Source organism: Nelumbo lutea, chromosome 2 (genome assembly GCF_056320005.1).
Source record: "Nelumbo lutea isolate HS-2025 chromosome 2, American lotus-T2T, whole genome shotgun sequence".
NCBI lineage: Eukaryota > Viridiplantae > Streptophyta > Magnoliopsida > Proteales > Nelumbonaceae > Nelumbo > Nelumbo lutea.
The window spans coordinates 64,651,323-64,763,649 of NC_142685.1; the positions used below are offsets into that span (position 1 = coordinate 64,651,323).

General features: G+C 36.2%; 1 protein-coding gene, 10 non-coding genes and 2 pseudogenes across 11 annotated transcripts; 5 read left to right on the forward strand and 8 right to left on the reverse strand.

The window, feature by feature from the left end:
- The first annotated feature begins 1,485 nt into the window (after positions 1-1,485).
- On the forward strand, positions 1,486-5,188 carry LOC148871218 (alpha carbonic anhydrase 1, chloroplastic-like). The gene is made up of 6 exons (XM_088967582.1): positions 1,486-1,690; positions 1,961-2,175; positions 3,607-3,713; positions 4,256-4,358; positions 4,461-4,643; positions 4,868-5,188. Exons 1-6 carry the CDS (start codon positions 1,624-1,626, stop codon positions 4,994-4,996), a joined length of 804 nt encoding a protein of 267 aa, XP_088823708.1. The 5' UTR covers positions 1,486-1,623; the 3' UTR covers positions 4,997-5,188.
- Positions 5,189-12,964: 7,776 nt separating this feature from the next.
- Positions 12,965-13,186, reverse strand: LOC148871219 (small nucleolar RNA U3). Its single transcript, XR_016108542.1, has one exon. It is a non-coding gene; the product is annotated as a small nucleolar RNA U3 (small nucleolar RNA).
- Positions 13,187-17,845: 4,659 nt separating this feature from the next.
- On the reverse strand, positions 17,846-18,062 carry LOC148871220 (small nucleolar RNA U3). Its single transcript, XR_016108541.1, has one exon. It is a non-coding gene; the product is annotated as a small nucleolar RNA U3 (small nucleolar RNA).
- Positions 18,063-36,443: 18,381 nt separating this feature from the next.
- On the reverse strand, positions 36,444-36,653 carry LOC148871221 (small nucleolar RNA U3). The gene has a single exon (XR_016108540.1). It is a non-coding gene; the product is annotated as a small nucleolar RNA U3 (small nucleolar RNA).
- Positions 36,654-39,408: 2,755 nt separating this feature from the next.
- On the reverse strand, positions 39,409-39,634 carry LOC148871222 (small nucleolar RNA U3; annotated as a pseudogene).
- A 264-nt stretch (positions 39,635-39,898) lies between these two features.
- Positions 39,899-39,970, reverse strand: TRNAC-GCA (transfer RNA cysteine (anticodon GCA)). The gene has a single exon. It is a non-coding gene; the product is annotated as a tRNA-Cys (tRNA).
- Positions 39,971-48,029: 8,059 nt separating this feature from the next.
- Positions 48,030-48,101, reverse strand: TRNAC-GCA (transfer RNA cysteine (anticodon GCA)). The gene has a single exon. It is a non-coding gene; the product is annotated as a tRNA-Cys (tRNA).
- Positions 48,102-59,261: 11,160 nt separating this feature from the next.
- TRNAE-UUC (transfer RNA glutamic acid (anticodon UUC)) lies at positions 59,262-59,333 on the forward strand. The gene has a single exon. It is a non-coding gene; the product is annotated as a tRNA-Glu (tRNA).
- Positions 59,334-74,312: 14,979 nt separating this feature from the next.
- LOC148871226 (wound-induced protein 1 pseudogene) lies at positions 74,313-75,135 on the forward strand (annotated as a pseudogene).
- A 6,055-nt stretch (positions 75,136-81,190) lies between these two features.
- TRNAM-CAU (transfer RNA methionine (anticodon CAU)) lies at positions 81,191-81,262 on the reverse strand. Its single transcript has one exon. It is a non-coding gene; the product is annotated as a tRNA-Met (tRNA).
- Positions 81,263-83,215: 1,953 nt separating this feature from the next.
- On the reverse strand, positions 83,216-83,287 carry TRNAM-CAU (transfer RNA methionine (anticodon CAU)). Its single transcript has one exon. It is a non-coding gene; the product is annotated as a tRNA-Met (tRNA).
- An 11,825-nt stretch (positions 83,288-95,112) lies between these two features.
- On the forward strand, positions 95,113-95,184 carry TRNAE-UUC (transfer RNA glutamic acid (anticodon UUC)). The gene has a single exon. It is a non-coding gene; the product is annotated as a tRNA-Glu (tRNA).
- A 6,968-nt stretch (positions 95,185-102,152) lies between these two features.
- TRNAE-UUC (transfer RNA glutamic acid (anticodon UUC)) lies at positions 102,153-102,224 on the forward strand. Its single transcript has one exon. It is a non-coding gene; the product is annotated as a tRNA-Glu (tRNA).
- The last annotated feature ends 10,103 nt before the right edge of the window (positions 102,225-112,327 follow it).

The window sequence follows — 112,327 nt, forward strand, 5'->3', positions numbered from 1 at the left end:
TTTCGCAGTGTATTGGAGCATAGGTTTTCGGGCCAGGTCCATTCAAATTCTAACAAAATCCCAACTTGAGCCCTCCAAGTTACATCTCTATTTTCAACATGATTTATAGTTTACATTATATAGGGTTTGGATTTTCTCCTCACAAAATGGTCTTTATATTCATCTCACAGGACGATGCAGCCGTACATCCAGAATATTTCTTGTATTTTATGTTATCATTCATGGGGAGATATTATTAATACACAGTTGCAAGTGTTGTGACCTGGGTGTGAGGAGGAAATCCAGATCATTTCCATAGAAACCAATGCAAAGCTTATAGGTTCCATTCTCGAAAATGGATGGTCCCTAGCTGAAATCTGATGGAAAGGAGGCCCAAGAGAAGATAAGAGGGCTTTTGTCTTATAAATCTGACAAAAATAATTTAATTCAGGGTCCGTTTGGTTAGTAGATGGAATCAGAGGCAGAATGGTCTATTCCCATAGTCAGTTTGATTCAGAATGGAATGAAAATGAGAATTGAAAGCAGCAGGAATGAGATTTCATTCCCAAGGGAGGGACAGAGAATGGTCATTCCCTCAAGTGGGGGAATATCATTCCAGCAAAAACGGGAATGAGATTCTTATTATGCCCAACCAAACAGTTGAAAATGGAATAACCCATTCCGATTCCAATTTCAGACCCCTATTCCTGCGAACCCAACGGGGCTCACTATAGGAAAATCCTGAAATTGATTGTTGTCATGACTTTTCAAGGATTTGCCATGAAACAAACTGATTTTAAACAAACTGATTTTAAATAGTATGCTGAAAATTTGCATACAGCAGAAATAATTACTCCTAAATAAAATCAGGCTTGTTCATCCAAGTCTTTTCTCTATGAATTAATCAGCCAATGGAACTTATTCTCTGTAATGTAAACCTTCTTTTTCTGTTTCATCTCCCTCCCCACAAAAAAAGAAAATTCAAGAAATGACAATATATAATGTTAGGCTTCTAATTATGAGTTTTAAATGAAAATAAAACAAAATCATAAATGGATTTTGTTCCCTTGACAAACTGAAATTCAACCATTTGACCAGTCCCAACTCCCAAATGTGGGTCCTCAGGACTAGACTACTAGTCATTCTGGGATCACATATTCCAAATTCATGAACATCTACACCGTTGATTAACATGTTCTAAGAGAGTTTGGATCTTCTGCCATCAAAACACTCCTAACACTGTCCCAACATGCCACTACTGCTGCACATTAGGAGCATCTTCCCCTGAATGACTAAGTCACAAAGAAGATGTTTTCAATGTGGAGCTGTAGTGGCCAGTTGGGAGTGCTTTGTTGGTAGCAGATCCCTACCCGTACCAAGAAGAGCAGGTCTGAGGGGAACAATCTAAAAATAGTAATAACTCTCTCTCTTTCTCACCCCCCTTCAGTCCAGTCTATGTTTAGAGGAAAATCAACTAACTAATTTAGTCACAGTTCTCTAAACTTAGAGCTCAATTTGGAGGTGAATGAAGCCATCACAACAACCTCAGCCACATACAAATTACGTATTATAAATAAAAAGGAAACGGCCTTTATTACTTCTTGATACTCAGAGAAGGAGAGATCGGGAAAGAGATCGCAGGTAATGGCATTTCATCTCGCCGTTTATGTCACCGGACTTGTTCTATTGCTGGGTTCTCCACTGACTGGGCGTAAGCACCCATCTAAGCATCTGTTCTTGTTCATGAATATTATTTCTTCAATTCATTCATATTTCAGTTTTCTTTTGCATGGAATCAAATGCATGGGAATGCAAATTCTATACAAATAAATAAACCAGAATTTCCACTCCTATTTCTTTGCACCAGTGCAAATGAAATTGCACTGGGAACACACCAGGCCTTGATGACGTTTTCAATTTGGAGCTAAGAAATACTTTAGTTTTTGATGAGTTGATGATGTGTTTATTTCCAAACCTGCAGAAAGCCAAGAAATCCCGTTTGGTTACAGCGGCGTGAAAGGCCCTGACAAATGGGGAAGCTTGAACCCTCATTACTCTACATGCTCCGCCGGAAAGCAGCAGTCCCCGGTGAACATTGCAAACGACGATGTCGTCAGTAATTCAAAATTGGGATCTCTAGACATGGATTACAATTCTGCTAATGCTACGTTAATCAACAATGGCTTCAATATTGGGGTCTCTCTCTCTGTCTCTCTCATATCCACAAATTAAAACTTTTTTTTTTCTATTAAATTCTTAGCGTTTCACTGTTTTGCATGATCATGTTTCTAGTGCTGCTGAACATATATATTTGCTTCGGGTAGGGGTTCAAACAAATTAGATTTGAAGCAAAACAGATCGAATTTGAATGGGATATACCTAGATCAAATTTGATCTATTGATAGTTGGATTTGAATTGAATACGGGGGACTTGAACCTATCACTCTTTGAATAAAAAAAAAAAAACCTGTCTTTTAGGCTGTATTTGGTTGCAATGGAAATAAATTTGCACTGATACAAAACTATGCCAGTGCAAATGATTTATGTAAATATTGACCTACTTTTTGTTTCAAATTTTAGCTTATTTTGTTTGTTTGCAGAATAAATGAAGTAAATTAAGACATTAAACAGAACTAAGTAAAATCCAAAACAAAATTAAACAAAAATTTCTTTTATATTTGCACTCCTATGCATTTGTACTAGTGTAAATAAATTTGCACCACAACCAAACATAGCATTAGTAAAAATACAACATAAAAAATCTATATTTGATCCAGCTAGAAATGGATCAAATTTAAATGATAAAAAACTACTGAAATGTGCATTCAACCTACTGAAACAAAAATAGATCAGCACTCCCATGCACTCATATCAATGCAAATGAAATTTACACCATAAACAAAACAAAGCCTAAAATTTGCACCAAATACAAACAAATCTGAGCCAGAGACAAGATATGCACCAGGTTCATTTTTGCATCATTTGTTTATAATCATAACCTGAACTTCTATTGATTCAAAATTTGCACTTATTGTTGGTACAAATTTTGCATATAAGGCTCCATTTGGAAGGAGTACAAATATAAATATGTAGAGCGCAAAATCTTGTATTTTGTATTATTTTATACATATTTGCACTGTATATATTTGTATTTGTACTCCTTCCAAACTGAGCCTAAAAACCTTATGCAAAATTTGCACCACCTTTCTCCTACCTTGATCCTTTCATATAAAGTGAGGACTAATATCATTTTGCTTCATACCTTATTCCTCCCAAAAAAACGACCTTCCTATTTCCTCCATCATTTTTCATATAAAGTAGGGGTTATATAATTTTACTTCTCACAAACAAACGAGGTCTCAAACCAGAATACCCTATAGGAAAAAAGAGTTTTCTGGATGGGCATTTCAGTAGTATCAAATAAAATACAATGAAAAACCCTAACTGGTGACCTTAATCGAATGAGTCCCGAGTGGACTCACTTGTTTGCAAGCTGTGCTCCAGATATCCATGAGAATTGAGAAGGATAGTGTTTTTTATTTTTTATTTTTGGCAAATAGTATAGAAATCTCTTCCTAGAATGTAAACATGAAAAGTATTTTGAGGGTATTTTTGTCTTTTATGCAGATGCTATTTGGGAACGATATTGGAGAGTTAATCGTTGATGAAGAGATATATTACCTGAAGCAAATGCATTGGCATACCCCTTCCGAGCATACAATTAATGGAATCCGGTTTCTCTCTCTCTCTTCCCAAATACAAATGATATAGCCGATTGGGTTTGGGTCAGTTTTAATCGGGCATCGGGTTAAGACCTGCTCTCATAACACTAATGGGAACATTGAAAAAAATATAGGGTCTGTTTGGTTCAAAATTGAAAGTGGAATCAGAATTAAAATGATCTATTCTCATAGTCTGTTTGGTTCAGACAGAATCAGAATGGGAATTAAAAAACTCATAAAGCCCAAAATATGCTGTCATTTAGCTAAAATCTTGGCTTTTTGGTGAAACATGTTTTGGTAGCTTCTTCAAAGATCCTCAATGTATTAGAAGGGGTGTTGGACTTGGTTGGGCTAGATGCTACCTCAACCAGGTTTTAGACATTGGATAGACAATGAAAGGGAAAACAGAAAGTTTTGGTCCGGTCAGGTCTAAGATGCCTAACCCAACCTGATCCAAAATTGTACCATGTCCAGGAATTTGGGAAGCAAATTAAGCAGCTTCTTTAGTTATATATTAGCATTTAGAATGCAAATTAAGCATTGAATAATTGCAGTTATCCTGTGGAGCTTCATCTAGTTCACGTGGCTGATGATGGCAAGGTATTAATGGTGGCAATCCTCTACCAGTACGGCAACCCGGATCCGCTCATCGAAGAGGTGTGCAAGACATTGCTCCATAATTCCATATACAGACTACTAGTGAAACAGACTGACATAGATTTCATTGCACTAATGGTTTTCCCTTAATTGTGATTACAGATTAAGAGCTACTTAGATCAGTTGGCTAAGGAGAAATGTTCAGCTGATGAAGAAATTCATATTCCTGTTGAATCAGTGAAATCCAATAACATTGAGCGCGATACTAGTAAATATTACAGATATATTGGCTCTCTTACCATTCCTCCATGTACAGAAGATGTTACCTGGTACATCCTTGGCAAGGTACTTAAGGGTTGGTTTGTTTGCGGTGCAATTTCATTTGTACTAGTGCAAAATTGTGAGAATGCAAATGAGTTTAGAGCATCTTCTGGTTTACTTTTGTTGTGGACTTTATTTTGTTCATTTGCATTGCAAATGAAGTCAAGTAAAGCCTGAAGCAGAGTGAAGTAAAACATGAAGCAAAAATAAACCCCAAAACTGATACTTCTTTAATGGCATGGATGTAGGTGGTAGAGATATCTAAGGGGCAGATTGATGCTATGAAAGCTCTAATGGATTCAGAATACAAGAACAATGCAAGGCCTATACAACTATTGAATGGGAGAAAGATTGAGCTATATGAAGATGGTCATTGAACTAGAACTAAAAGCATGTATGGTCATGAGACATGAGATCATTATCATCCCCATGTGGCCATGGATGTAGTGGTCGACCATGGTGAGGTAGAGAAGTGTAATTCTTCTTCATTAACTTGTTATGTGAAGCTTGGAACTACAGAGTAGGTAAAAAGAAGTCAGAAGTGTGTATTCCAGGGAGGGTTCATTCAATTATGGTCTCTTGTCATAATGTCATTATACATAGAGCACAGTTAGCCTTGGATGAGCAAGTTCTTCCTCCGCTAACTATCTAGGTTCCAGGTAGTTTAAGTTAGCCTTGGCTGAGCAAGCTAGTTTCATAGTCTGCAGCTCCATTTGGTTTGATTTCTAGGCTTTTAATTAGCTAAACTGCAAGTGGATATAGGAAGGTGGAAAACTTACAATTTGGCTAGAACTGTTCACTCAAAATTTCAAGTTTGCCAGTGTTAATAGAACAAAATGCAAAGGTAATTAGATATAGGGGTGCCAATTGGACTGGATTGGGTCCAATCCGATCCAGTCCAATGTGAGTCCATTACAAATGGACCAGGTCCAATCCAATCCAATGAATGTGTTAGACCAATTTGGACGGGTCTAATTCAATGTTTGGACCGTCCAATCGGTATTCATTTTGATTTAGATTGATTTCAACCCAAACTCGGTCCATTGACACATATATTCTTATCTTTATATCAATGGACCAGATATTGACTTAATCCAACCCAATCCAATATAAATTTGCTATAGATGGACCAGGTCCAATCCAATCTAATAAATGTTTTAGACCGGAGGTCCGTCCAATCCATCCAATTTGATTTTGGACTGGATGGGGTCCAATTCAAAACCGGTCCATTGACACCCTTAATTAGATCAAGTTTGGCTAGAATTGTTCATTCAATTTTTCCTACTGCTCAGAGGTGCAGTGAGTTTTGTGAATCCGGGCGCCATGGTTGCAAAAAGCGAATATCCGTAGGATGATAGAAGCTTAACCAAGGCCATGCCCTGCCTATGCTGCAATGCCTCAGGCAGTCAGGCATGAAGCATAGGATGCTCAGCCCTACATTGGGCTTGGAAGAATTGGGTCAAAACCCAGCCTGCAAATTTTTAGGCCCAGGCAAAAAGAGTGTAGGTTGGGCAGGAGGCCCAGGTCCAATGGACAGCAAAAGACGAGATAGGTGGTACTGGTAAGAATAAAAAGGGATAGAAATCTGTGAGACAAGCACACGACCATATGCGAAACTGGATGGGAACGATCCTCTAACTCTATAGCTGGATGGCCCCAGTAACCAGACCATCCAACGGGCTAGAGTGAAGTGGAAAAAAGACGGAGATGGCAATACAAAATATTTCCATTGGCTGAAAAATTCTGATGGTATTTGGAGTTCCTTGGCAACAGAAATATGTGATATTATAACATCTTATTTTGAGCAGTTGTTTACTTGTACCAATCCTGCCCTTGATGATTTTCATGGGTTTCCTACAGTTGTACCACAAACAGCTACCTGAGGCCTTAGAAATGAAGAATGTTTTATTTAGTATTCCTACAGCAGTCTTTCAAAGGTGTTGGGATATTGTGAAGTCGGTCCAGCATTGTTTCTCCAATCTCCAATCCAGAGGCGATTTCTTTTATGCACTACTGTGAAGATGCAGGAAGGACGTTTACGGGGAATTCATTTTGGGAGAAGCAAGAGTACACGATTAAATCATTTTATTTTTTTGAAGGAAATAATTGATCGTCTCAAACAACAATTAGACATTTTCTGTCAATGGTCGGGACAACTCATAAACTTTCGCCGAGTTAGAAATCTTATTTCAAATGCTTTGAATCATGATAGGATGTACCTAGGGCTAGGGGTGCCCCTTCTAAAAGGAGGGACGAATATTTGGTGGATGGTCTTGTTATGTTTTACAACAGATGAAAGCTAGATTGGCAGGCTGGAACTTGGATGATCCCTTTATTATCTCAGGCGGGAATCCCGCACTGTTTTAATCAAATCTGCTTTAGAGAGGCTATCCCATTATTATACCAGATGCAATCTCAGCTCATGCCTAAAGAAATTTGTCATCATCCATCCATCTTGATGTTTTATGTAGAAATTTCTAGTCGGGTGATTTGAAAGAAAAAACATAAACGACTCATGTATCCAAATGAGAGCGCATGTTGAAACCTAAATCTGCTTAGTTGCAGTGGAGCATAGTCATTCCGGATCATATTGCTACTTTGCAAGAGCTTTGCCTATTCCATCATCACTGAAGCTTTGGCTTTTTATCATGGTCTACTTTTAGTCCAGGAGCTTCAATTTTCATATGTTATTATTGAAGGTGACGCTTATAGTATTTTCAAACTCATGTTACTGGATGATCTCCATCTATCGTGGCAGTTGATCCATATCATTTCTGCCTGCAAGACCCTTTTATCTAACCTCCCTTCTTGCTCGGGACGACAAATGCTGCTGCTCATTTAGCTGCTAGAAGGGGTTTATCTTTGTCTAGACTTTTTACTTGGTCTACTATTCCAGAATTTTTTATGTAATACTGTTGAAATGGACTCTTCATCGACGTAATGGAATTTTGCCTAAAAAAATTGGGGTAGACAAGTTAGATTGCTGCCATTTCTTCCCACCCCGGAGCCATAATTTTCGTTTCGTAAAAAACACCTTTTACAAAAGTTTCCAAAATTCCTTTACTACACTATTGGTTTTCTTCCACGGTGCTGATGGACTATCTAAAGCATTTAAAGCAACTAGCTCAAGAGTGCCTCTAGGTTAGTAAGGAGGTCATATTCCCTTAGGTGGTTCCATCAGAGCCAACCAAATTTAAAAGCTTATCTATCATTAACAAAAAGTACTTTAATGCAAGGCCAAAAATATCACAATGCAAAGGTTTTAAAAGGCTAAATGCAGAGTGTCAAAGCCTTGAGTCAAAATAATATGGATATAATCCTTAAATAATAGAGACATGAAAACATAAAATTAATATTTGTTACGACTTGTTTGATATATTAGATGTGGGTTGGAATCCTACAAGAATTGATGCTTTTTTTCCTAAAATTTAAATACTATAACATCAATGCCATATAAATCTAACTGTTTAATTTAGGAATATGAACCAATAAGTTCAGATTTTCTCTCAACAAATGCTTCCAACATTTTCCCAACAAGCTATTATAGTTGCACATTGGGAACATCTCCCCTTGAATTACAAAGGAGATGTTTCCAACGTGAAACTTTATTGGCCTGTTAGGATAGTGTTGAGAGTGTTTGTTGTATATTGAAGGGAGTCATCAAAACTGGGGGTTCATACATGTACATGCGCACATAGGACTTGTACACAAGAGAGGGACACCACATACAACCCAAAAGCTTAAGCTATTGGGTTATGGGCTACTCTTGTATATAAGTCCCTTGCACCTTTTGTTCTTTTCCAATGTGGAATTCTCTTCAACCACTCATATATATATACACATATTTGTCCACCTTCCCCATCCTTGTCACTAGAGTTTTGGGTTTCCTTGAGACCCGCCTAGATCGGGGTAGGGGGTGCCCCAACAGGGATGTGTCAAATTGTCATCTCTGCTAAACTAGTCTAAGGGTCACCAATAAGCTTGTTATTGAGATTTTAAGCTTTTCATCACTTTTAATTGACCATGTGTTGTATTATTTAATCTCAAATTTCCAAAATAAAAAAGTAAAAAGGAGTTCTGACGCTTTAAAAACTCTTGACACACAGACATAAATACATCTAGAGTATCAACTCACAATACCTTGAACCAAGGTTTTAAAAATTGAACCGAAACTAGAACCACTTTGTCCACTAGTTTTTGGGTCAAACTGTTTGACTATCTAATCCAAACGGTTAGTCCATGATACTTTTAAAATTAAAGAAAGGTAAAAATTAATTAAATAAATGACCCAAAAAACATTGTTCAGGTCAAATGGTTTAGTGGCTCAACCATCCATTTTAACTGTTTGTTGATCAATTCAAAGGTTTTTTTGGTGAATTCAAGGCCAGATGCAAAATGGAACCAAAAAGGTGTCCAGTTCTTAGGTCGAAAACCATGCTTTGTGCACGTTTAAAAATTTAAAACACATTATATAGTTAATTCAGTACTTGTTATAGTTTCCATCTACAAAGATTTAAGATATATCCCAAGGAGTAGCTTTTCCAAAAGCTACAATGGATTCTATAATGGTAAAATGGGTAATACCCTGAACTTTCAAGAATTGACGTATACTTGAGGGAGATCATATTGGCACCCCACAAATGCCCCATATGCACATCTCAACATGCATTAGGAACATCTCCTATATTTATCATGGGGAGATGTTCCCAATAGACGGCTGGGAAGTGCTATAGGGCTTGTAGGGCACATATGCGAATTCACCTTGAGGTTTTAAAATGGACTTAAATACATCCCACTGGACTTAAACATACATTAAGGAACATCTAAGTTAGAAGAAAACAATTGACCTTATCTATCTATACTACTTTAAAAAGCACAAATGGCTTCAAGAATATTTCTGGAATTTTCTAAGGATAAAATTTACCCCTCTATATTTATATTTATTGATAAAAAATGAGGGCAAATAGGGTAATCAGTTCTTGATATTAAATGAGTTGAAAAGAGGTAATTTAAAGATATTCAATGCATTCAATTCTCTCTCATTAAATCTAATATTTAAGTTATTAACTTGTATTCATGTTCATTGAATCATATATTTAAATCAATTTTGTTTCTTCTCATCATTAAGTTTTATTAATTAAATCCGTACTTAATAAATCAATAATTCCAATAATATAAAAGCTTATACTTTCAAAATCTACCTAGCAAAAATAGTGCTTTCATCTAGGTGGTGGTAAAAAATTAAATAATTTTGGGTCAAATGGGTTAATCCATGTTTCCACAAGAAATTGTAAAATAAAAAAGAAATAGATAAAATAAAAAAGTTAAAATTAAAAAAAATTGGGAACATTTTTAACATACGTATTAAACAATAATAAGTATGATAAATTAGAAATGCTTTTATTAATGATGGAAATGGAATGTAAAATTTAAAACCAATTGGAAATAAAAATATTTTCCTATTCTCTTTTATTAAATCCTATATTTAAGATATATTTTTCTCATCATTAAATTCTTATAATTAAATCCACAATATTTATTTTAATAGTATAAAAATAAATATTTTGAAAAGTAATTTGAAAACAAAACCATTTTCTTACCTCCCGGTGGTGTGTAAGCAATTCGATCATTCGGGGTCAAATGGATTAATAAATAATGTCATAATTAAATAATAAAAAATTAAAATAAATAACTATGAAATGTAAGAAGTATTTTTATTAATGATGAAAATTGAATGCCAAATTCAAATCTACCTTGAAATGAAATGATGTCATAGTCAAATAATAAAATTTTTAATAATAGAAAATGCAAGGAATCACACAAAAAAAAAAAGATAGAGAAATTTTGGGCACATATCTAATGTTATATATTTATAAAAAATAAAATATTGGGTACAATCTCTAATATGCATTCATTATAGTGAACAAAAATAAGTTTTATATATAAGAAAAAATTTTACCAATGATGGAAATGTAACACAAAATTTAATGTCAATTTAGAAATCAAACAATTTTTATTTTTAGATGGTGGATTAGTGGTTTGAGTCAAATGATACCATAGACAAACAAAAATTAAGTGTGATAAGTAAAAAATATTTTATATAATGTAAATGAAATATATAATTTAAAGGGAAAATTATACTCAAAGTGAGTTGTACATTTAAAATTAGGTTTCAGGTTGGTCTAAAAACTAACAAAACTCTGACAATCGGCTCTACATTTCAATTTATAAAACCGCCGCCATGTTATTAATGGCTTATGTGGTTGTTTCCAACATGGGACTCTTATTCCATGTTGGACACATAAAAAAATCTATGCCGAAAATAGGTTTTCAGTTTCTCTCTCACTTTCTCTGTTTCTCGATGTCCCTCCCTTATCTTTCATTCTTATAGTCATCTCTCGATCTCTCACTCCCTCTGTCTCTCCAACTCTCTCAGCTTCTATAGCCAAATCAAAACCTCTCTCTCTATTGTTCTCTCTCAGTTTTTCTCATTCTTCTCCCTCACTCTCCCTCTCGGTCAATATCTTTTTCTTTTTCAATCTCTATTGTTCTCCAATTGATGTAAATTTCATACCCAAGAGCTTCTTATGAACCATAACAAATTGGTCTCACGATCTGATTAATACCATATAAGTGTGTAAGAAAATAAAAAACAAGAGAGAGAGAGAGAGAGCGGGAGAAAAACTGAGGAAGAATGATAGAAATTAAGGGAGAATGAAAGATAGACCGGGAAAGAAAATGAGAGAGATTGAGGGAGAATGATATCGAGAAATTGATATAGAGAATGTAAATATAGAAACCAAAAACTATTTTTATTTATTTTCAAATTACATAGTAGTTGAGTAGATAAAGATGAGAGAGAGAGAGAGACTAAAAACCTTGTTATTTCCCAATCACCCAACATTAATGGGCAATTTTAGTATAAGCTTTTTGTTGTGTCTAATATGGATTAAGAGTCTCATGTTGACAACAACCACATAAGCCTCCAATGATATGGTGGGGTTTTTTATAATTTGAAATGTAAAGTCGGTTGTCAGAGTTTTGTTGGTTTATGGACCAATTATAGCTTAATTTTAAATGTATAGTCGGTTGTGGTTATAATGGAAAGCTTTTTTCTTATCTAGATAGTGGGTCGGTGACCCAACTTTTCAAAGAAACCCATGATGTCATAATTGAATAATAAATATTTAAGTTTATTTTTAATCATTTTGTTACTTTTTTTTTTTATTTTTCAATTTCTATCTTAACTATGATATATTTAAAATTTAAGTCATTAATATAAAGAAAAAATTCTCACATGCAACGCATGTGCTTAATTACTAGTTCAATAAAATGTTTGAATGGGCACTTGCTACTGTTTGTTTATTTCTGGATTTTGTAAGAAACTACATTGTTAAGTAACTAAATACCCTGATTTTCTTTTTAAAAGTTCAAATCTAGTTGGGCATTTGCAGAAGGGTTGTTGTCTGCAAACTGCTTCTAGTTATGGATTCACGACTATTGACAAATCATAAGGGGTTCGTGGTATACGAGGAAGCTAAAATGCTTTTGCTCCAGATCAGTGATCTAGAATTGCCACTCTTAAAATTAGTTAGCAGTCATCTCATCTACTATTTTGGAAGGATCAAGAGCAGAAGAGAAGGAAGAAAAAAAAAAGAACAAAGTGGATGAAAAAAGTGGTTTTGGGAATTCTTTCCTCTTAATATCAGAGCCAGGTTCCGATCCTGGGACCTATGGGTTATGGGTCCAGCACGCTTCCGCTGTGCCACTAATTAATTTACTTAAAATTATTAAATGGAGATTGCAATAGTAAAAATCAAAAGTTCACAACAGAAATTTGATTTTGGGACCACTGTCAAAGCAACTCAATCAAAGCTTCAGCCCTCGGCCCCTTAATGGATTAGAAGGGGTTGGACTTGTTAAGTGTTTAGTTCCGTTTATGTTTATTGAATAAATGTTTGCATTTTATTTTCTGGTAAAACCGAGAAATACAATAATTGTAACCGTTTATGACAATTAAGCATCACTAAGTGCCACATCAGCATAACAATAAATAAAGGCCTGACCATTTGTAGAAGTTTTAAAGAAAGTTCATTTTTTATATTTTTGATGCATACAGAAGAACAAAAGAGAGAAAATGTTGAGATGGTGCCTATGTGGCACTGCCAGTAAACATTTACTCAATAACATAAACACAACCCAACCTGATCCAAAATTGTACCGGTATAGGAAAATGAGTATAAGATATTTGAGTGGAGACATTGCATTTGTAGGTGTTGAGAAGCTAGTATCAATGCATGATTGTGGAGAGGTCGTAATAGGTAAAAAGTAAAAAGAGGTTTCATAGTCTGTCAGACAACCGCACGACCATCTCATCCTGGCGAAACCGGATGGAAACGACCCTCCACAGCCGAGATGGCCTAGAAACCAGACCATCCATTCCATCAATCATGCTCTGGTCGCACGGTCAAGATTCATCCACCAGACATCCACCAGACTTAGGTTCCTGTCTCCTTTGAATACAGAGGTACGAGCCTATAGAACAGATCCTGTTCAAGTAAGGTCATAACCGTTTTTACTTTCGCACAACCTAAAAACGCTCTAAAAATCTTATATTTTACCGATATGGGATTTTAGACAAGAAGAAGTGAAATAGAAGAAAATGATTTTGGGAATAATATCAGAGCCAGGTTTCGATCCTGGGACCTGTGGATTATGGGCCCACCATGCTTCCGCTGCGCCGCTCTGATTAATTTATTCAAAATAATTGAATGGAGGTTGAAACATAGCTCAAAGTCCGTAGTAGAAATTTGATTTTGGGACCACTCTGATTCATTGGTTTCCTGCTTTCTTATTAAAAATTTTATAAATCGAATCTTATAAAGAAATTGGCCAAAAATAAGTTAAATAACTCAACAGGCTCGAAGGGATAACCTCTTAATCCATAATCCATATTATAATTAAATGATTTATCAGTAAATCATATATTGGATTTGATATTAAGTAACGGAAGATGTTATATATCCTTATAATATTTTTCAGTAACAGAGAATAACCACATTGAAGTATAGATAGATGGTCAGATGAATGAAAATGGTATGTTAATAAAAGAAAAAGTTGTGATGGATTAATCAATTTGATCAGCTCCGTTGATTTGCCTTCTCTACAGCCCGAGATACTCAAGACACACCTACTTCCATGAACCAAGGATGTCAATGCATTGGGTTAAATGGTAGATTTGGCTTGACTCGAATCTATATAGGGTTGGATTAGGGTTTTTGATTTTTTTTACCTGAATTGAATCGGGTTCAGATTATGGCTGACCCACCCTGTTGGGTCATGATATCCTTGCACATATATAGGAAGTTTTCTAATTTGTTGATTTCTAACTCTATACTCACAAAAGTTTAGGATTTCTTTTTATATTTATTTTGGTTTTCTTCTTTCAATGACAAAGAAAGTGGCATTTTAGAACCTATAAACAAATGTCCAACTTAAATTAACAGTTGGCATCTTAGAACTTATAAACAATTTTCAACTTAAATTAACAGCTTTTAGGTTTTGAAAATGGGTTACAAAAACTACAATTGAAAGGATGTGGTTAGGTTTGGTTGGTATTGATGACGTGTAATTTGGCCCGACCCGTTGGTATGCAAACATGTAAAGTGATCTGATAATTAGATGACAGCTCAACATTTTGGAACACCTCAGTAGGCTAGGTCAACTCGGGCACCTCGGCTAAGACCGAGGTCCGAGCAGCTTGTGGTGTCCTAACCTGCCAAGGTGCCATGCAGCCCTCTTCTAGAAGCTAGTCAGCCGTCTCCGATCTTTCCTGGATCACATCGCACATTAGCATCTTTATCTTGCCTGGATCGAACGAACTCGATAAGCCTTGTTAGCTCTCATGAAGTCCATTTCTGGGTGCAAAATGAACTCTAGCTGGTTATGCAGGCCAGAGATCTCGGATATATAAAGGCATCACCTTCAGCCTCATAAGGTACATGCGATTTAGCTCTTTTGCTCCCTTATTCACAAGCAAATCAGCTTACTATAATACTATTCGCTAACTTAAGCATCGGTGTGCCCACATCGGATAAAGCACACCGGGACCTCTGATATTGTATTTCTTGCAGTTCGACCGGCCACGTGTTAATCTGATGTCCGAACTGCCTTCTAGCTAGGAGCAAATAGATCACACATATCATCAGGTATCACGTTAAACCAAGGTTGGTTCAGGTTTGGAAATTACATATTATTAAGTCAGAGTGGGTAGGTTTCTGTTTGGAGTTGTCTTTGCCATGATTGGTCGTATGGGAAAGGTAAGATGGTTTCCCTCTTACTCAATCTTCTATCATGTATCTTGAGAAATAATAAAGCAATAGACTTGCCAAGACATCATTCCCCAAATTAAACTATAAGATAGGTTATGCAACAAAATCTTGCAATTATCATTTTCTCCTTCTAGTTCATTTTGGGAAATTTGGAATTGGAGGAGCATAAATCTCTGAAAACAAGCAAAACCTATAATATATTTGTGTGTATGGATAGGGTGGCTCTTTGGGGTTTAACTAGAGAGGAATTCAAAGGAAAGGAATACCATGAATGCTATCTTGAGAAAATAACTCTTGATTGTTAATTATGCACCAAAATGACAGTGAAACAAGATTGAATGATCCTAGAAGAGGGTAGACTAAAATTCAATTTTGATGGCTTCTGTTTAGGTAATCCATGTCTATCAGGAATAGGTGGTATATTTAGAGACCTTACTGGCAGATCGTTCTTACACTTTTATGGTCCAATCAAAACTGGTAATTCTTTAAGGGTTGAATTGACTGAAAGGTGATTGTATAGTTGGTGGAAGGTGATTGTATAGTTGTGATTGACTGGTGCACTATTACAGGGGAAGGAAAATGGTTACTTAAATTTTTATTGGTTGAAGCCAAACTCTAGTAGCCGATCTAAATTGCTCATTCATTTGGATCCCTAGATTTGCAAATGAGAAAGGGAAGATATTCTAGTTAGAAGTGGTGTAGGTTGTCAGCATTTGTCTGTATTTGCTCTTTTGTATCCTCCTTCCATTCCTAACACCTTGAAACACCTTTTCCATCTAATATCTAATAAATTTATTGATCATTACTGATAAAAACAATAATGTAGGTTTTCTGTAAAAGTTGCAAATATTGAAGGTATGATGGCCATTCTTGATTGGTGTAAACTATTATAAGAATCATTTTTTAAGGAATAGTCTCCAATTTCGTACAGAAATTTTGGGTGGAAAACCATCATCATCCATTAAAACTTGTTTCCTTTGTCTTTTGGCAGGGAACATTATACTCTCCTTCAAAACTGCCCCCTAAACCACTTCAATTATGAGTCTATGAGGTTGAATACTAAAGAACCAAACATACTTAATTTTTTTTAATCTTGCTATAACATTTTGGAGCTTCCAACATGTTTTCTAACTTATGACATAAAATTGCAACATTCTCCTTCAGAGATCTCCCTACAAGGTTCTAGCTCAAATCGAGCATGAGCTCGATCTTGAGTCTTGTACTATCTTGGTGAGTCGAGTTTGGGCCCTGTACTATTCGGCTTGGCTCGGTTCGAATCCACCCCTGCCTGGTACATCCTTGGCAAGTTACTCAAGGTTTGGTTTGTTTGCAGTGCAATTTCATTTGTGCTAGTGCAAAATTGTGAGAATGCAAATGAGTTTAGAGCATCTTCTGGTTTACTTTTGTTTTGGACTTTATTTTGTTTTGAAGTCAAGTAAAGCCTGAAGCAAAAATAAATCCAAAAACTGATACTTCTTTAATGGCATGGATGTAGGTGGTAGAGATATCTAAGGGACAGATTGATGCCATGAAAGCTCTAATGGATTCAGAATACAAGAACAATGCAAGGCCTCTACAACAATTGAATGGGAGAAAGATTGAGCTATATGAAGAGGGTCATTGAGCTAGAACTAAAAGCATGTATGGTCATGAGACATGAGATCATTATCATCCCCATGTGGCCATGGATGGATTCTTTAGTAGTGGTTGATCATGGTGAGGTAGAGAAATGTAACTCTTCTTCATTAACTTGTTATGTGAAGCTTGGAACTACAGGGTAGGTAAAAAGAAGTCAGAAGTGTGTATTCCAAGGAGGGTTCATTGAAATATGGTCTCTTGTCATAATGTCATTATACATAGAACACAGTTAGCCATGGATGAACAAGTTCTTCCTCTGTTAACTAGCTAGATTCCAGGTAGTTTAAATTACAAAATAATTCTGGCAGAAGACTGAATCAAAATGAGGTTAAATTTTTTGAACTGCATTGAGTGGGCTTAAGCTTGTCAGATTTGAGAAGCTAGTTTCATAGTTTGCAGCTCCATTTGGTTTGATTTCTAGGCTTGTAATTAGCTAAACTGCAAGTGAATATAGGAAGGCGGAAAACTTATAATTTGGATAGAATTGTTCACTCAAAAATTAAAGTTTTCCAGTGTTATGGTTCCATTTGAAAGGAGTAGAAATACAGATATGTAGAGCACAAAATCTTTTATTTGGTATTGTTTTGTATGTATATGTACAGTGCAAATGCATATAGAAGAATACAAAATATAAGGTTTCGCAATCTACATATTTATATTTGTACTCTTTCCAAGTACAAATGCAAATGTGTACAGTTCAAATACAAAGTAATACAAAATAGAAGATTTTGCACTTTACATGTTTGCATTTGTACTACTTCCAAACTGAGCCTATAGAACAAAATACAAAGGTAATTATATCAAGTTTGACTAGAATTGTTCACTCAAATTTTCAAGTACAAATATAAATATATACAGTATAAATACAAACAAAATAATACCAAATATAAGGTTTTTTACTCTACATATTTGCATTTGTACTTCTTTCAAACTGAGCCTATAGAACAAAACACAAAGGTAATTAGACCAAGTTTGATCAGAATTGTTCACTCATTTTTTCCTACCGCTCAGAGGCCCATTGAGTTTTGTCAATCCAGGCACCATGGTTGCAAAAAGCCAATGTCCTTAGGATGATAGAAGCTTAATGAAGGCCATGCCCTATCTATGCTGCAATGCCTCAGCCCTGAAGTGTAGGATAATAGCTCAGCCCTACATTGGGCTTGGGAGTATTGGATCCAAACCCAGCCTGCAAATTTCTAGGCCCAGGCCCAGTGACAACCAAAGACCAGATAGGTGGTAATAATAAAAAGGATTAGAAGTCTGTCAGACAACCGCGACCATCTCATTCCAGGCGAAACCGGACGGGAACGATCATCTACAGCTGGATGACCCGGTAACCAGATCATCCATGCCATTAATCACGCTCTGATCGCACGGTCACTATTCATCCACCGGACTCAGGTACCTATCTCCTTAGAACTCAAGGATACAGAGGTACGAGCCTATAGAACAGATCCTGTTCAAGAAAGGTCGTGTCCATATTTGATTTCGCGCAACCTAAAAACGCTCCAAAAATATTTTATTTAACCAATATGGGATGTTAGACACTAAAGACAAAACTTGAACCTGGAGGGCTTTCACACAGTGGCTTGGCTTCTAGTGCTGCAAGTGCAAGGTAGGCCTTACACCTAAAAGTCTAAAACCAAAAGCATTCCTACGTGAGCTGTGAAAAATCGACTTTCTAACGAAGCTATCTTTAATAGTTTCTCCAAAGTGGCTCAGTCAATGCAACTCCATCAATATTTAAATCCTCCAAAACGGGAAGGAATTAAATCTCTGTAAGTTGTCATTTACTGGAAATGTTCCCAGTGTGTGACTGTAGTATATTGTGGATAGGGTACGAATATCTTTCCCAAAAGAAGGAAAATGGGATTCCTCTAGATGCAATTGCCATTCCTTCGGGTGCAACCATTGGAATCAAAAAGGCTCATTCCGATTCCTTCTGTTTGTTTGATTGAAATGGAATTCCTCCTTATGGTGGAATTGCTATTTTATCCCCTCTTTACTGCGTGGATTTGAATTTTACATATCTCATTCCCAACTCCGAACACATGCACCCCACCACAAACTCGACCCGTATCTCAGAGGGGCTGGAAATCCCAACCCCATTCCTGTCCCCACAGGGAATGGGGGCTCGAATTTTCACCGCCCTGCCCCTCCTTGACTTTTCTCCTTGAGTCATGGTTTCGTTCACATTTTGGGTTTGACTTGAACTTGCGTAGACCAATTGACCCTCAATTAAAATTTAGACAAATAAATACCATTTAATTTGCAACCTCAAATCCTAATAGTATTAATTTTAAGTCCGTTTCAATATAGAAACAATTATATCAATAAATTTTAAAATTAATAGACAAAATTAAAATTCATAAACAAGTATTTCACCTAAAAATATTTCTTGGATTGGATTTTAACTTGGCCAAACCAATTGAGATTTCATTTTGATTCAGAGAAATAGATGCTTTTTGCAATCTTAAAAATCTTAATTACATTATTTTAAAATCCATTAAATTTGGAAAATTACATTAACTAATAAAAATTTAAATTTCATAGACAAGTAACTCACCAAAAATATTTCTTGGTTTGGACTTTCTAGCTTCTGCCTTTTGGGTTGTACTTCAATTTCCCTCGGCCTCCAGTTGAAGATGGTGTAGTGTATGGGAGAAACTGATTCAACAACATTTATTTCAACAAATCTGCTATTCAATTGGCTTGGATCGAATGGGATGAGTGAGCTTGAATTTCTTCTATGTTTTTCTTGCAGAAACATAGAAGAAAAGTAACAGAAACCAATTCTTGAAAGCCCAAGTTGAGTGAGAGTCCAAGATTGGTTCTTCCACTTCTCTCTTTATCTATATGGAGCAAACTCCTAATATTATTAGAAGGTGATCCAAACCTGATTTGGATCAAAACTTTTCTTTTCTTAATTGATAAACGTTATCCTCTTAAGAGGATAAGTGCTCCATACCCAATTTTGACCCAAATCACATGATGACTTAAATAATCATATTAGTAATGGGCCAATTTCTCTTAAAGGCTCGCATACCTAAGTGTTGCATGACCATTTGGGCCTGATATTGTATGGTGTTGGATCCCACAAAGGTCTAACACAAATCTATGAAGGTTCAGCCCCACCTCTGATAGAATTTGGACCAAATTCACTACTTAGGGTACTGAACCATTGAGCCAATCAACATGGACTCAATCTGGGCCTGGCATTTACACCTAAATGATCCTTAGATTCAATCACCTTATGAAGACCCAATGATAATGTATTTATGTGAGATAAATCACATTAGTTAATCAACCTTGTAATGATCTCTTACACTTAACATCTTAGCCCATAATCATTAGAACATTGCCCGACAGGGAATAACCTCTCCCTTGATTGTAAGGTGCAATATCACACTCTCTGCTTGGATGGATCCTGAGATTAAAATCTTTTGGGAACCTTTTTCATAATATAATAATGTAATATGCAATATATTTTGCAAAACAGATTTCAAACACAGGTGAAATCCATTGCCAGTAGTTTAAGTTTCCATTAGAGAGAGTGTAAACCCTAATATTCACTTTTTTGACAAAGGGGTCAATCCTATTACTATGATCGCCCACTAAAGTAATTTCCTAAATTACCCCAACATGCCCAGATATTTGACCCTTGATGGATTTCACTAGTTGACACATCAAAGGCAGCCCGATTCACTACATAGTGCAGTATCATAATCAAGTCTAGAGTTATGTGTAATGTTCCAATTTTGCCCATCTATCTCTAAGGTCCAGGGCATAACTAGAAATTGGTTTAGGTTCAATATTTCTTCCAAACACCCGCTACTTGTGCTTTGTGTCTAACCCTAGCAACTGAGACAAGATGCTCCAACTATTTGACAACACACTAGTGTCAGTCTTCTTAGGACAAACTCTCCAAGTCTGTCTAATCGTTGAGAACATTCTAAACTAATACGAGTTTCACAGGTGTCCAGTTTAAGAGGTAATACACCAAAAACATACCAATATAAACATGAAACAATAATGTACATTATTCATTTACAAATAAATGTCAATGTACATCAGTTTGATTGGAGCTAGGGCTAGAAATCTTGACCCCAATCTATTTGACGCACTCAACCCACCCACCTTGGAACCCACCCAATCTATTGGTGTGTCAATATGGGTCGAGCAACCCATTAGGGTCAGTGAAAAAGGGTTAGGGTGGTTTGGGTCGAAGGTACCCATTAGGGTCAGGATGGGTTGGGTCGCGCGGGTCAAGATGGGTTGGGTCAAAGTCAACTCTACATATACTCGCCAAATCACAAAAATTAGAAGTTGTAATTATTTGAAAACAAGCCTCCTAGTGCGCCAACATCTCATTACACTTCCAAACCATTGTGCCACAATTTATTTTGAAAATAAGTGAAATAAAATGAGTTTTATTAACTTTCGTGTTCACATGCAGTTTTATACAAAAGCAATTTTATAAAGTAATTTTACGAAAATGACTTTTAAGAAAGCACTTTTACATGCAAATACTTTTACAAAAGCACTTTATGAAAGTACTTTTACGAAAACACTTGTAGAAAGCAAAAAACATTTTTATAAAAGTACATTTATGAAAGCACTTTTACAGAAGTACTTTTATGAAGGCACTTTTATTTAAGTACTTTTACAAAAACACTTTTATGAAAGCATAAAAGTACTTTTACGAAAGTACTTTTACACAAGCACTTTTATAAAAGTACTTTTATGAAATCACTTTTTGAAAGCATAAAAGCACTTTTATAAAAGTACTTTTATGAAAAACTTTTACAAAAAGTACTTTTACACTAAAGCACTTTTATTAAAAATACTTTCGTAAAAACACTTTTATGAAAGCATAAAAGCATTTTTACAAAAACACTTTTACAAAAGTATTTTTACACAAATGCACTTTTATAAAAGTACTTTTATGAAAGCATTTTTAAAAATTAATAAAAGCACTTAGAATTTCATAAAAGCACTTTTAAAAGTGCTTTTATGTAGTACTTTTATCAAAGCACTTTTATAGAAGTAATTTTGTAGAAGTACTTTCATAAAAGTACTTTTGTGAAAGCACTTTTATATAAGTTATGCATTTTTTTGTATTTTCTGCAAAAAAATTGTTATTTTTTGCATTTTTTCTACATTTTTGCAAATTTTTGGTATTTTTCTATATTTTCTAAAACTTTTCTGGTATTTTCTGCATTTTATACAATTTTTTGGTGCTTTCTTTGCTTTTTTTTTTTAATTTTTGGTGTTTTTAATGCATTTCCTATAATTTTTTGGTTTTTTTTTGCATATTTCTGATTTTTTTCTACAAAAGTTCTGAATTTTCTATATTTTTTAGTATTTTTTGTATTTTTCATAATTTTTGTATTTTTCACAAATTTTGTTTTTTTTTGTATTTTCTACAATTTTTTGGTTTTTTTTTGCATTTTCTGAAAATTTTCTTCAATTTTTTTTGCATTTATATACAATTTTTACATTTTTGGGTATATAGATTTACTTGACTCATTTTTGTCATGTGACAATCTTGAGAGAGATTATTCTCTCAAAATTTATTACTTTGCATATACGGGCCATCCTGACCCTTTTTTGTATTTATAAGTGAGGGTAGGTGGATTACCATGGGCGAAGGTGGTTAAAAGTCAACATGGAAGGGTCAAGTGGGTCAATATGGGTCAATATGGGTTGGTCAAGGTGGGTTAGGGTTAGAGTGGGTCATGACCCTTTAACTAGGATTGATTATGGGTCATGGTGGGTTGGTGGGTCAATATGGGTGGGTTGATATTCAACCCTTACCCAACCCTTACCCAACCCAACCCAATCCACTCATTTGCCACCCCTAATTGTAGCTAAGGGCATAGACTGTCTAACAACATTAGATGTGGGTTTGAATCTTACAAGAACGTGTACTTTTTTTTCCTAAAATCTAAACACTACAAGAAAAATGTCATATAAATCTAAATGTTTGATTTAGAAATATGAACCAACAATGTTTTAAGAGAAAGGTTCATTTCTTGCACTTGCATGTAGTGAAGAATCACCACTTATACGATGCATGCACTTTAGAAAAAATAGATTGTCAACTTTGAGGTAGGCAAGTGGGTAAGGGCAAAGAATGAACAATACAGATCATGAATAACAAAATAAGCTATTTTCACACATTTGTATTCATTTATTTTATAGCTTTGTATAATTTATGTGTGTAATATCAAAATGCAAAACAAAACATTATTTTATTGCCTTAAATTCTGTGTTACCCCTACATAAACCTTCATATTCAACATTAGCATGCTAAATACTCAAGGCTTAAGTCTTGTTTGTGCGGTATGAGAATATTAAGGCTAAGCCTTTTTTTTCTAGCCTCACCTCAATGAGTTCAGATTTGTTGTCAACAAATGCTTCCGACATTTTTCCAACAAGTGATTATAGTTGCACATTGGGAACATCTCCCCTTGAATGACAAAGGAGATGTTCCCAATGTGCAACTGTAGTAGCTTGTTAGGATATTGTTGGGAGTAGATCCTTATCCCACCTCAATAGACTTTTAAAACAATGTATATGGTTATATATATATATATATATATCACCTTTAAGGTTCGATTTGGGAAGAGTGCAAATATAAGATTATATGCATGCATACTAGTATTTGCACTCTTCCTAAGTGGCAAGAATGACAACAAGGTTGAGTGGGGTTGGGTTTTGTATACCCTATCCCCGACCTCAAATTCAAATACCTCGCTCTATACCCTAGTGGGGCTAGATATCCCAACCCCATCCTTATCTCTATATGGATCAAAGACCTTCAAATTTGCATCACCCCTCCTTATTTATTCCTATTTGCAAACTTTATTGAGATAAAAATGTAGTTGTGCAGAGTAATTGTTGAGCTAAAGTGATTGACAATTCACTTTGAATAATCAATTTGGGATGAAATGCATTTGGGTAGTTGTCTATTATCTAATCACTTTGGGAAGAGTGCAAATATAAGATTATATGCATGCATACTAGTATTTGCACTCTTCCTAAGTGGCAAGAATGACAACAAGGTTGAGTGGGGTTGGGTTTTGTATACCCTATCCCCGACCTCAAATTCAAATACCTCGCTCTATACCCTAGTGGGGCTAGATATCCCAACCCCATCCTTATCTCTATATGGAGCAAAGACCTTCAAATTTGCGTCACCCCTCCTTATTTATTCCTATTTGCAAACTTTATTGAGATAAAAATGTAGTTGTGCAGAGTAATTGTTGAGCTAAAGTGATTGACAATTCACTTCGAATAATCAATTTGGGATGAAATGCATTTGGGTAGTTGTCTATTATCTAATCACTTTTCAAAGATGAATGCTATCAAGAGCTAGAAGAAAGAAGCATTAAGCTCACGTGCTTTATATTGTGCCTCATTTCTTAGGACTTGACGAAATCATTTGTATATGTGAACACTATGGGATATTCATTGACCTAACTTGGTTGACTTAACCTTAGAGAGCAATGGTTAAAGTTAGGTTTGTTTTTTAGGCATTCTTAAATTCTTTTATAGACTTGAAAGTGAAAAATCTAAGATTGGAAACCAAGTAGTTGATTTCCAAATCTCTAAAGTCATAAACTCAGAGTTTCTAAGGTTTAGAACTATCAATAGTTGACTTTCATTGATATCAAAGACATGTATTACCTAATAGTTGATACCCATGTAGATTTAGTTGACTACTTGTGATAACTGAGGTTAGTGTCATATTGACATTGGTTTTTACTCAACTATGTCTCACAACCGAGGGTAGGCATTTGTTAGAAGTCGACTATCAAGAGGAAATAGTTGACTACCAAAGAAAAGAACTCATGATAGTCGATTACTTGCTTTAAACATTTCTAAGTTTGGTTGATTCCTTTATTAATGGATCTATAATGGTCATATTCTCTCAAGCATTATAAATCAATGATAGTTTTAAATTGGAAAACTCAAGAGCTTGAATTATAGATTTAGAAAAGTGAAAAAAAAAACATTTTGAATAATAGTGTTTTAGAAAAGAAAGTGATTTTTTAGATTATTTAGATCATACAAGTGAGAAAAAGCTTATATAATTTTTGGGCTTATTTGTTTCTCACTACGATTTTCTAAACCTCTTCAAGTGATTGAGCTTATAGCATCTATGCATACTCTTGCATTTGAATAGTTTTTCTTATATCAATTTTATCAACCTATCAAGAGGCATTTGTATTATTTGTGTTTTCTCATTGTTTATCATTTTCTTATAATAGGGTATTCAAGTTTGAACATTATCAAATGTCTGGTTGGCACTCACAAGCCCAATTGTTCAACTTTAATTGACACTCAAAAGCTCAACTGTTTAACTTTTGTTGCCACCCACATGTCTAATTATGTGAGTCACCCGTAAGTCCAACTATTGTAAGGTTTTGCTTGAGGAGAAAATATAGGCTTAGGTTTGGCCAAACCTCTACAAGGGGAGTAGCCCATCCCCCTACCCATAACCCCCTACCCAGGTGTAGGCGGGATTCGATCCCAAGTCTCCGCTATGACCAGAGGAGACCTAACCAACTAGCTGGTTGGCACCTTGCACTTGTTTATTTACTTTGTTAATTGTCATATTGCATTATACACACAACCTTCTATTCCATTTAAGGCCTGTTTATTTCCTCTTAACTCTTATATCTGAAGAGAAATCTTTTAACTTTAAGAGAAAAATGGTTGTTCATTTCCTCTTATCCCTTATTTCTTAAAGTGCAACCATACAATTTTTTTTGTTTTCCAATGATACCCCCAAAAAGATAAACAAAAACCCTCATATATGGGGTCAAAATGGATATTTGATAATTTTTAGATTTTAGAAATCAGAATTTAGAACAACATTATCTGCATTCAAAGTTTAGAGGAAAGAAAAGTTCACCAATACCAATAATTCTCTTAATGTAATTATTGCACTTTCAGATGTTAGACTTCAGAGAAACAAACAGGCCCTAAGACTTGATTTCCAAGGTTTAGAATTTATTAATTAGGTAAAAATCCTTTAGAATCCAATTCACCACCCTCTTGGATTAGGCTAACTGGGCAATACACACACACACACACACACACACATTTATCCACCTTTCCATCCCTGTCACTAGAATTTTGGGTTTCTTTGAAACCTGCCTAGATTGGGGTACTTAGGGGGAGCCCCAACAGGTATAGGTCAAATTGTCATCTATGCTAAAAGGAGTCTAAGGGTCGCGAATATATCTATTATTGAGATTTTAAACTTTTCATCACTTTTAATTGAAAATGTGTTGAATACTATTTAATCTCAAATTTCCAAAACAAAAAAAAAGTAAAAATAAAAAGAACTTCGATAATTTATAACTCTTGACACACAAAAAGAAATACATATAGTGTATCAGTTCACAATACTTTGAACCAAGGTTTTCAAAATTGACCTAAAACTAAAACCACTTTGTCCACTAGTTTTTGAGTGAAACAGTTCAATTGTCAAATTCAAAGGTTAGTCCATGATACTTTTAAAATTAAAAAATAAAAAATAAAAAGTAATTCAAATAATTGACCCAAAAATCATTGTTCAGGTCAAACGGTTTGGTAAATTCCAGGCCAGATGCAAAGTGGAACCAAATATATGACCAGTTCTTAGGTTGAACCGTTTAACCATCTAGGTCAACGACAATTTTAAAACCATGCTTTGAACCTTGATTTGATGCACATTTTGGTTGTGTTTGGTTGCAGTGCAATTTTATTTGCATTAGAACAAATGCATGGGAGTGCAAGTTAAAAAAAAATGCAAATTCTTGTTTAATTTTGTTTTGTGTTTACACTTTATTCTGCTTCATGTCTTAATTTTACGTCATTTGTACTGCAATCAAACAAAATAAGTCACAATTTGGAAAAAAAAAAAGTGAATTTATATTAAAATCATTTACACTTCCACACTTTTGCATCAGTGCAATTTATTTGCATTGCAACCAAACACAGCCTTAAAATTTTAAAACACATAATATAACTAATTCAGTAATTGTTATATTTTCCCAAAAGCTGTAATGGATTCTATAATGGTAAAAGGGGTAATACCCTAAATTTTCAAGGATTGGCATATAGCCTGAGGGAGATCAGGTTGGCACCCCACAGAGAGTGCCCTACATGCACACATCTCAGCCTGCTGGGAGGTGCTAAGGGGCATCATCTATGGGGTGCATATGCGAGTTCACCCTGAGGTTTTAAAATGGGCTTAAGTACATCCCACTAGACTTAAATATACCCTCAAGTTACTAACATTTGAATTGGAAGAAAACTGCTAACCCCGTCTATTCAATAAAATATCTGAATGGGGTCAGTCCAGAAAACGACTTCCCCCAGCTACTGTTTGTTTATCTCTGGATTTTGTAAGAAACTACATTCTTAAGTAACTAAATACCATGATTTGCTTATTAGAAGTTCAAATCTAGTCGGGCACTTGCATAAGGGTTTCTTGTCTGCAAAATGTTCTCACTTCCTTTTTCCAGGCTATATGGTCCGTACTAATTATGGTTTTTAAAACCAGATCAGACTGAAAAAGCTGGAAACCGGCCAGGTGGCCAGTTTTGGTTTTCCCCAAAACCATTGATTTTGGTCAGCAAACCACTGATCCAGGCGGTTAAGCGTTCTAACTATTATCACAACTAAATTACTAAACTTTACTGGGTTCTAGAAAGCCTTTCTGTCAATATCAGAGCCAGGTTTCGGTCCTGGGACCTGTGGGTTATGGGCCCACCACGCTTCCGCTGCGCCACTCTGATTTGTTGGTTTGACCAATTGAATGGATATTTAAAAGAAAAACCTAAAATTCCGCAGTAGAAATTCGATTTTGGGCGAGGCTGATTTATCGGTTAATTTTAAGGCTCTACCAATAAACCATATATTGCATTTGGTATCAAGGATTAGTTGGAAAGAATTTTAGTAGATGCAAATATTGTATGTATTTATATATTTGTATTTATACTCTTTCGAAACTGAGCTTAAATAACAGAAGACGTTATTAGTATTTACTTTATCTGTTTATAGTGTAAATTTTTCCTGCCTGGGAGGGCTTTCAAGCGGTGGCTACGTTTGACAGAGAAAAAAAAAAAAAAAAAACAGAAAGCCCAAAACATGCTATCATAAAAGCAACTGTGAAAGCAGCTCAATGAAAGCTTCAGCCCTCGGCGCCTCAATCGATTAGAAGGGGGTTGGACTTAGTTGGGCTAATGGATCGATTCTTCCTCAACACAGTTTTAGACATTGTGATAGACAGAGGAAGGAAATATAGAAAGGTTTGGTCAGGTAACCCAACCCGATCCAAAAGTATTTTACCGGTCTAGGAATCTGGGGAAGCAAATTAAGCATCTTCTTCAGTTATATAGTATTTAGCAAGCAAATTAAGCATTGATTAATTGCAATTAATTATCATCTTGAGCATCAACTAGTTCATGATGGCAAAGTAGCAATGGTGTCAATCCTGTACAAGTACGGCAGCCCGGATCTGCACATCTGTGAGGTGTGTGAGACATTACTCTATAAGTCCATATACAGATTATCATAGAAGCAAACTCATTAATCAATCACGAAGACAGATAGATTTCATTACATTAATGGTTTTCCTAAATTGTGATTACAGATTCAGAGCTACTTAAATCAGTTGGCTAAGGAGAAATGTTCAGCTCATGTAGAAACTTATATTCCTGTCGAATCAGTGAAATCCAAGCACGTTAAGCGTAGTACTAGTAAATATATATTACACAGTAGGGGAAAAGAAGTCAGAAGTGTGTATTCCAAGGATGGATTCATTCAATTATGGTCTCTTGTGATGATATCATTATGCACAGGGATTAAATATTGATATCGGTATCGCAGAGTAGATATGGGGTATGTTAGGTATCGATAGGATACGGAGCCGTATCCTAGCCTGGGTTCACGACAATCCAGAAATGACCGTGCATCAGCTTTTGTTGGCCGGTCTTGAGTTGCTTTGGGTGGAAAGTATATTCCAAAATTGAAAATCTGCATTAGGACAAAAACATGAGTAAAAAAAAGTTAGTGTAAGACTTGGGAATGAGTGAAAACAGGAGAAGAAGAAAGAGGAGGAGGAGGAAGGAAGGAAGGAAGGAAAACAGAGGAGGAAGAAGAAGAGAAGAAGAAGAGGAGGAAGGAAGAAAGAAGGAGAAAACAGAGGAGGAAGAAGAAGAGAAGCGAGGAAGAAAGAAGGAGAAAACAGAGGAGGAAGAAGAAGAGAAGTGGAGGAAGAGAATTCCATCTTATTCGTAAGGTATGTTTTTTAATTTTTTCTTATTTAAAATTTTATGAATTATATGTTTATTTTGTATATAAAGAATATATTTACAATTGTAGTTCTATATTTTATTTATATTTTTTAATTTATAGAAACATTTATTGTTAGTTTGTAGACTCATGCTCAAATTTGTAGTTCTTTTTGTAATTTTAACAAAAATTAAACTAAAAAATTAATAAAAAATAAAAAACAATGTAATATAACAATTTTATATGTTTTATTCTTCAAATATGTTAAAATTAACGCATATTTTTATTTGAAAACAAATGCTTATTATTTATATAAAATAATAAAAATACTAAATAAATAAAATTTTCAAAAAGCATATTTATTATTTATATAAATATACAAAATAAGTAAAATCAAAAAATTATAATTTTAATAAAAATTAAAAATTAAAATAATAAAAACTAAAATAGAGTGGTAATTATTTAAAAAACATGTTTATTATTTAAAAAAAATAGTTATTATTATATAAAAATAAATAAATAATTGAAAAAAATATAAAAACAAAATTAAACTTGATGTTATTAATGTATTTATATGATTTTTATGCATTTTTTAAAGTATATCCAAATGTTTCCATTCCAGCCGTATATATCCATGAGTATCCATAGCGTATCCGTATCCGTATCCAAGTTGTCCGACATGATACGTGATACTGATACTTTAATCCTTAATTATACATAGAATATAGTTAGTCATGAATGAGTTCGTTCTTCCTCTATTAACTAGCTATGTTCCAGCGAGTTTAAGTTCCAAAAGAATTCAGGCAGAAGACTGAATGAAAATGAGGTTAAGGTATTTAAGCAGAGACATTGAATTTGTGGGTATTTAAAAGCTAGTTTCAATGCATGATTGTATAATTTGCAGCTTCATTTGGTTTGATTGTTTGGCTTGTAATTAGCTAAACCGTATGTGCATCTAGGAAGGTGGAAAACGCCTAATTAGCCTAGAGTTATTCACACGACATTTTTTTCCCAGTTTCCCAGTGTTTTAGAACATATAAATACAATTGTTAAATCAACTTAAATGTTCTCTGGGTCAAACTCCTCAGAGGCCTAGTGTTTCTCAATCCTGGCCCCATAGTTGCAAAGAAAGCCAATTTCTTTAGGAAGATGGAAGCCCATTCAATCCTGGTCCATGGTTGCAATGAAAGCCGAAGTCCTTGGGAAGATCGAAGCCCAACTCTACATGGGCCCAAGCCAGGCTGGGCTTAGAAGTATTGGGCCCAAATCCAGCCCATAAATTTCTAGGCCTAAGACAAAAATTTATAGGTTGGGCTTCCACGCTATGCTAGGAGTGATTACCCCTGCCCTGGATTGTTCAATGCTCCAGTCTCCATGGGAGGGGAGAACTAGTATATATACCGGGAGTCCCTCCTAAAAAAGTCCCTCCTCTCTTTTTCGGTAGATAGACTGAGTTGAGATGATATGACCCACAAAATGTGTGGTGTGAGATAATATTGGTAGAGGGTTGCAACGTGCTTTATTGGCAGATGATCCTGACTCTAACTGTCATTAGACATGCAATTATGATAATAAAAACAAATGATCAAACCCAAAATTCAAGGTGGAGAGAGAGAAGAGGTGGTAAAAAGGATTGAAGTCTGTCAGCCAACCGAGGCATAAAATGTTCCCAATACATGGCCTGGGTGTGATGTGATCTCTCAGCTCGCAGGGAAAGCTGGATAAGAGCGATCCTCTACAGCTAAGACGGCCCAGATTATTGATACAGAGAGAAGGTGGACAAGATCCCATTAATCACGCACTGATCGCACGGTCACAATTCATCCGCTAGACTTTGACTCCTGTCTCAAGGATACAAAGAGAACCTATAAAACTGTTCAAGTGAGGCCGTGACTTTTCTTTTGCACAATTTAAGAACGTTCCAAGAAGCTTATGTTACCGATATGGGATTTAGACAAGAAGAAGAAAAGTGGACAAAAAAAAATAATTAGGGAAGCCTTTCTCTCAATATCAGAGCCAGGTTTCGATCCTGGGACCTGTGGGTTGTGGGTTATGGGCCCACCACGTTTCCACTGCGTCACTCTGATTAATTTATTCAAAATAATTGAATGAAGGTGGAAACATAACTCAAAGACTGTAGTAGAAATTTGATTTTGAGACCACTCTGATTCATTGGTTTCCTGTTTTCTTATTAAAAAATTTTATAAATCGAATCAAGAAATTGATCAAAAATAAATTAAATAACTCAACAGGCTCGAAAGGATAACCTCTTAATTCATAATCCATAATATAATCAAATGATATACCAATACCAATAAACCATATATTGGATTTGATATTAAATAACAGAAAATGTTATACATCATTATAATATTTTTCAATACCACGGAATAACATATTGAAGTATAGATATACTTTAATAAAAAAAAAAAAAAAAAAAAGTTGTGATGGATTGATCAATTTGATCGTTTCCATTGATTTACCTTCTCTACGCCCGAGATAAATACTTAGACACATCTACTTCCATGAACAGGAATGCCATGGATTGGGTTAAATAGTAAATTTGGCCTGACCTGAATCTATAGCGTTGGGTTAGGGTTTTTGATTTTTTTAACCCGAATTGAATCGGGTTCAAATTTTAGCTGATCTATCCCGTTAGGTCATGATACCCTTGTACATACATAGGGTATTTTGGTTTTGCTTATTTCAATGAGGGAGAGAGTGGCATCTTAGAATATAAACAAATGTTCAACTTAAATTACTGGGTTAGGTCTGCTACTCTGGTTGGTATCACTTTAAACCAAGGTTGGTTCAGGTTTGAAAATTGCATAGTATTAGTTGTTTTCTGGTTGGAATGTTGGAGGGTCGGGTTAGGATTAAAGTTAAATGACCTCAGTAGAGGAAAAAAAAGGAAGTTGATTGACATCGTTTGATAATTTATCAAATGGAAAAGTCTTGTAAACTAAAAACAGAAATTGGTTTTGTTTTTTTAAAAAAAAAAAAAAAGAAAACGACAACCCTAACCACAACTCCAAACGAATTTACAGCCACACATCAGGCTCAATTTGGAAGGTGTACAAATATAAATATGTATAGTACAAATGCATATAAAATAATATAAAATACAAGATTTTACATTCTACATATTTGCATTTTTACTCCTTTCAAACTGAGCCTCAGGAACATCTCCCACATTTCTACATTGTTATTCATAGAAACATATTCCCAATGCATGACTACAGGGTTGGTGTAGAAGGTGCTCTTTGGGGATATTTTTGAGAAAATGCCTCTTAATTGGTTCAGAGTAGGAAAGAATAAAGGCCATGTGTCCAATCCCATGGTCCACATAAGCCCCGCAGGGCCATACCCTAGCATGTTTTGGCCCTTTTCATCAAGTGATCATGACCATCCAAAATCTTAATTTTTTTTATATAAAAATTACGCACAAATTAGGGGTGACTAATGGAAAGGTTGGGTTGGATGCAGGTTGAAGGCTAACCCATCCACTGACCACCCCTATCCCCTATCCATTAGTAATCCAAATTTTTTATCATCCATGTTGACCTATTTCAACATTCAAAATTATATAAACCATTTTTTATTGAAAAAACTTAGGATTTCTCTTAACTTTCCAAATAATCCACAACAAAATATATATAGCAAACATTTCAGTCACAGATTAAAATTAGACTTCTTAGAAGAAATAGAAGTGTGGTTCAACCACCAATTCCACCAATTCCACCAATCTAAAAAGGAAGAGAAATAATCCACATTGTTGAATGAAAGATTCAGATTGTAGCCAAATGATGATGCCCTTGCATGGTCACAAAGAAGCAGAACATGCAAGTCGGTTTGAGAGGAATCTCCAAGTCGGTTTGGTTAAGAGAGCAAAATTGAAATTCTTAAAGTCCCTAAATCCCAAACTCCCACAAAAGTCACTTTTACAAACCCTGGTCCAGCTGATCCAATTTATTTTCCTTTGATTTTTGACCTCACCCACATGAATTTCCTCTGAGATTTAGCTAGCTATGTACAAATGTTTTAAGAATAAAAAATGATATATCATATGAAGGGGTTGAGGTTAATACAACTTTTATCATGACTTCTCTAGCAAAAGATAAAAAAGCAAATTTCCATTCATTGCTTTTTCCATTCACTCTATCACAAAGGTATTTAAACATGTTATTCTTGAATCTATTCACAGAAGGAAGCCCTAGATAATTTGAAGGTTTATTAACTCTCTTAATACTCATAACTCTTGTTTTGATTTTTCTTGGAGTCCTGTAAATTTGGGCTAACAAACATTTCAGATTTAGAGAGATTCACCTTCTGACTAGAGGCTTATCCATATCCTTCAAAATGTCCATTATCAAGCATCCCTCTGCAATGTTTCTCTTGAGAAAATATATGAATCATCTGCAAAAATCCAAATGAGTAATGATTGGACAATTTTAGTTCAACTTAACACTAGAGACATCACCAATGCTATATAAATGATGAATAGCCAAAGACAAGACCTCTGAACAAATTAAAAAACATATATAAGGAGAGATTGGATCTTTGAATCACCTTAAATACATTTCTTTTGTATCAGCTCATAGTTGTTAGTTTCTACATATGATGGGCTTTATAGTGGTCCTAAATTCCACTACATCCTAAGGATTCAAACAACTCTGATTTTTCATTGTAGTCCTGAGCAATGTAACCATAAGAGCAGCTACCATCTGAATTTTGAGATGTGTCAAAGTTACTTGAGTGTATCTCTATGAGGTAGGCTCCATTTAGCCTACATCCAGTTATTGTCTTGTCTTTTGTGTTCACTATGAAAGTTGACTTCAAGGAAGTCTAGTAGAGAAGTTCTAATTCTTTCAATATAGCAACTTGGGTCCAATTTGGTTGGTATTTTTTTTTTTTTAATTTTCAATTGGCCCATAATGTAGTTGAAATTCTTTAAAACATGCAACCTGACCTACAGCCCTGATTTCAACAATTGTGACTGGGACCCCTTGCCTTTGGATTTTTTTTCTTCAATGTTTCTACTAGATAAGGAACTAATCATCTCATTGAAATTCAAGGAATTGGTGTGGACATTGTTGTCTTATGTTCTCTTCTACCATTGGAGATTTGTCTAGATTTCATATTTTGGACCTAGGAATAAATTGTTAATAATCGTCCAAGTCTATCTTGCAATGGGTGCATTGAAGATGGTGGTTTAGTTTGTCGGGTCCCTAGCCGGTCATAATTGAGACTTAGGATCAAATCCCATTGCCATCAGGGTTGGGAATTATGGATATGGGCGATGGGCTACCCACATTATGTAACCCTTTTACAAAGAAAAATGAAGAATATGTGATTAACGTCCTCCTCAACCCAACAAAAAGGATAATCTTGATTTGTCACTACACCTCTATAAAAGATTTTTTTTTTTTTTTAAATGAGAGTTTGTCTTAACACTTCTATGAGTGTTGAGACAATTACAGACAGACTTAATCAAGAATTGGCCCTTCAAATAAAATCTCCAAACAAGTTGGTCTTTAAAAAAAAAAATGCATGGAATTGGAATTACTCTAGATTTTTTCAATAATATTGATCAAGACCATAACTGTGTTTGGTAGTTGGTCCTATTGTTGTTTCTACTTGAAGTGTTTTGTTAATCAATACAAATTGATGATAAATATGTGTTGCCACATCACACATGAGTCACTTCAGCTAGAAAAATGTGTGTGGGACTAATCATTTGCATTTACAATTGAAACAACAAATTTGACGTTTTAGGAATAGGAATGATTCCAAACACAACCTATATTTATTATGGTATTCCATTTGTGATCAATAATATCTTTCATCTTTAGGTTTAGTGTGTCATTACTAACGTCCCATTAGGCTTGTCAGTAATACCCGGAAATCTATTGCCCAACATCTAATTTGATTTCCCCATATTAAGATGATAGTTTTATCTAATCAAATCGAATTCAGATTTGACTCCATCCAATCTAATTAAAATCTAAATTTGATTATATAATATTTATTAATTTTAATATATAAATTTAATATAATTATATTTAAAATCTAAATTTGATTATATATGAATTTATGTATATAATAAATTCAGTATATCATATTTGTATTAATTTATTATATATAAAGTTGAAAAATAATTAACTTTTTATTTTTTATATTTTAAAAACTAAATCAAATTTGAATTAAATCTACATCTGATGATTTGAATTCAAAACCAAAATCTTCAAATCCAATCGAATTTTGAATTAGATTTAGATGCAAGTTTTCAATAATTGCTAAATCCAATCAATTACAACCCCAAGTGACTAGGTCCTTTAAAAATGGAAGTTCCTAGAGGGATGTTGTTATGGTACCCAATTTGATAAATTTATACCCAGGCCATTAACTTATAACAAATAGTTAGTGGTATTCAAATTGGGCCACCGACCACTAAAAATTGGACCAGATTAGATGGTTGAACCGTTTGGCCCAAGCACCAGTTCTATTTTGGCCCTTAACCGTTATTTTACAAAAATCATTAAAATGGTTAAAAAATCATTGACCCAGACTATTTAACCATTAAAACATTCGATCCGGTTAACAATTCTCAGGTTGCTTTCAAACTAATTCCAAATTTTTTATTTATTTTAAAATAAAAATAAAAAAATAAAAAAATAAAAACTTTCATATCTTATAATCTTGTTCGATTATTCCCAATGGCCAAAATTAATAGGGTTTTTAGTTTTTCTATTTTGATTTTTAATTTTCTCATTTTTATGATTCTTTTTTAGTTGTAACAACAAAAAAATTGCAAATCCAATGAAAAAAAATCAAACAATCGATGCAAGAAATGAAAGATTAAATACTAATTTAATATTAGAAATTTGAGATACATCAATGAAGCAAATGATCTAGGATTTGAGATGGATTTAGAGAAATGTAAAAAGAAGGCAAACAGTATTGCATCGGCAATGATGATGAATATAGAAATAGTCGTCGATGGTGATTCCTTCTTCTCAAGACAAAGAGTTTTATAGTGACAACCACCTCGAATGGCACTTCCTTTTCTTCTTCTTCTTCTTTCTCACTTTTCAGCTTTAACCAGCCACATCCTTTTTAAAGTAATTTCATTTCGAGGTCCGTATTAAAAACGTTGCACCAAACTAATTATACAACTCCTATTCGATTTATTCAGCTTTAAATTCAGTTTGATTTATTTTATTTGTGGCTCGGTTTGGCTTTTGACTTTTAAAATTGATTTCTGGTTTATGGTTCAATTTGGCCAAATCAAATCAAACTGAAAACCATACAAATCAAATCAAATTTAATTCGACTTATTAGAATGAATAAACCAACATGTTCTCGATTCTAATCGAATCGATCTAAAAGAAGAGCATATAATTAATAAACAGTCAACGTTACCAAGCCTACATCTACTTACAACAATAGGGTTAAAGATTACACTTTTCATTAATTGGAATTTAATAAGTAATTTCACAAAAAAATATGGACATAAAATTTGAAAACCATTTACATTTAAAGTTAATAAAAAGTGTTTCTTAGTCTGTCAGACAACCGCGCGACCATCTCATCCAGTCGAAACAGGACGGGAACGATCCTCTACAGCTGGAAGGCCTAGACCATCCACGCCATTAATCACGCTCTGGTCACGCGGTCAGATTCATCCACCAGACTCAGGTTCCCGTCTCCTTAGAACTCAAGGATACAGAGGTACGAGCCTATAGAACAGATCCTGTTCAAGTAAGGTCGTGACCTGAACACCTTTCGCACAATCTAAAAACGTTTTAGAAATCTTATATTTAACCGATATGGGACGTTAGACAAGAATAAACACGTGGAAAAAAATACGGTTTAGAGAAACTTCCTTCGTTTTCAGAGCCAGGTTTCGATCCTGGGACCTGTGGGTTATGGGCTCACCATGCTTCCGCTGCGACACTTAGGTTAGAATAGCTTAAACAAAGTTCACAACAAAATAGTTGTGTTTTTTAGTCAAGAGAAGCAGCCTTGCATTAGTTAAACGAGTCTTACATGGGGAGTTAGGTCCATTGTAATGAAATGATATGCGGCCCTAAACAAAGATGGGCCACTTGATTGTTGTTTCTACTTTTACTTATATCTTATATGTACAAACTAAATATATTCAAAAGTTGAAATCAGTCTTTGTATATAGCTTCAGTGAAGATGATTGGTTTATCTATGGTTGCAAACTCCATTAAGGCTGCACTATCTGAGAAAACCAAAAGGTGGAGATGTTTTGATGAGGCTGCTTTCTTTTGAGTGACTTGTGGACTTCCTTCCTGCTTGTATATGTCATTCAAATCTCCATTAGAATCCATGATACTGCTACTTTTTGCCTCAACTCTTTTTTGTGCTTTCGAACTGGATGCCCATAGAATAGCAGTGCTTGCCATTTTTTCCCTTGGGGGTGGCTTTGTAATTTCTAAATGGATACAAAAAGGGATTACACTTATTGAGTCAGTCCAGAAACAAAGAAGTCCTCTTGATTGGCCGGTGGCTTCATTGTAAACAAAGTTTTTTGTTTTCAGTTTATTGGCCAGTCTGGCACTGTTGTCTGCTGACAGTTTGGTCTCCGACAGAAAATGTACATCTGGTCTTTCTTTCATCGAGAGCTTGACTAGCTCAGTGATTCTTTTCGGATCATTACATCCGCAGGTGTTTCAGGCGAGTAATTTCATGATGGTGGATGAATGTAGTGAAAATGAAATAATAACAGTAATAATAATAATAATAATAATAAATGCATAATAAAAGAGAAGTAACAGTGATGGTACCTGGTTCCCAAAGTGTAGTGGAGGTGTTGGTAGGAGAAGTGTATGTGGATTGGGAATGATGGAATCCTCTGCGCAGTGGCTCATTGGGATTGAAGCTGCTACCATTTGCTGGGTGATCTGCTCAATAAGGTAAGTCTCAGTTAATGGGTGATTATCTGCTCAATGAGGTAAAATTTTTTAGATTAAAATTATCTTTTATTTATTTGTGTTATAAAAGGCATAAAAGGCATTTTATGATAGCTTTAATGCCAGGTTTAATGACTACTAAAATGCTCATATTTGTGTATTTAATTCATCTCTAATTGTAAGGGTTGAAAATGTAACTTCAATGTTTATTACTTTCCACCTCATTTAATCCCATCTCATTAAGTCTTATACTTAAGGTATTAAATTCCATTTTCTCTAATTAAATCTAAATATTTTAAAATTATTTTTCACTAATAAATGCTATTGATTAGATCTATGCCAATATTTTTAACAATATAAATCCATATATTTTAAAATTGACTCAAAAACAAAACCATTTTTTATCCAAGTGGTGGCTAAGCAATTCAACAATTCGAATCAAATTGCTCAACCTACAACGTCATAGTTAGGTAATAAAATTTTTAAAATAGAAACAAATATAGAAAATTATAGAAAATGTAGAAAAAATTAGGCACACTTATGATATTTTTATTAATCAAATTAAAAGAATAAGTGTAATAAACACAAATTATTTTTAGGGAGAATGGCGGTTCAGCCCAGGGTCAGAACTTTTATGCCCAAAGTACAATTGGGGTTGGTGCCAGTTTGGAATTAATGCCAATTCATGAGCGGGTATTGGTGTGTAGAGTGGGGATTTTTGACATTTTGAATGTTTATAGCTCTGCAATGAAAATAAGAAATATGCATTGGGCTTGTCCATACTTCTCTGTTATTTTTATTGAGAATGAAAATGAAATACATAATTTAGAACTGACCAACAATGAAATATAAAAATTAATAATAAATAGTTTAACTTTTGGGTTAAATGTGTTAACCTTTAATGTTATAAATAAATAATAAAATTTAATAAAATAAAAAAATGAAAAAAATACATAAATTTTGCAAAAAATGCATTCAGACACATGTATAATATCATATATTTATCATATTAAACAAAAAGTAAATATAATATATCATAATTATTTTTACACACAAAAATACAAAAATTTGTAAAAAATTTAAACACATCTATAATTCTATATTTACACTATTTAATTGTAAGTTTTAAATTGTAAATTGAAATATTACTTTTCGCCTCATCCAATTTCCACTATTTAAATCTTACATTTTTTTTTATAATGAACAAAAGAAAAAAAAATACATCAAAAAGATAAAAGCGCTAAGTCTAGCCAACCAAGTAAGCATGTCAATGATACTTGAAACTTAACAACTCAATCCTATTATACTTAATAAATAAATACAAAATATAAAAACAGAAATAAAAAATACTTAAAATTTATAAAAACAATTAAATATATTATTACTATCATTATCATCATCTAGAATTAATATCTTTTTGACCATTATGACATTATCAAGATTACATTAAAAAACGACTTTGCCTATTGGGTTGTATATATGGTTGTTGAATTAGTAACCAAGCGTTTAAACTAATATCGATTTCCCTACCCTTCCCTTCGTTTACAAGTAATTACACCAAAAAAAAATCATGGTAAAAAAGGTAGAAGTCTGTCAGACAACCGCACGAGCACGACCATCTATCTCATCCAGGCACAATGCTCGATTGGAACGATTCTCGACAGATGAATGGTCAGTAACCAGACCATCCACGTCACTAATCACGCTCTGGTCCACGGTCACGATTCATCCACCGACTTTGACTTCCGTCTCCTTAGAACTCAAGATACAGAGGTACGAGCCCATAAAACAGATCTTGTTCAAGTAAGGTCGTGCCTATATTTTTTTTGCGCGACTTAAAAATGTTTTCGAAAGATTATGTTTAAACCATTTGGGATTTAGACAGAAGAAGAAAATTGGAAAAAACAACAGCTTACGAAAGCCTTTCTCCGAATATCAGAGCCAGGTTTCGATCTTGGGACCTGTGGGTTATGGGCCCACCACGTTTCCTCAGAGTCATTCTAATTTGTCGATTATATGTGTATTTAACATTTTAAAATAATTGACGTTGAATGAATCTCAAAAAAAGAATGAAGAAAGGGCCCAACCGGGTTCGAACCGGTGACCTCTTGATCTGCAGTCAAATGCTCTACCACTGAGCTATGGACCCCGTGATATATCTACATCGTATTAAAATCTTTAAATTTCTTTCCTGAATAGCCCAAGCGCACACATAAAAAAATATAAAACAAAACTCCCGTCAGATCAAGAATTGAACAACAGAAAAACGGTGAGATCAATGAGGACAATACGTTAATAAAAAGATAATGAACTCTGACGCTAATCTTGATTGATCTGGACCATTGATTTGGCTTCTCTAGGCCCAGAGATAAAATACTCGGAGACATACCTACTCTAGTCTACTAGACATGCTAGAACTAGAAATTCGAATGACATCGTTTAGGATTTACCAATTACAAGGGAGTTGTAAAAAAAGCACAAGGTAGTTTTGGACATGAACCGATCCGGAGAACAAACCGGTCAGGGGATTGGTTCTTGGGTTGAAGAGTTGGTCCATTCTAATAAAAAAACAGTCAAAATCGTTTTGAACAGTTCGAATAATTAACCCACCAGGTCACTGATTTGCTAACCAAAATCAATTGTTTTTGAAAAAAAATCCAGTTTTCTGGAAAAATGGAATCATGATTGGTTTAAAAAAATCATGGTTTTGGACTTTTGGCTTTGGATACGATCTCTCTCTCCGGTTGTTAAAATCCAGAAATATTTTTTGGAAAAAGGCTTCCTAATCGTAACCGAATCAAGTATGCATGGATAGGGACCACGTGTCCAATAATATGGTCCACATAAGCCTAACACGGCCAGATCAGACTTTGCGCTTGAGCTTTTGTAAATTGATTATGGAAGTGTTTGGAATTGATGATTGGTTTTTCTCATAAGATTTTTCATAAATCAAACAAATTGTTTATTTGGTATGATTGTTGTTATGTCCAACAGCTTTTTTAAAAAGCGGTTATGAGTTTGTACGGTAATGATTATTGATGAAGGAAGATTTGGCTCGACCTCGTAATTACGCAACACGTGGCAAAGGCAATAGCTCGGCACAACAGTGCGCCCAAGGCGTGAAGGAACCAGCGGTCCGAACTGCCTACCAACAGTCTGAACTCACTACTGGGAACCCGAACTCTCCCTTAGGCCCCGAGCCAAACCCGAACTGGCCTGCCCTATGGCAGTTCGGGACACACCTCACCGAACTGGCCTGCCTTATAGCAGTTCGGGACATGCCTCACTGAACTGGCGTGCCCTATGGCAGTTCGGGACATACCTCCGAACTCAAGACTTCACCTTGCTCACCACTCCAGCACTTCGCCTCCGGGACGCCAAACTGAACAAACTGTACCATGCCTGGCACTGAGGAAGTTCATATCTAGGGGCGGCGCACCTGATTGACTTGGGATCTGACGCTTGACAGCCGCACTTCAAACGGCCACCTGCCACCGCCACCTGACACCGCCATCTCCAGTTACAGAGACGACGCCAACAAGGAGCAGTGGCGGTTCTGTCCCAGCAGAACAGATGACACCCGAACTGGCAGAAACACAGAAGTAATCATACCCGACCTGACAGGGGCCTCGGAGTGAGTGCGCGAAGTAGTTATAAAAGGCCCCCTACCCCCAACAACAAGGTATGTGAACTTTGCGCCGTCTGGTCTTTATCTTGCCTTTGAGAGAATACTAACTTGAGCTTCAGAGTTATCTCACTGGGTTCCCCACGGAGTTCCCTCATCTTCTCTATTTCAGGCTCCCCCTTGCTCCAGTCAGAGGCAAGATCGTTGACAGCTAGGACCGGCCGGATTGCGCACCATCAATTGGTGCCGTCTGTGGGAACACTTCTAAAAGCCTCCCTCTAAATCTCTCTTACCTCTCTTACCTACTCTTCTTCCAAAAAAACTCCAACACCCATGGCTTCCTCCAACAATGCCGAGCATGGCACAGAAACGAACACCACCGGAGAACAACTCCAAGTTCCCGTGGTGTGCATCGGGCAGTTCACCATCCCTTTTCAGTGGATGGGATCCCCAGCCTGAATGCGCCACAAGCAGTGGCGCCCTTAAACCTTCCTACCTTGAACATCCCTCTTCCAGTGGCGCCCTTAAACCTTCCTACCTTGAACGTCCCTCTTCCACTCCCTATCGAAGCAACCTTCACTGAACCAACTGCTGTCCCATTGGCAACCCGCCAGAACCAACTGGATGACCTAATGCAATGCATGCGGGCAATGCAAGCCCAAATGCAACAATTCCAGCAGCATCAAATCCAGCAACACCAGGTACTACACTACCTCTCCCAACACCATTATCAGCAGCAATTACCTCAGCTATCCCTAAACCAGTCACTGCTTTCCCCCCAGCACCCTATTCCAAGGTCGGTTAAGGCCTCCCCTCAAGGTGGACGCCCTCACCGAGGAGAAGCTTCCCAACTCCAGAACCCCCCTAATAGCTAGGCCTCGTCCCTAGGCCGAAAGCAAAGAAAAATTACCCCCGCCTCGCAGCTCGCAGGTGGGTTGGGAACCTCACCCATAAAGTCAACACCTCGGCGCTCCAAGCCTGAGTTCCCACTCACGGAGAACCGGTTCAGCACCCTAGCAGCAGACCAACATTTCGGGCCCATCGAGCTCGACAACACGGAGGCCAGCAGAGCCAGCACCAGGCTCGCTCAAAGAAGGCGCCGACAAAGCCGCCGAACTGCCACCCATGTCCTGCCCGAGCTCAGAGGAAAGGAAGAGACGAGCTCGGACGAGGTAAAAGCTTTCCCGATCCTCTCAATTCCTTCCCCCCCCTCGCATTAGAACTCCTGACAGTCCCCATGCCCAAAGACTTCGAGCTTCCATCTCTGGACAAGTATGATGGGTCCTTTGACCCCAACGACCACGTCGACGCTTTCCAGTCACAAATGCACCTCACTAGGGCCAGTGAGTCATGCATGTGCGTGGCCTTCACCACCACCTTCAAGGGGGTGGCCCACACCTGGTACCGGAACCTAGCCCCCAGGTCAATAAGAAGCTGGACCCAGTTCGTGCAAGTCTTCACTGCACACTTCGTTACCAGCAAGCGGTGCCCCGTGACCGAGGAAAGCATCTTCGGAGTAGTCCAGAGGGAAGGAGAATCCATCCAGGGCTACATCAAGCAGTTCAATGAAGCATGCTTGTAGATACCGCGATTATACCCCGTAGTACAGCTCAGGCGACCAAGAGAGGGGTAACGCACAAGGAGTTCAAATGGCACATGGTGGCCAGCCAGCCCGCAACCGTGACCGATTTCCTCAAGCTCGCGGACAAATTCATGAGAACGGAGGAAGAAATCAACCAAAGAACCGAAGGCGGGGTCGAGAAAAGAAAAAGAGAAGGTGAGACCTCCAACCCAGGCGATAGAAGAAACTAGGCCCGAGAGGCAAAGCCAAGCCAGTCGTCCCGAGCTCCCTTAGCAGTTCGGACGGATTACACGCCGTTAAACACAAGGCGGACCGAGATCTTGATGACGATCAAGGACGCCCCATACGTAAAATGGCCACCTCGTCTAAAGAGTAATCCAAACGAGAGAAACAAAAATCTATATTGTAGTTTTCATAGAGATCATGGTCATTGTAGTTTACCAGCAGCAAACCGTCCAAACCACGATTTCCTGGTGATCGCGACCCCCGCCCCATATAATGCCATAATAGGGCGGCCAATTACGCATATTCTGCGGGCAATGGTCTCCACCTACTATCTGGCAATGAAGTTCCCCATGGACTTCGGTGTGGGGGTAGCGCGGGGCGACCAGCTTGAGTCCCGCAAGTGTTATGTTTCCGCCCTGAAGGGAAAAAACAAGGCAGCCGACGACCTCGAACTGGAGTAACCTACGGAGCAGGGCGAGGAACGAGCTTTGCCCACAGAGGAAACGGTCGCGATCCCGACCTCGGCTATAGATCTGGCTCGAACGCTACAAATCGGTGCTTCCGTCAAAGAGCCTCTACGAACCGAACTGGTGAGTTTCTTACTTCAAAATTTAGACATTTTTGCATGGTCTGCATCCGATATGCCCGGTATTGGCCTTATAACTCACAAACTTAACACTGACCCTGTAGTCAGACCCATTAGACAGAAGAAACGCAACTTAGCCCCGGATCGCTGGAGGGCGGTCGACGAACAGGTCGAGCTGGGTAGCCAACCCATTGCTAGTAAAAAAAGCAAACAACAAATGGCGCATGTGCATCGACTACACCGACCTGAACCGAGCTTGCCCAAAAGACTGCTTCCCCCTCCCGCGAATTGACCGCCTAGTGGACGCGACCTCGGGACATGAGCTGCTAAGCTTCTTGGACGCCTACTCAGCCTACAACCAAATCAGGATGGACCAGTCCAATGAGGAAAAAATCCAGCTTCATAATCGAGTTCGGCCTGTACTGCTACAAGGTCATGCCCTTCGGACTAAAGAATGCTGGGGCGACCTTCCAAAGACTTGTAAACAAGCTTTTTCGGTCCTTAATTGGCACGAAAATAGAATGTTATGTAGACGACATGGTCATCAAAACGCAGTTCTCGCAGGAATTAATAAAAGACTTAGATTCTATCTTCCAAATTCTGCGTCAATATAGCATGAGACTGAACCCAAACAAGTGTGTCTTCGGTGTCACCTCGGGTAAGTTCCTAGGGTACATTGTCAACCGGCGCAGTATTGAGGCCAACCCGAACAAGATAAAGGCCATCCTAGATATGAGACCACCCCGAAAAGTAAAAGAGATTTAGAGGCTCAACGGCCGCATAGCCGCCCTCAGCCGCTTCATGTTCAAATCGGCAAACCGCTATCTGTCTTTCTTTAAGGCAATCAAAGGCAAAGGGTTTGAATGGACCCGAGATTGCCAGCTCGCGCTCAATGAGCTAAAGACCTACCTCGCTACTGTGCCAACCTTAGCCAAGCCTGAGGAGGGCGAGGTCTTAGAACTGTATCTCTCGGCGAGTGATGAGGTGGTCAGTTCGGTACTAATAAAGGAAGTAGATCGGGTCCAGCGCCCCGTCTATTATGTTAGTAAAATTCTGTAGGGAGCAGAGGCGAGATACCCGCAGATAGAAAAGCTAGCGTATGCACTGGTAATTGCAGCTCGGAAACTCCGCCCATATTTCCAGGCTCACACCGTCGTCGTCTTGACTAACAAACCTCTGAGACAAGTCTTACTCAAGCCCGAGGTTTCAGGTCGGCTGACGAAGTGGGCCATCGAGCTCAGCGAGTACGATCTCCAGTACAAGCCACAGACTGCCATTAAAGCCCAAGCCTTAGCAGATTTTATCGCCGAGTGCACATTTAGCCTCGAAGCCCCTAGGCCGGTTGAGCCCGAGACCCCCAGTTCGGGTGAACCCGGAGCTCCCAAGCCAATAGAGTCTGAACCCCGTGAATTAGCAGCTAGTGTGGCATCTCTCCTAGTTAGGCCAAGCGCGAACTGGGATGAGGAGCCCTGGATCCTTCATGTAGATGGCTCCTCGAACCAGCAGGGCAGCGGGGCTGGAATAGTCCTATGCGGCCCGGGTGGCACAAAATTGGAATACGCACTACGCTTTGAGTTCGTGACATCCAACAATGAGGCAGAGTATGAGGCATTAATAGTCAGGCTGAACCTAGCGCGAAAGGTAAGAGCAAAGCACATAGTCGTCTGCAGTGATTCCCAACTCGTGGTCAACCAAGTTACGGGCGAGTACGAAGCACGCGAGCTCTCTATGATCACATACTTGGCGAAAGTAAAAGCAGCTCTGCTCAACTTCCAGTCACACTTCATCAGGCAAATCCCGAGGTCAGAGAACACTGAGACCGACGCCCTATCCCGGTTAGCCAGCACGAGTCACAACACCATGAGAACAGTGTACAAAGAGGACTTACCTCGGCATAGCATTCTCGGTGGGGCAAAGGACGTCGCTCCCGTCCTTGAAGCAGAGCCGAGCTGGATCGACCCATTCGTGAGCTTCTTGCTAAATGGAACCCTCCCTACGGACCGCAATGCAGCCAAGAGGGTGTAGTGCCAAGCAACCAAATACGTCATAATAGACGAACGGTTGTACCGATGGTCCTACACACTCCCCTACTTGCGTTGCCTGCGACCTGCCGAAGCCGAGCTCGTACTCCGTGACACTCATGAAGGTCTGTGCGGCGGACACCTAGGGGGCAGAGCCCTCACCCAAAAGGCACTTCGACAAGGATACTACTGGCCAACAATGAAGACAGAAACTGTCGAGCTTGTTAGAAAGTGTGACAAGTGTCAGAAACATGCCAACATCCACCATCAGCTTGCTTCCGACCTCAAATACCTCACCAGCCCATGGCCCTTCACGCAATGGAGCATCGACCTCCTGGGGCCATTCCCGCCAGCAACAGGTGGGAGAAAGTTCCTAGTGGTGGCAGTAGATTATTTCACAAAATGGATAGAAGTTGAACCTCTGGTAACAGTTACAGCCCGAAACATACAAAACTTCTTTTGGAAGAGCATAGTATGTCGCTTCGGGCTACCTCGGGTACTGATCTCTGATCACAGCAATCAGTTCAAGGATATCAAGTTCCAAGAATGGTGTCATAATATGGGAATTCGTTAGAACTTCACATCGGTCGCACACCCGCAGGCAAACGGTCAGACAAAAGTAGTGAACAGAGCCATCCTGCGCGGACTGAAAGCACAACTAGACCGAGCTAAAGGGTTGTGGGCGGACAAGCTACCAAGTGTTTTACGGGCTCACCGGACTACAAAAAAAACTGCCACGGGAGAGACCCCCTTTAACCTCACCGACAGCACTGAAGCGGTAATCCCAGCGGAAATCCAAATACCTACACTGCGACTAGAAGCATATGACGATTAGACAAACGAAGACGAGTTGCGTACCAACCTCGACCTACTGGACGAGGTAAGAGACCTCGCGTAAATCCGGACAGCGGCCTACTAGCAGCAAGTAGCTCGGTACTACAACGCCAGAGTAAAGAATTCACTTCCGAGTCAGCGACTTGGTTCTCCGTAAGATTATGGTGCCCAAACCTGGCGTGGGCAAACTTGGACCAAATTGGGAAGGGCCCTACAAAGTAAAACGAGCGCTCGAGAGGGCATACGAGCTCAAAACCTTAGAGGGTGAACAAGTACCCCGAGCATGGGCCATCACTAACTTAAGGCGATACTACCTATAGTCCGCCAAGCGAAGTGAACAAAATCGCTGCAAGAGCCAAAGGGCCAGGATGTCGAGCTAACGGAGGAACCTCGGCATAGGCAAGCAAAGAAAAGTCAGCCAAAAGACTCAGGCGAAGCGAAGACTAAGTATCAAACACCGAATCTGGTTGCGCGAGTGCAATAACCCGGGCAAGGAAACAGATCGGGCATATTGTCAGTTCGGCAAATATGCCAGTTCGGGAGAAAGAACAACTAACACTTAACCAAAAGAAAAGTCCATTCCATTGCAAAATAAGGAAGAGTACATTTAAAAAAAAAATTCACAACAACGCCCCTATAAAAGCCCTTAGGGCAGAAGAGGAACTTCTTCTTGAGACCTCTAATCTCTCGAATATAGTGATAAAGCGCGACCCACACTCTTAGCTTTCGTTTTTCCCTTTGCTTCCTGTACACAGTACTAACTTAAGCATTGGAGTATTCCCACCAGGTAAAATCCCCGGGAATCCTTCCTTTCATCTTCTTAGGTGCCGGTTGTTGCCAATAAGGAGACAATCAGCAGCCATTTAGGAGTGCCTGGATCGTGCCGCATCAGTACCCAATCTGAAATATAAATATATATATATATATTATACCCTGGACTCATTAATTTCTAACAAATACTAAATTGAATTTCAAGTAATTTCACCAAAAAAAAATCATGGTAAAAAGGATAGCCAAACTAAAATAATATATATATATATATATATATATATATGATATACCCTCGACTCATTAATTTCTAATAAATACTAAATCGAATTCCAAGTAATCGCACGACCTTTCATCCGAGTGATGCTCGATGGGAACGATGTATGTTTAACCGATATGGAATTTAAACAGAAGAAGAAAATTGGAAAGAAAATACAACTCAGATTTCGATCCTGGAACCTATTGGTTATGGGCCCGCCTCGCTTCCGCTGCGCCACTCTGATTGGTTGGTTCCACTTCTATTTAAAATATACTTGATATTAAATAAATCTCAAAAAAAATGCCAAAAGGGCCCAACCGGGTTCGAACCGGTGACCTCTTGATCTGCAGTCAAATTCTCTACCACTGAAATATGGACCACTTGATATTGCAGGACCAAAATATTTACTCTATTGAATTCTATTCCAAACTTTAAATTCTTTCCCCAAACAGCCCAAGCGCACAAATAAAATAAAACTCCCGTCAGATAAAAAATTGAACAACAGATAGACAATGAGATCAATGAGAACAATACGTTAATAAAAGATAAAGAACTGTGACGCTGATCTTGATTGATCTGGACCATTAATTTGAATTCTCTAGGCCCAGAGATAAAATACTGGTAGACTAGCTACTAGTCTAGTAGACATGTTAGAACTAGAAATTCAAATGACATCGTTTAGAAATATATATATATATATATATTAAAACTGGTCCTGCCATGTCAGCATAACTCTCCTTTGAGAGAACTTATTTATCTATTTTTTTTCAGTTTTTTGAATTTTTTATTTTTTTAATTCCACGTTATTTTTGAAACAACCAATGAGATGCACTTTCCCAATAACCTAATTAATCTTTTCTCCTAAAATTACTTCTAAACTACCTCCCCCACTTTCTCCAAAATTATCTCTAATTCCTATTTATCTTTTAAATTATCTTTAATTCCTATTTATCTCCAAAAATATCTCTAATTTAGTAGAGATTTTCTCTCCTAAATTATCTATAATTCCTATTTATCCTCTCCCCTACTTTTTATCTATATCTAACCAAAGGTTGGATTAAAAATTTAAGAATTATTTAAATATTCTAACAAAATTATAAAATAACTTTAAAATATTTATTAAAAACACAAAAAATATTTTGATATTTTTACAAAATATATGACAAAATTATGTACAAACAATTTAAATTATGTTTTCATTGATTATCAATTTAAATGTTTTTTAAATATTTAATAATATGTAATAGCTTTAAATAAACAAAATTCAAATAACAAAAAATTTAAATATTTTATAGATTATTTAAATATATAAATAAATAAATATTTATCATAACTATATTTCAAAAAGTTAAAATAACGAAATTATGTAATCAATTTAAAAAATTTCTTCAAAGAAGAAAAATTATATAATCATACCATATTATAATTATAACATAATAGTTAAATTAATAATAATTTAATATATTACAAATTTAATAATGAAATTATGTAATCATAGTATAACTTATGATTTTATGGATAATTAAATTCAAAAAATAATTAATATTTTAAAATTTACATATTTTACAAATTATTTAAGTATTTAAATAACTAAATATTTTAATTAACTAAAATAAATATAAAAAAATATAAAAAGTATAAAAACAATTATAAAATAATAATGAAATTAATATTAGTTTAATATTTTTACATATTATTTTAAATAATTAATTTCACTTATATCAAGTAATAATTCGAGAAAAAACTTTCAAAAAATAATATTTATTAATAATAATTTTAAACTCTTAATATATATTTATTATATAATTATATATACTAAATTTAATAATTATTGTCTTTTGTGATAAATGTATTTTTAATAAGTATGTACAAATTTATTTTGTTTAGTTATTTAATAGAAAACTTTCAATAATTATTGGAGATTAAATTACTATTATTGAAATTTATAAATTTAATTTATTGTACTTATTGTATTTATTATTTTTTCTTATAAGTTATTGATTAATATTTAGTAGAGATTAAACTATTATTTGAGATTATATTATTTATTGACTAAGTTAATATATTTTTAGTACTTATTGTATTTTTTGTAATTTTTGTGATTATTGTAGCTTTCATTATCAATATATTTTCAATAATTGTCTATTTTTTCTATAAATTTTCAATAATTATTGGAGGTTAAACTATTGTTATTTATTAGAGATAAGACTATTAATTTAGCTAAAACTCTGAGTGTTCATGAGTTGGTTCGGTGCGGTTGTAGGCTATTTGGCCCACCAATTTGACCTGGTCAGGTTAGGGAGTTGGTCAGCTGAAACCGACTAACCTTTTGTCAAAATTGATCCACTTAAGTTGTATTGGTTTGGGTCGATGTTTTGGTTTGGTCAATTTGTTCAAAAGATTTAAACTTAAAAATTTAATTTAATTTTAAAAATTACATTGCGATTATTAAATAATAAATTTAAAAATTAGATTTATGATATAAAACATTTTAGACTAAGAAATATGAGAAAATTCTCACTTTTCCATATTAAAAATTATATTTAAAATATAAAATATTAATATATATCCATGGTTAGGTCATTAAATTTTGGTCGGTTTACAAATGGACAAAGTGAAACTATTCCAACTTAGTCGAATTGGGTAATTTTTGAACCAGACAACCTAAAACACTAGAAAACCGACCAACTCGAGTCGAGTTAATTGGGTTGTTTGGTTTCATTAGTTTGACAAATAAAGCCAACTGAAATTAATAATTGTTATTTTTCTATTATAAAATTTTTATTATAAGTAATATATAAAATATGAATAATTATTAATTATTTAAAAATTTGAAAATATAAAACAATTGTATACTCTTTTGTGTTTCTATTAGGATCATTTATTAGAACGCACTTTTAGGGATGTCAATTTTCCCCATCCCCAATAAGGACCTGACTTCCTCAACCCAATGGGGTTGGGGATGGGGATTGTTTTGGTGGGGTGGGGGTGGGAATGAGGATTAATAGGAATCTTTGGTTGAGGTTGGGGATTGAAGTCCGATTGAATGGAAATTTATTAAATCTTTCAATTAACAATAATAGAAATTTACCATGTGGTTGATACTCAATATATCATTTTGATCATTTCTATCATCAAATTGAATATTGGGTTGACGGGGACAGTATTTTCAAAACTAGATCAAACCAAATGGTTAGACCAAAAAAATTGGGAACCAGACACTATTCACCTCAAAACTGCTTTTTGTCCAAAAATTGTTTATTTCGTTAGCGAATTGCTGACCTGGGCGGTCGAACCATCAACCTGGATAACAGTTTTTATCCTTTTTTTGTTTTTCTTTTTTTTTTTGTTAGAGCGGATCATCTGTTTGGACCGAACAATCAGACCATTCGACCCCAAAATGGTTCCCTATCCGGTCCAATTTTAAAAACCTTGGATGGGGAGTGGGTGCCTTGCCTTGAGCTTGGCTTGGGTTGAATGGGTTTTCCTACCTTTTACCAATTACAAGAGTTTTGTAAAAATAGCACAAGGGAGTTTTGGACTTTTGGCTTTGGATACAAACTCTCTCTCTCTCCCCTAGTTGTTAAAATCTACTAATATTTTTAGGAAAAAGGCTTCCTAATCATAAAGGAAAAAATTTGGTTGTTGGAGGCCAACAACCTTTCCTATTGAGAGAGTTTGAGTTGGGGATGTTACCATGAAAGTGGGCAAATTAGTAATTACATTCTGATTTATTTTAAGTAAAAATAAAAGCATGACCGTGAATTGATGAACTATCGTGAAGGTGCTCAAACCCAAGAACTCTCTTATCAGGAAAGACTCCTCGCCCCCAACAGCCAAAGTTATATTAAATAACGTTTTTTTCTAATATAATAAATAGAGCATTCAATTAAAACTAAATTAGGCTATGTTTGGTTTAAAGGAAAAGGTGGGAAAGGTGGGGAAAGATATCAAAACCTATACAAGGTTTGTAAAGGTTTCCTTGCATTTCCTTTCCTTTCTCTACTTTTTCCTTAAAACCAAATATAGCCTTAAAAGAAAGAGATAATTAATAGACATTTCATTTAAAAATTCTTTTACAAAATGCAAGAAGAAAAAAGAAAAAGAATGTATGGCACAAAGCATTGTTGACATGAACTACAACCTTCTGTCATATATATAGATGATATCAACTTTCAAGGAAGTAGATGATATCATGATAATATAGAGTTTTATAAAAAGAACAAAACCAAATTAATATTTCTTATAGATTAGTCTAAAGACATTTTTATAGCATTGGAAACGTAGAATTTCGTTGTCGTCCAGTGGTTGGTAGGGTTGTATACAGGTTAGTTTGGTCTGATTTCGCTTATTTTTTTCAACCAAATTAACACTGTCGGGTTGATTATTTAGTCAACCGAAATCGATCGATAAACATGTAAAACCATTAAAACCGATTTTGAATTTTTTCGATCGATTTAATCGGTTAATCAAAGGAAAGTGTATTATGTGCTTTACTATCAAATGCCAAATCTTCAATTTATTATTACATGGGTCCCACTAGAGGTAAAACTCTTCAATTTAGTATGAAAAATGTCTTGTTAGAACTTTATTTGATAAAACTGACATCTATAAGCCTAAGATGTTAGACCCTATGTAGTAGGACTTATAATTTTGAGTTTTGTCTTTTTCATTCTTTTGAAATTGGAAATTGAGAAATTAGAAGCTGGAGAAAAGAATGAAGAGAGAATGTTAGGCGGCTAACAATTTTTAAATATAAAATAAGTCAAATCATAAAAAGAATCAAAATTAAAAAGTAATAACAAGGCTACATTTTCCTCTATTCCATTAATATAAAATAAATGCTAACCAATATGCATTGTGCTAGCAAGAGCGAAGAAATGGAGGTGTAGCCCTAGTGCTATTTGAAGTGCAAACAACGAGTTTCCTTGGTTTTTTCTCGCAACCTCATCTGATAGAAATCTGTCTCCCTGGTTATCCTAATCCTTTGCTTTGTTCGAAAAGGATGGAGGGCTTAGAGGAATCAAAGAGCTTGGTGAACAAATGCAACCTTTATCTTTATGGTAAAGTAATATCAGATAAACCATTGAATGCTTATGGAGTTCTAGAAAGGATTAAGAATATGTGGACAAGGAAGATTAAGAAATATGATATGAGGAAAATAAGTGATGTGTTGTTTATCATCTTCACAAGGGAGAAGGATAGGAAGAGAGTTATGAAGAATCAATCGTGGCTAGTCAAGGACTATTCGCTTCTCCTTCGGGACTGGGTGCTTGATATACCCCCCAAGGACTTAGTTTTTGAACATTTGAATATTTGTATTTGTATTTTGGATCTTCCACTAGAAGCTATGACTAGAGCCTTCGATGAAATGCTAGTTAAAGAAGTTGGAGAGCCGGTACCTTTGGATGAGGACAACATCAAGGATATTAACTCCCTGGAATGGGACATTTATCTAAGGGTGAAAATTCGACCGAATGTCAATAAGCCGCTTGAGAAGGGTGTTTGCAGAACGGAATAGGACATAACTAGAGCCTGGCATTCCTCTCAATATGAAAGACTTTCGTTATTCTGTTACAAGTGCGGGAAGATTGGACATGGAGAAGAAAAGTGTGGCTCTGAGGATCGAGCTGATCCTATTGATGACTTGGCGCCCATGCTAGCCCAAAATGTAATTAACGAAGAACAAAAACTAGGGTATAATGGCCCCTGGCTCCGAACGGAACCTGACGTAGAAGAAGATAAATTTCTCAACAAATGTACGAAGATGAGTCTTGAAGAAAAGAGAAGATGTTCTAAGAGATCAAACGATGACAAGGGGAAGAAGAAGCTAGTTCAAGATTCTGAGAACTCGAGTAATGACTCACCGAACCCAAAGTAGATTGACCGGAGGGGTGCTATGTTCAGAGGGGGATCACTATCCTCATGTAGCAGTTTTTCAAACTAGATTTGTAAATGTTTAACAAAGGTAGTTGAGTTCTATGCGTTGGACGGTCAGAGTTTCAATTTATTGTTTGCTTCAGTAAACGTCCTCCAACAAGATGATCAGTCATGGAAAGGATCCAGGGTGGAAGTTTGAAAACAATTTATCTATGACTCAAGTCTCTCCATACTAGGGAGTGTTAATCAAATCTTCCAGAAAGATGGCCTAGAAATTTACCCTTCAAAGAAAAATTGAGTATTGTGATAAAGGAAATATCACATCAATAGGATGCAACCGACACGAAAGCGGACTCAATGCTACAGAAAGATTTTGAGGGTGAACAACACCTCAATACTTTGGCCCCAGATTTAGCGGTAATAAAGGAAGCCTCAATCAACCCTGTACTTTCAAACTCCAAATTGAAACGACCAATGTCAAAGATGAACGGAGCGGGTTTCGGATTCGGGTTTGTAGAATCGGGGTAGGAAGTAGTCCCCTATTTCAAAAAGCACAAGTTTGAAGCAACAAAAACCTCCATTCCATTGGAAAGCCAAGTCAATGGTGCGGCTGGTTTTGGAACTTCAACATGGACTCAACGAGCTAGAAAAATGCTATCAGAGCCTATGGAGGTTAGTAATATTTTACTTGACTCAAATGTTTTCCCTTTATTTTTTAGAACTTTTGGTAAAAATTCAAAAAACCCGGTTATCCCAAGAAGAGATGCTTACAAACCCATGGCATAAAGGAAACCTCAACCACTAAATCCAATTAATTGCTAGTGCGTAAGGAAGATGAAATGCCAAACTTTGAGGTTGAATGCTGATGGACAAAGAGACACTTAACAATGAACTTTTTGTTTAGGAAAAGAGGCAAGTTTAACCATCGTCTTTTGCATGGTAGGGCTAAGACCTTCCACTTTTGTAGTGGTAGACTTTAGTGCATACTCGACTTAGTAAGCCTTAGTGTTGTTCACCAAAATATTCTTAAAAGCTTTGCAATGCTCCTTCTCATATGCATGTCCATTATTGTGTTTGTCTGAATAAATGGGTGTGGGTGGTTATCTCAAAACAACCACCAAGAAGAAAATGAAAGTGATCAATTGGAATTGTCAGGGTGCTAGTTCCCCCCTGACAATTCATTCAGTGAAGAGTATCTTTAATAAAGAACAACTTGTCATTCTTTTTCTCATGGAAACTAAATGTTAATTGATGGACTGTGTTAAGGAACTCAAAATTCTTAGAGATTGGAATATATGGGGGTAGATGCAGTTGGGCTATCTGGTGGATTAGCATTGTTATGGAGAAACAATGTAAACCTCAAGGTAATTACTGCAAATAAAAATTTCATCCACACTCAAATCAAGGACACAATGAGTGGGAGCTGGTTTTGTACTTTCTATTATGACCCTCCCCACAAAAAAGATAAACCTCTTTTCTTTGACCAATGGACTCAAATAGCTTCAAGAAGTCAGGGGTTGTGGTTATGCATAGGTGACCTAAATTTGATTTTTTGCAATGATGAAAAACTAGGAGGTAAGGACTGTAAGCATTGGGTTATGCAGAGAAATATAAATTTGGTTAGGAGTTTAGGTATCTCTAATATTAAAAGTGTTGGTCCATGGTTCACTTGGTACAATAGAAGGGAGTATTGTAATATGATTTTTGAAGTTCTAGACAGAGGGATGGGTAACACTGATGGAAAGATGTGTTTCTTGATGCATGTATTTACCACATGTCCATGGCAGGTTCAGACCATCTATCAATTCTCTTGGATACTAAACCTGATTTGAGGGGAAAATGAAAACCCTTTAGGTTTGAGGAAATGTGGATTACCCATGAATATTGCAAAAGGGTAATTGAAGAGTCTTGGAATAAGACCTCTAAAGGTCAAAGCCTACTTGTGTTGGGAGCAAAAAGTATGAGGCTCAGAACTGAACTAAAGAAATGGAACAATGAATCCTTTTGCTTGCTTAGTAGAAAGATTGAAGAAGCAAAATCAGACTTTGAAAGAGCCCTGCATGACCCTGTAGCTAGTTTAGAAAGTTAAACATTGTGAGCAAATCCTAGATAAGTGATTGAAGCGAGAAGAGATTCATTGGGCCCAAAAATCTAGGTGTAATTGGATAAAGTGGGGTGACTAAAATACTAGGTTCTTCCATCAATCTACTTTGAATAGGAGATCAAGGAACAAAATTTTGAGAACTAAAAATAATCAAGTAGATTGGGAGGAGGATCCTAGGAAAATTGAGTGGTTTTTAGGGATCATTTTCAGAATTTATTTAGCACTTCAGACCCCACAAATATGGAAGCAACCTTAGAACATGTCAAAACAGTAATAGCTGAAGAGGATGCTAGAGACCTAGAGAGGGATGTCTCTTATGAGGAGATCTATGATGCCTTATTCCAAATGAAACCAAGAAAGTTCTCGGGGCTGGATGGATTCCCTAATATGTTCTTTCAAAAATATTGGCATATAGTTGTAGGGAATGTTAAAGCATCAGTGAAAATTTTCTTTAGAGACGGGGTTATTCATAAAGATCTGAATTCAACTTTCATAACACTCATTCCAAAGGTAAACCACCTAGAGGAACCCAGTCACTTCAGGCTAATCAGTCTTGCAACACCATATATAAGGTTATTGCAAAAATCTTTGCCAATAGGATGAAAAAAATCCCTCCCTCAGTGATCTCACACAATCAAAATGCTTTTCTAGAAGGGATATTTATTGGAGACAACAAACTAATAGCCCATGAGATTTTTCACTTTATGAGGAAAACAAAGGCTAGGAAAGGTTATATGGCCTTTAAGTTGGATATGAATAAAACTTATGATAGAATAGAGTAGGCTTTCTTGAGGAAAGTTTTGGAAAAACTCGGGTTTGGGCAGACGGGTTAAGTGGGTCATGGAGTATGTGACATCGGTGTCATATTAGATTTTGATAAATGGAGCTCCAAGTAGAAAAGTATCCCTTTGAGAGGGCTAAGGAAAGGGGGCCCAATGTCCCCTTATCTGTTCCTCTTGTTTGTTGATGTTTTTTCGAGCATTTTAAATGATTTAGTTGAAGCTAAACTGATTTTTGGAATCATGGTGAGTCATGGAGGCCCTATCATCTCTCACTTGTTTTTTTTGCAGATGATAGCTTCATCTTCTCAAAGGAAGACTTAGATGAAGGCAAGAAGATTATGGAGGCCATTAAACTCTATGAACAAGCATCAGGCCAATAGGTGAATCTAAGCAAATCTGAAATTTCTTTTAGCTCCAATCTAGACCCTAAATTTTAGAAAATCATATATAAGAGCATGTATTTAAAAAAAGTTGAGAAACCCTCAACATACCTTGGGCTCCCCTCTCATTTTTCCAGATCCAAGTCAAGGATGTTCGAGTATCTTGTGGACAAAGTGGATAGGAAGTCCTCAAGTTGGAAAGGTAAGTTACTGAACCAAGTAGGTAAAGAAGTGCTTATAAAATTAGTTTTGAATGCCTTACCAACTTATAGTATGTCATGCTTCTCTTACCCGGAAACATATCAAAGGAAATAAAAAGACCATAAAGAAACTTTTGGTGGGGTAAAAGTAACAACTCAAAAGGCATACATTTGGTTAGTTGGGATCAAATTAGTAAAAATAAGTTGGATGGTGGTTTGGGGTTCAGGGACCCAGATTGTTTTAACAAGGCACTCTTAGCTAAACTAGCTTTGAGGTTAGCAAATAATGATAACAACCTTTGGGCTTAGGTGTTGAGAGCCAAGTATGTGATGCATATATCCTTCCTAAATGACAAATTGCCCCAAAATGGTTTAAGGGGTTGAAGGAGTGTGTTGAAAGGAAAGGAAGTCATCTCCAAAGGTGCATATTGGTTGGTGGGATCAGGAAGGAGAATTTCCATCTGGCAAGACCCATGGTTCCTGGTTTGCCTGGCTTTAGAATATATGGGCCCAAACTTAGAACTCTTGGAGTATCCTTGGTGATAGACTTAATGGACCAAAGATCTAGATCCTGGAATATTGAGCTAATAAACTCACTCTTCATTCCTGAAATAGCTCGCCAAATTCTTAGTATTAGGATTCTTTTGGTGGAGCAAGAGGATAAACTGATATGGAGTCTAGACCAAAAGGGTCACTTTAATGTAAAATCAACCTAGTTTGTCATGAAGAGTGTAGATGTTAACTCTTCCCGAGAGAATGATAAATGCCTTTGGAAATCTATTTGGTCCTTAGTAGTGCCTCCAAAGCTCAAAACTTTCCTATGGAAATGTTGCATTGGAACCATTGTAGTAAATGTAAACTTGTTCAAAAGGAAAGTGGTAGATTCCTCATCATGCCATGTGTCTAAAAGAGGAAGAAACAGTCTTGCATGCTATCTGTAGGTGTGATTGTGCAAGTAGGTGCTGGTTTGGGTCTCCCCTGGGTCTTGTTTTTTTACGATGTAAATGACAATGAGAGCTTTAAGGATTGGCTTATTGGGTGAGTCAGAGTTTGTAAAGGGCAGAATGACAGAAAAGAAGAGTTGCTTTCTCTAACAGCTTCTCTGATTTGGTGTATATGGCTTCACAAAAACGATGCTATTTTTAATGAGTCTAATATTGACCCTTGCTTGGTGATTAATAGGGTTGTGATGCTAACCAAGGAGTTTTGGGGTCAAGTATCTTTCTCATCATCAACACTCCCCGTTCTGAAGGTGGTAAAGTTGCCGGGTCTTGCTGGACTCCCCCCGTCAGGTTGGATAAAGATTAATGTAGACGGAGCTTTTGTAGCTGATTCTTTTGTGTCTGAGACTAGAGCTGTTGTAAGGGATAGTCTTGGTACCTGTTCATCTGTCAAATTCAGTTGGCTTAAAGGCAAGTTTTGCTATTATGACTAAAGCTCTTGCAGTTTTAAATGGTTTACTCCTAGCCCTTGAGCTAGGATTATCCCATTTCATCATAGAAAGTGACTGTAAACTTGTTGTGGACTGTTTGACTTCTGCTTGTGTTGATTGTGATTCTGAAATCTCTATTGTTACTCAAGACTTTCTTCATTTTGCAAGATCTGTACTTGTTAAGTTTGAGTGGGTTCCAAGATTGGCAAATATGGTTGCCCACGTAGTAGCTCAAAAAGGTTAGGTTTGGGTGGTGTAGGTTGCTAGAAAGATGCCTGCCCGTTTTAGCTTTCTGGCCTGATCCAAAAGGATTTAATCCCTCCTTAATGTCCTCTCTTTCTTGTTTTCTATAGTTTTTCTTTTCTTTTTCTCTTCCCTGTTGTTTTGTTTCTTTTCCTTGTTTATCTTCTTCTCTTGTTCTGGTTTCATTTATTAATATCAGTTTTCTACTAGAAAAAAATACAATAGATAGATGTAAAAAGTAATTGGTCAGATCAGTTTTTGTTTAGCAATCCATAATCAAACTGAATTGTCAGATTCTACTATTTTTCAAACCGAAAATGACTGAATTATTTTGAGAACCGACCAAATAAGTCGAATCGAGCCGGTTTGTTGACGTGAACTAAAGCCTTCTATGATATATATAGATCATATCAATTTCGAAGGAATTAGATGATAATGTAGCGTTTTATACCAAAAAAAAAGAAACAAAATTAATATTTCTTATGTATTACGATATTTTAGTGCATTCGGTGACGGTAATCCGTTGTCGTCCAGCGGTTAGGATGTCTGGCTTTCACCCAGGAGACCCGGGTTCAATTCCCGGCAACGGAATGTTCTTTTATAAGTTGAAACCGTTTTTTCATTCTCTTTCGTAGACATCTAGCTATACATTCATAATATCTCTCCGTCATTTCTGCTAAATTCGTAGGGGCAGATGTTCCCAACGTGCGATTGGATCTATCATATATTAGATGATATTAATTTTCAAGGAAGTAGATGATATATCGTGATAATATAGCGTTTTTTTGAGAGCTAGATAATGTAGAGTTTTATACAAAGGAAAAAAACAAATTAATATTTCTTATAGAATATTCTAAAGATGTTTTTAGAGTATTAGAAACATGGATTTTCGTTGTCCAGCGGTTAGGATGTCTGGCTTTTACCCAGGAGACCTGAGTTCGATTCCCGGCAACGGAATGTTTTCTGTAACTTGAACCTTTTTATCATTTTCTTTCGCAGACATTCAGCTATACATTCAGAATCTCTCTCCGTCATTTCTGTTAAATTCGTAGCGGGGAGATGTTCTCAACGTGCGACTGGATCGTTTGGTTTTACCGTTTTTAAGTTATTCAGTCTGTTCAATCGGACAGTCTATTCTGACAATAAAATTGAAAAACTAAAAAATAATTAAAAATAAAAATGATCAAAAAACCGTTGAATGAGTTGATGGATTGATGGTTTAATCGCCCAAATCAACAGATCATTGACCAATTCATTGGTTTTTGGTCAGAGACCGAATTTAAGATAAAACGGAATCAATTGCCTAAATAATTTTCGGGCCGAATGGTCCAACCATGTGAATCAACGATGGTTCAAAAACCATGATTTACAGTGAAACACATGATTCTTAATCGTGATATAACAGGAGTCTACCGAACTGAGCATTCCTAACTAACCGAATCTTCCAAGATTTTCTCATCTTCTCATGCAATCACGACTCTCCTTATTTCCAAACACCCTTCATCTCCATTTCTGCAACCTGCAAGCAAATGTGTATTTCCCCCTGATTTTAATGGCAAAATAGTTTTCATCGTTGCTACCTAACACGCTGCTATATGGGTGTTTTCTTTCACTGCATCGTCAAGCTCTGCAACTTGCAACTAAGGATTGGGAGGAAACAGATGGAGAAATTTTGACTGAGCTTATCACTCTGTTTTGGGAAATTACATCTGTGCCCCACAAACGCCCCACATGCACCTCGCAGCTTGTATTGGGAACATCTTCAGATGTGAGGTGCAGATGTGAATTCCTGTTACAGGTGAAGAAGACTACCCCATTCGGGTCGTCATCAACCTTGGGGTTGTCTTCAACACATTCTCAAATACATGTCCTACCTGTTTAAACCTAGGGGTGCTCATGGTTCATTTGTTCTCTCTCTTTGTGGATTAAGTTAGGTGGTCCCGAGGACTGGAAGTTGATGACAATTATATAACAGTAGCCATTGCAAGTTCAGGCTTATGTAGTTCTGATTCAGCTTTTGTTGTTCTTGGCCAATTGGTTCTGTTTCTACAAAATTTATGTAGAATGAAGAAATAAGAAATGAATCATATAAATTGGTTCCAGAAGGAGAAGGTAGCTTATGTAGTTCTGCTTTCTTTTGAAGACTAATGGAATGGCCCATGTGATGCACGGTGTATTTGATATTGATGGTAATGTTTGATTATGCTTTTACATCTCAAGTATAGGTGAAAGTTTGCATGCTGTTTAAGTCTTAAGACAATTATATAATACATACAAAAGACTATCCTTACAAAATGCCAAGATATGAATTTTATAATTATAAAATGTTGGTTGTAAATGCATTAGATTGAAACATTATTGCACCACATCAATGATAAAATTACATTCAACAACATTATATATAGATATAGTTCATCCCAATGAAACACAAAATTTATGGAGAATTGGAGATGTCACTCTTAATCGGTCTCCTATTTTGTAATAACTTAAAACCTATAAAAATAATGACTATTAATGGTTAGAAGTAAACTAAGCTATTGTGTTAATTTACTCAATTAACTATTGAATAGCAGAAATCATTATCTAAGATAACTATTAAATAATATGTAAGCCTAAAAACATTTTCTTCCTACTTTTTAACTAAATGAAGATAAAGAAATTAGTTGGAAGAAAAATTTATCAACCAACCACTATAGTAACATGTATGCAAACACCTAGGCACATTTTTCAGCTCCGCACATTTGTACAAGAATAAAACAATCGAACAATTCATAATGTGTCACAGTGTTGCATACGACTGAGGACATGAGTTACAGTCCCTACTTAACAATCACACACACGATAACATACAGTCCTAGTGGCCAAATGCACTTATAAGGCGTGGACCCAACTAACAAACATGTCTAAGGCCCATGGAATGAAATTTCTGTATTTTTGTGTAATTTTTGTTATATTTTTCTAAAAATTTTTGTTTTATTCTGCAATTTCTATTCATTTTTCTGTAATTTAGGGTTTTCTTTGTTTATTGTAATTTCTATTATTTTCATAAATTTTTATGATGTTCTACATTTTTTGTGTATTTCTTTGTTTTTTGTAATTTATATTATTTTCTTCATTTTCTATGTTTTTCATAATTATTTTGCATTTTTTTATTTTTTCTTTAATTTATGTTATTTTCTATATTTTCTATCTTTATTTATATATTATGTATTTTTATAGTTATATTTTTCTAGAATTTATGTATTATGTAAAAAATTAATGGGTTGGGCAGGTTGGGTTGGGTTGAACCCAAAATGGGTCATTAACAGGTTGATGGGTTAGGTGCCCACCCAATGGCTTTTTAGAAAAGACAAGGGTTTTTTTTTTTTTTGCCACCTACTATCATGCACCCTCATATAGAATTGGGATATGTTGGAAAAAAAAAAAAACTAAGGGGCTGAATTGGTGTGAAAAATTAGGGTCTTTGACCACACTAATTGAATCATTCTAATTTTTTTATATATGGTAGTAGATATAAATTATTATTTTATTCTACATTTTTTGTTCATTTTTCTATAATTCATGGTTTTTCTTTGTTTTTTGTAATTTATGCTTTTTTTCTCCAATTTTTATGATTTTCATAATTATTTTCTTCATTTTTTGTATTTTTTCACAATTATTTTGCAATGACAATATATACAATGGGAAAAAATAGAAAGTTGAGGGTAACGTTGAAAAGTAAAATCAGGGTTTTTTGGCCAAACCAATTGCAACATTCTCATTTTTTTGGTATGGTATAGATTTATAATTTATGTTATTTTTCTTCAATTTTTATGATTTTCTATAGTTTTTGTAAATTTTCTATGTATTTCTTTGCTTTTTGTAATTTATATTATTTTTTTCATTTTATGTGATTTTTCATAATTATTTTGCAATGACATATATACAATGGGAAAAAAATAGAAAGTTGCGGGTAAAGTTGGAAAGTACAATTTAGGTGTTTTGACCAAACCAATTGCAACATTCTCAATTTTTAGTATGGTATAGAAATTTCTATTTTTTTTTTGTAAATTTTCTATGTATGTCTTTGTTTTTTTTTTGTAATTTGTATTATTTTCTTCATTTTATGTTTTTCATAATTATTTTACAATGGCAATATATACAATGGAAAAAAATAGAAAGTTGAGAGTAAATTAGAAAGTAAAATCAGTGTTTTGACCAAACAAATTGCAACATTCTCATTTTTTAGTACTAAATTAATATTGACCCATAATAGGATTCTTATTATCTAACTAAAATTAATATTAATTCTTTTGTATTATAGAATAATTGATTCATATATGATTTCAGAAAAAACATAAATAACGATAAATTATTGGTTATGAGATCTCCAATCGCCATTTAGCATCCTTATGTTTCATGTGTGTAACTGATGAAAATTTATGGGCGGTCGCAATGGGTTAAATGAAAATAATAGAAAGCAACAAGGTCACCACCGGAGAGTGTAGGTAGCCATTTATGATAAGATCAAATACTTGAACGATCAAAAAGACATTGGAAAACAAAATTATTGAGGCTAAAGATTGAAAGTAAAATCAAGGTATTCTCAATTTTTATTGTTGGAAAAAGTTTGATGGACAGCCTACGACCTCATGAATCATGATAGTTAATAAATTACTGGAAAAACAAAAATCATAAAGGGTAAAAAAAGAAAGTAAAATCAGGCACCTCATAAATCATGATAGTTAAATAAATTACTGGAAAAATAAAAATCATAAAGGATAAAAAGGAAAAGTAAAATCAAACTATTTTTTGATTAAAAATTGTTACGATCCTCATTTTTATAAATGGTATATACAGAGGTACAGGTACAGATAATAGACGTGTAGTATAGTACATTAGATGATGAGAGTATATCCTCCTTTTTGAGTAGCAGAGCACGTGCACCTACACACTGGGGAATTACATAGATGTGGTTCGAAAACCATGCAATTTAAATAATAAAATTAATTTAGTTTAGAAATGCAATTAATTTACATAGATGTGGTTCAAAGCAATACATTAAAGGAATTACATTTAGTCAACTTAAATTAGATTTATTTAAATTTACTAAGTAATTATCTTAGGTAATAAAATTATTTATTTAAATTTCCTACATTAATGTTTTGTAGGTTGTTTTCAGTCAATAGACTGCATCATTAGCTACTTTAAACTAGTCCTTCTAGCCATGTATAAATTTATTTATGTTATACTTTGGAATTTATTTATCTTCATACTTCAATTGTAAATGTTTTATATTATAATGGAATATAGTGAATCGATCACACTAAATTTTATTCCACTTATTATGACGTTTTTATATCTACCTCGAACCATGATTTCTATTACAAGTAATTACATTAACAAAATATAATAACTTTATTTAAATTAATTTAGTTGTTGAATTACTTAAATTAATTAAGTCACAAAATATATTATTGTTTGCTTAGTCGGGTTAAGCTCAGCATTAGCTTGGATTGATAAACTTGAACTTGACCTTGGGTTGGGTTAGGCCCAAGCCCAAGGTTTGCACTGTTAGAGTTGGGTTTAGGTTGACCTTCAACCTGACCCAACCCCCGAACTATACCCTAAAGTTATGTTTGGTTTGAAGGAAAAAGCAGGGAAATAAAAGGAAAGTTAAAAAAAATATTATATAGTCCATTGAGCTGATAAAAAAAATATTTATGCTTCTTATGCTGATAAAAAATATATATTATATAGCCCATTGAGCTGAATTCCTTCCAACTTTGGCCTATGGCTATGAACCCATGTTTCTCTGAATATCTCTTCATAATAGTGGATTGTAGCCTATGAATCCATTGCAAAGACATGCTTTGAGCTTTATATATGTGCAAACAATATGAATCCATGTTTCTTAGAATAGCTCTTCATAATAGTGGGTTGTAGACTATGAACCTATTGCAAAGACATGCTTGGAGCTTTAAATGTGTAAACAATGTGAACCATAGAAAAGATCTCAAGTCTTTTCTCTTAAACAATACATCTCAATTATACATTTCAGCCAAATCTTTTGTTTACAACTTAAATCAGCATTCAGAGTAAAATGTTTACCATCTCAACACTTGGGGGTCATTTGATAACAACTAAGTGACTCAACTGAGGGCCTGTTTGGTAACAGATGATGTGGCTTAACTCACTGGCTTATTACTTTGACTTTTAGTGAATAAGTTTTTAACAAGGTTGTCATCTCCTTAACGGCTGAATCTGAAGTTGGGTTTTATTATTTAAGTACTTTAAAATATTTATGCTTATTTTGAACTTTAGTTGTTGTTCCAAACTTCAACCCCAAAACTAATTGTATGTACACCCAAACCTTGGGGGCTGTTGAGTAGAGGGATGATATGTTTCAGTTTCATTCCAACAGAGATTTTGAACCTACCCATAGAAAAATGGAAAAAAAAAGTTCCTTCTCAAAAAAGAGCATGTTGGACTACATACCTCATTGTTCTAAGAGAAATAGATTAAGGACTCATAAGACTCAAGAGAGTAAAAAACAAAAGAAACCAGATTCCATAAACAATTAACAAGCAAATTAGTGCACTCAATTCCCATTAACCAATTGTACAGAGAGGCACAAGGGACTACAATTTTATGCAATGATGCATAGGTGAATTTCTCGTCAAACAAACAATAACTAAAAGGTAATGCTTCATCCAAAATCCATCAAGTCAATTAGAAAACTTTTCATGTAAATCAAAACTTTAAATGGGTTGTGAAAACCACATATACAAAAATCTTAAAATTTGTCTCTAACTTGTTCCTGTGAGAAATCAAAATCATTTAATGTATGAGATACATCTTCTTGACATAAAGCACATTAAGGTATTATTCATGTTCATTCTTCTTTTACACATGGGTCTGAAGGCACATGGCTTTTAAGACATTTATAAGGGTTACATGTTGGGAGAGTTCCCTACTGATAAAATGCATGTTCAATGCCCATGCTGTACCAGATGCATGAAAGACCTACAAACTGATTTTTTATAAATGAAAAATAATAATAATAACTAAACACTAACAGGAAGCAGAAATAAAGTGTTCAATACAAGGAGGGCTGCTCCACCAAAACACATCATTTTCAAAGCCCTTTACTAACCTGAGCCGTGAAACCTACAAAGTGACCTAGACCTTTTAAAACCAGTGAGATTTTACCAGTCTGCTCTGATTAAAGGACCACCAATTGATAATTAATATTTCACCTATAAAATTTAATTTTGTTTTGTCAACGAAGGAAGCAAATATAATTCCAAGCACACCTCATTGATAGATAATCAAATTGGCATCAGCCTGACAAAATTATTGTCTAACCATTATACAATCCTGATTACATGTCCATCAAGGTCCCACTTTTTGTTCTCCTAACCATCTCATGATTAAATATTTTTCAACATATATAAGTGTGAAAAAACCAAAGAGATTTAATATCAAAATTATTAACTAACCAATAAAGCAGAACCCTTCTTTGATCAAGCTTCTGAATCCACTGTTTCGATTTCGTTCTTTGTTCGTTTGTCTACCAGAAATGTAGAGCAGCAGCAGATGGTTCTCACCCTAATAAGAAAAAATGTATGAATAGTGATGAAGGCAGATTTGGTCATTCAATGACATTATGACATCTGATATCTTAGAACAACTGGGTGACACCCGGAACCATTTAAGCAACAACTTGCCTTAGTCAAGATGATGGCAGCCTGGCACAGGCGCCAACCTGGTGACCTGACACAGGCGCTAAACTGGCGGCCTGGCACAAGCACCGACCTGGCGACCTAGCATAAGCGCCAACCATGAGACTTGCGAGACGTGCTCACCAAAAAATTCGACATGCATATCCCAGCACTCCCACGATCCTTGGAAGTTGGCCCACGTACCAAACATTCCAAAGGGTGGTCAACGTGCATGGCGGTTGCCTTCGGGAATCTCAGACCACTCAGGCAACCTTTCGGAAATCTCGGATGCGGTGCGTGAAGCCCACGCCAAACAATGCATATATAAAGGCACCAATCCCAATGGCATAGGGGGGCAAGTAAGCATATTCTAGCTCTCATACTTTATGATTCTTAGCTCGCAGTCTACTATGAGAGTACTGACTTAATCATTGGAGCGACCTCACCGGGTTAGGCACCCCGGGTCCTCTGACATTAATTCTTTGCAGGTTTCTAAAGAATTACGAAGCTCAACAATCAATCCAGCTCGGCACCTAATAGGCGGCTCGACCCTCTAGTCAATTTGGCACCTAACTTGCCCAGCTCGGCCCAGTCAGTTCGGCACCTAACCTGCCCAACTCGGCCCAATCAGTTCGGCACCTAAACCTGCCCAGCTTGGCCCAATCAGTTCGGCACCTAAACCTGCCCAACTTGGCCCAATCAGTTCGGCACCTAACCTGCCCAGCTCAGCCCAATTAGTTCAGCACCTAACCTGCCCAGCTCGACTTAGTCAACTCGGCACCTAATCTGCCCCCAGCTCGGCCTGGTCAACCCGGCATACAAGTCCTCATCTAGCAAAAGTTCTCCAATTCGGCCTCTGAATCATCAACCACTTGGAAGTAGACCAAATGACGAGGTACTTAGCCCAAAAAATTGATTCATCAATTGGCGCTATCTGTGGGAAACGCTACAAAAAACTAAGTTCTCATCTTCTGAACAACGAAGTCCTCTTCTTCCAGAAAGCTAAGTTCTCACATTTTAGAAACTAAAGCTCTCACTTTATAGTTTCCATTTTTATCAACTCAAAGACTATGCAAGAAGTAGATGGCCAACAGACTAAGCAGCTCTGTCAACTTTATTTCAACTCGGATAAAGCCTCATCAGTCCTCTTCGCAAGGTACCCTCTACAAGATGAGCTCTTCGTGGCTTCCGCAGGAGTGGGCGGCCAATGGACAGCACAAACACCCCTTGCCGATCGAGTCTTGAAAGCTCCTGTGCGAACTGGTGACCTAAAGTCAGTAGTGTTGCCCCCTTAGGTCAAGCCCCAGTAGCTTCTTGTAGGAGTGAGTGATTGGCGTCACTAACGAGGCTGATGCAGTGCAGCTGTAGCTCTAAAAGTGCCGAACTGATAAAAGATCTCGTCACCACATAAAACCCAGTCGGCTCTTCGACATGGACAAAACCAAGGGTAAGGAGAGTGGATTGCGAGTCGCTCCCAGAGCTTAAGGGCTAAAGCAGTTCGTATTCAGCACGAGAAAACAAAAAAAAATACTACTTCGCTCTCAGCACCATGATGGATGCAAACTTGATTTCTCCCTAGCCGACCTCCACTTCGGTTGTAGGCTCCGCATCAAACTCACTGGCTAAGGCCAACTCGAAGAACGTTGTGTCGAAGTTTACCTAGGTGGAGCAACCATATAAAGTAGTCACGCAAAACCCCCTCTTAAGGATGGCATGATGAGCTTCACTCTTGAGGTACTTAGCCGGATTGCAGAACCTCTTGATGGTCACATCCCTAATAAGGTAGATGTTCTCGAGGTACCTGCTCCACCTCTCCTCAAGCAGATGAAGTCACTCTCAGGCCCCGAAAATAAAGATGGTGAGGTCCTACACAAGGCTGCAAATGCTTGGACTCTTCCGACCTGAGAAGCAAATTGGATCGACGCTTACAAGCTCATTGAATTAGTCATTCCAGGCCAAAAGGAGCAATCTACTCCCTTCGCCGAGTTACTTTCAGTTCGGGAGTGGGGGCAATTGATGAGGGCGGATTTGGCCCTCTAATGACATTGTGACACGTGATATCTCGGAACAACTAGGAGACACCTAGAACCACTTAGGCAACATCTTGCCTTAGCCAAGATGATGGCGGCCTGGCATAGGCGCCGACTTGGTGACCTGGCACAGGCACTGACATGGCGACCTGCGAGACGTGCTCACCGACAAATTCGGCATGCATATCCCAACACTCCCACGATCCTTGGAAGTTGGCCCGTGTACCAGACGTTTCAGAGGGTGGTCAATGTGCATGGCGGTTGCCTCTGGGAATCTCGGACCACTTAGGCGACCTCTCAGAAATCTCGGATGCGGTGCGTGAAGCCCATGCCAAACAATGCCTATATAAAGGCACCAACTCCAATGGCATAGGGGGGCAAGTAAGCATATTCTAGCTCTCATACTTTATGAATTTTAGCTCGCAGTCTACTGTGAGAGTACTGACTTAATCATCGGAGTGACCTCGTCAGGTTAGGCACCCCGGGTCCTCTGACATTGATTCTTTGCAGGTCTCTAAAGAATTACGAAGCTCAATAATCAATCCAACTCGGCACCTAATAGGCGGCTCGGCCCTCTAGTCAGCTCGGCACCTAACCTGCCCAGCTCGGCCTAGTCAGTTCGGCACCTAAACCTGTCCAGCTCGGCCCAGTCAGTTCGACGCCTAAACTGCCCAGCTCAGCCCAGTTAGTTCGGCACCTAACCTGCCCAGCTCGATTCAGTTAGCTCGGCACCTAATCTGCCCCCCAACTTGGCTTGGTCAACCCGGCATCCAGGTCCTCATCCAACAAAAGTTCTCCACTTCAGTCTCTGAGTCATCGGCCACTTGGAAGCGGAACAAATGACGAGGTATTTAACCCAAAAAATTGATTCATCAAATAGGTTTTAGAATTTAATGGGAATGATGAATGTGATATAAACACCACACAGTCGATGAAGTTTCCTTTGTCGACTCATCGGAATTACTTGTAGCCTTCTTGGAATGACTGAATCTCTCTCAAATACCGGCAATATTCAAATTTGGTAACTTTTCGTTGTTATATGGGAGACAAAGTGGAGAAGGTCGTTCCTCTCTCAAAGACAAAGCAGAGAAGTGGCGCCCACTTACCACACACACATCAATGTTTTGGAGGGAAAGTTGTTATTCAGCCAGTCCAAAAATAATTCATGACCGGCTGGTTCAATTCGAAACCGCCCGCTTAATTGATCGAACCGCCGCCTTATTTTATATTGTTTGGTGGTTTGATCCACTCATGGTGTTTTTTATAATTGCTGGTTTAACACCGTCGGCTTAACTGGATTTTCTTGTAGTGAAAGCTGAATTCCATGGAAGCTCAATGAGATTGAGACAAACTGAACCCTGAAGAGAAGAAAGAGCTTGATTGGCGAGCCAAGTGCAGTTTGATTGGCCTCCCGATACACGTGATTGTAGAGAATCTCTTCATTTGCACGGTTCTTCATTTCCAAGCACTCCTCTATGACGTTTCCTATATTCTAGGGGGGTTGTTGAGATGCTTGAGACAAGGGATCACAAGCAAAGGGCCACCTTCGATGATGATGGAATGATTAGAGAAGTTCGTTTTCAAGTTATGGGCCTCCCATGTGGCCCAAGTTTCCGCCATGTTAATGGTCAAAGAAACATTATGATATTTTTATGTAGACTGTGGGACTGTGGAGGTATAGCATTAGACAAAAAGAAAGTGTTTAGGCTAATAACCATGCCTCTTCGTTTGATCTTAATACCTCTTATCTCTTATATCTTAATTACTTTAAGAGGCATTAAGAGTGTTCAACTTCCATTTTATTTTCAGACAAAAAACTATAATAATAATATTCACTTTTGTTTTCCAAAAATAACCCAAATGGTTGCTCTTTTTATAAATGCTATAATTACTGTATACAATAATAAAAAATAATAATAATAATAATAATAATGCAGACAATAATAATATAAATAAAATATTGATAATGAAGAAGTTTTTAAAAATTATCATTTAAATAGTTAATTCTAATTACTTAATTATCTCATTATATAATTATTAATGAAATACTATTATAAATTATTATTTATATATGTATTATTTAATTACCTAACTAATGATTTAATTATTCTATAAATTCATAATTAATAATTCTCATTATTAAATTATTTAATTTTTCTATTTAATAAGTAATTATTTTAATTAATTATAAGAGTGATTAATAACAATAATAATAAATTATTAATCATTAATTAATTACTTAAATTAATAATTATGTAATAATTTATTATCTTATTAATTAATTAATAAATGGTCAGTTCTTTAAAGATATTTAATAATTTATAATTTTTATCAATTTTATTTTTATTAATTATTTTATATTCATTTAATTAATCATGAATTAAATTGTTAAATAGTTAAACAAACTTTTCATATCAAAGGTTAAAATGGTCAATTGTCATTTTTCAAAACTCAACATTCAAATTTCAGAACAATATTCTTTACATTCAAACTTCAAAGCCTAGATAAGTTCACCAACTCTAATAAAGCTCTAAAAGTAATTATTATAGTTTCAAAGGCATTTAGACTTCAGAAAGGAGTTGATGACATTCTCAATTGGACCAAACTAGTCCAAACCACCTCAAGAATTATTTTTGGAATCGATTAACCATTAACCATCACTGAAAATTGGCCAAGTCAGGTTGTATCGATTTAGATTGGTTTTCTGTTTGGTTAGTCAGTTCAAAAGATTTAAACTTAAAAAAACTAAATTTAAATTTAAAAATTGCAATGTTATTATTAAAAGTAAATTAAAATTTTTAAATTTACAATATAAAATATTTTAAACTAAGAAACATGACAATTTTTTCACTTTTCTGTATTAAAATGTTATATTTAAAATATAAAACATTAATATATGTCTATGATTGGGTCAGTTCGATTTTGTTCGGTTTACAAATGGTCAAACCGAAACTAACCCGATATAATTAGGCTGGGAATTACTGAACCAAAGCTGACCAGAAATACTAGAAAACCGACCAACTCATATCAATTTGGTTCAGATTAATCGATTTAATTGGTTTCATCAATTTGATAAACAACCCTAGCTAAAATTAATTATTGTTGTTTTTATATTACAAAAAATATTAAAAAGAACACATAAAATATTAATTATTTAAAAGTGAAAATGTAAAGTAATTATCTACTCTTATAAGTTTTTATTATTTAATTTTAGCTTAATAAAATTACCTGTACATCACACGGGTTACCACTAGTATATGATATACACAGACTAACGTATGATATAGAAATATATTTCTGTCTAATCTTGACAGCTTTGCGCTGTCAAAAGGACCCTCTCTTGTGCTTGGGCCAACCACTTTGGGAAGTGCTTTGTGAGATGGATCCCATACAAGATCACCCAAATATGATACCATTCAACTTTTATTTATTTATTTCTGTTCGGTGACCTTATCATCTGAACAAAATGGTTTTCTTCTGAATTATTTATTAGCTTGTTTAGTGGGAGCGGCTCAAAACAAATATTGATACATCAGAGCACCGAGGTAAGGTTGCATGACTTGAAAAATGCTAGCCATAAGGTTTGATGGGTGAAATCATTATTTTTTAATTTTTCATTCGAGGTCCACTGGCTTCCGACCAAGGTTATATTTTAGGGTTTAATACTAGTTTAAGGGTTTAGGGGTTTTGAGTTTAGGTTTTAAGGCTTATGGTTTAATGGTGTAAGGTTTAGGGTTTTAAAATATTGGTTGTTGGGTTTAGGATTGAGGTTTTGGGTAGGGTTTAAGGTTTAAGATTTAGACAATGCCTGATGTTTGGCTATGTGATTTTTCTGAAATATGTTTTCTTATAGCATTCCTTAGAAATCAGAAAAGGTGTGGTCCAAGATAACGACCCTATTGGTTTTTCCCATCTCTTTACTATTTTACTATTGCTACCAACAGTACGATGATATGTCAATTAAAAATGCCTATACAACATCAAACAATGGTGTCAAATAAAAAATAAAAAAAATAAAAAAAAAATTCTCTCAAAAAATGGCATCCATTCCAAACACTACATAAGATGTTTGTAATTTGGGCGGATTTAGGTAAAAAATTAGCGAAATTTGAATCCCAAAAATCTGATTCTGACAGTAAAATCTTTCAAAATAGGGTACCCTAGCTTATAGAAAAGGGAAAAAAAACAAAAAAAAAAAAAATGCTTTTAAACTCTGGGCTCATCTCATGAGTCATGGCACCCTTATTCGGATACGGGTTCACCCAATCGTATTATTTTGGTCAAGGGCGCCGTATTGATGTTCCGACTCCTAAACCTGATCCGTGATTGAACCAGGGTCCCTCGCAGTCTCGCACCATCAGTGTGCAGGTGTCAAATATATAATGTTGATGCAAGTATAAATAGGGGGATATATAAACCACCATAGCCGCAAATCGGAAACAGCTCTTGATAAGGGAGATATTCCCGATGTGCGGCTGTCCTAGCTTTTTGGTAGCAGAATCCAAAACAGAATGCTTTGCCTTATGTTTTAATTTTGGGAAAAAATTATGATGCAAAAAAGATATGATATGAAAAAGAGTTTTGACCAATTAAAATCCATCCATAAATTTTTATAAATAAACCTGTTTTATGATTCCAGACTTTTCAGTTGATTGGTCGGGCGCTTTTCTTTGTTTTTTCAGAGAAAGAAGAAAGAGGAAAAGTGAAACTGGTTGGTTGGGTTAATCCAAATGGCCCAAACTGAAATCAATTCCATGCTGTCAGGTGATCACATATTTCATATTGGGAGAATGACGGTTTTAGAATTCTTAGGCTCAAAGTACTATTAGGGTAGGTGATAGCTCAGAATGGATGTTAATTTTGAGGCGGGTGTTGATATATAGAATGTGGGTATTTGACATTTTGAATGTTTTTAAATCTACAGTATAGTGGAATTCAGAAATTTGCATTAAATCTCTTCCTATTCGTATTTGATAACTGGGCCGCAACAATGTAGGGTTAAAAAAAAAGTGTTTTGGCTAATTATGGGGCCTGTGGTCCTCCAACCAAGTGGTCGCAAGAGGAATTGCGATCACCTACCAACAAAACAAATTCCAACACCATACCAACTTGATCAGATACCGCACATCTCGCTATTAAACTAGGCCCACCATAACATTGGGATCCACCATGTATGAGATGTAAGGCGTGGTAGGGTATTGGAACATATGATGTTGGCAGTTGATTAGGCCTTTTCGAGAGGACCCATCTTCTTAATTTCTTATCCATCACGAGCTCACACCGGCACCCTAGGCATATCCTAACTGTGTATTGGAAATGTCTCTCAATGACAAGTACGGGAAATGTTCCCAATATGTGCTGAGATATGCATGTTGGGAATTCATCAATCAGATCGGATTGAAAAAATTAGGAACTGGTCATTTGACTTGTTCAGTTTTATTCCAAAATCGTCTTTTGGCCAAAAACCATTGATTTAGCCAATGAATCATTGACTTGAAAATGGTTTTTGGCCTTTTTCTGTTTTTTTTTTTTATTTAATTTTTTATCAAAACAGGCTGTCTATTTGAACCAGGCGGTTGGACCATTTGACCCAGAAACTGGACTCCAAAACGGTTCCCAATCCAATCCAATTTTAAAAAACCTTGGAATTCACATCGTCTGTCCCTCAGGAACAGAAAATTCTGTCCCGGACCAATAGCAATCTGCCACACAGCCAATTTTCCTCCTGATTTGTGACAGATTGCTATTGATCCGGAACAGAAAATTTTGTGTAGCAAGGGGACAAACGATGTGATCTCCTCCGTTGCGTTCTATTATCTATATAACAAGCCCCCGTCCCTCCTGCATTCATGTTCAGTTCACTACTCGCTATACAAATCTTAGTTTGGTTTGTTTTTGCTTAGCTAGTGAATAGTGACTACTGAGTAGCAGAACTGGCTAACTCAGAGTCACAGGAAATTGTGGAGGAAGAGGAAGAATCCAGTATAAGGGTGGTCCGCGCCCTGTATGAAGCCTTAAGTGGTGGAGACGTTGAGAGGGTCCAGAGGCTGCTGGCATCGGACATCGAGTGGTGGTTCCATGGGCCACCTTCTCACCTGTATTTGATGCGATTATTGACGGGTAGTGTGTCATGGGACGAATCTTTCGTATTTGTTCCCCTCTCCTTCGCGGCTTTTGGAACCACAGTTCTCGTCGAAGGTTGCGATCACAACCCTTGTGTCTCCTGGGTTCACGCTTGGACGGTGGCTGATGGTGGGATGATTACCCAACTCAGGGAGTACTTCGATACGTCCCTTACGGTCACCTGTTTTGGAGACCCCACCAAACCATCCCTATCCCCATCGTCCTCGTCGATTCGCTTTCCCTGGCTGTGGCAGAGCCAGTTTACCAACGTTACGGGCAAGTCTGTTCCCGGCCTTCTCCTGGCTATTTAATTTTAATCAACCCAAGTTCCCTGGCTGTGGAACCAGCAGTTGCACACTAAGAGATTAGAGGTGTTCGCTGTGTGTCTGTTTATTAGTTTTCTGTGTCCTGATGCGTTAAGCGATGAGAAGACATTAGTCCTTTTTTCATGGGTCCGTGTCTCAGACTGTAATCAATATCGTGTTTGCATCTTCGTAAAATGATTAATGAAAGGTGGTGGTTTGTAATTGTGCTTTATCTTCACGAGATCGTATCCAAATTTTTGTTAGTTTGATGATCAAGATTAGATATTGCTATATTATAACCAATGTTTTAAAATATGATCGGGAACTGATTTCTGGGTCAGGTTTGATCATGCAGTGCCTATTCTGACAATAAAGATTTTTAAAAATAAAAAATAGTCAAAATTATTGAATGGATCAATGGTTTGATTATTTGAGTCAATGGATTATTGGCCGATTCAACAATTTTAGCCAAATGGTTAGATTGTCAACCGTGGTTCAAAAACCATGATTTGAATGATTCTGCACTCACTATATGCTAGGCTCTAGATTTTAATTCACAAGGCGGGGACCTCCATGACTGAGAGAGGGAGAGAGAGAAATTTGAAGCGATGCTGTAAATTTCCTAAAAAATCATTAGATTGGAATCATCTTTCAGGTCACCAAATCAAGGATTTAAATATCATGTACCAACGACATCAATATCAGGTAGGGGATACGGGATTGGCTATGAATAAGTTGGTATCTATTTAGGCTCAGTTTGGAAGGAGTACAAATGCAAATATATACAGTGCAAATACATACAAAATAATACAAAATATAAGATTTTGCACTCTACATATTTGCATTTGTACTCCTTCCAAACTGAGCATTTGTCATGCAACAATATGCATTTGTAGCCCATATTGTAACGATTGATACGTGCCAATATGGGATGATACGATGGATAAAATTTGTTTTTCCGAACGTGTATGCTTAAATTTTAGTTAGTGGGATTTTGAACCCAAATCACTCGATTGCTTAAGCCTTAAACATATTAAGCCAATCACTAAGCAAACCTTCATCTTATGAAAACCAAAACAATAATGATAATAATAATAATAATAATAATAATAATAATAATAATAATAATAATAATAATAATAATAATAAAGTCTACATGTAATTTGTACAAATAACAAATTTGTATGTTCAATATTTCTAATTAAATAAAAATTAATATTTTGTAAGCTAGTGGAACAAGTAATTTCTCAAATCTACATTTATCTCCAAAAGTGATTTTTAATCTAAAAAAATTTATACAAATAAAAATACTAACTAGTGGGGACCCGTGCAATGCAGGGGAAAATGTAATATCCAATTTGATGGCAAAAAGTATCAAATTGATATATTAATTTTTTACATGGGGACTTGTGCGATGCATAGGATTTGTCAAGGGAAGGTAAAACCAAGGTTCAAAGTATCAGCCTGTATCGGCCAATACGTATCATTCCGGGAGCTCCCTGACACACCCCTTCAGAGGGTGTGTCAATATCACCCGACATGCCCCTATTGGCGTATCGGGCGTATCAATATTTTGAACCTTCGATAAATCAACAAAAACTGATAAATAAGGAATGAAATGCTATTTAAAATATTTAATCTTTATTTTAATAATTTGTTACAAAAATAATTGATTAATATAGTAATTTTGATTAATTATTAATATTCTTAACAAAAATAATAAATTGTTGATAATTACTTAATAAAATAATTATTTTTACCTAATATTTGTTAGTGTTGTATTTTAACACAAAAAAGATCAAGCGGATAGCCTGATTGTTGGCCACTTGAAAATTAATTTCAACAAATCTTGATTTATTTTAAGTATTTTTTTAAGTTTTAAATTAATTTTCAGAATTATTTTGCATTTTCGGTAATTCCATAATTTTTTCATTCATTTTCAGCATTTCTCAATAATTTTTAGTAATCTTTGCATTTTCAATAGTTTTTCAACAATTTTCAGTAGTCAAAATGTTCATTTTCATAATTACTATCGGTTTTCAGTATTTTTTTTCATTAAGCTTCAGTCGTTTTTATTAATTTTTAGCAAAAATGAATTTATCAGTAAATTTTGATTAATATTTAAAATTTCAATAATTTCAAGTTGATTTTTTATAAAATTTCACCAAAATTTAATTTCAGCAAAAAGTAATATTATTATTGCAATTTCAGTATTTTTATTAATTTTTACTAATCTTTCATTAGTTTTTCAGTTGATTTTCCATACTTTAAAATTGATGGAGGCCCATCCCAAGGCCCATCTCACTATAGGGGCGGCAACTCCTAGGATAAGGAGAAGGGTAAGGATAATTCAAGAATCCAAGACTCATCAAGAATTCAAGAATCCAAGATTCATCAAGAATTCAAGAATCCAAGACTCATCAAGATCAAGAAGAGTTCGATCCTATCAAGACCAAGATCAAGAAGAGTTCGATCCTAGCAAATTAGATGTTTTGATATCTATCTTAATTGTTCTTTCCTAGTTCTTCTACAATTTCCAAATGTACTATAAAAGTTGCTCTTTCCAAGCTAATACACACTTCAGATTTACACTTCAATTTTCACCAACTTTTCTCTCTCCTCTAGAGATTTTCATTCTTGCTTCGCTAGAAGCTTGTGTTCGTCCGGTGCTTGCATAGCCAGCCTTGCTTCCATGCTGCGTCAGGTGGTATCAGAGCAGGGAGTTTGCCCAGTCAGATGGCCAACCAAGACGGTAGCAGACGCAACCCACCCCATGACGGAGATCAGGGGTTCCCAGTTGTTTGGAGAGCAATCGAAGAGTAGTGCACGGCCACACATAACATCGAACAGTAGTTGGCAGAGATGGCTGAACAACTGCCAACCTTGTTACGGGAGGTTGTTCCACGGAACCAGGAAAATCCACATCCAATCGAAGGAGACGACCACGACAGACCGCCCATCAACGCTGCATCCCGGCGCCTAATTCTTGACAATGGTAGTGATGATGAGTTAGAATTCAATGGTCCTCCAGAAGTCGATCATTTCTTCGAGTATATGGAAATCTCAGAAGAACGGAGAGTCAAACTAGTAGCCTTCCGACTAAAAGGAGGTGCATCCGTTTGGTGGGAACACATGAGAGAGACCCGGATCAAAGAAGGAAGGGGTCCTGTTCGAACCTGGAGGCGCATGAAATAGTTAATCAGGGGTAGATTTTTACCCCCAGATTATGAACAGTACATGTTTGAATCATACCAACGGTGAGCGCAGGGTTCCCGTACTGTTAATGAATATACATCTGAATTTTTAATATTAACTTAAAGAAATCAATTATCTGAAACAGATAACCAGCAGGTAGCCCGTTATCTGAGCGGTTTGAGACCGTCTATTAGAGATAAAAATGGTGTACAGATGGTTCTTAGTGTGCAGGAAGCAAGGAACCTAGCCTTGAAAGCAAAATTGTTGTTCCAAGAAAAGGCCCATAGTGATAATTATCGCCGATACAGCGGGAGTGACAACAGACCGGCAACTGTTGACAAGAACAAATCAGCTTCGGTAGTACAACCTTCTCACCCGGCAAGTACAGCTAGCGTGGGTTCATTGACCAACGCAAGCCCAACCCAGGCCCAAGCCCAATCCGAATTCATCAAATTACAGTGCGAACTGGCCTCAAATTGGGAAAACAGACTTCACCTTGGATTTGGTCCGAACTCGGGCCATAAGCCCAAATTTTAAAGTTGGGCCCGGATTGACCCTAAAATTGGCCCAACCCGCCCGACATGCACCCCTATACACAAGATTAGCTGACCGATCAACAACACCCCTATACACAAGATGAAGAATAGCACGTCCCAAAAACAAAACAATTAATAAGTCATAAGAGCAAAAGACATGAATATTAGAAACATTGAGTAGAAAATGAATGAGCACGATTAGCTGACCAACAACAACTTCGTTGGCTTCACGAAAAAGATATGACGGTAAACCGCATTACCCCTCCATCATCCCGATCGAGCAAAGTTAAGCAGTCTTCGATTAAGCAGTCTTCGATGATAGGCTTCGGCCTCCACGGAGACTCCACTTGCATGTTTGAACAGTCTATCATGAACTTAGAGTCACCCTCGATGATAATCTTGAGTCTCGATGCAATGGAATTCTCCTCCATGCTCCGGCCTCCGGACTTTATACACACAGTAATAACAAAACAAACTACTGAACTGCCTCTCCCCGTGCATATGCATGCTTTTACAAGTGAAATTCTTTGATAGCATAAATCTTTACCCACCGAAGTATAAAGCCAAGTATTGCCTTAGATAAATTGATTCAATAAATCATTTATTTTATTCTACTTTAATAAAGAAAAATATTTTAGGCCCCGTTTGGTTTGTAATCAGAATCGGAATCAAAATGAGAATTGAAATCCTTTGGAATCAGAATCGGAATGATCCATTTCCATAGTAAATGAGAATTAAAATCAGCAGGAATGGGATTTAATTCCCAAGAGAGGGGTAGGGAATGGCCATTCCCTCAAATGGGGGAATTCCATTCCAACAAGAATGGGAATGGAATTTTGATTCCATCCAACCACACATTTGGAATCGGAATAACCCATTCCGATTACGATTCCGATTCCAAACGCCTATTCCTATGAACTAAACGGGGCTTTATTTATCTTTAGCATGTATACATGCATCACATGGGTTATATTATAAATAAATGATTCCATCATCGAAATCCAAATGTTTTGATGATCATTGTTGTTAGTGGATATCTGCTCTAGAGTGGCTGAATTAAAATGATTCCAGCATTTTAACATGTTTAGCATGATCGGGCGTGGCAGGTAGGGGTGTAAACAGATGGAATTCAAATCAGATCAGGCAATATTTGAATTCGAATCCGATTAGAAAATTTGATATCCGAATTCAAATCGATTAAATATTCAAATATTTGATTCGATTAATTAATTATTTTAGATAATTAATAAATATTTATTGATATAAAATATATAAATATATAAACTATTTATATAACTTAATTATTATATATAAATTATATAAAACATTTTATATATTATATATAAGAATTAAATAATCGGTCAAATTCAGATATTTATCAAATCGAAACAGGTCATATCCAAATTCGAATCCGATTAAACATTCAGTAAGAATAGTAAGAATAGGATATCTAAATTCAACCAATTAGATATTCGAATTATCCAAACTCGATTCAATTATGTCAAATATCAAATTCAAAATCAGATTTTCAAATACCGTTAACACTCCTAGTGGCAAGGCAAATTTGACGGTTCCCGATCCTCGTTGGGGAAGAGGATGGAATTGAAATTACTAACGCTATTGAGGTACAAGACAGGGACAGGGCAGGATATTTGAGTTCGGGGTCAGAGATACAACATACAAAACCTAAAAGAATCCAGATATGCTCCCAATAAAACATGTTATAATACGCTTCCAACAATTGGGAGCAGATTTTCAGATACAACACATGTTTGAAATGTGTAGTTATAAATGTTGTTGGAAGCACATCGGAACATGTTTGTGGATGTGGGGTCGTTGAAGACAACCAAAAAAACAGAAAAAAAAAATGGTATTGTCAAAACCATTATGTAGCATAGAGCTGTCAATGGGATGGGTCTTGTTTGGGATAAAGCGAATGGACCCAAACTGGTTATAAACTGTTCTATAAAATAGATGTAAGCCAAAATCAAACCAATTATCAATTGTGAGTTGTGACTATATACTTTGACCCAAAAACCAAGGAGCTCTCTCAAAACAACAAGAAAAATATTGCAATGACTAATGCTTTCCTTCTTACTTCCCCGCATAAGGCATTGCAGATTCATAAGAACAGCTTTTGTAACAACGTTTCAGAATTCCCTTACTACACTAATATGGGTTTTGTTCTAGGGTGCAGATGGACTATTTAAAGCAATTGGTGCAAGAGATGTCTCATGATTTGATTTTATATATTTATTAATTATTTAAAATAATTAATTAATCAAATTTAAATCGAACCGAATATTCAAATATTTAATCAAATTTGAATTCAGATATTAATTTTCAATCATCATGTAGACAGCTAATTCAGTATTTGGATATAATTTGCATCGTTGATGGAAATTAAGGCATACTGTAAGAAGATTATCTAATGAAACACTTAGACAGCTCAAATTCAAAGTCCAGTAATCCACATATATCTAACCCAAAATCTGGAATTATGCCTTCTAAGCTTAAAAAAATGGTTTTAGAAGCATTACACCATGCATATCGCCATATCAGAGCCAGGTTTCGATCCTGGGACCTGTGGGTTATGGGCCCACCACGCTTCCGCTGCGCCACTCTGATTTATTAATTTTATATTCCATCAAATCATTAAAATTGTTTTTATATTTGTATCTTGACAAAAAAAGAAAACATGTATCAATTTGAAGCACAACTAAATTTGAACTAAAATGAACTCTTGATCTAACCTTCAAATACCTATTATGCCACCATCACAAGCAAGCCTAAAGTACGTAGTACCACGCCTGGGGCTGCCTTAAATTGGGGTTTGGGCAAAACCTACAGTCGTTTGACGAGGAAGCCCAAGCTTGGCTGGGCTCTGTGGCCCATAGGACCAGTCCAATCCATGTGCATTTTTTTAACGATTATATATATATATATATATCTTTTAAACAAGTAGCATTGTAAAATTTTAATACATAGAATCTTAGAAGATTCTAGATATGGAATTAAACAATTAAAAGAATCCAAATATGCTCCCAGTAAAACGTTACAATACGCTTCCAACATATTGCGAGCATATTTTCGGATACAACACATGTTTGAAATGTGTAGTTATAAATCTTGTTAGAAGCACATTAGAACATTTTTGTGAATGTGGGGTCATTGAAGATAAAACAAAAAAAAAATAAAGAAAAAATGGTATTGTCAAAACCATTCTGTACCATAGAGCTGTCAATGGATGGATCTTATTTGGGATAAATTGAATGGACCCAAACTGGTTATAAACTGTTCTGACGTAGCCAAAATCAAACCAACTATCAATTGTGAGTTGTGACAACCGAGTTTGACCCAAAAACCAAGGAGCTCTCTCAAAACAAGAAAAAAATTGCAATGGTTAATGTTTTCCTTCTTACTTCCATACATAAGCCATTGCAGATTCATAAGAACAGCTTTTGTAAGAACGTTTCAGAATTTCTTTACTACATTACTATATGGGGGTGTATTGGAAAGTCTGATTTTGAATTTGATATTCAAGATAATCGAATTGAATTCAGATAATTCGAATAGTTAATCAGTCGAATTTGGATATTCTATTCTTACCGAATAGTTAATCGGATTTAAATTCGGATATGACCTAATTCGATTTGATAAATATTCGAATTCGACCGCTTATTTAATTCTTATATAATATATAAAATATTTTATATAATATATATAATAATTAAGTTATATAAATAATTTATATATTTATATACTTTATGACAATAAAATATTTATTTTATATATTTATTAATTATCTAAAATAATTAATTAATCGAATTCGAATCAAATCGGAAATTTGAAAATTTAATCAGATTCAAATTCAGATATTAATTTACAATATCTGTCGGATATCAAATCGAATTCGGATATTGGATTTCTAATCAAATTAGAATTCGGATATTTCCTAATCTGATTCGAACTCGATCCGTTTACACCCCTACTACTATGGGTTTTGTTCTAGGGTGCAGATGAACTATTTAAAGCAACTAGCACAAGAAATGTCTCCTGGGAGTTAAGAGGGTCATATTCCCATTGGTGGTTCAGTCAGAACCCCATGAATCAAGTTTATAAGTAGGGGTGTCAATGGTATTCAAAAATTTGATTTCGAATTCGATATTTGACATAATTAAATTGAATTGGATAATTTGAATATCTAATAAGTCGAATTTGGATATAACCTGATTCGATTCGATAAATATTTAAATTCGACTGATTATTTAATTCTTATATATGATATATAAATTATTTTATATAATTTATAAATATATAATAATTAAGTTATATAAAATTTATATATTCATATACTTTATATCAATAAAATATTTATTTTATATATTTATTAATTATCTAAAATAATTAATTAATCAAATTTGAATCGAATTGAAAATTAATATCCGAATTTGAATTAGATCCATTTATACCCCTTTTACAAGTTTATCTGTACTCCACATTTATCTTAACCCAAAATCTGGAATTATGCCATCTAAGCTTAAAAAATTAGTTTTGGAAGCATTATTGTGCATATCGCTATATCAGAGCCAGGTTTCGATCCTGGGACCTGTGGGTTATGGGCCCACCACGCTTCCGCTGCGCCACTCTGATTTAGTAATTTTATACTTCTTCAACTTATTAAAATTATTTTTATAATTGTATCTTGATAAAAGAAATGCATCAAAATGAAACACAACTAAATTTGAACTAATTAGCTCTTGATCTAACCTTTAGATCTGCTATCAAATAATCCATTACTAAACTATAAAAACCGTTTCATAAGAAAGCAATGAAAGATATCATATACTTTATGCAATTCATCAAACAAGCGAGGTTAGTTGTTTTTTCACAATCGAGTTTTTAATGTTTTTTTTTTAAATTTATAGGTTAAACCCCCAAAGTTTTTTGCAGGTGGAGGGGGCGGCTACCTACAAATTTTATTAATCATTAGCAGAAGGGAAAATAAATATAATAGGGGAAGACATGGCCCGCCTGTCCCAAGCCCAAAACAAAATGCTCTCGCCTTAACCCACCCAAAATAAACAAGCAAACCACATTACAACCTAACTAATCAATACGTAACAGAGGGATGTTAATATAATCCTCATGCATTAGCTTTTTAAGATCAATCGGAAGATTTGAAATGGTATCAAAAGCTACATGGCATTTAGCATCAATACCGGCATTCGCAAGGAAATCAGCACATCTGTTTCCTTCTCTCAAGGTGTGAGAAATCACAAATCTCATGCTGCTAAGGATATAATTAATTCTTTTGTAGGAGTAATACATTCACCAAGGATGAGAGAAAGTTTCTTTGATGATTTGAACAAGAAAGTTCCAATAAAGTGTTATTTATACCAGAGACCGAACCGGCCATGCCTCTAGGTTACGGGTCACTGGTTAGACTAGCAAATATATATATATATATAAAATAAGATATAATATATGTATATATTTAGGACACGTAGATCTCAAAACATTATCCCAAAATGATATAAAGATCATCCCTCAAACTGCCAAACACAAAGCTATAGACTCTAGAAATTTTAGTACATAAAGTGTGTAACCCATGACTGGATGACTAGGTCAAATGGGTTAGAAGTTCAACCACTCATGTGAAATGGTTTTTTACCAAATCAATGGTTTTTGGTCAAAAGTAAGAATTAAATAAATTGATTGAATTCTAATATTTATTGAATCAAATCAGATCATATACGAATTCAATTCGATTATGTAAACAATATGAATAGGATATCCGAATTCGTCCACTTATGATATTCGAAATATCCAAATTCAACTCAATTATGTCAAATTTCAAATTCGAAATTGAATTTTCGAATACCATTGACACCCCTAACTAAGACTATTGAATCGCTGATGTGGACATAATCCTTTTTTATGTATGATATAAATTAATGTTATTGTTAATTATTTCTTTGAATTAATTATTTTAGTACACGCATGCATCATTAGAATGTGAAAAAATAAGGACTATAGTTTGTACCTTTTTTATAGGCATGTCCAGGAATTATTCTCCTTCTTAATCATCATATATTTATTTTTTATTAAATTAACTTTTAATCAAATGCATAGAATATTGGGTTAATATAAACTTAAGTCTAGATAAAATTTATATTTTTTAATCTAATATATAGAACATTTAGGTTAGTAACCATTCAGCCAAATTAATTAATTTATTTATTTATTCATAATATTATTAGACATATAATCTTATATTAAATATTGCACTTAATTGTTTATATATTAAATAAGTTTTCTAATATAATAAATAGGGCATTCAATTAAAACTATATTCAAGAAAGAGATAATTAATAGACATTTCGGCAATTAAGTTCTTAATATCTTTTGGTTACTTTTATCTCTTAAAAATGTTCTATACAAAAAGAAAAAAAAAATACTTTTACAAAGAAAAAATTTATTTGTTGTCATGGCAAGTACAAAGCATTGTTGACATGAGTGAATGAGATAACTGGAAAAGGGGTAAGGGAGAAAGGAGAGAGGTTTAAGGAGAGAACAGAGAAAAGGGAACCGGAGAAGGAGAGGACTGCTTACGTAGGACCTAATCGCTTTATAATATAGTATATATAAATTTACAATATTCTACCTATGGTAACTAAGTTCATGAATTGTATAACAAAAAATGGATGAGAATAGAATACCCAAAGATAAAGATGGATTGCATTTGCTTTACTTGGTTTTCAAAACTAAGTGCTTATCATGGTTTTCAAAACTAGATCGGACCGGAGGGTCAAACCTAAAAAATCGAGAACCGATTAGGTCATCGATTCCGTTTTACCCCAGAACTGTTAGTTCCCCAAAAACTATTGATTTGGTCAGCAAACCGTTGACCTGGGCGGTCGAACCTCTCAATGGTTTGGCCGGTTTTTATTTTTAAAATTTTTTAAACTTTTTTGTTAGAATGGGCCATCCGTTCGGTTCGAACAGTTGAACCGTTCAACTCAAGAACCAGACCCTTGACAGGGTTGTTGTCCAGTTTGGTTTTAAAAACCTTGGTGCTTATGTTAAAACTAAGTGCTTATTGATTAAGTGCTCAAAAACAAGTGCTTATTTGAATAAGCAATTATTTGAATTTGGCACCCAACTTTTTCAAGTGCTTATTTTAAAAAATGAGCACTTATTTCATATTAATTGGAAGTTTGGTAGTCTTTCTCCAATAAGGACTTAAATAAGCATTTGTAACTATTTTATCCTTCATTTTCTTTTAAATGTTACGAAAGCACTTTTGCAGAAGTACTTTGTGAAAGCACTTTTATGAAAGTACTTTTATATAGGTATTTTTATGAAAACAGTTTCATGAAAGTACTTTTGTGGAAGTATTTTTATAAAAGCACTTATATGGATGTATTTTTATAAAAGTACTTTCCAAAAGTACTTTTATGAAAGCACTTTTATAAACGTACTTTCATAAAAGCACTTTTACGTAAGTACTTTCATACTTTTATAAACTTCAACTAAGGATAGCTTTATAAGTGGTATTTTAAAATTCAACTGAGTGTCCGATCCAAGGTGTTCCGAACCGAGGACACAATTAGATAATCCAACCAACTAGATGAGGTTGAGGTGGAAGTATGAATCCATGCACTGAGATCTCTAACCAAGAGAAAGGTCAGAGGCTCAAGGAGTTAATCCCCAGGTAGGTACTTCGACGCTCAAGTCAGTTGGCAGAGAAGGAGGCGGTCGGACTAAGCAAGTTCAAATAATGCTGGTCCAGGCCGAAGAGAGTGTAGAGAGATATTCAAATAGTGTTCTTACAAAAGTCTCGTACCTTGAGCGGGGAATACCTATTTATAGTTGGATGTCCGTGCTTCAGATGGATAGGGATCCCAGGTTGTTGAGATGAGGTCATCTGTCAAAGTCTTTAGGAGGTGTCCTCTTCCCCAGTGGGGTCTGCTTCCTTGTCCATAAGGGTCACTCCTTAGTCATGCTCTTCCATCAGGCATGGTGTCAACGTGGCTTGAGAGAGGATGGCCACGAATGCTGCCACATGGCATCCTTGGCTAGCTCAACCATCACCTAAATACCACTCCCCCAATTCCGAAGTCGAGGAGTGTAGTGCTCGATCACGACTAGTTGTGGAAAAGTTTTGCGGTCTTCGATTGAGAAACTTTAACTTCTTTGAGTTGACTGGCCTAGAATAAAGTTGGTTTGCTGGGCGGACTAGCTGGTCCAACACTCATGCCATTTCCGAAATGGGCCAGCAGATGAGTCGTTTCGTCTTCCCAAGTTTACGTGCGTGCAAAGTGCGGCGTCGAATGGGTGCCATTGATCTGGTTTAATTTGAACCATTAGTTGCCTTTATATAAAAGGGGTAGGCGAGTAGTTTTACTTTATCATTTTGAGTGAGAGATCTTAGGAGCTCGGCGTGAAATAGTCCTAGGTTAGTTCTTTAGGTGTTCTGCGGTGTAATCTCTTTGGTAAGACGTCTTCATTTTCCTTGTCTTCTTATTCTTCCTCTTCATCTAGCTCTTGTACATTAACTAGTGAGTCCAAGCAGGGGTCTCATCCCAAGGCCATTGCATTCGTGGTCCATGAGACCAACGCCCATGGGATTGAGCACAAAGGGCCTGAGGGTGGAGGTGTCGTGGCAAAGGAGGTTGTGGCCTTTTGGGAGGTCGAGGTTAGGGAAAATGACAAGGTCGAAGTAGATGTTGTGTCAAAAGATGGGCTTGGCATCACCGTGCGGTTTAGAAGTCACTTTGTGTCTTCACCTTGTAGACTGACTCCTAGGGACCCGACCCAAATTAGGGCCCTTTATTGTGTTGTCAAGGAGTATGAGCTAAGGTGCCTAGGTATTGGTGAGAGGGCTACCTTGGCTTGGCCAAGGGAACTTTGCATATATGTGCATGGCTTGATAGTCAAGCAGAGGTTTCCTTTGAGTGAAAGTATTGCGGCGGTGTTGAGGTGGAACTGCATCCTGGTAGTCTAGCTAATACCCAATTCTTTTAGGTACTTGGTTAGCCTCTTATATTACTACTCGTTTCACGATGTGGACATCACTCTACCGATGTTCACATACTTTCTACACCTAAAGAAAGCCTAGTAGGGCAATTACTACTTCTTGGCTCAGCAACACAATAAGGTGCTCATCGGGGACCCCTCCTCAATGAAACATTAGAAGGAGGGTTTCTTCTTTGTGCACTACCCAAGGGGTTGGTCGTTCCCCATCGAGTTATCTACCCCGAGGACCAAAGTGAAGGCATTATGCTATCTAGGGAAGAGTTAGCAGCCATCAGAAGGATAATGAGGGTCAACATATAAGAGTACATATTGTTCTCAATGTTGATCCGTGTCGGGTTGATGGAGCCTCCAACTGGTTTGTCCTTGCTTTAGTAAGTGTTTCTTCTTGCTTTATTACTTCGGCTTTGATTGACTTATTTTTTCTAGTAGATATGGCGATCATGGACGAGGAGGAGAGAACCAGATGTATGCAAGCTACCATCCTGAGGTTGTAAACCCTTGACTGAGCACAAGGTCGAGGCCGGTTGAGGGAGACGTGGTGGACGTTGTCTTCGGTGGGTCTCCACCAAGGTACGTGCTGTAGAGAGGATTCAAGATTTCATCCCCTGGTAGATCTGGAAACTGAGGTTTATAGGCCGAGCGAGAGTGTTCAATTGGAGGACACTTTGGAGACTGAGGGCATGCCCAAGTAGTTAGGGAGGGCCAGCGACTGCACGAGCGGGGTGCTAGAGAGCACTGCCATCCGGGAGTGTGCTATAGTAAGCTTTTCATATTGTCTCCTCTATTCTTCGGTTTATTTGGTCGTGCTTGTTGAATTCATGTTTCTAAAGCTATTTGCACGGTGACAAAGTTGGTCAATAGGGTGCACACCCCTCGTCAAATGGCCGAGGCTCGGGAGGAAAAATTCTCTCGTATGCAGGCTAACTGGCTGAGATGACCGAGGTAAGATAAGCGATGACAGCCAAGGATGAAGAGTTGAGACGTCTGAAGAGTTGCGCTCATGAGCTCAAGGGAGACCGCAACAAGACAAGGAAGGCGGTCGAGGAGCCTAAGGAAAAACTGCTACGTGCCGAGGAGGTGGTCGCCAGGTACAAGAAGTCCAAGGAGTTCCAGATTGCCCTCGATGATTACGCTACATAATCCTAGCAAACCCACTTTGCTCACTACTAGAGGGTCATGCACGAGCATCCTAAGATCGCCATAGTTGTGGAACAATATGGTCCCTTTAATGCTGAGGCACCGACACTGCCTAGAGGTGTAAATCGGGTTGGGCTGTGGGCCTAACTTTGGATCGGCCCGGCACAACAACACATGGACCGTGCTAAGCCCTACACGAAGTTTTAGGCCATGTTGGGCCTGGGTTTTAGGTTCGTAGTTTGTGATGCTCATGGCCCATATATATTATTTATATATTATACATAAATAATATTTGTATTATATAATATGATATGTAATATATTATATAAATTATAATTATATAATAATATATAGTATGTAATATATTAACAAAATAAATAATTGTTTTCAATTTTATTATATTAATTTATTTAATTATTGTATATACAAGCAATTATATACATCAAAATTCATATAAAATTAAAATTTTAAGCTTTTTTTAATTTTTAAATAATTAGCTTTGGCCCAGTCCATGGCCCGACTTGGCTTAAGGCTTGGCCCATGGACCAACCTAGCCCACAACACAACACAGGCCCACACGGGCTTTGGCCATGGGCCGTGCCGGGCCGACCTCTCAAGTTATCACAAGGGAGGGAGGCACAACTTGGGACAGCTTGCGGACCAACACGGCATGGCCTGCACTTTGCGTGAGCTGCTTATGGGTTGTGCCGTGTCGGCCTAGCACGACCCATTTTACACCTCTAAGCGCCGCTAATTGAGCACTCTGCCCCGAACAATAGTGCGACCACTCCCAAAGAGGTGAGCCTTGCAGATGGCACGACTAGCCTAAATTGATTCCCCTTTTTTCTGCTTTTTGTTGTACACAACTCGGTATGCTGAGCTGGCAATCATTGTATCAACTTTTTTCATTAATGGAAGTTTGGTCTTTCTACCAAGCACTTTCTTTGTTATTTTTTTTTCCCTTCTCTTTTCTAAGTTGTGCTTTAGAATTGGGTCGGCCGATAGGAAGCATAGGTCATGCTTTTGTACTTGGCTCTAAATCTAGTCAAAGTTTTGGATTTAATGTTGTAATTGGGGTTTTCAGCCCTATGGCTTCGGTCTCATTTTGCCCGAGTCTTCAATCTTCACTAGTCGAGGTCTCTGGCTTAGTGGCCTTGGTCTTCTGCTAGTCGAGGTCTTTGGCCTATGCTAGCCGAGGTCCCTAGCTTAGTGGCCTCGGTCTCATGCTAGATGAGGTCTTTGGTTTTCGTTGGCTTCGGTCTAATGCTAGCCGAGGTCTCTGGCTTAGTGGCCTCAATCTTATGCTGACCGAGGTCTTTGTCCTTCGCTGGCTCAGGTCTCTGACTTAGTGGCTTCGGTCTTATGCTTGCCAAGGTGCTTCCAAGCTCTCAACGTTGTTGGGGAGCTCGATGGCACCTGGTCTTGGAGAGCTTCACGTTCTTTGGTTGGGCTAGCCGTGGTCCTCGGTTATCTCTACTCCGACTATGAGTCGGGTGGGTGTGTGGAGTTAGATGGCCATCCTCTTGCCATTTTGGTAGGGACGTCGTTCCTGTGGTGCCGATCGGAGGCTTGTTCTCGCCTCGACCGTCTGTGGTCGATCAGGTCTTTCGTGAGGTTCTCATCACACTACATTTGTTGGTCAACACGAACTTCGACAATTGGAGTTCTATCGAATTGTGCATGGGAGTTTGGTCATTTGTGCTTGAAGAGGATTCTTTATTTATTGAATCTATACAGTCCGGTCGTTGTTAGTGTTCAACACTAATTTTTGTTGGGACATTTTAGTCTTAGAACTCTAGCTCCTCGGGTAGATCTTTTGTGACTAGTTTCCCTTTTAAGGGTCATCCCGCCTAAGATGATGGTGATGACCCTGATAGGGGGAGCTCGAGCTGGCAGGCCATCGGTGCGGTGCGATTCTTCTCTAGGTTTATGTTCTTTGATGTCGATAAATCCGTGTCGAATGAGGTCTTCCAAGTGGTGGTGAAGGTCGTGGAAGCTCTCAGTGTTGTGGTTGTGGTCACAGTGGAGGTCACAAAACTTGTCTCGATTTCTCTTGTAGCCTTGGGTTTTCATCTTTGCAGGCCACTTGACGAAGATGCGGTTGTGGATTTGCATCAATATGTGAGCCCGCAGAGTGTTGAGTGGAGTAAAGTTGTGATACGTTGATAATGGGTTCCTCGGTTTATGGTCAGGTAAGCGGTCTAGCCTCTTGGTTTCTCTATCCGGTCTTCAACAGTCGTGGTCTCTGTGCTTCTAGTCGTGCAAATCTTCATCCTCCTTGTGCAATGCTTGGGCCTCTTCAACATTCGTATACTTTTGTGTGTGCTTCATGAGCGCGGTCAAGTTGGGCAAAGGGTTCTTTTGCAAAGAGAAGCTGAACATCAAGGAATGCAATCTGCTGATGATGGCAGTCACAACTACTAATTGATTTAGGGCTCAGACCTAGAGGGCCTTGGTGTTGAACCTCTCCAAGTATTCCCTCAAGGCCTCTCCTTTCCTTTCTCGCACTTGCATAAGGATGGTCAACATATTTAGTGCCTTTGGTTGGCGATGAACTGCACCAGGAACTACGTCTCCTATTGCTCCCAGTAGGATATAGACCACAGAGGAAGGGAGGCGTACCAGGTTTTGGTGACTCCATGGAGGGTGGCGACGAAGACCTTGCACATGAGGCCTTCGAAGGAGCTGTGTAGCATCATTATCACCTTGAACCCCTCAATGTGGTCGTTGGGGTCCAAGGCTCCATCGTACTTCTCAAACTGATGAGGTTACCATCCGGCCAAGAGGAGCTCATCAACGATTTCTTGGACGAAAATTGGCTCTTTGTTAGGCTATTGACTGTGGTGCCACTCTGTTAGTCGAGCCGTCGAAGGGGCAATGCTTCTATTCACTTAGCTACACTCCAGTTCGGCCAGCCACACTCTCAATTCTTTGATCAAAATGTCTCTATCGTCTAGGACCATGTTTGTGGATTTCTCCCCTTTTGGGATTGTAGGCTGATCTCAAACCGAGCTAGATTCAACTATCAAGATTGGTGGGTGCTATAGACGTTGGTTGAACCATTCTTTCACTGGCACTCAGGCGAAGTGATAGGATCTACTATGGATGTCGTGTGCACGAGGCCAGGCTAGGGAGTCAAGTCTTTTGGATGGTTGCGGTCGTTCACAGTCGGGTTGGGCCCTGTGCCTATCTGCATGGCACCTTTTGGGGTCCTCGGTGCGAGTATCGACTATAGAGGTGCCTGTATGGCAGGGCATGTAGCTTGGGGAGGGTGAGTTGGTTGCCCCAACATCTCTATCATGGCTAGGATATGGTTGACTTTCTGCTTTATGGCTTGGAATTGTGCTGGGTTGACCGCAATCTGATGTTGGGCTCCTAAGGTGGAGAGTTGCAAAGTGAGCAAGACCCATGAGATGGGGAATAGGCTCTAGAGCGGTCGAATATGTTTTTAGATATGGTTGCTTTAAATGCGCAGAAAGGTGTTTGGGAAATGGCTTTGTGTATGCTTCTCACAAATGGCGCCAACCTAATGTTGTCCGATCTAAGGTGTTCCGAACTAAGGACACAATCAGATAATCCTGCCAACTAGATGGGGCCTATGTGGAAGGACTAAGTCTTGCACTGAGATCTACAACCAAGATAATGGTGAAAGGCTCAAGGAGTTAATCCTCGGGTAGATACTCTAACGCTCAAGTTAGTTGGGCAGAGAAGGAGGTGGTCGGGCTGAACAAGTTGAAATAATGTTATTCCTGGCTAAAGAAATAGTGTAGAGAGATATTCAAAGAGTGTTCTTCCAAAAGTCCCTTACCTCAAATGGGGAATACCTATTTATAGTTGGATGTCCATGTTCCAGATGGATAGAGCTCCCATGGTAATTGGGATGAGGTTGTCTGCCAAGGTCTCAAGAGGTTTTCTCTTCCTCAACGAGGTCAATTTCCTTGTCCGTGCAAGACACTCCTTCTTAGTTGTGCTCTTCTATCACGCGTGGTGTAAACATGACTTGAGAGAGAGGATGGCCATGGAGGCTACCACGTGGCATCCTTGGCCAGCCAAACATCACCCAAACATCAACTAGAGATAATTTGGGGAAAAAATGAATAAGTGCTTATTGTATAATCACTTAAAAAAGTTAAAATTATGGGCTTAAAAAATAAACCCTTATTTTTAAAATAAATACTTATTTCTGACTTATTTCCCAAACACCAATAAGTGCTTAATGGTGTGGTCCTGGCCCAAATAAGCACTTATTTTTAAGTACTCCCAAACATGGCCTTAATCATCTTTGATCTTCATAGGCTGCATTCCTTGCTTATCATTTGTGAAAAAAAAGAAAGAAATTCCCATGAATCTAAAGTGAGGGACAAAAACTAGGGTCATGTCATAGTATGAATGTGGGTACTAACACCTACTAATACCTCTCCAAGCTTTGCAAAAGATATTAGAAGTGAGGCCCAAGAAACATTGCCAAATTGGATAGAGTTGGTGGGGGAGAGTGTTTTTAGGGGTGAGCAAGGGTCAATTCGATTCCGTTCCAAGTCACTTTGGGACCAAAACCTACCCTGTCAAAATTGGTTCCAGTTCAGTTTTGACCTTGGTGGTTCCAAGTTCGGCATCAGGGCCTGCGCATGGAAGCTATTATTTATAATAATAATAATAATAATAATAATAATAATAATAATAATAGGTTTAAACTTGATTTTCATTAATGATATAAAGATCTCAAAATGTTACTCCAAAATGATATATGTATATATTTGGGACACAGATCTCAAAATGTTACTCCAAAATGATATAAAGATCACTAGAGATGGCAATTTGACTCATCCCCGTGGGATCCCGCCTTGGTCTGTCTGGATTTTTTGACCATTGGTTAGGTTCGGAGAAAACCTAAAACCCTGAGAGTCGGGGTCGGGGTCGGGGTCGGGGCGAGGACAGTAATTTGTCCACCCCACCCCGATTATATTATATAACATAATACATATAAAATTGTTAATATATGCTAATATGTATTATATTATTATATATTATATTATATATACTATATTATATTACATAATATAAAATAAAAATAGTTCTAAGTAGGTTTCAAACAATAAAAAATAAATAAATCTATAAATATACAAGAATGATCAAGGTGGGATAAGGTAAAGTCGGGGGTCAGGAACGGGGATGAGGTTATGATTTTTAGCATCTCTAGGGTTCGGGGTGGGGAATTTCAATTGTGGATTGGGTATGGGGCAGACAAAACCCGGCCCTGCCCCGCCCCACCCCATTGCCATTCCTAAAGATCACCCCTCGAACTACCAAGCACAAAGCTACGGGACTCAATTTTTAGTACATATAATATGTAACCCATGACCCAATGACCAAGTAATGACAGGTTGCAAACATTGAGCAAAACATTTAAATAGGGTTTCTATTCTTAATTTAAATGGGTCATGTGATGATGTGTAAATGGTTACCCATGCTTTATTAATTGAGCGTATATTTACGTCCACTGGGGTCAATTTTAAAACCTCAAGATGTGTAAATGGCACATTTAATTTTTTTACCTTTTTTTCTGTATTTTTACATTTTTATCTATTTTTGTATTTTTATTATATGATTATGATGTTACGGGTTCAAATAATTAAACTATTGACCCACCACGAGCTAAGACTACTGAATTGCTGATGTAGTGATGTTGGCATAATCCTTTTTTATGTATAATATAAATTAATATTATCGTTAATTATTTCTTTGAATTAATTATTTTAGTGTATGCTTCATTAGAATGCATGTGAAAAAATACGGACTATAGTTTGTATGTTTTTTAATTGACAAGTCCGTGAATACTTTTCATTCTTAACCATTATATTTATTTTTTATTAAATTAACTTTTAATCGAATGCATATAATATTGGGTTAATATAAAATTAAATCTGGATAAAATTAATATTTTCTAATCTAATTCATATAGAATATTTAGGTTAGGAATCATTCAGCCAAATTAATTAATTAATTAATTTATAATACTATTAGACATTTAATCTTATATTAATTGTTGTATTTAGTTGTTTATATGTTAAATAGATTTTTTAATATAATAAATAGAGCATTCAATTAAAACTAAATTAAAGAAAGAAATAATTAATAGACATTTCATTTAAAAACTCTTTTACAAAAATTTATGGGTGGTCATAGGTCATAGCAAGTATATTAGTATAGAGCATTGTTGACATGAACTACAGCCTTTTATAGAAACAAAATTAATATTTCTTATATTTTAAGTCATATTTTAGTGCATCTCGAAACAGTAATCCGTTGTCGTCCAGCGGTTAGGATATCTGGCTTTCACCCAGGAGACCCGGGTTCGATTCCCGGCAACGGAATATTTTATAAGTTGAAACACTTTTTAATTCTCTTCGGTCGGCATCTAGCTGCACAAGTGCACATCGGGAATATCTCCCCATCAAGTTGTTAAATTCAGAGGGCGATGTTCCCAACGTGTGATTGAATTACCCAAGCTTTGAGAGTGTATGTAACATGGTTAGTTTTGGCTAGATCGCGTTTTAACAGGTGGTGCCCCCTAGTATTTTGCACGGTTGCACCGCATGGGAACATCGATGGCAAAGGGGTGAATTTGGGAGGGTTTTGTAAATTCTAGACATTATGGGCATTCTAAACCCCGAATTTGTATCCAAAGGTCATAAAAGGTTAGATTTTGATAAACCAAATTCTCCCCGTATATCAAAATACAAAGCCCTCCCCTATCCTACATTCTCTGCATTCAAGGGTAAGGATGGGTTTGGTTTCGAACTCACATCTAATTTTTTATTATTTGTTATCATATATAAATAATAAATAAGTAAAATAATACAGATAATCAACAAAATTTTTAATTATTTGATTAAACTATTAATTATCCTTCACATAGAATTTAAAATATTATTAAATTCAACATCTAATACATAAAATTTATATGCTTTCCAACAATATGCGGGTTGGGAAAAGTCAGGTTTAATCTAATACCGTAATCTACCAATACCTATACAGGTTGTAAAATCCCAACAAACAAAATAAAAACACCCCACCAAAAAGGAGAGGGATAAATACCCACCAATAAGATAGAAATTACCATCTAATCTATATATTTGTATATTTTCATTCATGGGATGGAGATGGCCCACCCCATCCAGCCCTCATTCGAGTTTGACCCACCCCATCTGACTGGGGCAAATTTTTTTACCATTGTTCAGGGCAGGTTATCAGGACAGACAAGGGTGCTATCTGTCCACTCCAATATATAAATAGATTTACATGTTGCAATGATTAAGCGAGGTGGGGAAATTTGGAAATCCCCATTCCTCGAAGATATTAGGATGGGGTTGGGGTTACTAATCTCCATTGGGGTACAAGGAAGGGACAAGGCAAGATATCTGAGTTTGTGGTCAGGGATAGGGGCTTAGGGCATGCAAAACCTGAACCCACCCTGCGCTGTTGCTATTTCTTCGTGGGAGAGATTTGAATTCGGGGATGGGGTTGGTATTTATATCCCTGTTTGGGTATGGAAAAGGGATAGGGCAAAATATTTGAGTTTGGGGTCGGGATAGGTCTTGCAAAACCCAACCCCACCCTATCATGTTGCCATTCTTACATGGGGAAGCTGTTCCCAATGCACTACTGCAATTATTGTGTGGTGGGTGTAAGGACCATTTTGTTAGAGGATTCCAAAATGATCAGAAGATAACATGAACTATCTTCAATAAAACACCAACTCTGGGCCCCTATGGTCTTCTAATCTTGAGTGTAGACACCATTTAATTAGAGGTTGTAAAGTTCTAATTGGGGACGGCTGGAGTGTTCGTGTCTTTGAGGATCCTTGGCTTGACATGCCCATTACCTTCTCCACAGGCTTATTCATCCGTGCAGGTCTATAGAGTGGCAGAGCTCATCGACTGAATCACTAGACAATGGTGTACTCCAAAGATTCAAGCCTTATTTGATGGCATCATTACGAAGGCTTTCCTTCGTACTCATCTCACCTCGAGACCCACCCAAGCACCCACGCAGAAGATACATGGGTATGGACATATACCTCTAAAGGTCACCTCATAAGTGCCTCGGCATATCGTTATATGTGTGAGTGTGAAACCAGTTCCTCATAAAGTTGCTGGGCCTTCCCTGATGTTTATTGGAAAGAGTTGTGGAGCATCAATGATTTACCACCATGGTTTCTCAATTTCTTTGAAGATGCTTACATCACTGTTTACCAACTAGTGCTAGGCCCGTTCATAAGAAGACTCAACCCGATTAAATTGATCAATTCGGATTGATTCAATCTGAGTTGGCCGGGTTTTCTTCGATACTGGTTAGTTTTGTGTTGTAAAAAATTATAAATCGATGGTTTGGGTCGGTTTTGGTTTTCACCCGAATCAAACCGACTTGATAGTTAGTAGTTAGTAGTCACAATTTACTTTGTGTTTATTTAACTAAATTGTCTCTATCCTAGTTACAACCTAATTTAATTTCTAGTCTTTTAGTTAAGAATGACATTAATGACAAGTATTGTAACACAACTAGACAAGAAATTTTTTTGGAAAAGTTTAAAGAAACTAATCAAAGGATCTTAGTTTCTATGGTATTTTACACCAAATAGTCAACCAATTACAATTACAATTAAGTGTCTTTTTTTACTTAGATTAGAAAGTTTTTTGAAATATACAAATTTCAGTCTTCTTTCTCTAATACAGTTTGACTTTTTATTTTCTTAATAACTTCTATTCTAACTTGGCCCGCCCCCTCTAGCCCCTCAACTCATGCACAACCTTTAATACAATTTGACTCTCAAACATAGTTGAACTTAGAGCTGAAATCGACCCAACCCAACTCAAACCAATTAAATCAATTTTGTTTAACACAATGTCAGTTTTGGTTTCAATTTCAATTTCAATCTATTGAAAAAATCTCAATAAATTGACACAACTCGACCCTTAAATAGCCCTAACCAATGCTAACATGGTAATGAAGAATGCCAAAATCGATGGTACATGTATTTTGTGTGGTAATGAGTTGGAAAGAGTAGAACATCGCTTTCTTTTCTGTCTAGCTACGAGGCTGTTGTGGTGGTTCAATGGTGGCTGCTAAGATTAATCCAGTGCATGTCCACAATCTAGAAGAGTGGCTTTCTATGTTGTGGAAAAAAAATGAGAAATCCATTTTTAAATTATGCGCCATCATCATGTGGCATGCTTGGAAGGTCAGATGCAAGAGTCTAATGAGTGGAGAGGCCTTCATCCCTGAAAACATCATCAGTAGATCTTCTGCCCAGTTTTCCGTACTGTACAAACACGAGGAGTTGAACACAACAATGACATCCAGCCAACTCCAAATCTTCTTCCTAGTTCATGGTCCCCAGTACCAACTACTCACATTGAACTAAATTTTGATGGGAACTTTTGTTTGGGCCGGGCTATTAATGTTCCTCGTAACCACCCAGAAGTACTCGAAGCTACGGAAGTTAGGGAAGGTTTGATGCTGGCTATCGAAGAAGGAATCAAATCAATTTGGTTAGAGGGAAATGCATCAAATACTTGGTCTGTTTCTCCTTCATTTCTTTTATCTGTACTGTTGAAATATTCATTGCAATGAGATCGCCTATGGCCCTATGGGCTTATCAAAAAATATTCTGGCTACAGCTGGGCTCAGGCCATCTCATGCAAACCCATGGGCTTCCATGCCAATACTGACAACATGGTCGCCCATGATTTATCTATTAGATTAAATTTTTATTTAATAATGGCAACGAGGCGGGGATAATATTCCCCAACCCTGACCTTGATTTTAAAATAAATCGAGACCCCGATCATTACCATTAATCAAAATATAAAATATACAATAACTATACTCAACCCAAAATATTATATTATATATAATATAAATTATATTGCATGTCAAAATATAAGATAACTTTATTCAATATAGTTTAATAATGTAAGCAGTTTATACATTGACAATTGATAACACTGAATATTTTTAATGAAAATTATCTTATATACTGTCATTGAGATTTACTCTTTTAGATATAAAATATAACTAAAGTTATAAAAAAAAACCAGCAAACCATTATGAATTATTAACCATATAACTAGTTGAGGTCTCAATCCATCCAGAACAACAAGAACTAGTCCTGACCCAATTATAATTGGGGCACAAAACCATAAAAGCAAAGACAACACAATCGGTACGATTTTATTGGATAAATCCAATCTCTTGATAGGTCAGTGAAACTCGACCCATTTACAGCCCTACACAGTTCATTAGTTGATTCTTCTAAGGGAGCGTTCTTTTTTTGGATTTGGAAAGGGGAGAAAGTTGGTCAATAAGATTTTGGTTCCCATTGACCAAGAATCTCATGTTTTTCTTTCAGCTTTATGTGGGGATCAGGGAAAGTTTATTTTCCTATGCGTATTATTTACCCAGGAAAGTGATATTCATCTCCTAGGTGGGTAAATAACTTTCTCACCAAGAAGGAAAGTTGCCAACCTTGAATGGGACTAAAATGCCTCTTTTAATAATGGATTTTTATGGCTAAAATGGCCATTGCTTTATTTACCTAGGAAATAAAAGAACATAGGTAAATGTACTTACCTGAGTAAGTGTTTTCCAAGAAAAATTTACTTAAGTAATTACATTTACCCGAATAAATAACTTATCAAAAAATTAACTGGGCTTAAGTGAAAAGAAATAAAAAGAAAAATCAAAGAAAAAGACTACTGCACTGCCAACCCAAGAGAAACAATCATAGCCCACTGCCATGCTTTTGCATTGTTACTCCTAAAGAATAAAGGTATCCCACAAACTTCACCAACAAAAGAACCAATCTCAGTCTGAACTACAACTCTTGTTGAATCATGTTCCTTTTCACTGATAAATAACAGTGAATAATCTCCAGGAACCTTTATATATTTTTAAAAATACTTTTTATTGCACTCGTCCCAGATTAGCTCAGAACGTTTGCAATTTGGCTCAAAACAGAATCCATACCCATTTGTCATGTCATCCATTTCAAAAGCAATTCCCAAATAGTGTTGGCATCATCATCATGAGGGGGTGGTTCGAGATGGATACCCATTAACCAAAAAGGCAAAAAACAATGATCTCTGTCAAAACAACAAGAAAAAAATGTAATAATTGATGGTTTCCTTCTTACTTCCATTCATTAGGCATTGCAGATTTAAGAACAGCTTTTGTCAGAACCTTTCAAAATTCCTTTACTACAGACTACAGTACTATTGATTTTCTTTTAGGGTGCAGTTGGACTAAGTCATAATATTCCTATTGGGGGCTCAATCAGAGCCCCATGAATCAAGTCTAGAAGTTTATCTGGATAGCTTAATCAGTACTTAGATATATTACTTGCATCCATAAAGATTAGAGGCATATGTGAGAAGTTTCTCTAAAAGCTACACTTGGATTATGTGATGCAAATAAAAACTACACTTACTTTTGATTGCTTGAAACAGCTCAAATTCAAAGCCCACATATATCTAAACCCAAAAACTGGAATTATGCCGCCTAAAACTTCAAAGAGGAGAAACGGTGGTTTTAGAAGCTTTAAACTTCAAATCTGAAACAGGTTTAGATATGGGACCTGTGTGTTATGGGCCCACCACGCTTCCGCTGCGCCACTCTGATTTATTAATTTTATATTTCTTCAATTTTAAAAACTGTTTTGGTAATTGTATCTTTAAAAAAAATATATATGTCGAAATGAAACACAACTAAATTTGAACTAATGGGCTCTTGGTCTAACCTTTAGATCTGCAATCAAATGATCCATTACTGAACTATAAAGACCGTTTCATAAGAAATCAATGGAAGATAGTGTATGTTAAGATCATATACTTTATACATTTCATCAAACAAGCGGGGTTAGTTGTTTACTTCCAACTCAAATGTTGTTTATACAAAACATCAACTATTGGTATGATCGACTATCTGGGTGGAACAAGTAAGATCGTGATTAACAAACATAAATGTATTTATCTTATAATATATATATATATTATCAATAATATAAAATATAATATATGTATATATTTTGGGACACAGATCTCAAAATATTACCCAAAATGATATAAAGATTACCCCTCAAACTACCAAGCACAAAGTTATGGACTAGAAATTTTTAGTACATAAAGTGTGTAGCCCATGACTCGATGACTAGGTCAAATGGATTAGAGGTTCAACCACCCAGGTGAAACAGTTTTTGACCAAATCAATGGGTTTTGATCAAAAGTAAGAATTAAATAATCAATTGAATTCAGATATTTATTGAATCGAATCAAGCCATACCCGAATTCAATTCAATTACTTAAACAATATGAATAGGATATCTGAATTTGATCGGTTATGATTCGAATTATCCAAAATTGATAAGATACTGTCAAATTTTGAATTCAAAATTGGATTTACTTAAACAGTTTTAGTGCATGCATCATTAGAATGTGAAAAAATATGGACTATATAATTTGTAATTTTTTATAGAGATGTCAATGAATTCTTTTCCTTCTTAATCATTATATATTTATTTTTTATTAAATTAATTTATAATCAAATGCATAAAAGATTGAATTAATATAAACTTAAATCTGGATAAAATTAATATTTTCTAATCTAATATATAGAATATTTAGGCTAGGAATCATTCAACCAAATTAACTAATTAATTTATAATTAATATTATTAGACATGCATCTAATCTTATATTAATTATTTTGTAACTATTTATATATTAAATAATTTTTCTAATATAATAAATAGATCATTCAATTAAAACTAAATTCAAGAAAGAGATAATTAATAGACATGACAATTGAATTCTTAATATCTTTTGGTTACTTTTATCTCTTAAAAATGTTCTTTACAAAAAACAAAAAAAATCCTTTTACAAAGAAAAAATATTTAGGAAAAAGTGTGCTACAACTCACTGCAAAATTCTGAGTTCCACCGTAAATCTACAATAATTCAAAATGTCAAATACCCCTATCCTGTATATCAATACCCGCCCATAATTTGACATCAATTCCGAACACCTACCCCAACTATATGTTGGGCCTAAGAATTCTGATGTTGGCTGAATTGTCATCCCCCCAAAAATTTATTTGTGAACATAGCAAATACAGAGCATTGTTAACGTGAACTATAGCCTTTTATTATTATTATTATTATTATTATTATTATTATTATTATGATATCAGTTTTCAAGGAGGTAGATGATAATATAGCATTTTATGGGAGAAAAACAACTTCATATTTCATATTGTTTAATATATTTTGGTTTATCAAGAAAACGAAATCCGTTGTCGTCCAGCGGTTAGGATGTTTGGCTTTCACGCAGGAGACCCGGGTTCGATTCCCGGCAACGGAATGGTTTTTTATAAGTTGAAACCCTTTTTCCCATTCTCTTCGGTATGTACATCAGAATATCTCCCGTTTCTGTTAAGTTCTGGTAAAGGGATGGATTTAGAAAGAGTTTTGTAAATTTTAGATTCTATTCACTTTCTTAAACCTGTCGATTGTTTTGGCGGGGCGGGGACAGGACAAAGATTAATAGGCATCCTTGATCGAGGTTTGGGGTCAGGGATGGGGATTGAGATTCTCTCCCCGTCCCAACCTCAATTATATATTAAATATTATTTATATTGTTATATATAATATTATTTATATATATCAAAATATATTTAAAACATTATTTATATTTTAAAATTTTTATTTATTTTAAGTAAATTCATTTTTTTCAAAAAATACCATTGTCTAAAAAAATTTTGGGGATTTGGGTCCCTATGGAAAATTCCCATTGGGGGATCGGGGATGGAGGACAACTTTTATCTCCAACAGGGATCAGGGATGGTGATGGGGATTAATTTCAAAATTGAGGTCAGGAATGGAGAATATGACCCCCACCCCGTTGCCATTCCTAAAAAACTACCGTATTACCAACCCAAGAGAAACATTTATAACCCACTGCCATGCTTTTCATTGTCACTCATAAAAGAATAAATGTATCCCACAAACTTCATCAACAAAAGAACCAATCTCAGTGTGAACCAAGGTTTTTAAAACCAGATTGGACAGGAAACCGTTCTAGGTCCAGTTCCCAGGTCAAACGATCCGACCATCTGGTCCGAACTAAGGGCCCTCTCTAATAGGAAAAATAAAAAAAAACTAAAAAATAAAAAATGACCAAAACCATTGACCAATTCAACGGTTTGACTGCCTGAGTCAACATTTCACTAATGAAATCAACGATTTTTCACCAAAAAAACAGTTTTAGGGTAAAACAACCAATTCCCAATTTTTCCTATACGACCATCTGGCCCAATCCGATTTTAAAAACCATGGTCCGAACTACAATTCTTTTGTTGAATCATGTTCCTTTTCACCGACAAATAATAATGAATAATCTCCAGAAACCTTTATATATTTCTAGAAATACTTTTTATTGCAATCGTCCCTCAGCCTAAGAATGTTCGCAATTTGACTCAAAACAGAATTCATACCCATTTGTCATGTCATCCATTTCAAAAGAAATTCCCAAATAGAGTTGGCATCATCATGAGGGGTGGCTTGATAAGAATACCCATTAACTAAAAAGGAAAAAACCAATTAGTCTCTCCAAACATCAAGAAAAAACGTAATAATTCATAAGAACGGGTTTTGTCAGAACTCAGAACCTTTCAAAATTCCTTTGTTATTCTACTATTGATTTTAAAGCAAGCGGCTAAGAGATGTCTCCAGGGAATTAAAAGGGTCATATTCCTATTGGGGCGTTCAATCAGAGCCCCACGAATCGAAGTTTAGAAGTTTATCTGGATAGTTAAATCAGTACTTGGATTATTAGATATCACTTGCATCATGAAGATTAGAGGCATATATGTAGGGGTGAATAAAAAAAACCGAAAAATCGAATCGAAAAATCAATTAATTGAATTGATCGGTTCGATTTTGATTTGGTGTTTTTAAAAAATTAAAGGTACTAGTTTGGTTTCGATTAATCAATATAGAAATTTGGTGATTAATCAAATCGACTAGTATACATATATTTCAATATATTTTATATATTTTATATTATAAATTAATAAATATACATTATATATAAATACATATATATTTATAATGTATTATATATTATTTATTATTTAGAATATAATATTATATATATATATATATTTATAATTTTTTATTATATTGATAATATATTGCAAAAACTAAAAAACCGACAAACTAATTGAACTGGTCAACCGATTAACTGACTGGCTCCGATTCAGTTCCTATTACTGATTTTTCTAAAACCAATAATACTGATTTAGTTTCAAAAAATGCACCACGATTCGGTTAAATAAAAACCATAAACACCCTTGGGCATATGTGAGAAGTTTCTCTAAAAGCTACACTCTGATTCTGTGATGCAAATAAAAGCTACACTTAGGTTTGATTGTTCGAAACAGCTCAAACTTAATGTCCACATATATCTTAACCCCAAAACTGAAATTATGCCATCTAAGCTTAACAGAACAAAAAAGGTGGTTTTAAATCTTTAATAATCTTCATATGAGAGCCAGGTTAAGATCCTGGGACTTGTGGGTTATGGACCCACCACGCTTCCGCTGCGCCACTCTGATTTATTCATTTTGTTTTTCTTCAATTTTAAAAAGTATTTTCTTAATTGTATCTTTAACAAAAAATATGTACCGAAATGAAACACAACTAAATTTGAACTAATGGACTCTTGATCTAACCTTTAGATCTGCAATCAGATGATTCATTAGGCTTAGTTTGGGCCTGCCTACAATCAAAACCTTTAGATCTGCAATCAAAGTAACCACTCATCTCTGTCTACAGGAAAAATATGTCTGGGCTTGTCTGCACATTTTGCATTTTGGCCATATGTAGGGATGCCAGTGGGTCGGATTAAATGTCTAAACCCGCACAGGTGGAGTTGGTTTGAATTGAGGTGGGTCCATGATAAGCCCATGCAGCAGTGAAATATCAAAGTTTGTTTGGTTTTATAGTTGGAATCAAAATCGAAATCCTTCAGAATCTAAATCAAAATGATCTATTCTCTCTGTTTGGCTCAGACAATAAGACATGAATGAGAATAAGAATTAGAATCAATAGGAATGATCTTTTATTTTCAAAAGAAAGGTAAAAAATGGCATTCTCTCAAATGGGGAAATGCCACTCCAGTAGGATGATTTATTCCGATTCAGATCCAGACCCTTATTCCTGCGAGCAAAATAGGGCCTTAATATATAGGCTTTGGTTGAGTGGAGGTGTGCATGGGACAGAGTGGACGGGTTCGATATCACCACTTTAATAGTAGGGCCGAACTGGGTTCAGATTAAAGAAGACCTCTATCAAACCCGACCCTTAACATCACTAACCACGTTTGAATTGCAATTTAATTGGAGCCTGATTATGTATCGTATCGAAAAGGCATGATACCTAAAAAATTGGTATCATTCGTTAGATAAGCAATTCAGCATATGGCCTTGAGAACCAAAACCCAAGCCCAATAGGATCCGTGGGCCTGTAGGGAGGTAACATGGTAAGATGGTAAAAATGCCCTAGCAAAGAGGTAAGCTTTTGGTGCGCTTCGTGTGAAAAATGGGGCCTGCAGAGCAGTTGAGTCATCATCAGATGGCGGGGGGCGTATCTTGGTGAAGTGGTTATCAACTTATCACCGAGCTCTTTTTGAATCAATAATGGCAAAGGAGTGGTTGTCTTCCCGTCCGATACAACCATCCAAGTAATGATATAACGCACCAGGCAGTCGGCATGCCTGAATCAATAAATCCTCCATTATCCACTTCTGCTCGTCCACTGACTCAAATCTGCAAGATACTGAAATAAGCACGCTCACATAGCCACATTGAGGAATTTTGGTTTATTTATTTCTTTTTTTGGAAAATTTATGATATCGAAAAGGCTTTGATCAATCAAAACCCTCCATGAATTTTTATGAAAACTCATCTCATTGGTTACCACCACTAAGGTTCAAAGTATGGATATGATAAGCCCGACATCAGGCATATCATATAGGGGTTACAATTTCACGGGAATTAGGTATTCCATCGTTCCGACCCTAATAGGATCTGTTTATCAAAACCTTATAGGGTTTGGGATTTTAGATTAAAACCCTATAGAGTTTGGGACGGGTTTGGGTTTCGACTTTAAGGTATCCAAATACCTGAGATGCATAAATACTAACGTATTATATTATATATCATGCACAAATTTATAAATTTTAAGTACTAAGATAATTATTTTATTATTAATATTTTACTTGTATAAATTTCTTAGGATTAAAATCATCATTTGATGTAAATTTAGATTCGATAGATTGTTTATTTCATTTAGTTATAAAATTATAATTTTAAATATTATTTCTTTTAATTTTTAGTTAGATTTGTTAATCATATATATGTATTGATTATTTTGATGAACACAAAAGTTAATAAAATCCATTTTATTCCATCAAATAACACAAAAAGTAAAATGGATTAGTGGTTTAAAGTAGTTCTAAGAGAATTTGCACTACAATTAATCAACTTGGGTTCAAGTCACACCATAAGCATTAAGAAACCTTTTTCAGTAGAAAACCTTTGGTCAAGGAGGGAAAGGTCTATTAAGGTTTTCAAAAACTTTTCAAAATGTCTAAAAATTGCAAATAAATAACACCAAAATTATAGAAAAAACAAAAATTGCAAATAAATAACAAAAAAAATACAGGAAATTTTATAGATTGTAGAAAATAGATAAATGTTAAAAAACAGAAATTATAACAAAACATTGGAAATTATAACAAAACACTAAAAAAAGAAAAAAAAATACAAGAAAATTGAAAACTGAAAAGACCATTTTTCCTCTAACTCACCATTCAAAGGTATTTTGGTCATGAAAGTTGTTATTTATACTGACATGGACACCTCTATTAAGAAGCATTAATGGTGCACTAACAAAAGGTGAGTTTTGGAAAATAAAAACCTACTGACATGGTGAATTTTAGACATTTTGAAAAGTTGTGAGTTTAAGAGAAATGTTGAAAACTCATGGTGAGTTTTAGACAATTTCCCAAAACTAAAAGAATAAATAGACGCAACAAATGGGTGGGTTGGGTGAGGGTTGAGTATCAACCCACCCACGTTTACCCTCTGACCTATTTGCCAACTTATTTATTGGGTCTTAGTGGGTCATAACCCACCTTGACCTTGACCCACCAAAACCCCACCCATCGACCCACCAATCTAAGGCAAATGTTAAGAAAATACCGAATATTTTATGTAAACAAAAATACAAATATTAATAAATTATTGAAAACTAGAAAAATTAATAAAAACACAAAATTTGATATAAATTTACACGAAAAAAATGAAAATGATAAAATTGAAAAAACATATATTGTTCTAAAAAGTTGATATTGCATAAAATACTAAAATTGACAAAAATATAACTATAAATTTCAACCCAAAACTTGTGGAAAAAAATGATAAAATTAAAAAAAAATCAAATAAGAAAATAAAATTGTATAAAAACACAGAAAAACATAAAATTATATAGGAAATTTGTAGGAAATTATAAAAATTACAAAAAAAAGAGAATTATATAAGTTGCAAAAAATTACAAAAAAAGCAAAAAAATAACATAAGTTATACGAAAATACATAAATTACAGCAAATGTAAAAAATACAAAAAACATACAAATTGCATAAAAAGTATAAATTATAAAAAAACAAAAATATAAAAAATAAATATTGAAAATAAAAATATAGGAAATTGTATAAGTTGAAAAAATAATAATAATAAAAATGTTGAAAATGCATACTCTGATATGCAACAATGGGAAGAATAGGGAGACCTGGTGCAATTTTGGAAAGGCTTGGGAGAATACATATCTAGGTTTGCACCAAATCTTGAACCTCTGTTGCCTGCTATCCCTGCAACTGTAAAAAACAAAAAATCATCTTGTTCTGTAATGGTGGAAAGACCAAAGAGTCTATGCGAATCCAATCTCAGTCGTCGGTTGTCATTGCAGTGACCCCAAAAAAAAAATCTCTAGCCTTGCTCTACAATGGTGGAAAGACTAGAAGACCAAAGATCCACTGCCCTGTCTTACAATAGAGGTGAAGAAGAAAAACACAGACATCGTCGGCCGCCGCTACATCTCCCTACTCTCTCCTTCCATTGGTGGTGAGAAGAAAAACACAACCCTCAAAACAATTTGAACCTTACCCTCACTTTGGAAGGAGTACAAATACAAATATGTAGAGTGCAAAACCTTATATTTTATATTATTTTATATGTCTTTGTACTGTACATATTTGTATTTGTACTCCTTCCAAACTGAGCCTTAGTTTGTTAATCACTCCTTCTGTCAGTGGTGTAGAAGAAAAAGTTAGCCATCGTGGAAGTATTGAAAGCCAGCCCCCACTACATTTCCTTTCTCTCCTTCCATCTTCCACCCTTTGATTATGAATAGCTGGAAACCCTAAACCCTTTCCCCTCCCCTTAATTTGATCATTAATGTTGTACTCAATGGGTATGGTACCTAATGAGGGCGGATTTGGCCCTCCAATGATATTGTGACACATGGCACCTCAGAACAACTAGGTGACACCCGGAACCACTTTTGGCAACAACTTGCCTTAGCCAAGTTGATGGTGTCCCACCTGGCGGTCCAGCATAGGCATGGCCTAGCACAGGCGCAGCCCAGCACAGGCATGGCCTGGCACAAGCGCAACCTAGTGACCTGCCCCTGGTGCAAGATGGCAGTCTGGCACATGCGTGACTTAGCAGCTTGGTACAGGCACCGACCTGGAGGCCTAGCCCAGGTGTGACTTGGCAGCCTGGGACAGGCGTGACCTGGCGGCCTGGCATAGGCACCGACCTGGCAGCTTGGCCCAGGCACGACCTGGCAGCCTAGCACAGGCGCAACCTGTCAACCTGGCAACTTGCAAGACGTGCTCACCAACGAATTCGACATGCATATCCAAACACTCCCACGATCCTTGAAAGTTGGTCCACGTGCCAAACGATCTGGAGAGTGGTCAAAGTGCATGGTAGTTACCTCCAGGAATCTTGACCACTTAGACGATCTTGTAGAAATCTTGGATATGGTGTGTGAAGCCCACGCCAAATAATGCCTTTATAAAGGCACCAATCCCAATGGCAATGGGGCGAGTAAAAAAGTAAGCAAATAAGCAAATTGTAGCTCTCATACTTTGTGATTTTTAGCTCGCAGTCTACTATGAGAGTACTAACTTAAGCATCGGAGCGACCTTGCTGGGTTGGCGATTCCAGGTCCTCTGACATTTGGTTCCTTGCAGGTCTCTAAAGAGCAACGAAGCTCATCAATCCAGTTCGCTAGCTGGGTAGCTCGGCACCTCACAGGCAGCCCTGCACCTGGTCAGCCAAGTGCCTCATAGGCAGCTCGCCACCTGGTCAGCCCAGCACCTCACAAGCAACCATGCACCTGGTCAGCCCGGCGCTTCACAAGCAGCTCGCCACCTGGTCAACCCGGCACCTCACAGGCAGCTTGCCACCTGGTAAGCCCAGCACCTAGGCAGCTCCACTTCGACATCTGAGTCATCAATCCAGTTCGCCAGCTGGGCAGCTAGGCACCTCACAGGCAGCCCTGCACCTGGTCAGCCCGGCACCTCATAGGCAGCTCGCCACCTGGTCAGCCCAGTACCTCACAAGCAGCCTTGCACCTGGTCAGCACGGCGCTTCACAGGCAGCTCGCCACCTGGTCAACCCGGCGCCTCACTGGCAGCTTGCCACTTGGTCAGCCCAGCACCTAGGCAGCTCCACTTCGATCTCTGAGTCATCGGCCACTTGAAAGCAGACCAAACGACGAGATACTTAGCCAAAAAATTGATGCATCAATACCCTTTATCCAACCCACCCTGACCCTTTTCTCTTTACCCCAATGGGTCACTTGACCCATATTGACCCATGTTAAAGATGGATGGGTATGGTGGGTTTCAATGTGGGTGGATTGCGTGGATCAAATGGATTACAGTCAAGATTGCCAACCCTACTTTAAAGTATTGTTTTTTTTTTTTTGGTATTATACCTTTCTGCCGTAAAGTTTTATATACTACCACCCTTAGTAATTGTGAAATATGAATTTCCGCAAAGAAAAAATAAGGGATGTTTAGTATAATGGTATTTTGTCTTGCGTTTTGGAATTATCAATATAAATTCGTGAAAAAATATGTATTACCATTTCATATATAAGTATCATTTCAAATGGATACATGTGTGGGAGAAATATCAAATTTGATGTTTTAGTGTGAAATGGGTTAATTGGCCTTTCAAGAACTGGTAATCAGAATGAAAAGAAATTCTATTAATCATTAGAGATTAGTACTTATAAGTAAATATTATAATAAATAATATATTATACGATAACGATCGTGGATATGTAACAAAGTAATTTTTATATGCATCTCCATTCACAATTAAAAGAAAAAGAAAATCTATGATGCCGGAAATATATGATATGTGAAGAGTTTTGACCAATTAAATTCACCTATCAATTTTGACAAATTCCAGCTGATTGATTAACATACTTTTGATATTAATTGGTTGGTCACAAAATTTTCAGATATCATGTCTTTCAGGTATTATAGTTAAACCCCTAAAAGAAAAAAACATCTTGTTCAATATTAAAATCGATTTAATTGAGGAATAGATGGTGCAGATGATAGAGAACACATTTTCTGCAGCCATGGTTACCAGCAAACATTACGTGAATGAGCTTGAATCTCCCACCCCCAAGACGCTGTCCACACACCCTATTAGGAAGAGAAATACAGCCGACATCACGAACATCTCCCCACTTATATGTTGTCACAATGTCATTCATAAGGAGATGTTCTTGATGTACAGCTGTAATGCCTTGTTGGTAGGGTATGGGCATCTCACGACTAACGTCTATCTACTTAATTTTTCATCGCTTGTATACCAATGTATTCCATCCTATTACTTCAAATATGTGCGACTAACATTTGGTAGTGGCCCTTTTTTATATACAAAAGTGTGAATATATGAAATATTGAAATTACATCTTATTATCTAATAATACATAAATAACTTTCAAAAAAAAGTTAGACGGTGACAGAAAATATTAGTTATAAACCATCAAAAGTTGGTTTCTCACGATTTTATTAGATTATAAGATTTATTTATTTATTTATAAAATATTACTTAAGACTTAAGAGAATTTACCCTATAGTATAGGACGGAGATGATTGTATGGTGCTTTAGGCTCCATTATTGGATCAATTGTGATACATTTTTCCACATGTTGTTTGGATCGTGAATAAATTGGATATCCAAAATCCTATTGGATTTGCATCTAATTAAAGGTGCCAATGGATTGGCTTTGGATTGGATCTCGTCTAAATCAAAATCAATTTGGACAGACCAATAAGACATATTGAATTGGATCAGTCTTGAATTAATAGTCCAAAGAATTTATTGAATTAGATTGGACTTGATCCATCTCTAATGGGTTTATATTAGATTTGGTCAGATTGAACCAATGTTTGTACCATCGATAAAAGATATGAACATAGGTGTCAATGGATCAGGTGTGGGTTGGAACCAATCTAAATTAAACTAAATTGAAAAGATTGGACAGCCCAGAGATTGAATTGGACTGGTCCAACCAAAATGTTCAAGAGTATATATATATTGGATTGGATTGGACCTGGTCCATCTGCAATGGATTCATATTGAACCAGATCGGATTGGACCAAATCCATCCCAATCGACATTTGACACCACTACTTGCATCAAATTTAGATTCAACCTGACCTCCCTTCATTTTTTAAATAAAAAATTTAAAATATTAATTAATTTTTACTTATATATAATAGATAATATAAATATGAAATATTGAATTTATTGCATATATATATATATATATATATGTAGTATAATATATAAATTATATTTTTTATATTTATATATAATTATACAATTTAAATTTTAAAACAATATATATCAGAATATAATCGAATTCAGATTTTAATCATTATAAGTCAAAGCAAAATGTAAAAATTAAATCCAATCTAATTATGTAAATTTGTCGAATCAAAAAATGAGAGAAAGAGAATGTCGCACCAGGAGTATCAGAAATTTGTGTCAACAAATTTTGCCAAATCAAATTTTAAATTTTCGAAATCCATTGGCAGCCCTAATTTAGAGGAGTGTAATAACAACACAATGTAAAAACTGGCAGAAAATTTTCCAAGTCATCAGTTGGTTTACATCATCAATGGATGTTACAAGTTAATTTTTTATCCATGTTTAGAAGCAAAATTCGTATCCACTTCGAGGGCAAACACACTATTCAAAATATATTTGCATTCTTCTTTAAGGCTCAGTTTGGGAGGAGTTCAGTTAGGAAGGAGTATAAATACAAATATGTAGAACGTAAAATCTTGTATTTTGTATGTATTT

Coding starts and splice junctions, on each gene's coding strand:
- LOC148871218 (XM_088967582.1), top strand. CDS start 1,624: ATGGCATTTCATCTCGCCGTTTATGTCACCGGACTTGTTCTATTGCTG. Junction 1,691..1,960: donor GGGTTCTCCACTGACTGGGC/GTAAGCACCCAT, acceptor CCAAACCTGCAG/AAAGCCAAGAAATCCCGTTT. Junction 4,359..4,460: donor CGGATCCGCTCATCGAAGAG/GTGTGCAAGACA, acceptor TTGTGATTACAG/ATTAAGAGCTACTTAGATCA.